A 106,076-nucleotide genomic window follows, 5' to 3' on the forward strand; every position below is an offset into this window, starting at 1 on the left:
CAAGTCTGAAAGGTGTGCAAAGAATATCTTGTAACAAATAAAGGAGAGAAGAATCTGAATCAAGAGTAGTTCATATATGGAATTTATTACTTCATATCCCAAGTTGTGTTAGAGGCCGAGGAGGAACAGACTTGAGAACACATAATGGCCAGCTACGCTGTGGATGCTTCCCTGGCCCCACTCACAGGACTGGGTGACATTCAGAGGTACACAACGGATAAGCTCTGTGTGACGGTCAGAGATAGACAGGTTGGATAAGTCCTGCAGAGATGCCATAATTGTATGCTATAATAGTGTGTTTAGGAGGTGGGTGCTTTTGTGTGTTTAATGTTCCCAACTATAGATGAGGCTGAGCAGCAGCTATACCTATAGTCCCAGCCATTTGGGAGGCACAGCTTGGGAGCATTTAGGTTTGAGTCCACTGTGGGTAAAAAGGAAAACCCATTTTCAACTTAAACGTTAGGTGTGGTTTTGTGTACATGTCATCCAAGCTGCTTGGGAGGCATGAATTGAACGACCAAGGTCTAGGTTAGCCTGAGAGCTTATCCAAAAATAAGTAGGCCAAAAAACAGATGATATGTGGGTCATATTACCTAGAGCATCTGCCTAGTAAATGTGAGTTTAAACTCCAGTCTGTCTCTCTCGCTCTCTCTCCACACACACACACACACACACACACACACACACACACACACACACACACACAATAGGTGAAACAGAAAACATGTTTGTATCCAATGAAGTTCTGTTAGGGAAAAAGAGCTTCAGATATATATATATACAATATATATATATATAATGTAATATATATATCATTTTATTTTATTTTTTTTGCCAGTCATGAGGCTTGAATTCAGAGCCTGAATGCTGTCCTTGGGCTTTCTCAAAGCTGAAGCTTTGCCATTTGAGCCACAGCACCACTTCCAGCTTTTTTAATGTACGTGGTATCGAGGAGTAGAACCCAGGTCTTTGTACATGCTAGGTAAGCACTCTACCACTAGGCCAAAATCCAAGCTCACCTCCCCACCACCCAGATATATTTTTAAAGATGAGTTTCTCAAAAGGACATAAGGGTCTGAAGAATATAATCTATTATTAAAGAGAAAAGCCTCAGAATAGTTCTGTCAGTGAGATCCTTGGAAGAGCCTCTGGGTAAAATCTGTGTGATTCAATAAGAGCCTGGAAACTGAAGAGAATGTGTGTTTGGAGAAAAAGCCTTACACTTATGGGCTTAGACTGGTTACCTGCTAGTTCGGGGAATGTGAGGCCATGGAAGGAAGAATCCAGCCAAGGATTTGGGAAGGCCACTATAAAGAGTGCATAACCAATCTCCATTAAAAAAACCCATGGCTGATGTGATTATAGTGGCCAGTTTGGAGAACAGTCCAGTAGCTCCTCAAAATCAAATGGAGAGTTACTGTGTGACCATCAGAGCCCAGAGAATTGACAACCAACATCCATCCAAAAATTGATCATGTCAGCACTGTTTGCAACAGCCCAAAGTGAAAAACAACCCTAATATTCATCAACTGATGAATAAGAAAAATGTGGACTATTCACACAGTGAAATCCTATTTGCCATTTGAATGAAGAACTGAGATGTACTATTACAAGATGGACGCATTTGAGAATATGCTAAATAAAAGAAGCCAGGTACAAAAAGCCAGTCTTTATGATTCATTGCACACACATGAGGAGGAGATGAATTTGAAGTAGATTAGTGATTGGGAGAGGAGGGAAGAGTGGATAGATAATAGCAGACTGAAATTTACTTTCTGTCACTACTGACTAGATGTTCTAGTGAGAATGCCTTCTCGCCACTGTATGTCAATTCTACCCCACTCTCCAAGTGTGTGGGGGAATGACAATCTAAAATATGTCTAGACATTGCCAAATACCCGCAGCAGAGGACTGACCTGCCTTGTCTATTCCTTCAGTGTTAGCAGTTTGGGGACAAAAGTGTTTACAATTCCATCTCTAGTTCCAATGTATGACTGATGATTTGTAAGAAATGTTCATTTGATTCTACATGAACCCACTTGAATAAAGCTCATTAAACATCTATGGAAATAAATCTTAGAGGAATTATTTATGAGCTAAAAACCTAATTACAATGTCTAAGAAAACTTCCAATATTAAGATCCTTGAATTTTTCCACCCATCTCAGAATTCCATGATGTTGTAAAATTATCTGAAGATAAATTACCTAAAGATAAATTAAAACTTCTCAAATGAAATCAAACTAAAATTCTAATTACAGGACGAAACTACTCATGTAAATCAAAATGGAACCTCTTAAAATTTATATCCTTTCCTTTGGAATCTTAATACTGTTCCATTCTTCGGAAACATAAAGCAGATGTTTACAACATTCTGAACTCATCAAGATGTGATTATTGCTTTTTATGCACTTGCCATAATCAGACCACTTCTGGAATTGTTATTAGTCAGTTTGATGTGATACAAATCAACACTTGAAATTCTGGTTTGCTTTTTTCCAACAGTCATTTGCTCATTCATTCATATCAAAGGCACTGACACCCCTAAGAGGTGATCGATCCAGTTACCTGCTGTATGGAAAGTTGTGACTGGGTCTTTAAGCAGCTTGGAGGGGGTTATTTCACTTCCCAGACAACCTGGGTCTACCTTCAGGGCAGTGACTTCTGTGGGACAACGTAAGAGAAGCTGGGCTGAATTCTGACCGTGCCTGGCTGGCTTGGCCACTGTGGGACAGATGAAGAAATACGCAGCTCTGGACAAGAAAGGCCTCAGGTGGAGTTTGAATTACTGACCTCAGGAATAAAAAGTGCTTCCAAGTGGTCTTGTACAGATGTTTTCATTATCATTGAAGATGATAAATTCAGGGGCAAATTCTTGGGGGACCAGCTAGAAGAACAAGCGAAACTTCCCCGATTTGCAGTATTGACTCCCTGAGAGCACCTGAAGTTGAGCTGCATCCAGACAAAGAGCTCTTCAGGCTTAAGATTCTCAGTTCTGCACTGATCTAGTGCACTAGTCACATATGGCTATCTAAATGTGAATTAATTAAAACGAACATTTCAAAATCAGTTTCTAAGTCACAGCAACCACATTTTGAGTGCCCTGATTGGGTATGATATGGGACAGTGTAGATAAAGAATATTTTCATCATCACTGGACACTGCCCTTAGAGATGGGAAGGCTCTTGTGTCTAACAGGAAGGCTTATAACTTCCCCAAGGCCACACAGCTGGGACACCTCATGACATACTCTGGATGTGAGGTGCTACACAGGGCATATGTACTATTTTATTTCTTCCTCACAGCTACCTCGTGATATAGGCATTGTCATTCCTGTTTTATTGACAAGGAAGCTAAGGAACTCCATGCCATCAAGGTGGTTTCAAATCAGGGTGTTTGTTCTTGGAGTACCATTATTCAGTGTTGAGTGAAGTATCCTTTAATCTCTACAACTTTTCCAGCTAGCCATTATCGTGCACTCTTTCAGATAAGGATGTTAAAGTTCTGCATGATGAAGAAATTTCATTCAGACACTATTTATGTATTTCAAGGAAAAGGTGTTCAGGGATTGCTAGTAAAGCTAATGGTAGAAAATGAGGGGGCAGAGAAGCAACAGCGACCACTGTGAATAAGACACTGCATCAGACCAAGGATTTTGGATTTGTTCTAACAATGAGCTTTTTTTTTTTTTCCCCCATCAGTTGTGGGGCTTGAATTCTGGGCCTGGGCATTGTCCCTGAGCTCTTCAGCTCAAGGCTACCACCCTCCCCTTGAGCCACAGTGCCACTTCCGGTTTTCTGTGGTTAATTGGAGATAAAAGAGTCTCATGGTCTTTTAGTGCCCAGGCTGGCTTTGAACTGCGATCCTTAGATCTCAGCCTTCTGAGTAGCTAGGATTATTGGCATGAGCCAACATGCCTGGTTCTATGAGCTGCCCCCCCGCCTTTTTTTTTTTTGAAAAGGCATAAAACAAATATATTCTACTTAAAAAGATATCTTTGGTTGCAAAGCTGAGAAAGGTGAGCCCCTTCCCTCTAACATCTGGGGGTTTGGAAATGCCAGGATTGGCCTCAATTGTGTGTCTTGCTTTTAGTTAAGCCTCTGCTTTTGAGGGAGGCTGGATACCTATTCCTGTCAATCTCAGAGGCCTGCCAGTCATATCAAGGAGGACAAACAGAAGATGAAGAAACCAAATAGCCTATAGCACGGTCAGACTGTTTTACCATCTTTCCCACATTAGGTCCTTTGGCTCCAATGGCTTGATTCATCATAGACAAGCTGCAAAAATATATGGAAGATTAACCCACCCCCAAGTTGGTCCACATGAAATCATTCCTGAAAGAGGCAATGAAACAATACTTCAAACCAACACCTAGCAAGGAGTTCTGGTCTTGACACCTGGCACGTCCTCCATCAATGGTACTTGAGAGAATAAACAAATCAGACATCCATGCCTTGCTGAGTGGTCACAGATGCCCACTTTCTCCTCTTTTTCCTAATCTGCTTGGGTAAAAGAGCCCAAGCACCCACTGTTGGCCAGGTGAGTAAGTACTAGACAGAGGTGTACAGTAGAAAGTGTCACATGGACCACTGAAGAATGCTCCCATTTATGGGCACTGACTGAACTGGGATTCCTTTTTCTCCACCACCCCTCAATTCCCCCTTCTTGTAAAAAGAATATTATGGCTAGAGTCCAGAGGCTGTCTAGTGACCATGTGACAATCCCAACATCATGCCCGATGGATGGCTGTGAAGGAAGAGTTGTTGCTATTATTTAGGAGACTTTTACTAGCAGCCAAATGCAGTTCCTAGCTTACGCAGTAATCTTCTCACTGACAGTGCAGATGACCCCAGAGAAACCAGTGGAAAACGGCTCATTAGCAGAGATTACTGAGACCTCCTCTCCTGACTATAAGTTCTAAGGCTCTGCCAGATTCTCAGTAGTAAGGATTACAAAGTCCCCAAGTTGAAATCAAAAGACCTAGTCTGCCAAACCACAGCCACTTTCTACAAGTCACCAGGCTTTAGACCAGAAAGCTTTTAGGGTTTTCAAAGTTGTATTTTTAAACATATAGACAATCACTCTTAGTATGTTTTGAGTCCTGGAAAACTTCAGCCTGTTATTAAAAAACAACAACGACGACAACAACAGCAACAACAAAACCTGCCCATCAGCGCCTATAATTCAAGCCATCTTTAGAAGCAATTGGGCCACCCTACACTGCAGGCAGAAAGCTTAGATTCTCTACCTGCCGTGAAGCTGTCATTCCCTCTGTGGCTGAAGCTAGTTTTTCTGGCTCAGGAAACAAAATCATTCAAAGGTGGGAACTCTTTGAAACTGCTCTGTCTCTTACAAACATTCTATACTTCCACTTCTCTTATTAGAAGCAGATTGTTTTCTTCCTACCTTCCCCCTCACTAACTTCCTTCACTTCTTAAGTTCTCTACTATTATTTTCCCCCATGTGCAAATCCACAGAGGTACAACTAGGGTTTTGAAAACAGTATCACCGTTTTCCAGATGGACCGGGAGGATAACTAGGAAGGAGTGAGAAGGAAACTCATGAGGTTCTTTTCTGTGAGGCAGCTTATCTGCGGCTGACAGCACTGGACCGAAGCCCACCTGGAGAAACACACACAGACCAGATGTTCCACTCATCAATGTACCATGCCACCACTTCCATTAATAGTTTAACAAAATGATAACTGTTTATTTAGAAAGTGTTTTGCTTGTTTTAAAAGCTACTATCATGTATTGGGAGTCGTCGGGGGTCTGGCACAGATAGAAAAATGAGCAACCTTTAGTGTTTGCACTAAAGGGGGTCCCATGGCCTCTGTGGGAAGAAAGGTCAGGCAATGAGGTTAGTTAAGAAGAGCAGAGGGACAGAAGCGTAGCCTACTGGCAGAATGCTTGCCTAGCATGCACAAAGCCCCAGGTTTGATTCCTCAGTATCATATACAACAGAAAAAGCCAGAATGGGGCTGTGGCTCAAGTGGTAGAGCATTAGCCTCGTGAAAGCCCAAGGACAGTGCCTAGGCACTGAGTTCAAGCCCCAGGACTGACAAAACAACAACAAAGAAAAGCAAAGCAGAGAATATGATTTGTCAAAAAGTACAGTCACTCACCACGTTAAAATGTAAGAATTCAAAATGCACTAAAAAAACAAACACAAACTCATTAGCTACCTTAGTGAATAGAGGAAACTAAGATATCACTTTGAATGCTGGGTAAGCAAAGGGTAAGAATCAGATGAGCACCTTTTTCTGTACAATTTGTATCTGGATAATCAATCCTAGATGAGGCACAAATATATTCACTGAAATTGAATTAAAAAATTAAAAAAAATTGCCTATCACCATTCCACAACACCTAAGAATATCACCATTCCACAACGCAGTCATTTACCACTGGATAGAAGAATCCATATCACCACACAGCTGGTATTTCTTGCCCAAAAAGCGCAAACCTCTTGATTGATCCCAACTTAAGAGCTAGAGGAATATTGAGATGATAACACAAGGAAACCATCATCAAAATCCAGATGGAGGAACATGCTATACAATGGCTGATAGATCACAAGGAAAATTCTATAAAATTATAGATTAAAAACAACAATGGATCCTTTCTTGGGTCTTGAGTAAGAGCTAATTATGAATGGCAACCAAGGCAGGGGTTGAGCTGGCCAGATGGCCAATCAGAGATCTCTCTGCTGGGTTTACGGAAGTATTAGGGTTCTGCAGAACAGGAAGACACTATTTATTTGGTCATGATTTAAAGAGAGAGTTGGTAAGCATTAGAAAGCAGGCAGTCAGAATTTGCAATGTAAAAATGGCAGGAAGGGAGGTTTGACAGAATCTATATGTCAAAGAGATGAAAGGAGAGGACAAAGTCAACTTCGGGAGTGGAAAAGGGATGGCAGAGATAAGAGGCGAGAATCTCCAGGTGACAGATGTTAGGCTAAGTCTACCTGCGAGCAAAAGTATATGTGTGACATACCTGTAGTGTTGTTGCTGCTTAGTTCAAAGAGGGTGGAGGGGAAAAGACTTGTTCTTTTGATGTCTATAAATCAAAGTACAAATCCTATGCCAAAACAATTGCACATCTGTGCCATTTTTTTTTCCTGAAAATGATTGGTTCTGAAAGCTAAAGATTTAAAAAATAGTATAAAAATATGGTCTGGGGCATAACTCAAGTGATGAGTGTCTGCCTAGCAGGAGCCATGAATTGAAGCCTCAGTACCGCACAAAGGGAGAAAAAAGCATACAACAAGCACACAAAAATTCCCTTATAAATGGAACCTAGCCTTTCTTTATATTGTTTTAAAGTATAAAGAAATATAAAGTATAAATAATAGAGAAATATAAAAGTATAAAGAAATATGGCATTTACCCCCTTTATAACCTAAACTTGGGAGACTTCAGAAGTAGTCCTTAGGAACATTTTATAAGAAAAGCCAGAAAGATAGTAAGTGTACTTAAAGGGAGCTTCTGAAGGTGCAGTCAGCTGCAAGAAGAAAAGCAAAACAAGATCCTGGCTACTTCAGGAGCCTAGATAAGGCTGCCTAGTACATGGGTGGCACACCTCGGAGGCAGATGCCGATGTAAAGTAGAGGTGGAAAGTATGAACTTTTTAAAGTAAAATCTGTAAATAAATGTTTGTTTGGGGGACTTAATGAGAACAAGATTTTCAAAACTAAGTTTGAAAAAAAAGACAAGCTCCAACTTAATTATGCCATGCTTGATCTTCCTCTGGTATATCATAAAATGTTAGAATTGGCATAAAAAGGTTACCTTCACAATGGAAAGAAACAACCAGAGGGCAGTGGAGGAAGGGTGAGGCTTCTGGAAGTTGGTGTGGAGCTGGAAAGTAATTCTCAGGTTCTGGAGTAACAGGGCAGGATCACAAAAATATTCTTTGAAAGGGACAAGTGAATGTAACTAGGTGGGAAAAAGCCTGCTCCACAGTCGACTAGAGGCAGTCATTTTCCAATCCAGAGAACCAGAGCTGTCCTGTTCATATCCATCCTCTTCCAATAAAATATGCACAGAGAGAAATGGTCCCACCTCGGAATCTTGGGTTTTCCAGAATTAGGAAAGAAAGACTAAAAAGCTATGAAGAATGGTAAGACAAGTAAAAAATATGGCTTTTAGGTGGAAATCACTTTCAAAGGGGAAAATCCCCTTTTTATTGCTCCTTCTGGGCAGGACTCCGTTATCTTTAATCTCTCAGATAAGTAATCAAATTACATATACAGTTGCACACACATACAAAGACACACACTTGCCACAGAATATTCAGAATAAAGTAATTACAAAAAACATTCAGACTTTCTAAATCTTATGTTAGATACCACAAAGATGGGTGATCCAGTAGTGAGATTTTACCTAGCTAGAATATTTCTAGTTTGGTTTGAAACGTTTTTTTGTTTGTTTGCTTTTTACAAAAGTAATTCACTCTAAATGACATCTGTAGAAGAGAAAATTCACCCTGGGGTGACATACATTGCTCCTGTAAGTAATTTACCTTGTGAAACCTTCAGGGCACTTCTTTTAATGGCCACAATCAAAAGCTCAGAGATATTTCTGTGCCGGACCCTCCCCACCCCCTACCAGTTTAATTTCTGACAAACTGAACATTTACAATGTTCCTTTACTTATATTTGTATCTCTTGACATTCGTAAATAATGTGTGTGCTTATAAGAGACAACGGTTAGCTGTGTGGGAGAAACCTATATAGCTTTTCTCACCCATGGGGTCAGATCCTCTTTCCCAGGTGAGGATCCTGAGATACAGACGGTGGGCCTGCACCAATATGCAGGCCTAACGGCTGTACGAGGGAGGTATCACAAAATAAACTGAAATCATTCAGTCTGTAAACCTTATGTTTCTAAGGTGATTTCTCTATGTTGGTTAATATTTTAAAATTTGAATTATAACCAAAGCAAACAGATCTGTTTCAAATTTGGATAGATACAACTTCATTCTAATAACTATTTTCTCTCTGATGGAGGAGCATGGATTAAACCCCTGGGTACTCTGAACGTACTGCATGGGTAGAGATGATATTACAAAATAAATTACACAGATGTCTGAACATAATTATGAGCTCCTAAAGTCTGAGCGGTGCTTATGTTAAGTAGAGATTTCACTGCCTCTTCTCAGCATTTAACTGTTCAACCAATAGCTGAATTGAAACGGTAATAGTTTCTGGGCAAAATTAAAGTTTGCAAACTTACTAGACAAGAAATCAAATGATGACTCATAACTGACTGAAAGTTGGCCAAAAAAGAATAAAGTTATTTACCAAAATTACTTACAGTAAGAGGGGCAACTATGTTTTTGTATCTACTTAAAGCAAAATCCAAACCCAACACGACTTATTACATTTCTTTTATATGACTTGCAACACTTTGATATATAATGTGAATGAAGTTTTAATAATGTAGGCGAACAAGCCTGGGAATTTCAAGAAGGCACTAAGCAAGCAAACGTTTTAACGTGGAATCACAGACTTGCCAACTCAAGACCTACCAAACAGCCCCCCAAGTTCCCAAGAAATCTAACAGCGCATGAAGACAACCAGCGGGAGTGAAAGGGGGCGGGGGAGGGGGGACACGAGCAAAGGCTCTTCCCCAGTTCACGTGGCGCAGAGCCACGCCAGACTCGCGTCGCTTTCATGAGAGGAAGGAATGTTCAATTAAAGAAGCGGCTGCCGCATCTGCTCCGGGGCCCGAGCGCGCAGGCCCCTGGCCGGGCTTCCCAGGACACCAAGTGGGGCCTCTTTGGGGCCCCTTAAGTGTTCACAGCAGGGCCGGCTGCCACCAGGCGTCTGGCCCGGGTTAAATGCCCTCAGCGGCCCCGGGGCGCGACCTCCGACACCGGGGGCTGCGGCCCCTCCGAGTCCCCGCGCCCCGCACCCACGAGGGCAGCGCCCGAGCGCCGGGCCGGCCGGAGCCGAGCGGGGACCCGCGGTGCCCACCACGGCCGCGGGACCGACGGGGCGCTCCCGAGACCGGCGGACCCGCGTGGCGCGAGCCGCCCCGGCGTCCCGGTCCCGTCCGTCCGGTCCAGGCGCCCGGGCCCCGCCGCCCCAGCCCCGCAGTCCGTCCCTCACGACTCGCCAGCCGCCCGCGCCCAGGGCGGGTCTCCGGTAACCGGACCTCGGTCCCCGTGCCCCGCGACGCCCCTCGCGGCCAGCGCGGCGGCCTCAGACGCGCGGCTCCGCGGGACGCGGCCGCCTGCGAGGAGCGGCCGTGAGCTCTGAGGTGAAGCCACGCGGAGAGGCCCGGGCCACTCGCGGGGACGCGGGGACGCGGGCGCGACGGCCGGGCTGGAGGTCGGGGACGGCGCGGCCTCGCCGCCGCCCTGGCCCCCGGCGTCCCCCGCGCCCCCCGCGCGCAGGTGGCCCGGAGGCCCCGCACCCCGCGCCCGCTCACCTCAGCCATCCTGCGGTCGCCGCAGCGCCCGGGCTCCCGGCGCGTCTTCCCGGCCCGGGCCGCCCCGCGTCCGCCCCGGCTCGGCGGGCGCCGCCGCATCCACGCTCCAGCCGTCGGGGACCGCCGCGGTGAAGTGGGCGGCTCCGCGCGCCGCCCCCCGCGCGCCGCCCCGCCTCGCCTGGCCCCGCCCTCGCCGCGCTCCGCGCGCGCCCGCTGGCCGGCCCGGCGCCCCGGGACCAGCCCCGCCCCCGCGCCAGGCCCCGCCCCCTAGCGCCCCGCCCCGCCCCGTGTCTCTCAACAGACCCCCACCTCCACTCTTGTCCCCTGCAGCGCCCCGCCCCGCCCCACCAGACCCCGCCCCCACCGCCCCGCCCCCAGCCGCGGCCCCGCCCCCTCTCCCCTCGCCCCTCCCCTTCGGCCCGCCCCCTTTCGCGGGCCGCGGACACGCAGGGCGCGCGCCCGCCGACGCCTCCGCTCGGGCTCCCGCTCCCGCGCTACCCCGGCCCGCGTCAGCGGCCCTCAGACAGCGGCCGCCCCCGCCGGGCTTGACGGCGCGAGTCGGGACGTGTCCGGGGCCGCCCGAGGCGAGGACACAGAGCTCAGTAGTCAGAGTCCCCGCACAGGTAACCCGCGTCCCGCACCGGGGAGGCGGGGGCCGCATGGGCGGCCCGGTCCCCCTGGACGGCGGGGTGAAGCACCCGGGGCCCCTGCGAGCGTGGGGTTCGGCGGCCCAGGGACAGGGCCTGGTGGGACGGGGCCGCCCCGGGGGCTGGGCTGGTGTCCCAGGCTCCCTTGGTGGCCGGTTCCCTGGGAACCCGGTCCCCTGCGTGTCCTCCTGCCCGTCCTCCTGCCCGCCGCGCCAGCCTCCACTCCAGCTTGAGTCCCTGGCTGCCCGGCCCGCCGCCTCCCGCAGGCCCTCTTCTTTCTCCTCACCAGCCCCGGGGCTCTAGTATTAGTACACGTCCCACAAGCTCGCCGGGACCACGGCTCTGCTCTGGGGGGCTGCGGGCCCTGGGGAGCGGGTCTCCGTGCCTGCCTGCGCGGGCGCCTTTGCGCAGATCTGGGGCTGAGGCTTCATTGGTGGCTGGATGACATCTGCCGACATCTCAGCTCTTGGTTAAGAAGGTTCTTTCCATCTCCTGAACTTTTCTGTATAGACTGGCCTCGAACTAGAATCTTCTGTCTTTTCTGGTGGGATTTCCTGCCATTCTTTGGGAACGTGTGAGCAGAAACTGGGGCAGAGAAAGCACGAGTGCTTGCAGAACCAAGTGTGGTTGGTACTGGCTGGGTGAGGACTGTGCGGACCGTCCCTCTTCTGTCTGTGATCGGCAGGGCACCTGGCTCCGCTTCAGTTTTTCTTCTGTGATTCAGCCTGGGCATTTCCCTTTTGTGTCAACTTTCTTAGCAAGTGATGAAAACAGAATGCGTTCCCTAACGACATTACCAAGGATTAAAAAACAACACCCTCTATTAGGAAGGGGAAAAGTAAAAACGAGGCAGAATAAAAAATGGCTGTGTTGGGCGCTGGTGCTTCACATCTGTATCTCCTTAGGAAGCTGAGATCTGAGGATCCTGGTTCAGAGCCAAATCAGATGGAAAAGTCTGAGACTCTTATCTCCAGTTAACCACCAGGAAACCAGAAGTGGCGCTGTGGCTCGAAGTAGTAGTACAGGACTACCACTTTGAGGGAAGATCTCAGGCCTGGGCCCTGAGTTCAAGCCCCACAAACAACAACAACAACAAAACAACAAACAAAAGGCTGTGACTGGATTTTAAGATGTTGAGAATCTGCTCTTGGTGGCTAAGACTTGGTTGGATCTCTCTGTTCTGAGTGAACTCTTTCTCAGTGGATGAGCTGAGGACTCTCAAATCCCAAACCCAAGCATCAGCCACCTGTGCTGAGGGGCTGGGTCAGTCGAGACCAGGGAGGCAGGTGAGGGGGATGAGGGCCGAATCTCTCCAAAGTAGGCCATTGTTTCTCTGCTTCTCACCAGCTGAGAAGGAGGCCCCAGTTCTGCCAGATTTCCTGAGTTTTCAAGCTGCAAATGTTGCTATTTAGAAGTTGGTGACTAATTTGCATCTTTGATAAATATGATGTAAGCCAAACAAGATGTTTGTGAGTTGAGTGTGGCCAGGGGCTGCTCATTTTCACTTTGCTATCCTGTGAGTGGTGTGTTCTTGAGACCTAGGCTTGTTGCGGGTAGTTGGTATGTAAGCAAAATGGAAGATGGAGCATCATTCCTGACAGGCCACACTGAGTTCTCTACCTCGGACTGGATTCAGAGTCAGCAGAACCTTTTCAGTAGCTACACCCTAGCATAGTTCTGGAGTAGCCCTTCCTTAGGGAACAAATTCTCACAAGTGTCTCCCAGGGAAAACGGAGGGACAACTGGCCTTGTAAACTTTAATTGGGAAACATTTTTGATCAGAGGATCATTCTATAAAAAAAAAAAAAGCATGCGTTCTAGCCAGAAGATTTGGGCATTAATAATAGGTGCATGGCATTTCAGTGGGGCAGGCTGGCAAACAGGTAACCTGCCCAGAAGGGCAGCTGCCTCTCACCTGAGCCTATCACACGCTGAGAACAGGAGCACCAGAACTGTAGGCGTGGGACTGAGTGGGGGCCAAAGGGTAGATGAGGCTTTTGACGTAGAGCTTGGGCAGTGCTGCAGCCCAGTTAGAGGCCTGCTAGTGGCCTCTCAGGAGTCCCCTGCATTCCTGAGGACAGTGTCGGAAACACCAGCAGGCAAGAGTCACCTCCCAGCCCAGACAGAGACAACCTGGGAGTGGCAGGTCTGGGCATATCTGAAACTTTGCTCAGTGTTGGAGCCTGACTAAGCAGCCCTTGAGCCAAGCGGCCCCCCCACCCATGGCTGCCCTCTGGGGGAAGGCCAGCCTGCCACAGGCCTGGTGCAGGTGTTGCAACTTACCCCTTCAGCCCTTGAGCTGCTTCCTGCTGATGGAGGGGAGAGGGAACCTCAGTGGTGAGAACTGCTTCTGGTTTCCCACCTCTCACACAAGGGATGGAGTTGCAAGGACCAGAGCATGCTGCAGGTGGGCAACACAGAGGTGGGTGCCGTGTATCCGATGCAGCAGGCCACCTCCAGGGGAGGTGGAGGCAGAGGGCCAGCAGTGAGGATCAGGGTAAACACAGTTATGAATCAACCCCTGATCTAACACTGCTTCCCAGAAAGCACCTGCAGCTGTCAGCCCAGGGTGGGGGTGTTTCATGGCCCCCTCTGCATCACGAACAAACATTTCTAATATGGACCAAAGGCTTGTGGTTGTTCTTTCAAGGGTAATGTGTAGGGGGAAATACTGGAAATTCATCAGTCCTTGTTTTGAAAAGTCTGGTGTGTGTGTGAAGTTGGCATCTTACTCAGTCTGTCCTCTATGGCCCCCGAATAGTGTGGACAGCCATAAGGAAGGCCCTGGCCTGCCTTCCCAGTAGTAGTTCATTTCCTCCTGTTGCCAGGGGAGCAGGGAAAACCTCCTCCCTGGACACTGTTCAGTCCTACAATTACATCTCTGAACACAAGGAGCTCTATTTCTAATTAACATGTGGAAGAAAGACTTAGTTCTTGAAAATCCCTCACATAGGCACTTTACAGATAGGTTGATGAGTTTGAGGTGAGTTTTGTGAGGAAAGAATCAGTATTGCTTTGATAGGTTCTATGAGGTTGGTAAAACACTTCAGAAAACGTTTAAGGTTGTGCTGGGAGCGTGGCCTAGTGGTAGTCTCACCTAGCATGCATGAAGCCCTGGGTTCGATTCCTAGGTACCACATACACAGAAAAAGCCACAAGTGGTACTGTGGCTCAAGTGGCAGAGTGCTAGCCTTGAGCAAAAAGTGTCCAAGGACAGTGCCCAGGTCCTGAGTTCAAGCCCAGGGCTGGCAAAAAAAAAAGTTTAAGACACAATTGTTTTCTTTTTTTTTTTATTGTAGTGTATAGAGGAGTCACAGTTACATTTTCCAGATAGGATACATCACTTCTCACACATTGACACTCCCCTCATGTTTTTGTCCCCATTTCCCTTCCCCCACCCTCTTAAGACACATTATTGGGCTACCATAACTGAGAATTCCAAATAAGATCATACAAAGTTCAGAAATTGGGAAGAAAGGGGAGATGAGATGACAGTTAAATCTTCCTCACACTGTTATCAAAACTTTTCAAATACTTCTTTGGGGGGTGGTCATAGTATATTCTTAAGGGAAGAGGTACCTACAAAATACAAAAGCCCAAACCAAAGCCTTACAGGCCTACAATCACAGCATTTGAGGGTAGGGGGAAGGGTTCAGGGCCAGCCTGGGCCTCAGTCAGATTATCACAAAACACAAATGGAGAATCACCCATTTTTGTTGTGCTTTTCAAAAGCAGGATTGAGAGAATTTACTGAACTTACCTCTAAAACTGAATAAAAACAGTCCAGAGTCTGTGTATGAAAAGGGATTGTACCAGGCACTCTGTGTGGCTGCCTGTCACTTCTGCCCCATTGTGCCAGGACCATGTCCTCTAGGGCTGTCAACCCCAGTCCCACAGCTATCCATGCTTCAGCCAATGAGAAAGCAGCATATTCTCCTGGCCCCAGGAACTGGCTGTAGGTGGTCCAGTGAGCTTAAAGCTCAGGACTTTAGTTTGCTGGATTTGAGAGGCCAAATTCTTCTTTTTGGTAGGTGGAAAAAGTGGCCAGTTGTCCCATCTGGGAATGGAGCTGAGTTTAGTTGAGAGAATCATAGGAAAGTATAGCTGAAGCCGCAGTTAGTCAATCCTGAAGCTTTTTGCCTTTGCAGATTTGTGAAAAACAGATTCACTTTTATTCTTTTTTTTTTCTTGTCAGTCCTGGGCTTGAGCTCAGGGCCTGAGCACTGTCCTTGGACTTTCTCAAGGCTAGAGCTCTACCACCTGAGCCTCAGCACCACTTCCGTCTTTTTTTCTATGTATATGGTACCGAGGAATCGATCCCGGGTCTTCGTGCATGCTAGGCAAGCACTTTAACCACTAGGCCAAACCCCCGGCCCCATCGCTTTTATTCGTGAAGTCAATTGAGATGAGGTTTTTTTTTTTCCTACTTTCAGTAAAAAGCCTGACGTACATTTATCTGGTTAAGATGACCCCAGGTGAAGGATAAGTGGAACACCAGTGTCTGCTGCCGTGCAGACTTGGGCTCATTCTTTGTGGCCTTGGATGACGTTGGAGACTGAGGATTAGGAATCTCTTCTAACTTGGGAGGCCCTCAATCCACAAGTCCCAGGCTGGGTGAGGGGATTCTTTCCATCAAAGCATATTAACTTTGTTATCATGATTTTCTCCTTGATCTAAAGTAGAATATTTTCCAGAAACACACTGACCACATACTTGAATTTTTGGAAGTGCTGTTTTTCTTCATTGGAGTTTTGAGATTTTTGCAGGCTAGGGATTGACTGTTGATTTCTACTGTACCGCTTTTTTGTACACATTAGGTGTTTCATAAATATGGGCTTTACCTATACATGTACAAATGAAGAGACTTAAATACACATTTCTGACTTGTAGTCTCTTAAAATTACCTTCTTATAAATGGCATAATGGAAGACTTCTAAAAACATAATTGCTAACTGCCCTTGGAAATCCACTTTGTCAAGCTGTGGTTCTAACACCTCGTCTCCAATACCAAATCAGTTTTGATACCGAGGTTTCCCTGGAGGTGTGGCTCTGAATCCTCAGATTACAGCACAAGTTTTCACATGCCAGTTTTGTCTGTCACCACGAGTTTAGTAATTAACAAACTGCTCCAGCACTAATGGTTTATCAAAAGGACCACAAGCAAGAAAACGACATTATACAGGAAACACAGCTGGTATGCTCAATGAGGGAATTCATGTAAGGAGCACCTCCCTCGCCAGTTGTGGAAGCTCAGTCAAAGGCTTCCAAAGGGAAGCTAGAAGCCAGACTTGGCCATCGGTCCCGCTTCTAAGCAAAATGTGTTTCCAAGCAGCCACGGAAGCAGTCACACACTTCAGAGTCATTTTCTCTGCCGTGGGTATTTTGCAACCACTCCTGCTACACATGCTTTAATAAAAGTCAGTGGTTTTCTTCAGAGTTCAAAACAGGGCACACGAACGCCCAGCCCAGTGAGCCTGGGGTGACAGTTTTGCCTTGTTCCGTGGCAGTGTAAGAAGCTGTGTCAGGACACGGTTGCCCCTCTGTGTGCAGAGGAAGTAAGGTCTGCACACTCAAAGCGGGGAGCTGTTCTCTGTACGGGAAAGGGCTGCCAAGTCTTAAATGCTAAAACACGTCGGTGTACTTGAGAAAGGAGAAGGCGCTGACATCTCAAAGATGGTTTGATAGAGAGCAAGAAAAAAAGAGGAACCAGGCTATTTGATGTAAACTTTTTAGCCCTGCCCAGCTAACCTTCCCTGGACCCTGGCTGTCCCGAGGTTCTGACAGAAGGGTCCCCTGTGTCCTCACAGGGGAGTCTCCAAGGAGCAGGCTTCTGCCTGCACCTCTCCTCTCACTCTCTCTCATCAGGACACACCTAATAGATTGCAGATGTCCCATTTGGTTAGAAGCACGTTTCAGATACATCTGCCCTTCTTGCTTCTATGCAAAAAACACCTGCAAATCTTTATCTTTGGTTAGATTTACCACACATTTGAAGCTTTGAAATTTTGGTCTGGTGGGAAAGAGGAATGTGTCACCAGCCTCCTTCTTAAGCTGGAGTCCATGGCCAGCAATAGCCTTTCAGGGAGACATTTCCCTCCCTCTCTTCCTCCTTTCTCCCCTCCTGCCCCCCATATTAGTTGGTAACATTTTAACAGCCTCAGATCTGTTCCACAGAAGGCTAATTAATTTCTTTAATCTTACAGAGTTTTTGGTAAAATCCTTCATGACCAGGATACACAGGTATTATATGTTGCTCAAACGTACATGCATGTGAAGATATGTGTTGGATTCTTCCTTGTGTTCTAAATGTTAACAAAGAAAACAAGACCACAGCACCATGCAAGGACAGAACAATGGGATGCTGGCAGTCTGGCTAGGATATGGTTACAGAACAGGCTTCCTTGAGGGTGTCTCAAAAAGACAGGCGCTGTATTTCTCATAAGTGAATAAATCCCTTGAGGCCTCAAGGAGGGGTTTAACCACTCCCTTTACTCATTCAACTTTGGGATATTTTAACCTAGCACGGTAGGAATAACAAGTGCCATTAAAATAGTTGTGAGATAATAAAATAATAAAGTAATGGGCAGCCTCTGGGAAAGTTGAGAAGAAAATCCCATTCATTGTGGAAGTTTTGGCCAGCTGTGCACCAGCTTTGTGACTTTCAGCAATATGTTGACCCTTTCAGGGTCGTGGTGTTCTCATCTGGGAAAGAGGGAGGCAGGCTAAAGTCATGTGTTTATTATGCAAATATTATGGACATTGAGCATATTTTCTGTGCACAAGATAGGCATTCGTAAGCTACCCCGGGCTAACCTAGAACCTGAGATCTTCCTGTCTCTGCTTCCATATGCTGGAATTACAGGTGGGCACCACCACACCCAGCTTCAAGATCCTGTTTCTGTCATTCAGATCACTGTCTAGTAACCAATACATCCTGGCACAGCGTCATCCTGCAGCACCCCAACCAAATGTAAGCCTGGGTCAGGCCCATCTCCAGCCCACTGCCTCCTTTCTTTTCTTTTTTTTTTTCTTTTTTATTGGTCATGGAACTTGAAATTGGGGCCTGTGCACTCTCCCTGAGCTTTTTTGTCCAAGGCTAGCGTTCTACCAACTTGAGCCACAATTCTACTTCTGCTTTTTTTTTTTTTTTGTGGTGGTTAATTGGAGATAAGAGTCTCATTGACTTTTATGCCCTGACTGACTTTGAACTGCCATCCTCTGATCTCAGCCTCCTGAGTGGCTAGGATTTCAGGCATGAGCCACCAGTGCCTAGCTACCCTGCATTGTTTCAACGGGGAACTTTCATTTCCAATCTCTCTTTTGCTAGTCTCTCACACAAGCATATCCCATACCAAGCAAATCCTTTGGGCCCTGAACTAGAAATAATTTCTTTTTATTGTACCATCAACCTTTTCCTTTCAATTGCTTCCTTTGGGCTCACTGAATAAACATTTCTTACCTCTATTTTAGGGGAAATTGCCACAACAGTGACATAGTGTATTGATGGCCTCCCCACCCCCAGCCTTCCGCTGTCCACACCCACAAGTGGTTCCCTCCTGCACAGACTCTAGACTTGGTTATATAATTTACTCTGACTAGAAGATCATTAGCAGGTGGGAAGCAAGTAGAATCCTGGTCTGCAAATGCATACTGAGCTTTGCTCACCCTAGTGATTTGCTACGGAACGTAGCCCCCACACTGTGAGAAAGCCCTCGCTGTGCTGTCTTCGTGGTGAGGTGAGCCACAGGGTAGGAGACAGCCCTCCCTGGAAGACAGAAGTCTAGGGTCTCTGGTAGACCAACTCAGGAATGTCTTGTCAACTAAAAGTAGCTCCAAGGGTGGCCAAGGGAGTGACCAGCTGAAGAATTAATTAGTAAATTCACACAATCTTGAGGTAAAAGACATCTAAGTCATATGTTCAGACTGGCATGTTACATATAACTTTCCTCTCTGACCCTGAAAGTTCTGAAAGTGAAATATGAAGCAAGCCTGACCTGTTGTTGTTATTGTAGTGACACAGTGTCTCCCTATTGAGACCAGGCTGGTTTAGAACTTGCTATGTACCCCAGACTGACCTTGAGCTCACAGTCCTTCTGTTTCAGCTTCCCAATTTCAGACATGTGCCACCAAACACAATTTTAACCTACCTGAATATGACTGTCTTCATTCTTCCCAACCCCATTTTCAACTTAACAATTGAGAATAAGCCAAGATTTATATTAATAGTGCTTCCTATCGTTAATCTCATGTAAGATCAATCCAGTCCTGCTGGAGAGAGCAGTCCTGGTTCATCTCTACCACTCAAGCCACACCCCAGCCCTTTATGCTTTAGTTATTTTTCAAGTAGTGTACCATATTTGTTGATCAGGCTGGCTTAGACTGCGATGCTCCCATTTCTATATTCTGTGTGCCTGTGCTAAGTGGCTTACACCAACTTATTGGGGTCTTGCTGATTTATTGAATCGCAGTCTTACCAGATGCTGCCTCCTGAGTAGCTGGGATTATAGGCATGAGCCACCACCCCTGGCACAGTCCTCTTACTTTCTAATATCAGCTCTCTGCCCCCTCTCAAAAACTTCTGGCATCTTTAATAATAAGATCTTAACTATTTATTCCTTCTTTATCAGAAGTAGTTTCTTCACAGGCTGCCTGTCAGGTCAGTTGCTCTGTTCTACCTATGTCTTTTGCTTCCAGAATTTGCTTTCAAATATTTTGACTTATTTTACACTGGGCATGTTGCTCCTGACACACATTTATTTGGATGAATAGATTTTTCGGTCCTCTGTGTTTGGCTTTTAATGAAGACCCAATTTCAGCTCGTATGGAGACAGTTTTGTTGCATTCTCCTTTTTATGCTGACCTTCTCATTGATTGATGTGATGAATTCTGTAGCTCACGGGAAGTATAAAATAGATTTGTCTTCCAGTCAACCCACTTCAAGCGAAAGATTTTCCTTTGGGGAAATCTTACATACTCCTCAGTGCTGCAACATGTCTTTGTAGGTCCCACGTTCCCTCTTCCTTTGAGGCTGATTTTTTTTTCTTCTTCTAAAAGTCTTCACTGTGTTTGTCTGGAAGACCGGAGGGACTAGATTGCTTTAAAAAAGCCACATCCCATGATTCACTTGAGCATGGAGAGCTATCCCTGGGAACGTGCCAGGGGTTCAATCAGAGGCTGCCAACAACTCCCTTAGGAAGTTTCTGGACCAGCACATGAAGGCTAGACCCGGAATAGCTGCAGGTTAGCTCATCTGAATCTTTCTTGGAATAAGACTGGAGAATAAATCCATCAATCGGGGCAGGTCGCCCATCAATCCCCTGACAAATGGCTGAGCAAAACAAATCTGGAGAAGACCAAGTTCTTTATTATTATCACTGTGAATTATTTCTTTGTTTTGGCTCGTGTTTCGACATTTCTTCTTTATCTTATACCTCTTCAGGTAATTCTGGCCCAAATTTATAGTCAACATTTAATCTACCGGTATATTTTCCTCTTGTTTGGGACTTTCTGTCTTTCTTCACATTCTATTCTATCCCTCTGGGTTCATTTTTCTTCTTGTTGAAGTAAATCCTTTGGTAGTCTTTTCAGTGAGGTCTGTGAATTACAGATGCCTTTAGACGGGATAAATCTGAAAAGGCCTTTCTTTTGCTCCCATGCCTACCTAGGAGCTTGTGTTTGGCTGTGTGAAGCCTTCTGAACTGATGGGTCCCCCAGGAACATTGGAGATACTCCACTGGCAGTGGCCTGGTGACACTGTTGATGAGTGGGACACTGTTGATCTTACTATCAGTCTATTGCCAGTAATACATTTTACCTCTTACATAGTTATAATTTACTTCCTTTTACCTCTTACATTGTTACAGCATATTTCCATATTCTTGGTTTTCTCAAGTTTTGTAACAGTGTATCTAGGAAAGATTGTGTGTCTTCTTAAGATGAAGAAAATTTCAAGCAATCTTTCTGTTACTATTGCTGTTTCTCATGATTATTTTTTTGGTATCATTTTGCTCAAGATAGCTTTTAGGCATAGGCTGAATGTGGGTATCAGATTTATTCTTTATTATTTTAAAATAATTTTTGTTCTCTGCTTGATTCTGGGTAAGTTTCTGGTACTTTTCCCAAGTTCACTTTTTGAACAAGAATGAATGTCTTTTTCATTCTAAGATTTATTACAGGCTGGTGGCTCCTGTCTGTAATCCTTGCTACTCAGGAGGCTAAGATCTGAGGATAGCGGTTCAAAGCTACCTCAGGCACTAAAGTCCACGAGACTCTCATCTCCAGTTAATCACTAGAAAAATGGGAAGTGGCACTGTGGCTCAAGCGGTAGAGCACTAGCCTTGAGATGAAGAGCTCAGAGACAGTGCCCAGTCCAAATTTCAAGCCCCACAATCGACCAAAAAAACAAGATTTATTACAAAATTATTTTCATATCCCTCTTATTTCTGCCTATTTTTGTTTCATAATTTTTAATTCTCTATCCCTCTTATTTCTGTTTATTTTTGCTTTATAACTTTTTTTTGCCAGTCCCAGGGCTTGAACTCAGGGTTTGAGCACTGTTCTTGGTCTTTCTCAAGGCTAGAGCTCTACCACTTGAGCCACAGCACCACTTCCAGCTTTTTTTTTTCCTATGTATGTGGTGCCGAGGAATCAACCCCAGGTCTTCATGCTAGGCAAGCACTCTACCACTAGGCTAAACTCCTAGCCCTGCTTCATAACTTTTCTTTGAGGGGTATTTCTTCACTTATTTCTCTGAAGACCCTAAAATAGCTATTTTAATATCATTTTTAGAGATCTCCATTATTATTTCCTTTGGAATAAAATTATCTACTGATTATTGCCTTAGAGCTATATGCAAGAGTAGGGACTTCATAGAATCTAGACTAAGGTGGGATACCCTTTCCTACTAATAAAGCTTTAAGAAAACCCCCCACCATAGGGACCTGTCATTCTTAAAAGGCCTTATTCCTAAGTGATGGGACATACCAGGCGACACTGGGACCTGAGGCTATGTCTGGTTGGGCCATGGGATCTCTGCTGGTCTGTGTTGGTCTTTGCTTTAATTCCAGCAGCTCAACCTGTAACCTGTGGGCCCTGTATTTCCATGCCAGCACTTCTATTTTCTTTTTGAGCATGACCGTGTATTGTTGGTGTTCCCATTTTCATATTTTGTATTTTACCATTTACCGCTATCATGTATTTAGAGTTGAAGAAGAGCTCAGAATATAAATTTATCTCATTTTCCATGATAAGACCTATTTCTAAATATATAACTTATATTAGAAGTTCCATGTCAATTTTGTGTCTTCAGTGTCCCTGCCTTTCAACGGTGACTTCCAGTAACAATTTAAAAACTCACAGCAGGCATTAGATGTGGTTCTTTTGCAATTTATTAGAAAAAAATCAGTGTTTTACACACATTCCTCCCATCCACTGATTCTGAGTAAACTCAAATGCCTTATGAATCTCTCCACCGTGGCGCTCTCTCCTGGGAATGGCCACTGTGTTCCACAGAGCCCCATTTATCACCAGCCCACAGTTCTTCTTTTCTGCAGAATCAGTTGCACATCTCAGGCACAGATCTTTATTGATGACTTTGCTCCTGGCCTAGTGCAGCAGTGGGGTCTGGGGCCAGTCAGCCATGGCAGACACGGGTCAGCGGAGGCCCCATCCACACACTCCAGAGAGGGTCTGGACATCACTGAGCGTTTGTGTTATCTGACAGTGTCCAATAGAGACGAGTGTGATCGCTAGAACAGAACGAGAAGCGGGGGAAGTGGATGGTGAGTCATGTGACCTGGAGGCTGTCCTTTCTTCTCCATACGACCTCTCTGTGTGCTGCTTGGCCCAGTTGTACGTGCCTGTGTGTGTGTTTTTACACATGCATATATCTGTGTGTGCATGAGTGTGCATACATATGAATATGTATTCTCCCTCAGACTTAGGAACTCCTAGCTTTAAGGTACAAACTTTTCAAGAGCTACCTTAGCCATCTATTGCACATGTTAGAGGAAGGGGCTCCTCTCTCCTTGGCTTCCTCTGGGGTGCTGGGAACACATGAAAGGTGGGATAGAGTCCTGGCCTTGTGTGAGGATCCCAGTGGGCCCGGGAGCTGAATAACAGAACCACTTTCTGTTTGGCTCATTTGTTGTTTTGAGACAAGGTCTCACGACATTGCCCAGGCCAGCAAGGGAGTTGCTGCAATTATTTGAATGGCTGAAACTGGAGGATCCCAACTTTCAGACCAGCCTGGGCTGCACAGACAGACAGATTTCTGTCTGAAAAGGCGTTTGTAAATATCCATCAACAGATGAATGGGTTTGGTGGAATATTATTCAGTCTTTAAAAGAAAGGGAATGCTGTTACATGCTAAATATGGACAAACCTCAAGAACATTATACTAGGTGAAATAAAACAAATGCAGTGTGATTCCCAGAGTACAAAAATTCCTAGGGAGAGAGACTGGTGGTTGTCAGGGACTGTGGGGATGGGGTAGGAGGAGTTGTTTGATGGGCATAGAAAAAAGCACACTGGGGTTGGTTAACTGTATGGTTACACTAGATGTATAATATCCTAATCACTTTTTTTTTACCATAATTAAAACAATCCCTAAAACAGGTTCACCTCTGGTGTTTCACGCCTGTGATCCTAGCTGTGTGAGTAGGGGCCGGGAATCAGGAAGATAGCAGTTCTAGGCCTGGACACATAGTCTGAGAGACTATTTCCACAGAAGCTGGTGCAGTGGGGGTGTGCCTACATTCTAATCATGGAAGGAATGGCAAATTGGGGTTATGGTTCAGTCTGGCCTGGGGAAAAAAGAATACCGTCTCAAAAATAACCAGAACAAATCAGGAGCCAGTGGCTCACATCAGTAATCCTAGCTACTCAGGAGGCCGAGATCTAAGGGTCACATTTTGAAGCCAGCCTGGGCAGAAAAGTCCCTGCAAGACTCCTATCTTCAATTAACCACTCAAAAACTGGAAGTGAAGCTGTGGCTCAAAGTGGTAGAATACTTGCCTTGACAAAAAAGAGCTCATAGACAGCGCATGGGCCCTGAATTCAAGCCACACAACTGACAATAATAGTAATAATAAAATAACCAGAGCAAAAGGGATGGAAGTGTGGATCAAGTGGTAGAAGGCTTGCCCAGCAAGCATGAAGCCCTGAGTTCAAACCTTGGTAGTGAAGAAAAATAAAAGGAAAAAAGTAACAACAACAAAAACCAATGATAGGGCCAGCTCTAAGGGACGATGAAGTCGAGTCCCTCTGGGCTCCAGACAGCCCAGAGACTATGTGTAGTTTCAGTAGCTGCTAGGATCCCTTATCAACTCCTATGTGGTTACCATGCTTAGACAGTTTCCTGCTTTCTGTCTCTTTCTGCCTACACACTGAAGCCAGATTAATTATTTCAGAACACCACCTGCATCATGTCACCCTCCCACCTTCCTGGCTACTCCTAGCAGCTCTTTTTTTTTTGCCTGCTGAATAACCCCTGTGCCTGGCATCTAAGCCTTTCTCACCTGGCCCCACCCTGGTTCTCACCTGCCCTTCCGTTACTCCCCTGTGTGAACTGTGTGAACTCTTGCACCGGCCCTGTCCCACTAGCACAGCTCCTTCATGTCTGCCTCCCTCTTTCTCAGCGCCAGGCCCTCTTATTCTTCCAGTTGTCAGGGACCCTCCCTCTCTGTGGCCTGCAGCAGTCACTTCCTGTTCTCTGTCCTCGCCAGCCCCCAGGTTACCTGAGAGCATGTCCTGCTCAAGCCTGAGCCCCTAGTGCTTGGTGGCCTGTCCTGGGGAGGAACCACACTCTCAACGTTCACCCGCCAATAACTGTTCACTGGATCTGCAGCTCATGGGAGGCCCGGCCGATGTCCACCAGGCAGGCAACCTGCCTGTTGACCCTCGACACCATTCCCCGACCCCCTCCAGCACTGTTCCGTCTACTCCTGACATTCTTGAGCGGGACCTTTCCTGACCAGGCTCCCTAGACGCTCACCAGGACAATCTGCCTGCCCAAGGCCAGCCCAGCCACTCCGACAGCCAGGGCGGTAAGAGGCTAGGACAGACACCAAGGCCAGCTGAGGCTTGGAGCACACACTGAGGACTCTGCAGGGGGTAGAGAGCCAGGGGGAGGCCTGCACTGACCAGGAGCAGAGGGGGTGCTTTAACTCAGGAGGAAAGCCGTGTCCACAGACTCTCTGCATCTCACAGCAGAAGTATTCCATTGGCGTGTGCAGCCGTCGTGGGCTGCACAGTGCTGGGGGTGGAGACCAGGAAGGCCAGGGGTTGTGAAATCCACCTGGATGCCATCAGTCTTGCCAGAGTAAACAGAGCTGACAGGAGTGCTTGCTGGCAGCCTGGTACAGGTTAGGGGGGGTCACTGCTGCGGCCCGATGACCTGCCTGCCTTAAGGTAGAGCCGCTCTGGAATCTGTCACAAAGGACAGAGCTGAAGGCTCATTCCGCTTGGAATGAACTCGTTTCCTGGCATTCTGCACGACTGGGAATGCACACACTTTTAAAATCTTCTAAATGTAAATCTGGGCTGAGATCAAATACACACATTTAAAGCAAAACAAATAAAAAGGCCCCCTCCCCCACTTCAGAGTGAGACCCATGTTATAGATGTCACTGGCAATAAAAAAACCATTTTTTTTTAAGAAAGCTCCTTTTCTGTGTTTTTAGTGTGAGAGAGTTTAGAAGGAATAGTTGAATGTATAAGGAGAAACCTACCACATGATCATCTAGAATTTCCCAACATAACTCAGGTGAGGCCCCTTCCTGAAGCCCTGTGATAGTGTACAAAAGCAATCCTGTGGTGATAGAGGAAGGGACTCTCTTTTCCTGAAAACGAGCATCCTCAAACAAGAGTGAGTGAGGCGTGAGTGACAGGAGGGATGCTGAACAGACTTGCACCAGGTGGGGCTGACACCACCCCAGGAGACCCCTCCAGGTACTGCAGGCCTGGTAGGTGCCTCGAACCTGTGCCGAGTCCGTGTAGGTCACCTGCACATGGAAGTCACGGCCATGGCTCTCTAGCCTAGAACACACGCACGGTATCTTGTTAGGCTGAGAGAAGATGGCCACTTCCTAAACTTGCCTGTGCCCTCCAGATGTCCCACCAGCATGTTAGGTGACATCGGGCAAGTCACTCCACCAGCCCCAGCCTTGTTTCTTCACCTATAAAACACAGATAGTAAAACCCTGGTGCCTCCTGGGTATTTCTGACACTAATGAAGGCTCGTAAAGTGCTTTGAGATCCTCAGGATGAAAGTCTCTCCAGAATAGTAAAGCTCAGTTATTACGCCAGGCGCATGACATTCCCATGAAGTCCTTGGTCAGGCTCTTCTCTCCTCCACCCCCCACCCACCCATCTCCCCGGGAAGATCTCACAGAGGGGAGCTGTGGTGTGTGTAAAGGATGGAGACCTCCATTTATGGACACGGCGGAAGACGCCGCAGCGCACTAGCATATTGAAGGCTATTATCATGAATAATTAAAACCGGGTTCCACTCACAGATTAATGAACCATGTGTGTGCTGTGATGCAGTGGGTTTTCATTGTGGCTCTCCCCAGCCAGCTAATGTCACAAAATTTACTTGTTCTTAGCGGACCCTCCAGTTGGCATAGATTAGCAGGTTTACCTCACATACTAGGTGGGTGGAGTAAACTTCTGAAGGCTACTTAGATACCTCCTCTAAGAAATAAAGCCAATTAGAGGTCTCTTCCCCTCCTAGTACAGAAGACAGGGCTCATTAATGATAATGAGGGTCTGAGGCCCTAGGTTTGTAATTAATCTTGTACGGGCCTTCCCGCTTGAAAATATTGAATATCAAAGTCACAAATGCTGCTCTAGGCTAAAGCTCAGGCACGTGAGAAGCAAGGGCAGGCTCTTGCACAGACACCGTGGCTGATCTTGGACAAGGCTGCTGCTTCTGATGATGCATCTGTTTTGGAAGGCACAGCCATAATTAGATCAAATGAAAGCCTTTAGATAACTCACCAGCTTTGAATATTTTTTTGAAAGCTCAACAGCATTAAAAATGATATCCAGAGTAATAGAGTGTAGGGGTTTTGTTGCCAGTCCTGGGGCTTGAACTCAGGGCCTGAGCACTGTCCTTGGGCTTTCTCAAGGCTAGAGCTCTACCACTTGAGCCTCCGCACCACTTCTGGCTTTTCTATAAATATGTGGTACCAAGGAATTGAACTCAGGTCTTCGTATAGGCTAGGCAAGCACTCTACTACTAGGCCAAACCCCATGCCCCTAAGGTGTAGGTTCTTAAGGACATAGCTAGGAGGAATTAGATATGCTGATATGTCTGTAATAGTGACATAAGCGTCGAAGACAATTTTAAGCAAATATCTGAAGGATTGGTGTTCCATTGTGGACTCCTTCTGTGTGATTTCTATCTCTTCCTGTTGTTTCCAATAGTGCTGCCATCAGGGATCAGCCAATGTAGGGAAATTATCACACAATTGTACCCATGTTTGTGCATAGGGAGAGAGAAGAGATTGTTCTCTGCTAGGGACAAGGCTCCCGTTCAGATTTCTTAAGATGCTATCTGAAAAGGGAAAGGTAACAGAAGAGCTCTGTTTTTGCAGGGAGGAACTCATCTGCAACTTACCTGATGGTCCAAATACTGGAAAGAACAGTAAGTCCATTTACAGCCCTTGGGTTTACTGAGCAGCAGGGTAAACGAGGCTTGAAGGGAAAGTACAGCCTACAGTAAGCTCACTTTGCTGGGTCTTCCTGCATGTGAAGAGGTAGCTGCAGGTGCATTCCCGATGCTCTACAGCACTCACTTGCCATGTCTTGCTATTCTGCATCCTACCTTAGTTTTGAATTCAGGGCTTTATGCTCCTCTCCTTGGGCTACAACCAAGACTTTCTTGTTTGATATCTTTCTGATAAGAGCTCATGTTTTCACCAGATACTCTTGGACCACAATCCTCCTCCTCGTGTCTCTTACATAGCTGGGATTGCACAGGCATGCACCACCACGCTCACCTTAGTGATCGGGATAGGTCTTGCTAACTTTTTTTTCTCAGATGGCCTTGAACCATGGTCTGGGATTATAGACATGTATCAACCAATCAGGCAAAGGCACAGACCAATCAGAGCAGATCCTGGCCACCCTCCACCATTGGAATAGCAAGTTCTGAATACTTACAGAAATAAATTCAACGAGTTGCGAAATGTACAATGGATTTTCATGGATCCTGGGTTGTGTGTCACCATTTTGCCATCTGGAAAATGGCAGAGTAACATCTCCTTCAGGCTGTTGTTAAACATCCAAGAAACCCAAGGAAGAAGTGCCTTGTATTAATACAACCCAATTGTTTGGCTGTTCCTGTGATCCAATCACTGGTCACTATAAAACCCCAGAAAAATGGTCCTAGCTCATCATGTTAGAAGAGGTCATTTATCCCTCCCAGGTCCTCTGCAGTGGCCTGGGGAGTTGGGTCTATCAGAGGAGGCTGAGGTGGGGCTTGGGGAGGAAAAGCGACCTTCCATTGGCCCGTGGCTCCGTGGCATGGAGCAAGGAGGAAGCTACTTTGGAGACAAGCAATATCTGGCAGAACACACCCTGGATCATCAACCTTAAACTAGTTTGCTTTCTAAAGGGTGGTGTTTTCCCACCCACCCCTCCTCCTTTTCCTCCCCCTCCTTTTCCTCTTCCTCCGTCTTCTCTTCCTCCTCCTCTTCCTCCTCTTTCACACCAGTCCTTGTGCTTCACTTCAGGGCCTGGGTGCTATTCCTGAGATTTTTTTTTTTCTCAAGGTTAGCACGCTACCACTTGAGCTACAGTACCACCTCTGGCCTTTCTGAGTAGTTAATTGGAGATGAGCGTCTCACTGATTTTCCTGCCCAGGCTGGTTTCTAATCCCTATCCTCATAGCTCAGCCTCCTGAGGAGGATTCCAGCATGAGCTACCAGACCCTGCCCATATTTTGTATTCTGAAGCTGCTTCGGATAAATCTGGCTGGTAGCCAACTTTGAGAATAGAGCCTAAGGAGTAAAGGGGTCGCAGAGACTGGGCAGCCGGAGTGAGCCAGAGAAAGACCCCTGGCAGCAGTTGGGACTGTGGTAAACTGGAAGGCTCACAGCCTACTTAAAGAGTTCCAGTGTTTAAAAGTGGATTCACTGTTCAAGCCAAATGAAGCACAGTCGTGGGCTGTCCCTGGCCTTCAGATTGCTGTTCCATAAACCCTGCTGTACCAGCACTGCCCAGAGGCCCTAGAAGGCTCTCGGCACAGGTCAAAGCCAGGGCCCGGGAGGTGCTGTGGAAGCTTCCTGAGAATTTCCCTTACCTTCCACTCTCTTCTCCCCAGATGCTATTGCTAATTGGCTTTTTACCTATTTCACTTATTTTATGTGCATGCTTTTATGTTCCTCTTCAGGTGCTTAAAATGCATTTTACAAGGCTGCTGTTGCACATGGTGATGAAGGCTGAGCTTCTCATGGCGAGTCTCCTGCTGCTTGCTGCTTCTGTGAACATAGCTTTTGTTGATTTTCTGCCTTGCTGTTTAAAGGGAAAGAAGTAGATTAGGTCAGGTGCTTTTGTGGGAGTGTGTTTGTGCTGGTCCCAGGGCTTGAACTTAGGGCCTGTCAGTCGTGCTCAGCCTGTTGCTCATGGCTGGTGCTCTACTACTTGCAACATGCCCTGAGGTCTAACATTTTTTTTTGCTGATTAATTAGATATGGAGTCTTGTGGGCTTCTCTTAATTTTGAACCACACGGATTCCCTAGTGTCAGCTTCCTGGGTATCTGGGGAGGACAGGCCTGAGCCACGGTGTCCAGTCGGCTGCGTGTCCATGCAGGCTCCGGCTGTCCTTTGCACAGCTCTCCTTTCCAAGCCCATCCTTGGCTCAGGCATGGGGCAGCTCTTTCCTGGAGAGGAGAGCACTCCACAACATCTCTCCCTGCAGGAGCAGGTTGATCTTGGTATTTTTAAGTCTCCTTCCTTCCTGACTCCCTGTCATTCTCCCAAACACAGCCTCAGCTGTGTTCCTATAACATTTTTAGGGTTTAGAAGTCATGGACTAAACTGGGTGTGGCCTGGACAAGGCTGTACGAGTCCTGTCACATTTTCCTCCCCAGCTCATCCCCACCCGTTATTAGTAAGTAATTCCCTTCCTCTGCCAAGACAGAGGCCTCAGCAAAGCCCTTATCACCAGGCAGTGACACTTTGCATGGTCATCCTTGGGAGAAGATGATCCAGACTTTGTTTCCTCTTCCAGGCCTTCTGCAGGGTCTCCACAGAGGGGATTTAGACCATCCATTTCTCTCTGTAATATCTGAATTTCTTCCCAGAAACTTCCCCATTTTTGCTGACTTGCTGTTCTCTTAGTTTTGTATTTTTTCTTTAACGAATAAAATCACTCATATCAATAACAGTAAAAAAAACCAAACACGTTATAATGACAGTTACATGAGAACAAACAAGTGTATGTAGAATGGATGAGTGAGTGAATGGATGAATGAATGATGAGCGGATGCCAGGCAGGGTTTCTTGGGCAAAGATGAGCCCACATGCCACTCTGCACTGTGGTCCTGGTGTCAGAACTAGGGAGTGAAGATGAACAAGTAAGTTCCTGCCCTGGGGGGCTCCCTGGATAGTGGGGTGATCCGGGCTTGCTCAGTCTGCCGGTGTTCTAACAAAGGGGTGTATGTACAGCGCCTGTGGAAGTGCAGAAGGATGTGACTAACGCTGCCTTGGGGCCTTGGGAAAGTCTCCGAGAAGCTGCGACAGCAGGGCTGGGCCTCGAGACACTCCCTTTCCCAGCACAAGCCTGACTCCCAGGTTGGGGACAGCATTGCTCAGGCCCGACATGTCCTTTTCCCCAGACACCTGTACGTCGAGAAAAGAGGGCACTACTGATTACTTCTTTTCCTCCCTCTGAAAGAAAGGCTCCTCACCCCTTCCCCAGTCGTGGAGACAACACTCAGTGCAGGCCTGACACCGATGATGGGTCATTGAGCCAGGGCACCCGGAGGACTGGGTGGTCAATAGGAATTGGTCCAGCCCCACCCCGGCAGTGAACCCCACGGGAAGTGGGTCTCCCAGGCCCTGTTTGGCCTCCACTTGATGATTGCAGATGCTGTTAACACCTGGGTGGACAGCGCATGAGACATCTGAGTTAGAACTACTTAGCTTAGTTATTCCAAATGTCTGCCCATTTACTATATAATAAATAAATGGTTTGCTGTTTTAGGGGTCATATTTGAGGATACTTTGTTACACAGCAGTAGATAATTGATACATGAATACATTGTTATTCTGGCAGAGCTTGATTTCTTTTTTTTCTTTTCTTTTTTTTTTTGCCAGTCCTGGGACATGAACTCAGGGCTTGAGCACTGTCCTTAGGCTTTTTCCTCAAGGCTAGCACTCTACCACTTGAGCCACAGCACCATTTCTGGCTTTTTGCTGTGTATGTAGTACTGAGGAATCGAACCTGGATCTTCGTGCATGCTAGGTAAGCATGCAGAGCTTGATTTCTGACAGCTATCCAGAAAAAAAACCAGGCCAAGAGACTTCATGGCTAGAGAGTATGTGTGTAGGGCAGAGCTCTTCTCAGAGCTTGGAGAACAACCCAGAATGTCTTCTTAAATTGAGAACTAGTGGGATGAGTGCCCATATTAAGAACTAGTTCACTGGCTCCCTGAACCTCTCTTCCAGCTCCATGGAGGTTAGTGCTTTGCAGACAGGACCGTTTTGACCTAGAACACTGAAGAGACAACAAAATGGTTGTGCCTGGTTTTGTTCTTTCCAGAAATAGAATCATGTTCTTGTGTCTGGCTCCTAATACTCAACATTGTATTTATGAGATAGATTTAAATTGTTGCATGTAGCTGTGGATTGCTCATTATAATTACCCCCGAGTATTCTATTGTGTGGAATCCCACAATTCTTTTATTATCCCTCAACTAGCGATGGGGACTTGGATGATTTCCAGTTTGGGATATTACAAATAGTCTGACTAAGAACATGTCAAGGTAAGTTTTATGATGCCTGTGTCTAAAGATTGACAAACAAATATGAATTGACTTTCCCGGCTTGCCTTTTGGATACAGCAGAGAAGCCGAAGGTTGAATTGAAATAAATTAAGATAAATTAATTGAAATAAATATCCCCATTAGCAAATCCAAACCACTGCATCTAAAGAACAGCACGGGAGGTTCCCATAGGAGCCACATCTTCCTGTTTGTCCCCAGAACTGTGTGGGGTGTGCAGGGCTCTGGCAGGGAACCGGCCCTGCTCCCCAGGAGCTTTCTTGAAGATTACAGTGCTGGATGCGGGATCTGTCAAGCTCATCTGGGCCACCACTGAACTTTCGTCCCAAGTGAAAGTGCCTGTCCCATAGCACTGTGGATGAACGTGAACGAAGGACAGCCTGACTCGAAGCAGAAGCAGTCCAGGTGCTCTCGAGGACGGTCCTGAAATGGTTAAGCAGCAGATTCCCAGGAATGCTCGCCACAGGAAGCTTGGTGAAGTTGATGATATCTGCACCGTGGGGGAGACATTTTCAAGTTGTTCTCAGCCTGGAAATAGTTCCCCTCACCCCCCAAAAAAGTACAGTAAAAGCTTCCCATGGGTTCAGCGAGTCAGATGCTGACAGTGGCATGAGGCACTGGACCTTTAAGTCTAACCCCAGCAGAGCTGCAAGAGAAGGCACAGCGGGGCTGCCCAGTGAGTGTGCCTCCTCTCCGTCCCCCTCCGTGATGACTATGATGAGGGAGGGCGGCGGCGGGCAAGGCAGGGGACTGTGTCCACTCAATCTGATGACAGCTGTGGCCAGTTTTAGAGATGGGGTACTGGGGTACTTAGCGGGGTTGAATCTTGTCTCCTGCGGCCTTTCCTCTTGCAATTTCCTGAGGACAGAGTGGGGCCTGCAGCAACTAGCTTTGGGTCTGACTAAGCGATTCTTCTGGAGAGAAGCAAGCTACAACGAAGGCCTCATTCCTGAACAGGCGTTAAGACCCAGGACAGGCGGAGCAAGGAGCTGAGCTGGGCCTCTTGGGCCTGAGTGTCGTTTAAAGACATGGGGTCTCTGGATGAGGGCAGGTGGCTGGACATGTGAAAACCTATGATCTTGGTTTCGGAAACAAGGTCAGATTCAGAGACCAGAGTTTTCCTGTGGGGATGCATTCTTTCTCAACAGGGAAATATTAGCACTAGAAAAGAGAATCCCCCTACATGCTTTTGGTGTTATGCAGTCATTTAATCCCTGCCTGACCTGGGGGTCCCCAAGCAAGCATGTGGCAATTTGTAAAATCTCTTGTCCATTGCTTATGGTGAGATATTTGTTACACCAGTAAGACCCTCAAAGTGCGGTTTTTGCTTCTCTGTGGTGACAGATGTCAGAAGAGTGGGTGTCTTCAAGGGTGGGCTATCCCTGGGAGAGGAGTCAGGGAGCCCCTGGGTTGCTGGGGGTGGTCTGAAGATCAGCTGGCAGCTGTGGGTGTAGCCCAAGTGGCAGAGGACCTGAAGTCAATGTCTAGCACTTCAAAATAAAAAATACACCCCCTGTTCCCCCCCATCCTTGGCCCAGGTGGTAGCTCCATGATAAGGCCGCGGAGCTCGAGACCCACCTGGCAATGTACACTCCATCTGAAAAAGAAAAAGGTTCGTGCTTTTCATTCCACCCAAGGTGGAACCCCACCAAAAGGAAAAGATAACCATTTTAAATGTGGTTTCTGTTGCTTCAGTAAACTAGTAATTCAGGAAGCGTGCTTTGATTTCCAAAGGCTAGAACACAAGTAACATCTGGTATTTGGGGCCATCTCTGGGCTCTTATCTAATAAAACAGTGACTTTTTAAGGGTCACAGATGATTTTTTTCTCTCTCTGCTAGTCTTTTTTTTTTTGCCAGTCCTGGGCTTGAGCTCAGGGCCTGAGCCCTGTCCTTGGACTTTCTCAAGGCTAGAGCTCTACCACTTGAGCCTCAGCACCATTTCCAGCTTTTGTCTATGTGGTACCAAGGAATCGAACCTGGGTCTTCATGCATGCTAGGCAAGCACTTTAACCACTAGGACAAACTCCCGGCCCCTTTCTGCTATGTTCATGGCAGATGTGGACATGTCACTTGCGATGTAGAGCTGAGGCCCTGATGAAATTGGAAAAGCATGTGGCGATCAAAATCACTCGAGTGAATGCAGACACTTCCTGCCACTCGCCAGATGTCACTGATCTGTGCGTGACGCCCCTTTGGGCCCACGTGCTAACACTGTCCAATTGTGCACAGATGTGTGGCCTGTCAAGGGGGGAAGATGCAGGCAGTGGCCCATGCCAGGTGTCTTTCAAGCATGGCCCAGCCTATGGTGCGATGCACGGAAGCGTCGTGTCAGCAGGAGTGTGTCACCAAGACACAGGCCAGGACTGGTTCCGTGGTGACAGAGCTCAGTGATCTAATGTGTGTACTCATGCCACAGTTGTCAGGTTGTGGATTCTCGTCAGTTTGATTCCGAGGCTGCCTGGATACCCTAGGTCACCGCTCCCCTGATCCAGGGCAGACAACGCCCTTTCCTCTACCCTGCTTGGGCCAGTGCCGAGCTGTGGAGTGTCAGCTCCGTGGGATTTTGGAGGATCTGGAATGTGGCTGGCTTCATGGCAAGCTGATCTGGGGAAATGACCTAATGGCCAGGTTCACTGTCCTGGCGTGGCTCAGGCTGCTGCCTGCCTAACCTTCCCTTCCCACCCTGAGCCTAAGGCTTCCACCTATGCTCCCTTCCTGTACTAAGCCCAAGTGTAGAATGGCCCCGATGTACTGAACTCACCGGGGGCGGGGGGCTCACACACTTTGCAGGAACCCCACCTATTGTGATCAAAGAGGAGTAAATATGTGGGTACACAGACAACCCTCTGTGTGATTGAGAGGAACCCGGCAACCATATACCGTGTCATTCAGGAGACAGATGTAAAGACCCTGACAGACACCCTGGGGCAGTCTCTGGGTACTTGATCAGTGAGAGCCAATTCTGTGGTGAGACAGAAGTTGACACGTATGGTTGTGCACGGTGGAATGGGCTGGGCGTGGTTCTCATGGAGAAAGCAGCTCTGGGTGCTCCTTCCCATAAGTTGCTCAGAAATGACCATGGAGAGTTCTGCTGACCCCCGACTGCTGTGGAGTTTGTTGATGCTGTATGAAGATACTGCCCAGGTAAGCCCATCAGTTTTGGCAAAGGCACACACCTGTTCTCTTTCCATCCAGACACCAGGAAGGCCAGACCAACTTCAGTCATCACCCCAGCCCATCCCAAACCCCTGCCTTCCTGTCTTTCATTTAACCATGGCTCTGGTTGCTTAAAATCTGACCCCTGGGTGGCTGACATTGTGTAGGAGGTGTCTGTTTCTTTTAAATATAGCATTCCGTATGCTGGGGCTGCGTGTGCCACCCAGTCACCTTTTGGGAACTAACACCAAAAGCAGTCACCAACAGATGGCTGAGCTTTATGTTTGTGGAGCAAGATTCTGCTCCTGGCAGAGACACCCCAGGGACGGCCACGGTAATACACAGCCGGGGCTCCCCACCAGGCATTTGCTTGGCTTCAGAATTTGTTTTTGTGCTTACCTCCAGAATACAGATCTGCCTAAGGCAGTGGGAATTTGTGAAACTCTGGATAAATGATCTGCTCCTTAGAGGCCTGACTCAGGCCGAACCAAAGGCGTCTTAATCTTCTCTGCCACTTGCTCAGACCCAGGCTGGACTCTAGCATGAGCTGGAGGCAGTGCCAGCTTTCATGGCTTCCCTGATCACTGAATGAAAACTTGAAGGATGCCAACACGGGTCTTCTCCAATGCCCCACATCAAACCCCCGCCCCCCGTAAGCGGGAAATTCATATCCCAGCCAAGTTCCTGTTTCTTATTTTTGTCATCCCCAGCCTCTTTGAAAACCCTACAGACTTCCATGTAATTTCACACCTGTGATGGCTAGATTTTATGTGTTAGTGTGTCTAGCCTACAGAGCCCATTTGTCTGGTTAAACAAGGGTTTGAAGATTGTTAGGGGGTATTTTGCAGGCATGCTTAGTGTCTACACTGAGTTGATTTGAGACTCCCTTTAGTAGGGGTGCCTTTATTCAATCACCCAAAAGCCTTAGGAACAAAGAGTCAGATTTCCCAAGAAAAGAAGTATTTTACCACAGGATTATGAAGTTCTTGCAAGAGTTGCCTGTCTCACAGGCCTGCTGTGTAGATGAAGACTTGATGATCCCTCCCTCAAATGTGTGAGCCAGTCTCCTTGAAAAAAGACTCCCTCTCTCTCCCTCTCTCTCTCTCTCCTCTCTCTCTCTCTCTCTCTCTCTCTCTCTCTCTCTCTCTCTCTCTCTCTCTCTCTCTCTCTCTGCCTTCCAATTGCTGGAATCCGCTGGAGAAACATCTCTTCATAGGTGGATAGGGTACATGAATACGTATGCCCACACAGACATACATCTCAGCACATCCACAGTTCTTTAGAGAACCCGGAGGTACAATACAGTTTCCATTTACGTTTCCTCAGCTTGTCTGTTTCCTTCATCTCCTGACACTGCCTGTCAGCTTTCTTCTTCTGCCTGAACCATGCACACAGCCTTCTTCCCTCATTCTGCATGTTTTCAAGGAGATCTGGCCTCTGCATTCAGGAACATGCTCCTTCCTTAGCTTGGCCTCACATGCAGGCAGGACCAGAGGGGGCTCAGGGAGATGAACCTCCATCTTGACATTGTGGTGCCCTGTCTTTAAACCAGGTCCTGGGTCCTGCACAGGACAGCCTGGGCATCAGGAAGAGCCTGCCTGATGTCTTCCACAGTGGCCCAAATGAGCTAATGAGGTTATCAGAGTTGACCCTAACTCCCTGATTGCTTCTCGTATCTGACACCTCTTTGCTAGCGCATCTTCTAACAGTGTGGATTTGGGTGGTGGACATGGAAAGGGCCTGTCATTTTACATAGGTATTTATTTCCGAGTTGTACTCATCTATAAACCTAAGTCAGTTAACGGAGTAGAGTTGATTCATTAGGGGGAAAAAGGCCTTTAATTTCCAGAAGTCCTGGGATATGATTTCTTTAAAGGCAGCAAGCAATTGGTGCTGGAAGTTTGGTCTAGTGGTAGAGTGCTTGCCTAGCATGCACAAAGACCCACATCCAATTCCTCGGTACCACATACATAGAAAAAGCCAGAAATGGTGCCGTGGCTCAAGTAGTAGAACTCTAGCCTTGAGAAAGCCCAAGAACAGCGCTCAGGCCCTGAGCTCAAGGCCTGGGACTGGAAAAAAAAATTAAAAAAGAAAGCAGCAAACAAATAAGCCAAAAATGCCCCCCCCCCAACCCTTATGAATTCAAGGCAGTAATTGCTGTGTGCTTGGATTTATTTGTCCTTCCAGTGGTTTCTTACCAGTCCCAGGCTAAGCGCTGAGCCCAGAACTCTTGGGACCCAAGCTGGTAGAAGAAGGCAGCCCCACCCTCAGGAGCTCCCATCCAATGGCAGACCGGCCAGTGCTGGATAATTACTGCACAATGTGGTGAGTGTTCTCCTCCTGGAGGGGGCCGGTAGCCGGGGGAGGGAGTGACTAATTTCTGACTGCCTGGGGGCCTTCGGGACTTGAAGCCTTAACAGGAGTTCACATGCCTGGCGAGGGGCAGGCAGAGGGAAGGGGTCCAAGTTCTATCTTGGACCATGGTTCCATCAGATTGCACACTTACCAGAGCTGCTGACTGGAGCCAGGTGGACAAGCAAAAGTTGGCTCTTCTGCCTTTTACTCTTCTCTCTTTCCGAGAGGGACGCTAATGAACAACAGTGGCCAAGAGGCAGGTGAGAGGGAGGAGGGCGCTGTAGTGGCCCGGCTGGATGGCCCCTCTGAATCCTGTGGCCTGGGCCATCGAAGTCACCAAGGGGAAAGAACCCTGACTGACTGCATGGCTTCTCCATCCGGCCGGGCCCTGGGGTGGGGGTTACCTCCTCTAAGGGAGCCACTGGGGCCTGCTGCATCAAGAGGACTTGATACTATGTAGACACGGATTCTTAAGACAAGAAGTAACTGCTCTGCAGAGAGTGGGTGCTGCTAAAAACCTGTTGCCCGTTAATTGCTGTGGGGTGGACGATGCCAAGGTATCTTAATTCAAATCTTACCTCACCATCCTGGGGAACGGTGTAAGGATGGTCCACCGTTCCAAGAAGAAAATTAAAGGCTGCTCCTGAGATGAGCAGTCGTTGGGATGAAAGAAAACACATGGTTGCATTTAGAGATCAGATCTCGACAAGACAGGGCACCACCTCCCGCCCAGAGAGGATACAAAACTGGAATTTATGTCAGGGTGCTTGGCCTGGCCGTGGCACCCAGCAGGGCATCTCGACACACATTCCTGGCGCTAATTAGCTCTCCCCCTAATTGCCATGGGCGCCCATTTTACTGATGGGAGAGCTGACACCAAGGGGGAAGGGAACAAAGGTGTTGTCAAAGAAGAACGATGACCCATCTGCCTAGGTGTTTGCCCAGTGTGGGATGTGTGTGGGGGTGGGGGGGCAGTGTCTGGTTACTCTGGCTGGAGGGCACTGCCCTGTTTGCCATTGGGCTCAGAGTGTCTGCCCTCTGGGGGTTTGAATTTGGAGTGACCATGAGGGGGTCTGTGGATGCTCATCAGATCACTGTGCCTTAGCACCAGTGCAGTGGCTTGGGGTATGGCCTCCCAGCCAGCTCCTGTGCCCATCCAAGTGTGTGTGTGTGTGTGTGTGTGTGTGCATGTAGTAAGGGCATTTTAAAAACCAGGAATGGAGCCCGGTGCAATGATTCACACCTGTAATCCTAGCTATTCAGGAGGCTGGGATCTGAGGATCGAGGTTCAAAGCCAGCTCAGGCAATACAAAGCCCAGAGACTCTTATCTCCAATTAATCTCTAGAGGATGGGAAGTGGGGCTGTGGCTCAAGGGTAGGGTGGTAGCCTTGAGCTGAAGAGCTCAGGGACAGCACTCAGGCCAGAGTTCAAGCCCCATGACAAAAGCAAAACAAAACCAAAAACCAGGAGTGGGATTCTTCCCCACACATGATTCTGACTCTTACTTCATTTCCTCTCTGGGTACTGCTGTCTGAGTACAGCTTTTCCTGACACCCCTACTCTGGGTCATTCTGCATATGCAGAGGTATCAGCGTTATGGACTTCCTGCAAAATGCTGGACATTACTCTCTTTAAATAGTGCTGCAAATACCAGATCTATGTGCAGGTGTGCATTCACACACTGTCCATACACTCAGGCTGTGACAGTGACATCACTGTTTGTCACACCTTGCTTGGCCAGCAGAGGAAATCTGTATACTCCAACAGTGTCAGTCCATTGGCTTTGCATAAGCATAGTGCTACCCACAATGGCCAGAAGCTTTCCACCTCCATTCTGGGGTACCTGAGACCCCATTCTAGTGCATGTGTGTGTAAGGACACACACACACACACACACACACACATACCCCTCATTGGATTTATTTTTCTTTCATATCGTCCTGCAATTTCAATTAGTACACGTAGCACAGAATAATTAAAACCAAACCTGGGCTGTGCCTGGAATTCGGCCCCTTGGCTCTGAGTCTGAGTCATCTTTCCCCAGCCAGAGACTTTCCTCTGGTCAGGATCTGCCCCAGGGGGGCTGGGGCGGGAAGACAGGAGGGGGCAGGGGTTGGCTCTCCCAGGAGCCTGTCCCTCTTCCTCCTGCCCCACGCTCTCCTCTGGTTGGGACTCTCTCCCATGAAAGGCGAGGCCTGCTGGGACACGAAGCATCCAGGGAAGAGCCTCCAGGCGAGATTTCCCATAGACAGTTTGGCCAAATCCATAAATTAAGTTGAAAATTTGATCCAGCTTGCTGCCAAGTGGGGCTAATTAATTTCTGTAGAGACTGATGAACAGGAAGCCCGCAGTTCACATTATTTCATCAACAATTAATTCACTAAGCTTCGATTCATTACTTTCCTGGCATCCGCCATCCTCAACAGTGCTGTGCAGGGAGCCGGGCTATTTTAAGCCTGGGAGGGAGCTCGGGGCCCAGTGCCTCCCTGCAGGTGAGGTGCTGCCCATTGTGGGGTGTTTTGGAGACCCCGGCAGGCAGGCCTCGGTGACCAGCTGCCTTCCAATGTCACTGCCTTGCTAACGAACTTCAGCCCCAGGCCCCCATCCAGAAGGCACTTCCAAAGATGGGAATTTGGAGCTATAGCTCAGTGGGCTTCAGCCTGGTGCCCCAGTACCTTCTCCCTTCCAGTTCTGCTCCGGGCATGGTCCCCAGTGCAGACCTCCCAGCCAAGCTGTGAGCAGGTGCTTTCTGCAGTCCCGGGGTACCATCAGCGAAGGCTTCCTAGAGGAAGAACCATGTAAGGACCCACAGGACCTTGTTTTGTCACAACTGCACAGTCAGTTCTTAGCAGAAGCCCTGAGTGGATGGTCAGCACCCAGGAGAGGAGAGAGGAGAGAAGAAGGAGGGATGGGAGAGTGGAAAGAAAAAGTCACTCGACAGAAACCTGAGATGGGCACGAGAAAGGGGTTGGAGCGGGTGCCAGGCTGGGCTGGACACCACGTGCGCAGTGTGCTCCTCTGTCCACCGTTTGGTGGGGTGGACATAACCTAGAGCCCGCTCCAGGATGGCAGCATTCTATCTCAGGCCAAGGAACCCCGTGGGAATGTGTCCCACGCTAGCCAGGTGCAGGCTGGCGCACAGTGAGGCGGTCAGGTTGGTTCACCTGGCCAGGCTCCACCCTCACCATGGAGAAGAGGCCAGGAGGAAGAAGCAGGGCCAGGAGAATCTGGCTCCGACTCCTGGCAGCAGCTCGACACTTGCCATTTTCCCTGTTCACAAAGTTTCCTTTTTGTCTGGGCAGAGCAGCTCTTGCGGCTCGTCGGTTAAGATGGGAAGAAATGGTACCAGATGAAAGGCAACGCCCTTGCTCAGCCTGGGCCTCCGCCCGCTGGGAAAGAAGCAAAGCCTCCCGAGGGGAAGCGAGCCCATCCTGCAAACCCTGAACACCTTCTAGATTAGGAAGAACAGCCTAAAGGAAGTCGGAGGTTTGTACACAGCAAGGAGCTTTTGGCCTAGTGTGTGTGTCTGGGGCATGGTGGGCAGGTGACATGTTGACTGTGTGTTTAGGGGGTGCTGGGCCAGAGGGCCTGGCACAAAGGCAGCTCAGCACAGCCTCAGACCCCCGGAGGCCCAGGGTTGGCCAGGCAGGGGGCGAGGCAGGGGCTCCAGTGGAGAGCAAGACTGTTACTGAACCAGGGACAGGGCCCAGATGGAGAGTCTGGCATTAAAGAGGGAATGCTCAGAAAGACTAAAAGTCGGAGGCCCCCTGTGGCCCAGCCTTGCTAGTCTTGGCTGTAGCCCTGAGGGGTGTCAGTCAGCACACACTTAGCAGCGCCCCACCTACCTGTGTTTGTATCAGCCTTGTCCTGCACGGCCAAGCTTTGGGCTCAGCCCCGGTGCCCATTGCCCCGTGAGTGGACAGAGGAAATATGACATCATTCAGCTGTAGAGAAGAGTGAAGTTGTGATAGCAGAGTTGTTCAGGTGGTAGAGAACCTGCTTAGCAAGAGCAAGGTCCTGAGTTCAAACCTCAGCACCACACACACACACACGCACACACACGCACACAGAAAAGAAATGACAGGTCATCTGCAGGGAGACGGGTGGAGCTGGAGACTATTGTGTCAGGTGATATAATAAGCCAGAGTCACAAAGCCAAGAACCACATTTTCTCTCCTATACAGAATCTAGATCTAAATAAAACAGACAGGTAAAATAAAAGGATATGAACATAAAAAGGGAATATTTGGCTCTGTGGGGGATCCAGCAGAAGGGAGGGGAGGAGGGGAGGACCGAGGGTGTTGGGAGGGGATATAATCAAAGTATATTGTGTGTAGGCATGAAAATTAAAAAAAGTTTTTCCAGAAAGTTTAAAAAGGGGCTAAGAAGGAGTTCTAGAAGGGATAAGCAAGAAAAATGTGCAAGAGTACCAGGACAAATCCCTCAGTGTGCACAAGTAATACATCTCAGTATGGAACGGTTACTAAAAATATGGCCCACTGGTGAGTGCCTTGAGACAGGGAATTGTCCTGTGTCTTAAGATCAAATCAAAGACCATCGCCAAATGGCCACACATAGGCCAGGTGCAGCCATGAGGGGTGGGGGAGTCAAGCACATCTTTTATGATAGCACAAAATGAACAGATTCAAAATGAAAGATCCAGTGACAGTGAATGCATCATCCCAACAGAGCTTCTCTGTCTGGTCCTGAACACTGCTATTCCTGCAAAGTAAGACTCCTACCCATTCAACAGAGCCCCTCCCCTGGCTGCCCCTTTACCAGCTCCCAGAGAGCGAGCCTTTGCATCCTGTCTGTAAGGCTTGGTCTCTTCTGATTACCCCTTCCACCTCCTCTGCCTCCTCTGCCTCCTCTGTCTCCTCTGCCTCCTCTGCCTCCTCTGCCTCCTCCTCCTCCTCCTCCTCCTCCTCCTTCCTCCTTCCTCCTCCTCCTTCCTCCTTCCTCCTTCCTCCTCCTTCCTTTTCTCTTTGGCTGGTACCAGGTTTTGAATTGAGCCTCATACTCTTATTTAGCTTCCTTGCTTGGTTGGCACTCTACCCGTTGAACCATGCCTTCAGCCTGGCTTTATGCTGGTTACTTTGGAGATGGAGTTTTTCCGATTTTTTTTTTGCCCAGACTGGCCTTGAACTCTTATCTCCAGAATTCGTCCCCGGAAGCTAGGATTATGGTGTGAGCCCCTGGCCCCGGCTTTGTGCTTCCTTCCTCTCTGCGGCAGAATACTCACTCATGCATGCTGTGTTTGCTATATCCAGGTGCTGTGTCAGAAAGTGCTGCTTTGAACACATAGTGGCCTGAAGACTGATTTTCCCTCCTTGGGGGAGTATATCTCACGTAGAATTGAGGAACAATACGGGGTAGGTTTAGGTTTTCAATTTTCCGGAGTGGCGGCCCCATTCACAATCACATCTACAGCAGAACTTGGTTTCTGATCACAGCACCACCCGGAGGGAGGGCAAGAGAGGCTTTTGTGAGGTCAGTTGTGATGTTTGTTCTGGGGATGGAGAAATTTCCCATTGAACAAACATGAGAGAATGCCTAAAGAAGGGAAGAGAGTCTAAGCTGAGCATCGGATGGTGAAGCTGGCTGTGGTGACCCCTGAAGCAGCTTTCCATCATTCACAAATGGAGAATCAGAAGAACGTATACAGGCTAGGAAGGTAAAGGAAACACACTTCTGAGAAGTATCTACTGTGAAAACCTGCAGAGCATCTGCTGGTTCTCTCTATAAAAACTCAGGAACGCTTTCCAGAGAGGAAACCTGAGTGAAGATGAAAGAGAAACCATGGAGGATTCTGGGTGATGCCATGACAGGATGCAGTGATCCACTGTGGCCGTGGGGTCTGAGAGCACAGTGGGAGCAGAGGGAACACCAGATCCATTTCCTCCTGTGGGATGGACGGGCGGCGGGGACCGGAGGGGAGGGAGCACCCGGCACAACGCTTGATTCTTTTACTGGAAACATTTACACATTTTCACCTGCCTGGAAAGTTTGGGACTGGCACCTGCTCAAGGACGTGCTGGCTCACTCTCCAGCCCTTCCATTCGGTAAGTTTCTCTTTGGTCGACTCGCTATGTGGGTTGTAGGGAAAGTTATGTTCCAGGTCTGGGGTGTTTACTGGTGATGGAGAAGGAGCAAACAGTGGGACCTTTCTATTGATTATCTTTCTCCAATTAAAAACAAAATAAAGTACCTTGTATTTTTTGGTGGGGTGGCCACCTGTGTGGCTAGGATAGCAGGGGCAAGCCACCATATCTTGCTTTACTGGTTGAGGTGGGGTCTTGTGAACTCTTCTCTCCTAGATTGGCCTGGAGCCTTGGTTTTTCGGAAACGTGCCTTCATTATCTTAGCCTCTGAAGTAGCTGAAGTTTACAGACATGAACCACTGCTCAGGAGAGTCTCACGGACTTTCCTGCTTTGAACGGTGATCTTCCGATCTCAGCCTTCTGAGGAGCTAGGATGACAGGGGTGAGCCACCAGCACCTGGCCACACTGCATTTTTCCAGCCACTTGTACCCTTAGTATTTGAATACTCATGAGCAGGGTATTGGCTTCAGAGCCTCACAGACCAGAGAATGCCGGGCGGGATGGACCGAAGGTGGCGGCTATGCCACACAACCCAGCCCTAATCTGAACATGGCCGGTTGGCCTTCAACTAGGCAGAAATCCCGCCGGTGGTCCAAAGGCTGTGGTCAGAGAGGAGAAAAAGGGGAGAAAACATTTGTTTACTTGTCAGTAGTATGTGCGCAGACACACAGCCACCGTGCTTCTTCCTCACCTCTGCTCACCTCCACAGCCCTGGCCCCAGCTCCTAAAATAGCTTCAGATGGCTCATTCGTGCATGTCAGTCTTCCTGGGCTGTGAGGCCCGCCTCCTGGCTTGATTTCTGCCTCTACTCCACTGCATAGACTAGCAACAAACAAGTTCTTGTTGAGTGAATGAATGAATGAATGAATGAAAGAGTGGACATTTGTTGTGGTTATGAGGAATAAAAGACAGAATTTACACACTATTTTTGTCTGAGAGATTTCTTTGAAAGCTTTCTTCAATGAAAGGTTGGCATTTTGTCACCTGACTTTGATCTTATATATTTTTCAGGGAGAGGAGGAGGAGGAGGAAGACTAGGGACTTGATGTGACCTAGAAACTGGTTCTGTGAGTTTGTCTTTGGGTTGGTTCTTTGTGTGGGGAGGGTTCAATAATCGCCATTTTGAGGAGTCCTGCAGGAGTGGGTTCTGGTTGATGATTAAGTTTTGATTAGGAATACAAGAATATTTATTACCACGTCGATCTTACCTAGAGTTACTTGATCTGATAGTACCTGGAGACCTTGAAGAGTGGTGAGAGGAGCAAAAAGTAAAGCAAAGGTAAGCACACCTATTCTTCTTTGTGTAAGAATTCTAGATAGCAGAGGGGACTTGTTGCATGAACAGTGCCTGGCCCACTGGACAACCTGTCTTTGCACCCATTAAAATACCTTATAGCAGTGTAAACATGATTATGCCATAGTGTTCAGTCAGAATCAGAAACAAAAAGAGAGGCAGGACCAAAGTTGTAGCTACAGGATAACAACTGGGTTGATGGATGCCTCGTCTGGTGGTCTGGTGGGCCTGGCTTCCCTCTTCTGCTGCATGTCTTATCACAACTCCTCTGCCCTAGCCTCTGCCATCTGCCCTCTGCCCTCTGCTCTCGGTCCTCCAGTTATCCTAACCCACAGTTCACTCACAGTTCCCCCCACAACTGCTTTCTCTTTCCTAGGTAACTCTTCTTGATTCTGACCACCTCTTCCCTTGGCAAATCTTTCCCTAAGCCCAAGACAGAGGAAATGCTGTAGGGATGTGCTTCCAGGTCACGGACTTGCTCTTCTGGGGGTTGTGAGCTGTGTGGAAGGGAAAATTCCCTGCCTTGGAAATAGTCTGCACATGGGCAATGGCACTCCACTTACATGAGGTAAGATTTAAAGTGACCCCAATCTTCCACGCTATGATGAAAGCAAACAGAAGCAGAGAGGGTGGGGAAAAGGAAGGAAGAGGATAAAAGGAAAGGAGAAGAATGGGAGAGAAAAGGGAGGAAGGACGGAATGGAGGGAGACAGGGAGGTAGGAAGGGAGAAAGGAAGGAAGGAAGGAGGGCAGGAAGGAAGGAAGGAAGGAGGGCAGGAAGGAAGGAGGGAAGGAAGGAAGGAAGGAAGGAGGGCAGGAGGGCAAGAAGGAAGGAAGGAAGGAAGGAAGCAAGCAAGCAAGCAAGCAAGCAAGCAAGCAAGCAAGCAAGCTAGCTGCCTTGTAGCCGTCTTATGTTCCTGTTCTGGGACCCACGGAGCTTGGTGGTCTCAGAATTGTCCAAGGGCCTCCCCTACAGTTCTCACACAGGCTTAAGCCTTGGGAAGATGGTCGGTCAGTCATTGCTGATGGTTGAGCACTGACTTCCAAGTTATAAATAAAAGCAACCAAACATCAAACGTAGGAGGCTGGCCAGCCTCCTGTCACACACCTTTAATCCTCGTCACTCTGAGCGTTGAAGCAGTCCGGGCAAAGCGTGGCTCAAGCGGTAGGACTCTGGCTGTCAGCAAGCAGGTAGGTCCTAAGGCACCAGAGGGAGGCTGTGGTCGGGGAAAGCACTGAGGAGCATTTGGTGACACCCATCCCATCCCCTGAGCAGACGCAGAGGCCCAGTCACAGAGCCTCGGTAGCCGCTTCACAGTAAACCTCAAACTCCCAGGGCCCTGACCACGGATACAGGCAAGTAGAGACAAGGAGCGGGAGGGGAAGGTGGGGAATGAGGCCTGTGAGCCCCACCCAAGCTCTTCTTTCCCATGTTTCAGTTGGTTAAAACATTATCCTCAAATAGCTGGAGGAGTGGATGTCTCAGCCTGAAGCTGCTGGGAAGAAAAGGTGCAGGTGAAGGTTCCCCACCACCCCATTCCACTGAGCAGACGTGACTGGAAGCTTGGTGAAGGCGGGGCATGACTTGTTCCTTTCTGTACAGAGCCCCATGCAGCAGCTTTTCTGGGCAAGGGAGTAAATGAACAAATCTCAACGTTTAGGAGAGAACTGCACTCCTTCAGTCTCATCACTGTGCACCCGTCTTGAGGTCGACTCTTAAAAAGCCGTACCACAGATGCCTCCGATACGATAGGAAGCCGATGTTGTGTGGGGAGCACCCCATGTTGCCAGTGCCCCCTTTACAGGTCAGATTCCTATTTCTTCTAATGAGCAAAGTTTGGGGCTCTTTCCCGTCTCATTTGCATCTTCTCTGAGACTGCAAATTAGTAGGGTGTACCTCCTGTCTAGACATCTGCAGGTGTCATTTGAATCCTGATTTAAGCTGTTTACACCCCAGGTTGTTTTATTTACCCTTCAACATCAGGCCTCTGCTTAATTAAAGTAGACTTTGGTTCTCCTGGCATGTGTCTGCACTATCCCTGTCTCCCCTCCCCATCCTGCACACACAAGATTTTGCTCTAATTTCCCTAATTCGCCTCTATGCCTCTGCCTGCCACCTGGGCCTGCTTTCCTGGGTGCTGGCCACCGGCCGCCCGGGAGATTCGCATTTACAAGCCTCCCCCCAGGCCAGCACTGAGCTTCCCCAGACGCTAAATCATAATCTTCGTGTTTTTCGTATTTCACATTCTAGCCACAATTTCAACATCTCATCCCCGTGACATTGGGGAATGATAAATCAGCAAACAGGACATCTCCCCTGCACGGACTGGTACCGGGGGCCAGCTGACCTGCCAGCTCCTCTCAGCCCCGCCTGTGGGTTTAACCCTTCCCTTTCCCCAGCTGGCCTGGCCCTGGGCCATGAGTGGCTTTTCTTTCTTTCTCTATGTCCTGAGCTTTGCCAGGCCTGTGTGAGCACTGGAAGGCAAATGAGATTATACAACAATGGGTGCTGGGAAAGTATACTTTCCTTAAATTAACCTTCCTTGAGCCCTCCTTTGCTTCTCCTCACCTGACGTCTGAAGAGGAGGGTGAGGGTGATCAGGGTCATTTTAATGCTTAAAGATAGCATTGTAGGTATATAATTTACATTATACACCTGCATCATGCTGCACAACCCAGTGGCTCTGGTGTCTTTATGGAACTATGACACCATAGGTGTAATCTAATTTCAGAGCGTTTTTTATCTTCCCTTTCCTCATACAAAGCCCTTCCGTGTCCACTCATAGTTAGCTGCACCCCCCCCCCCAATTCTGGCAACCTCAGGGTGGACCTTCCCCCTCCACAGAGCTGCCTTTTCCTGCAACCCTGAAGTCAGGGTCTTCTGCTACCACTTCTTTCACTAAGCCTGATGTCTCTGCAGCTTAGTGCTGATAGCTTTTATTGTATGGGAAAGCATTTGGAGCAGCCAGTATGTCCCCAAAGCCCACGCCATCCACAAGGCACCTGTGTACACCTCCAAACAAGGTGAGGGCCCTGGCTGTACCCCAGAATGAGGGGAGGCCTCTGTCTGGGTCCCATCTGAGTGTCTGGGGGAGAGGGGATCTTTCTAGGCCCTTTGCACATACAGAGCATTTAAAATAAGAGTTGGCTTTGCTTACAAGGAGAAAGCCAAACGGTGCGATTTAGGTTTTACTGAAATGACAGATGGAGGCTGGTATATGGCCTTGGTCATTTCAATATCCAGCACATTTCTTGTTTTCTTTGGCAAGTGGGAGGGCTTTTGACCTTGCTCCTCTTCGTGTCGTCTAATGACAGGATGCCATATGTTAAAAACCAACTGTACATTCCATACTCTTCATTTTGAAATGACCTGCTAATGTGGGAAGTATTTTTTAATTAATATTATAATTACAATGAATAGAATTGTATAATTAGCTGTATATAGTTACATAATCAGAACTCATTTCTATACCAACAAGCACTTTTATATGAACTAATGTTATGCATCATTACATGAGAAAGAGAAACGAAGAGCCAGAAAGGGAAGCCCAGGGCAGGATGTGAGGATGGGGTTGATGGATTTGGGGCGGACCGGAGAGAAACCAGCCTGGGGGCCCTGCCCCGGTTCTGTTCTTGATCTGTGGCCCTGGCACAGATGCCAGACAGTGCCCAGAACTCTGTCCTGCCCGGGGCTGCAGCTCTCTGTGATTCTCCCCTAACAGAGTCACCTGGGAGCTCTGAAACCGCACCACACCCCGGCCCAGGCCGAGATGAGTCACACCAAAGCCAGCGGAGGTAGAACCTAAGTTCATTTCAAGTCTCTGCAGACGATTTTGATGTGGGTCTGGGTCTCCCCAGACCCCACACAGCCACACAGACCGTCCTTGGAAGGTGGAGCACTAAAGGAGCCCTGTGTTTCTTTGGCCTAGTGCTTGGGCTGTTCCAGCCCCCACTTCTGTGGTTCCTGAAGTACGGGCCCAAACCAGCAGCCAGCCTCACTGGAGAACTTGTTAGCACGGCCACTCCTGAGGTTCCACTCCGAAGTGAAGAGCAGCAGCTCTGGGGTCAGGTGCCAGCACTTGAAGTGTTACCAAACTCTCCAGGTGATCACATCAAATCTGAAAGCTATCCGTCCGCCCGTCTTTCCTAAACGCACCGTGCCTCCGTGTGTGTGTGTGTGTGTGTGTGTGTGTGTGTGTGTGTGTGTGTGTGTGTGTGTGTGTGTGTGTGTGTGTGTGTGTAAAAGCCATTGGTCTGCCTGTCTTTTTCCAGGCATGGGTGCATGTGTGTCCTGCTGTCTAGCCTCTGCTCATGGCTGACCCTCTATCCACAGTGCTCCATCCAACTCCTGTTTACCTGCCAAACTCACCCATTCTCTGATGTCATCTCTTCAGGGCTGTGCTAGTGAGTAGTTTTTCTTTTATTGATGTGGTGCTTTTTAAAAATATATATTATTTTTTAATGTTAATAGGCAGATATTAAATTGTAGGAAGAGGTTTCATTAGATCATTTCTATGCATGCATATAATGTACTTAGATCATATTGCCTGCCCTCCCTCCCTCCCTCCCTCCCTCCCTTCTTGATTTTAGATAAAGTCTTTTGCTATAGCCCGGCTGGCCTGGAACTCTTGATTCTCCTGCCTCTGTTGAGAATATAGGCAAGCACCCTTATGCTCAGCTTTGGCTTCCCTGTGTTTAGCAAGTTGCTAACTTGTGGAGAGTCAACAGTGTCACCATAGCCAATTTCAAGCCGTGTGTGCGTGTAAAGGGGAGAGGGGAATTGATATGGGAATGGGAGTGTGGCCAGGGTACACAGGCTGGTTCAGCCTGTGGGGACTTCTCTTCCACACATAGCCCATCATATTGATTCAGCAGTGAGTCTGCTTCTGGATAGATGCTCGGCCCTTGAAAGTCGATTCCTCGTCATTGCTCTCTGCCCTCCTCTACCATCTCTAGGAGAGGGTCTACCATCCAAGGTCTTTGTATGTTTTTATCGAGTCAGACTCATCCTTTGTTGTAACAATATCACACATACAGAGTGGATTTCTCCAAATGAAAATCGTTCAGTAGCCATATAGCTATTCTAACTTAAAAAAATTCAGAATATACCATCTCTACCTTATCTCCAGGGCCCGAGTACAAATGCATGTTGAATTTGGATGGCTTATGAATTAGAAGCACTGCTTCTGTTTGGTTAGAACTATTCATGGAAGTGAAGGCCCTGGAAGGTGGCCCGGGGGAAGGCGTGGGGAGAGGTGCTGCTAGTCTACAGTAGGTGCTTTGCATTAGAGGCCAACCCCAGAGGGCTGGGCTATCTCAGGCTGCTAAGTTGTACACTAGCCCTTCAAATGCTCTTCAAATGAGAAGGCACACACTCAGAACAGTTGTTTCTTCCACCTTTAACACAAGTGTTTCCGTCTCCTGGTGAAGGGCTAAATCTTTCCTTGGCCCTCAAGAGCATCAGGCTTGACCTGACATTTAATTCTTCTTCCTCCCCGATGGGTTGATGGTTTGCCTGACTCTTCCCTGATCCTGCAGCTCCTTTCTTCAGAAAATAGCACTTGGTTCTGGTCATGGCAGGCTTTGCTGACTTAAGGCCAGAAGGAATTTGACAGAAAACTTAAATATTTCATATCTATGAAAACTTGAGTCTCATGATTCATATGTGAATGTCAGACAGTGTTGGCTCTGTGCACAACAGAGTTTTCTTTAATCATCTGTGGTTCAGTTCCTACTTAATCTTTAATTCTTTTTTGGAACTTTAAACCTTGGGTTCAGTTGTAATTTTCTGTATTGCTAGATCATAGTAAGGCTGAACTGTATGTAATTCCAGGGTTCTGATTTCAATGGATTAACTTTACAGTATAAACAACTAGGAAACAGATACTTTCCCTCCCTCTTCTTTCACATTTAAATAATCATAGCCTAGATTCTGTACAGGTAGAATTTACCAATATACTATATATACATATATATATTCAAGGAGGTATAAATATTTTTGGCAAGTGGGAGGTGAGAGTTGAGGGGTAACTATTTCTGTTTGCAATTCAAAAACATAAATTAGGATAATTATTCTAGAAAATACTTAGAGAAGGAGATTGGCTGATAAGTTGGAACTCTAATTAAGCAGTTTCTTTTTAAGCTCTTAGTAATTTCCCTCCAGACACTTACTGGGTTTGCTAGTCTACTGCCCTATCTCTTCCCATCATTGGTGTTATCTTTTCATTTGGGTTTACAATGTGGGCCTTAACCTTAGGTAAGGGGGAAGAATAAAAGATAGCTCTGAACTTAAACAAATGATTTCAGAAAGGACCTCCATGTCTTTATTCAAGTCTCTTTAGCCTGTCAGAATGACGGTGTAATAACTGAATTAATTATCTCACCTACAAAAATCAGTCCGGGCCCCTCTAGTTCACCCACTGGTGTGCCCTTTTCCTCCTCTTGCTGCTTTCACCCTCTCTTTCACACTCCATACACAGACAACTATGAAATGCATACAACTGTTGCTTGGCATGTATCTAGAATATTCCCTTCCTCCCTCCCTCCCTTCCCTCCCTCCCTCCCTCCCTCCCTCCCTCCCTCCCTCCCTTCCTTCCTTCCTTCCTTCCTTCCTTCCTTCCTTCCTTCCTTCCTTCCTTCCTTCCTTCTGGCTTGTTCTCAACTTGTGAGTGCATTGCTGTCTCCTGAGGAGTGTCAGACAAATGATAAGTTCACATTTCTGATTCTGGATGGCCCAGATGGGACGGAAGGATAGTTTCATTCTTGCAAGGCAGCTGGATGGTTTGAGGGCCTTTTCTAAGGAGGCCCGGGTGGCGAGCAGTTTAGGAAGGAAGATGTAAGTTCCAGGCTAGCTGGTGAGAACCCTGGCAGCAAAGGAGTGGGTCAGGGGATGTTGAGGACAAGAGGAAGAAAGACACAGAAGTGTGTGTGTGTGTGTGTGTGTGTGTGTGTGTGTGTCTGTCTGTCTGTCTGTCTGTCTGTCTTCCTCAGGCCTTGGGAAACAGCTCTGCTTCCAGCGGGTGGAAGAACATGAGGTGTCTGAGACTCTCAGGTGGAAGTGCTAGGAGACTTGGGGAGATCTGAGCTGAATTTGATGATTCTCTCTCTTGGTGGGAGAGTATGGAGGTGCAGGGAGTCAGGAAAGAACCCCAGGTCAACAGGGACTGAGGAAGAAGAGTCAGCATGTGGTCACAGGAGGAAGGGACGGTGCTGGGAAAGCTGAGGCCAAAGGCAACTCCAGAGAAGAGGAGCTGGCTGGCTGGTGTCCAGGAAACCTTTCTTCCCCCAGCTGAGTGGGAACCATGCTGTGGGGACTGCAGTCCCCTCTAACCTCGGGAGGGAGAGGGGGCCAAAAGCAGCCAGTAGAGGAGCAGGCTGTGCAGACACTGGTAAACATCACTGACCAGGCAAGGGGAGTCTGAAGATGGGGGGGAACAAAGAGATGTAGGCCCATCTCTTTTTCCTTCTCTCCGTGGTACACATGCTATCAACCCCTGAAGCCCTTCTCTCTCTGTGGGCCTTCAAACTGTCTAGCCAAACTGGGGACTAAACCCAAGGCTTTGCCTAAGCAACTGTTTGACTGCTGCAGCAACACTGGCTACACCATATTTTCTCCCCCCCTCCAAGAAACATTTCCTTTCTGTGGCTCAGCCTATGTGTATCTGGCGTCACTTTTCTGACTGTTACTGCTGGGCACAGAGACCTCACTCACACAGTCCCGGGTGGATGAACTCTATCCCCGCTGTTCCCCCATCCAGGAAACCACCCTTCAGCCAACACGGGGTCAAGCAGGGACCCATGCCAGCCCTGGTGGCTGGACCCCCCTCACTCCACCCAACTGTATGAATTCCAAAATGACACCACCACCTTTCCTCAAAGTTCTTGACCCTTCTACATTCCAGTCAGTTCTTTCTAATTGAGGTGTAGCTTCCTCAGTCACTTGTAATTGGGCCTGAGCACACCCCTGCCCCCAGCTGCCGCCTCCCTCCCTTCACAAACCATACAGAGCCCAGGAGAGGAGCCGGGAGCTCTGGGGAGCTCTGCCCTGCCCTGCACAGAGCCATCTGCCGCCCAGTGCAGTGCAGGCAGGGCCGCCACGTGGGTGGCCCACCCTCCCCACACAGAGAATCACATCTCATCTTAGCACTTGTCCAAGTGCAAGGCACTGTGGGGGCTGCCTGGCATGCTGTCTCATTTAAGCCACCCAGCGCTGAAAGCTAGAGGCTATCATCTCCATTGCACAGGTGAGGGAACTGTGCCTCCCTGAGCAGGGGTGATTCTCAGGCCACCTATGGGGTGGAGGCAGGAGTGATGGGGGCTGGGGTGGGGAGGGGCCTTGGATGAAGCAATCTAAGACCCCCTCACTATACCACCTCCCAGTGCCGGGGTGCCAGCACCTCAGCCCACTTGCCCTCTGAGCTGGGCTCTTCCAAGAAGGGTACAGACAGGAAGGACCAGGAGGAGTGACTGGAGAGCCTGTCACGACTTGGCATGTCTCAACGAGAATTTCATGGTTTAAATGGTAAGTGTTAGGTCACACATTCCCAACGGTAAAGGGTTCCCCTTGGCAGCGTGGCTCTCTGGGGCTCTCCGTGAGAACCAATGAGAGATTTCACACATAGGTAAATTATAATTTATAATGTATACTATTATATATAGCTGGAAAGATGACAGACAGGTTCTTTCATACCCAAACACATTTGAAAGCACCAGACCCAAGGCCAGAGAGCGGGCGCTTGAATTAGGGATGGAAGCAACAGAACGAAACGAAGCCAGTGGAGTGAGAAGCTTCTGGTTGGCACCATGGATTCCCAGGCTCCCTGAGCCATTCATGTCAGGGTGAGTAAGGAGTCACTGCTCACAGCCCCTGTAAAACGCCGTGAAGGCTCGAGGTCAAGAAGGCTGGAAGTGTGCATGTGACCTCTCTCTGGCCGTGGGGTGCCATCGCCTTGGTTCTAGAGCCCCTGCCCCCCACTACCTGGCGCTTTGCAGCCCCCACCCTGCCACTTCCTTTCAGCCTGGGAGCGGGCGGTGTTAGAGCCTGTATCGCATCCTAGCTGCTGGGTCACGAGGATGCCTCGGCTGTCCCTACACACATTGCCACGGAGATGGGAGGGGGAGCGAGGGCTGTGCACACACATGCCCACGTGAGAACTAACTCCCAAAGACATCCCTCCCTGCATCCCCGAGACTAGGTGGACCATTGAGGTCATGTGTGCTAAGAAACGGACAACCCACGACATGGTTGGCCGTAGTTCTAGAGTCTGTGGTTGGGGCTGTAGGTCGTGGGTTTGTGAGACCTCGACGGGGCTCCGGGGTCTCTATGACCCTCTGTATTCACGTGCCATATCCGAGTCTGTGTCGTATGTGTAGTTTCTTCTGTAGCTCTCATTAGGTGCTTAGAGGATGCTCAGGACCAACGGCGGCCCCTTCCCTCTCCACTCCACATCCCTGAGGCCTGGAGCAGGAAGGACATTGACAGAAATGAAACATCAAACGTTCAAATGACTTCTGAGTTTTGAACCACTCAGGATGCGTTCTTGTGTTGTCCTACTTGGAAGAAAGCACTGGGGTGAGAATCTGGCTTGCTGTGCTTCAGTGGGTCAGGATCCAGGATGTATGATTGTGTGGGATCAGGATCCAGGGTGTATGGTTGTGTGTAGGATCAGGATCCAGGGTGTATGGTTGTGTGTGGGATCAGGATCCAGGGTGTATGGTTGTGTGTAGGATCAGGATCCAGGGTGTAGATTGTGTAGGATCAGGATCCAGGGTGTAGATTGTGTAGGATCAGGATCCAGGGTATATGGTTGTGTGTGGGATCAGGATCCAGGGTGTATGGTTGTGTGTGGGATCAGGATCCAGGGTGTAGATTGTGTGGGATCAGGATCCAGGGTGTATGGTTGTGTGTGGGATCAGGATCCAGGGTGTACATTGTGTGGGATCAGGATCCAGGGTGTATGGTTGTGTGTGGGATCAGGATCCAGCGTGTAGATTGTGTGGGATCAGGATCCAGGGTGTATGATTGTGTGTAGGATCAAGATCCAGGGTGTAGATTGTGTGGGATCAGGTTCCAGCGTGTAGATTGTGTGGGATCAGGATCCAGGGTGTATGGTTGTGTGTAGGATCAGGATCCAGGGTGTATGGTTGTGTGTGGGATCAGGATCCAGGTTGTAGATTGTGTGGGATCAGGATCCAGGGTGTATGGTTGTGTGTGGGATCAGGATCCAGGGTGTATGGTTGTGTGTGGGATCAGGATCCAGCGTGTAGATTGTGTGGGATCAGGATCCAGCATGTAGATTGTGTGGGATCAGGATCCAGGGTGTAGATTGTGTGGGATCAGGATCCAGGGTGTAGACTGTGTGTAGGATCAGGATCCAGGGTGTATGGTTGTGTGTGGGATCAGGATCCAAGGTGTGGATTGTGTGGGATCAGGATCCAGGGTGTAGATTGTGTGGGATCAGGATCCAGGGTGTAGATTGTGTGGGATCAGGATCCAGGATGTAGACTGTGTGTAGGATCAGGATCCAGGGTGTATGGTTGTGTGTGGGATCAGGATCCAAGGTGTGGATTGTGTGGGATCAGGATCCAGGGTATATGGTTGTGTGTGGGATCAGGATCCAGGGTGTATTGTTGTGTGTGGGATCAGGATCCAGGGTGTAGATTGTGTGGGATCAGGATCCAGGGTGTATGGTTGTGTGTGGGATCAGGATCCAGGGTGTATGGTTGTGTGTGGGATCAGGATCCAGGGTGTATGGTTGTGTGTGGGATCAGGATCCAGGGTGTATGGTTGTGTGTGGGATCAGGATCCAGGGTGTATGGTTGTGTGTGGGATCAGGATCCAGGGTGTATGGTTGTGTGTGGGATCAGGATCCAGGGTGTATGGTTGTGTGTGGGATCAGGATCCAGGGTGTATGGTTGTGTGGGATCAGGATCCAGGGTGTATGGTTGTGTGTAGGATCAGGATCCAGGGTGTAGATTGTGTAGGATCAGGATCCAGGGTGTAGATTGTGTAGGGTCAGGATCCAGGGTGTATGGTTGTGTGTGGGATCAGGATCCAGGGTGTATGGTTGTGTGTGGGATCAGGATCCAGGGTGTATGGTTGTGTGTGGGATCAGGATCCAGGGTGTACATTGTGTGGGATCAGGATCCAGGGTGTATGGTTGTGTGTGGGATCAGGATCCAGCGTGTAGATTGTGTGGGATCAGGATCCAGGGTGTATGGTTGTGTGTAGGATCAGGATCCAGGGTGTAGATTGTGTAGGATCAGGATCCAGGGTATATGGTTGTGTGTAGGATCAGGATCCAGGGTGTATGGTTGTGTGTGGGATCAGGATCCAGGGTGTATGGTTGTGTGTGGGATCAGGATCCAGGGTGTACATTGTGTGGGATCAGGATCCAGGGTGTATGGTTGTGTGTGGGATCAGGATCCAGGGTGTAGATTGTGTGGGATCAGGATCCAGGGTGTAGATTGTGTGGGATCAGGATCCAGGGTGTATGGTTGTGTGTGGGATCAGGATCCAGGCTGTAGATTGTGTGGGATCAGGATCCAGGGTGTATGGTTGTGTGTGGGATCAGGATCCAGGGTGTATGGTTGTGTGTAGGATCAGGATCCAGGGTGTAGATTGTGTAGGATCAGGTTCCAGCGTGTAGATTGTGTGGGATCAGGATCCAGGGTGTAAATTGTGTGTGGATCAGGATCCAGGGTGTATGATTGTGTGTGGGATCAGGATCCAGGGTGTAGATTGTGTGGGATCAGGATCCAGGGTGTATGGTTGTGTGTGGGATCAGGATCCAGGGTGTATGGTTGTGTGTGGGATCAGGATCCAGGGTGTATGGTTGTGTGTAGGATCAGGATCCAGGGTGTAGATTGTGTAGGATCAGGTTCCAGCGTGTAGATTGTGTGGGATCAGGATCCAGGGTGTAAATTGTGTGTGGATCAGGATCCAGGGTGTATGATTGTGTGTGGGATCAGGATCCAGGGTGTAGATTGTGTGGGATCAGGATCCAGGGTGTAGATTGTGTAGGATCAGGATCCAGGGTGTATGGTTGTGTGTGGGATCAGGATCCAGGGTGTATGGTTGTGTGTGGGATCAGGATCCAGGGTGTAGATTGTGTGGGATCAGGATCCAGGGTGTAGATTGTGTGGGATCAGGATCCAGGGTGTAGATTGTATGGGATCAGGATCCAGCGTGTAGATTGTGTGGGATCAGGATCCAGCGTGTAGATTGTGTGGGATCAGGATCCAGGGTGTAGATTGTGTGTGGGATCAGGATCCAGGGTGTAGATTGTGTGGGATCAGGATCCAGGGTGTATGGTTGTGTGTAGGATCAGGATCCAGGGTGTATGGTTGTGTGTAGGATCAGGATCCAGGGTGTATGGTTGTGTGTGGGATCAGGATCCAGGGTATATGGTTGTGTGTGGGATCAGGATCCAGGGTGTAGATTGTGTGTGGGATCAGGATCCAGGGTGTAGATTGTGTGGGATCAGGATCCAGGGTGTAGATTGTGTGGGATCAGGATCCAGCATGTAGATTGTGTGGGATCAGGATCCAGGGTGTAGATTGTGTGTGGGATCAGGATCCAGGGTGTAGATTGTGTGGGATCAGGATCCAGGGTGTATGGTTGTGTGTAGGATCAGGATCCAGGGTGTATGGTTGTGTGTGGGATCAGGATCCAGGGTATATGGTTGTGTGTGGGATCAGGATCCAGGGTGTAGATTGTGTGTGGGATCAGGATCCAGGGTGTAGATTGTGTGGGATCAGGATCCAGGGTGTATGGTTGTGTGTGAGATCAGGATCCAGGGTGTAGATTGTGTGGGATCAGGATCCAGGGTGTATGGTTGTGTGTGGGATCAGGATCCAGGGTATATGGTTGTGTGTGGGATCAGGATCCAGGGTGTAGATTGTGTGGGATCAGGATCCAGGGTGTATGGTTGTGTGTGGGATCAGGATCCAGGGTGTATGGTTGTGTGTGGGATCAGGATCCAGGGTGTAGATTGTGTGGGATCAGGATCCAGGGTGTAGATTGTGTGGGATCAGGATCCAGGGTGTATGGTTGTGTGTGGGATCAGGATCCAGGGTGTAGATTGTGTGAGATCAGGATCCATGGTGTATGTAAGTTTCAGGATACCATAGGACAGCAGTAGTAAACCACCAGTGCTCTGAGGAGTCCATATCCCTCTCTCCCTTCGTCAAAGCTTGTCTTCCCTGGTTTCAGTCATCTGGCCTCTGCTCTCCTGTCCTGAGGAGGCTCCCCTCCCCCAGGCCAGCAACAGCCTCCATCTTACATTGTCTATTGCCTTTCAGCTTCTACCAGCTTGACTGGACCGTGGTTCTTTATATGCTCTTAAATAATTAATCTCCATTCATCTTAGTCAAACCATGCCCTGTCTACAGCAGTAGTAGCTGTCATTAATACCTACAGGAGGAAAAGCTGGGAGCCTCGGCCAGTCTGCTCTGCTGAATAAGCTCTCCTTCAGGTCCTCCTTCCCGAAGCACTTTTGAGGATCTCGTGGGTCACTGCACTGGGTGCTGAGGATGTAGTCAAGAGAGGCCTGGCTGGAAAGAGGGAGGAATCTTTCCGTGTGCTGCCAGAGGGGGACTAGCGAGGGCTCGAGCTCTCAAGAGAATGACTCTGTGGTTAGGAATTCAGTAGCTCCGACTAAAACTATTATTCATCAGGGCTGGTCTCACGTCCCGGGGGACATTAGTCGTCACAAAGTCGAGACAGTTAAGGAATACTTTCCTGTTACACACACACACACACGCACACACACACGTGTACGTCAAGCTACACAGGTGGGGTCTGAGTTTCCCCAGCATGCAGGTGGATTGGCTGGCTGCTTGGACGAGCAGGACGTCTGTGAAGCTTGGAGCTGATCCTGCTCCCTTCCCTCTGAGGAGCCGAGGGAGCAGCCCCTGTCCTGAGACAGAGCCCAGGTTCAGCCCCTGGTGAGCGGGTGGACACGCCCAGTACTGTCAGTCTGAGGTCATCCTGACATGGGAATTTCCTGTCCCTTCAACACCAACTGGAGACATCCCCACCCTCTCCTCAGCCCCCGCTTCCCAGACTCACCAAACACCTGTAGCTGTCATTGCCAGGCAGTGCCAGATCCTGCCTTCCAGGCCTGTGCGCAGCACAGACGTGGGTGGCGTGCCACCACCCCCTGCAGGAAGGGAGGCCCCATCCACCAGCAGGAATGTCCTCTGTGCCAGGCAAGCCGCTCTCCCAAGCAATGCCCTACTTCCTTGGGGCATCTTTAATCCACTTCCCCAGTGCTCGCTCCAGAAACCAGGCTCTCCAGCAGGAAAGGGAGACTGTTGGCCAGTAAGGACAGTTGAGCTGCAGTGAGGAGCGTTTGCAGCAAGGCACACGAAGAGAGGAGCAGGTGGATTCTAGACAGGAATGTGTGTGTTCACCACAAAATCCGCCTCTGGCCCTCAGGTGACAGACGTGACACAGACACCTCCCTCCTGTGAAATGAGCCAGGCAGAAGTCCCCAGCCACACACCCAGCCTTCTAGAGGCTCCTGTATGTAGGCCAGAATGGGGATGGCCGAGGGGACAGGAGGGAAGCAGAGATCGTTCCAGAGCAGCAGGCTCTGATGGAATCTGACTTGAGGCCTGTCAAAACAAAGGCCAAAGGCAGCTGTGGAGAGTGAGCTTGGTGGCATTTTGAGGGCTTGGTGGCCCGCATGTGAAGGCAGAGGAACCTTTCCTTGCTTCTGGTAGGGGCCTGGTCTGTGAAGGCACAAGACGGGCTCACTGACTGGAGCTCCAGGGGCCACGTCTGGGCCACACATGCCACCTGGGTCCCAGTGTCGCAGGCCCAGCAGGCAGGTGCCCTCGAGTGCCATCATGCCGCAAACCTGAAGGACAGGCTGAGGGGAGGGCACCTGCCACTACCTGGTCACCCCCCTTCTCCCAGAAACCATGGGGTGGGACCTGGAGAAAGCCAGAAAGAGAGCTCTGAGACTGTGTCAAGGGCCACAGAGTCAGGAGAGCTTGGGGAGGGCATGCCTGTTTCAGAGTGCGATACGCTGTCCTTCAAGTTTTTATTTTTTGTTATTGTAGTAGTGGTGTACAGAGGGTTTATGGTTACGTAAGTCAGATAATGAGCATATTTCTTTTGAAAAAATGTCACCCCTTTTCTTGCTCTCTCCTGGTTTTTCCCTCTTATCCCTACACCCGGCACATAGTTCGTTCTTCAAGTTTTTGATGTGCTTCCAAACAAGAGAAATCTAAAAATGGCATTTACAGCGAGCTTTCTGATGTAGCTCAGTACTTGTTCATGGAGGAAACTGGAAGAACATAGAGAAACCCCAGATAGAAGGACTCAGTCCAAGGACTTGCTTCTCAGAGGTAAGCACTCCTTGCTGTGTGCATTGTTTTGTAATCTGTGCTGTCCATTAAAAGACAACATGCATCTTTTCACATGTCTGTAAATGTTCTTTTACATTACTTTTTAATGGTCATTGGGTATTCTTTCCTGTATGTCTGCCAAGAGTCATTTAACCAATCCTGCTATTATGCATTCAGGTTGCTTAGAACAGTTAGAGGTCCAGCAAGTCCATAAGCAGTTTGTAAACAAATCTCTATGCCCACAGATAATCAGCTTCTGAGCATACATTTCCAGGAAGGTGATTACTGGTCAGATGGGATGTGTGTGTGTACATGTGTGTGCCCGCCAGTGTGTGCGTGTGTGCCCATACTGGGGGTGAACTTAGGGTCTTGCATTATAACTCGTCTTTTTCTGCTCAAGGCCGGTGTTCTTCCACTTCAGCCATGCCTCCACTCCTGGCTTTCTGCTGATTGAGTGAAGAGAAGAATCTCTATGGATTTTACTGCCTCAGCTGGCTTCAAATCATGATTCTCAGATCTCAGCCCCCTGAGCAGCTGGGATGACAGTTACAGACCATGCCAGCACCTGGCTAAATGCTTTTCCCCCACCCCCTTTAAAAGTTTTAGATTTTTCTAGGGTCAAAATTGTCAGCCTGGGCTTGGCATCCAGAAAGGGTTCTCTTCATGAAGAATATAAAGACAGGATTCTCTGTTTTGCCCCCCTTCCCCACCATAATGGTTCTTGCATGTGCTGATATTTGTGTGCTGAAGTGGTGGTGGTGTTGCTTTCTCCACGCAAAATGCACACAAGCTGTCACGCAAGGCTATTTCCCTTTCTTCTTTCTTTTACCTTCAACCCCAGGGCACCTGTAATTTATGTGGATGTGTTATATTAGGCAACAATCTAATTTTATCTTTTCCCCCAAAGGGTTACCCAACAGTACCACTGTTTATTGAATCATCTTTTTTTTTTTTTAATTTGAGACATCACATTTATCATATGCTTAGTTGTTAACATGTACCAGGCCCAGTTTTCTTGCCAATATCCTGTCTCAGCCCTGTTTTAGATTCTGAGGTTACCTCCCTGAAAACACCAGCTCTGGGCACACCCGCCCGGCCCTCCCCCGGGCCCTGCCCCCTGTCTGGCCCCGGAGTGTTGGGGGAAATGCCATCCACTCTGGGGGCTGCTTCTATCCCGTGGTCTTTGGGCCTTCAGTGTGGGCCCTGCACGCCCCAGGTTCACAGGAGCTTTTCCATCCTCCATCCAGTCCCCTGCCGTCAATTGCACCATCTCCCTGAAGGAAAAATAGATGCTGTTGGAACTTCCTCAGCCTCCACCACCTGCCTACCTTCCCCATTTCCTCTGTGCTTACTCTGTGCCAGGCACTGTTTTAACCTTTTTATGTGTGTTTCATCTCAAACACCCCTGTGAAGTGGATGCTAAATCTGCCCTCCGATAAGAAAAACAGAAACAGGCCAATTTATGTAACCTGCCTGCACGCCGAGCTGTGACTCCCAGCAGAGCCTCCAGACCCCTCGTTCCCGGCCACTCTAGGGCATTCTTTTCTGCCTTGTTTACTCTAATGGAGTGCTCTTCCCCCCCTGGCGTTCAGATTTGCTAGGTAGACACTTGCTCATACCCCCTGGCCATGTTTGTTAGCTTGTTTTAGTCAGTTTTCAGGGTCTCGTGTTTTAGCCTGGGGCTGGCCTCAGACTTCAGTATTAACATTTTGCCTGGGATGGTCTTGAACTGCGATCCTCTAGATTTCTGCCTCCTGGCATAGTTGGGATTACATGTGTGAGCCACTGCACCAGCCCATAATAGTCTAGTTTAAATCTTTGTTCTCTGATACGGCAAAACAAAATGAAACAAACAAAAAACAATTTGTCTTTGCAGGTAGCCAACTGTTCCAACCTCTTCTATGGGCCAGGGACTTCTCTGGGGACACAGCAGGGCACAGAACCGTACTCTAGGTCTCTGTACTAAGGACACAGTCCATGGGTGCGGATGGATGGGGAGGCTCCCCTCCAGTTGGCGCTTAGCTGGGAAGGTGCCTAGGCAGATGTCCACAGGCACAGGGCTCCCTGGTGTCTGTCAGTGAGTAGTGTCCTTGGACCTGACTGGCGTGAGAAGGGGGGAAGTGTGCAGGTGTGAGTGTGGAGGGGTGTACAGCGTGTGCTGGAGCTCTCTGGATCCCTCCCTGCAAGCCTACGGGATTTCCACAGGACCCTGGAATGTGGAGGAACTGTCTGGAACTGCAGCAAGCATCCTGGGGTTCAAATTCAGGTTCAGGGTTTAGCCCCAGCCTCTCAGCCAGAAAAGATAAAAGGACGTGGGCAGCTGTGCCTGGCTTATCTTTATTTATTTTAGAAATAGCTATCTTCGATCCCGGAGCTCAGAGTGTTGTTGGGTCTGTGGTGGGGAGGGATTGGAGGGATGTTAGACCCTGTGCCTCCCAACCCCTGGCCCTGGTTTATGGCGGGGATGCTGACGTGTCTGAGAAACAGCAGGGCCTCTGCTGCCTCAAAGGGCTGGATTTATAAGCAGATGGGGGTATGGCTGTGACAGTGCCAGACGCTGGGCAAATTGGGCTTGCTGTTAACCGTCCAGTCCCTTCTTCTTCCGTCTGTTCCCCAGGCTCCTCTCAGCCTTTATGGGATGTGGATTTATTTGAGGAGGAAGCTTTTCCAATGCCTTCAGGCTCTGAGAATCCACTTTAGCATCTTGAATTTAGAGTGAGGTACACAATGCTTAAGAGAGTGATCTTGTGGGGGTTTGTTTGCTTGCTTAAGCCTATGAAATGTCTGGAGGTGTGACCTGCCCTCAGGGGCCACCCTGCCCTGTCCCTCTTCCAGAAAAGGAGTCTCCTGTTCAAGTCTCAGAGATAGAAAGCCCAGCTCACATGGCTTAGAACTGGATGAGAAGGAAGAGGTGCCGGGCTGGATTGATCGGACAGCTTAGTGAGGAGGGGATGAGCCACGCTCCCTGCTTTCTCTGCTGTCTGCACAAATCTTGTGCCCTACAAGGCTAATCCTTCTAACTCATCACATCCTCTCGTGGGTCTAAGTCAGTGGGTTGGGGTGGGCATAGATTCTGCCTTTCTCATGAGTTTCCAGGGGAGACTTAGAAGCTTAACACTTGGTGAGTAGTGAGGACCTCGCCACCCTGGAAATGGCTCCATGCAGGAGGTGTTATTTCTGTTCCTGTCTCTCAGTGCTGACCCAACAACCCACAAGGCACATAAAGGACAGGAAAGGACAGTTACTGTGGTTGTTTAAAAGTCGTGTGGGGGGGGAGTGTGGCCTAGTGGTTAAAGTGCTTGCCTAGCATGCATAAAGACCCGGGTTCGATTCCTCGGTACCACATACATAGAGAAAAGCCAGAAGTGGTGCTGAGGCTCAAGTGGTAGAGCTCTAGCCTTGAGAAAGTCCAAGGACAGTGCTCAGGCCCTGAGCTCAAGCCCAGGACTGGCAAAAAAAAAAAAAAAGTCGTGTGTGTGTGTGTGTGTATGTGTGTGTGTCTGTCTGTCTGTCTGTGCAGAAAACTATGTATGTTTTGATTCTAACACAAAGCAAATCATGTCCTTAAGCAGCCTTGCTATCCAGAAACAAAAGCTTTTCATCATGATTTGATTAAAGGTAAGCCACTTTCTTAATCCAGATCCACCCACAGAACAGCTGGACAGAGCCCGGCTTGGAAAATTATTGCCAAATGTTGTGGAATCTCCTAGCCGTGGTGCTTCTATAACGCAGTCAGAATTCCACGCTCGGGACTCCTGTGTGCTTATCACCAAAACCACCACTAATGAACACTCTCCCAAATTATGACCTCAGCCCCTGAGCTGACTCCTCACAAGTCTGCTTTGCGGTGCGTCCCGAGCACTCTTCTTGTCATCTGACTTGCCTGATCTCCTTTGATATACTGTACATGACACCTTTGCAAGCCCTGCTCTTTAATCAAAGGAATCAGACATGTGCCACCGTCAGAAGTCAGGGCGGGGAGAGCGCAGGGCAGATGTGTTCCTGCAGGTCAGACGGAATGAGTGGATCAGGAACATGTGCTCGGCAGAGTCTTTAACATCAACCCTGGGATCTAAGTTTATAATAAGCCCCCATGCTTGGACAGGACAGAGAGGTTGTAGCCACAGCTTCCAGCAGCAGCAGCAGCAGCAGCAGCAACAGCCACAAGAAAGCGCAAATCTGGAGACAATTTTTCCCAAATCCGCTTAGGAGGACGGCATTTTAATGTGCAGACGTCCTTGAACTACGGAGTCTTGATGATGTAGGCGGCTAAAGAGATAACACATTACATTTAAATACCAGAACTCTCCCCATCTCTCTCCGAACGCATACGTTTGGAGTTAAAGCCGTCTGGTGAATAAGAGTGTATACAAATTGCCGGTGTCTATTGACTTTTTTAAAAGCCACACTTTGCCAGCTGCCCGGCTGCAGTAGACAAGTAACAAGCCAGAGTTCGCTGCAAGAGGAGAGGGTCTTCAGAAGGATTGGCAGTGGTGGGCATTTTCTACAGAGCTGCGAAGAGAAAGAAGTGGGGCCCCCTCTCCGGGAAAGGCCTCCGTATCTGAGATGCTGTGTTGGACACAGGATGCTGCATGCAGCTTTGGAGAGGCCGTGACGGCCATCTGTCACCCCTTGGCCTGGCCCGCCAGGACCCCACTAGACCTGGCCCTCCCAAAGCCTCCCTTCCTGAGCAGATGACACCGGCCTCCTCCCAGCCAAATGCCCCTTGTGGGACTTTCCCTCCTTACCTGCAGATGACTCCTTCATTCTTCGTGTGCACGTGTAGGGCATAGACAAGCGCATTCTTCATTTTAGAGTAGACTTCAACCTTAGCTCCACCCCATTCTCTCCAGGGGCTTTGAGAAGGTTGATTACTTCTTTGAACCTGCTTGGCAACCTCCCTGTTAAGCTTTTGTGTTGTCCACTGTGCCAACTTGAGGTTCATCACAGTGAGTAAGATGCCATCTCTGCCCCCCCCACCCCGTGCAGTGTCCCCTCTCCCACCAGCAAGAAAAAGTCCCCATGTGCGCTGGAGCAACTGTGGTGGAGATGGAATTGTTTTGTGACTGGTGTGCTTTGTTCCTGGTCTGGATTGAGGGACTGTAAATGACAGATGAGTTGAAGAGGTTCGCAGAGGCAGAGGACAGAATGCTCAGAGCCAAGACTAAGGCAGACGGGATGTGCCAGGGCTGGGAAGACGTGATGGGGCATTTTGGTAAAACAGATGAGAAACCAACCTCTCAGTGTTGTGGGCAAGCGGGTTGCTTGGCATGCAACTCCTCTCTAAGCAGAACGGACTGGACCAATGTTTCCCACATGAAGTCATTTTTTGGATTATAAAATCATAGACTGAAGTGCAACGCTGATGTCCAAACATTGCTAAAACCATAACACCTGCCTGAAATGAAGCACCATCATCATCATCATCATCGCTGTTGTTGTAATCATATTTATTTATTTACTTACTTACCTTTTGCCAGTCCTGGGTACTGTCTGGGCCTGGGTACTGTCCCTGAGCTTTTCTCTCAAAGCTAGTGCTCTACCATTCAAGCTGCAGCTCCAGTTCTGGCTTTTTGTGGTTAATTGTAGCTAAGAGTCTTATGAATTGGACTTTCCTGCTTAGGCTGGCTTCAAACTGTGATCCTCAGATCTGTCTTCCGAGTAGCAGGGATTGCACGTAGGGACCACTGGTGCCTGGAAGTGGCGGTATTGTTCTTTTTAAAAATTTAATTCAGAATGGAGAGAGGAAGCAGAGAAGGATAGTATACTTTTTCTGCTACTTTTAACCCAGGATGTCTTGGAACCTCTGTCTCTGCCCCGTAGCTGCAGGAGAAGGAAGAATTTCCTGGTCAGAATCATTGGCCTCAACTGGACAGAGCTGGACACAGGACTCAATGCTCACTTGTTAACTTGGCCATATGTGAGGGCCACTGCTTTCATGCGGTGGCACTGCCGCTCGGGAATGGGGTGAGGTGGCCCCCACACCAAGCAGACGTCGCAGTCTTTCCCAGGAGACCTCGGTCGGTAGTGGGAAGTGCCTGCAGGAAGCTCTTCCATCACCCAGACCATTAGCGGTAGCGGACTTGATTCACACAAAGGTCTCTTAGAGGGAAAGTATGAATGGTAATGGGATCTCCGAAGGGAAGGATCAATGGGGCAGCGTCATTTGCAGATGCAGAAGAAATGGGTAGAATCCCTGGGAAGTGCCCTGCTCTGGGGACCCCGGATTCCCCATCCGGGGCTCTGGGGAAGCCTGAGTGGAGATCAGATATGCACTGTGGCCATTATACAAGGCATTCAATCTCCTCTCAGATCCCATCTTATGGCCAAGTTTCTCCCCCAAGTACATGTGCACACACTATAGGTGTTTATGCTGGACTGCTGTAGCCAGCCCCGGGTTCCTTAACTGAATTCCACTGGGCTGGAAGCTACCACTCTAACTCCTGGAGGTAATGTGAGCAGGGACTGGAACAGGGTTGACACCGGGAAGAGCTGACAATAAGAGTGGTTATCTCAACTGAAGACCATGCTTGGACAAAAACATGAGGCAGAAAACCTGAAGAATAACGGAAGTAGGAAAGACCTATAGGTATAGTTCAAGCAGTAAAGCACCTGCCTACCAAGCAGGAGGCCCTGAGTTCAAATCCCAGCACCACTGAACAAGAAACAAACCAACAAAGAGATCAATAACATAGTCGAGAAGTAGCTACAACTTATTAGGCCAGGACCCATTTACTACATCTCCCCCCCACCGCCCACCTCCTTTCTCCACAACAAGCTTTTAGGACAGGTGATACCATTTATCGCTTATAGATGAAGCAGTCAAATGATGAAGGGGGCCGAGAGAACACGGCTAACACATACCCAAGTCTTTCTGTGCGACGCCGATCCCCATTCACTGCCGTTTCACAGTCCTAAGGCCCCAGGGCCCCGTTATGCTGGGGAAAGCCCCACTGATGTCTCACTTACCTTCTTGGCAACTTCTCTTCCCCACAAATGGAGACGGAGGTCAGGGTGCTGCTCTGTCAGGCTCTGTCTCCATGGTGCCTTCATTGGCCCGTTGGAGATGGAACGCCATGGCTATCCAGGCTGGAGACAAGCTTGGGAACTCCTGGCTGCTGTCCAGGCCATTAGCGCCCAGCCTGGGCCTGCTCAGGGCTTTTAAGTGCATTAGTGCAACTTGGCATTGACTCGCCTGGCGGCTGTGCCGACCAATGGGTCAGGTCCACCTTCGTGTGTTCAGCCAGCGCCTGTGAGGCCCTGTCCTGGCCCTGGGGTGGCATGGAGGGGCTTGGAGGACTGGATTCACGGGTGGGGAAACTGAGCTCTGCCTCTACCAAGTGTCTTCAAGCACTGAAGGTTTCTAACTTGAAGCCATCTTCTTCTTTTTTACATGGCTGGACTGAAAGTTCTAATCCGCTGGTGTAGCGAGGCACCGTGTATGGCCAGGTTTAGAACAGGAAAGCGAAGCAGAGAGAGGACTGCACCACTGAGTGTGGGCCCCAAAGACCGTGGGGACTGGACGTCGTCACCTCAGAGCCCTAGGCCGGGGGTCTGCGGACACCCAGCTGTTGGTGTTGTCTGTAGGAGTGGTTGGCAGAGGTTGCCTTAAGATGGTGGCATGCCACCCCAGGGTCCCTGATTTAATTCAATCACGTTCCATGGAGGCCCCGTGTCACGTGCATTCACATTCTGAGGTCCTGGTCCCCAGGACTTCCAGATACAAAGTTGGAGGCAGGAGAAGCAGCTGAGTTCCCTACCAGGGCCTACTGGTAGAGTATAGTAAGTGGATTCTCTCCTGAGTTCAGACTGTGTCTCACCGTTTTTTTCTGGCACTCCAGAGGACCTGTGGCTGCTATAGGAATATTGTTTTTTCCTCTTGCATTTTTACTTGGTTATGGTTGATGTTGAGATTTTTAAGGGTAGAAGCCTGTTGCTTGTGATCTGTATTTCCCCGGTTTGCTTGCTTTATTCTTAAAAACCAGTTGCAAAACAATAATTATTTGGTAAGAGTTATGTGGTGCGGAGTTTGAATTCTCCTTTGTGCTTAGAGACAAAGAGCAACGAAGTGCTGGAGAAAGCTGGCGATGCCCCGGCATCTGAGAGTCAAGGGAGGGAAAGAAACGACCCAACAGCATCTCAGCGGGCTTCCCGCTTCTCTCTTTGAGAAGAAAAAAAAATTACATAGGCCTCAATTTCCCAGTGCCTGCTCGTGTCTGTCTTCTGCCCAGTGGCATGCAGGGAGTGTGGGGAGAGAGGGAGGGGAAAGGAGAAAGTGTGGTTACGAAGAAGTCCATCAGGGCTGCCAGGAATCCAGGCCTCTAATGCGGTGCTGTGGTGACGAGGCCGTGGTGCTGCTGCTGGAGACACGTGAGTTGCCCTCCCGAGTCCTGCTGGATTGTTAGATGTGCTGTTCTCTGAAGTAGGCACTGCTCGGGGAGACATATTGATCCTGACTTCAGCCATCCCCATTTCAGATGTGATCTCACATTTGAAAGATGAAAGGAGATGAGAATATCACTGTGTGAGACTACTTGGTCAGGAGACCGCATCCTTGGGAGAGTAACCCACTGCGCCCCGGCGGAGGCCCCCGGAGAGGCGCAGACCAGGCACACAAGTCAAGAAGCTTGCCTTCCTGAAGAGTGAAGTCCCCGAAGTTCTGTGGGGCCGCAGGGTGCCCGGCTGCCCGGGGTCCAGTCTGCAGCAGGACAAAACTAACAACTGGGTGCACATCTGTGATCTTAGCTTGAGGGAGGCTGAGACGGGAGGATGTGCGCCTGAGGCTAGCCCGCCCTGCCACTCGCCTTCATGTCTCTGGCAACACCACCACGTACGCCCCAGCTGCTGGCTGTGCTGAGCCACCAGGGCGGCTACCCGTGGGCTCGGTTGTATGGAATTCAGGGGGACAGGGTTAGGGGCTCAGGTCCTTTCACTTGCATGGGAGAAGGGAGGAGCCAATAAACCAATCCATTTTTCTGCACGGCCGCCGAGCTGGTCCCAGACTGTGGTCTTGTGGAATCCATCTCCTGAACCTCTCGAAGAACACACATATGCTGTCCATTAGCAGCAGACAGCTATCTAATCCCCTCTCCACCCGAGCACACACACGTGCACACCTGCGCTTCGCTCCCAAGGAGGCCAGCAAATTCCTTTGCAAAGTGTCATTTATTCTCAATGAAGCACTGTATGAACAGACTTTAAAAGCCACATGCTGGTCCATGGCTTACAGTCAGATGTGCAGTTTCTTCCTTGGCTTCTCTAAACCTCAACTTCTGCTTCCCATTTCCACGGCTCAGAGGACAGGCTTTTAACTCACAGCTCCCTCGTTTTCTTGGTAAAACATTGATGTTTCTACACTGCTTGCTTGCTCTATGGTTTTCAACTGTAAAGTTTGCTTCCTGGAATCAAATTCCTGTCCCACTCTGTTGACTGCAGTTCTCCTTAGCAAACTCAGGTCACACGTTTTTTTTCTCTGTGAGATTAATATTCTGTACTTCCATTGTGACGCTCATGAATGTGTGTTATGATTTTACTTACCTCCTTTATTATTTCCATTTTAATTTCCTTATTTGTACTTAGGGTTGTGGTCATTGGTTATCATGGATGCACGCCAGAACATTCTACAAGAATCAGACGCTCCTCTTTCACAAAGTTACCAGTATCCTGGACTTCCACGGCTGTGGGTGGCGTAGGGACGGCCCTCTGCACGCTGAGGCCAAGAGTGGAGTGCCCTGAGTGGTGAGCCCTGGTGGCCTCTCTTGAGAAGCAGCCTTCTGTCTCCGCAAAGAGAGTGCTGAGCCAGGAGCCCAGAGACCCCCTGCTCCTTGCGCAGGTCTTAAAGTATGAGTCCTGCTTTCAGCCATGTACTACATAACCCCCCAGACTCTCTCCTTCCTTTGCAGGTCCCTACACCTCCCCTCCTGAGACTTCTCAGCCCTGGACAGGGCCTCAGTTTCTTTTCTGCGGCTTTCTGTCCCCTGCAGGCAGGCAGATTCTTCTTTGCCAGCCTGTGTAAGTCAACATTATTCAGTCAATTAGTTTTCATTTTTTTCTGAATTCAGTTGGCATCTCTATCCTGTCCTCTCTCCCCTCTCCCTCCCTGGTGGCTTGGGGAAGATGCAGAGGTAGGTCTGTGTTGGCCTTGTTTGGTGAAAGCCTCCTCGATGGAGAGCTGTTAGGAGAAGCGTGGTAGGAGCTCTGCTCACCTTGTCCCCATGTCTGTGGGAGGTGACCTCTACTCTTGCTGCAGGAGTTTGGGCGCCCTGGTCTGTGGATAGATGTGTCTTGTCTTCTCAGTAGCTTCCCTGAGAAGCAGTGGGACCAGAAAGTTCCCCCTGGGTCTTTTTCTCCCTCCTGCTCCCATTCCTCATGCCCTTGTCTTCTCCCTGATGTAGCAGCTCTGGGCCCTGGTGTTGGTGGAAGGGAAAGCATCCACTGTCTTACCCAGGCTCCTGGGGAGACAGGACAGGGAGCCTCCTACTGGCAGGACAGGGAAAGCCCGTTCTTGTCATGTGGTCTCCAGGGGAGTTATCTGAAACCTATCACATTCCTTGCGCTTTCTGTTACCCTGAGGAGTGTCTGCTTTCTCCTAAGGCGTGGGTTATATATACCACAAGCCCTTTTCAATTAGTGATGTCTCGGAGTTCTAGGAGGAGAGGGAAAACAATCACAAGGAATTTCTGTTTTGTTCTAGTCCAGGCGGTTAATGCTGGTAACCTGTTTTCCACACACTGGACCTGGATGGTGACCCTTGATGATTTTCCTTCTTTAAAACCAAGGGCAAACGAGCCCAATAACATCTGTTCTTTCTAACCTTTGGGCCAGGCCTCATTGACTTGGCTGAAACTTGCTTCATACTGAGTTTTATAAAAGGAATCTAGAAATAAGACACTTCAAAGAGGCCAATCTGATGCCCTGGGAATGTGTTAAATGTGCACTGGATGTCTGAAGGTAAAGTTGAGCGAGCAACTGCATAATGGGAACAGAAGGACATCTGAAGTTATTTCTGAGCCAGTGGACGGGGTGCGGAGGACGCCAGGGCCCCCCCAGGGCAGCAGACTGAACGTTTACCCTCTCACCACCATCACCATCTTGGCCTGAGGGAACTAGGCACCTCCAGATTCTTCCAGAAGACTGGGGCCCAGACTGGCAGCGCCTGGCACCTCTCTGGCAGCTCTGCCCAGATGGCCCGGACTGGATACTGCGGATGCACAGCTGGAGGTCTCTGTGTAACGCTAGGAAGGCCCTAAGTAGTCAGAAACATCAAGTGCGCCGTCCAGTCAGTTCTCCGTACGTCTAAATGCCTAGCTTACTGCTGAAACTCGAAGGTCCCGTGTGTGGGAAACAGGACTGTCTATAAGACGAATGCAGTCCTGGAAGAGAATCCTAGTGACATCCCCGGGGGAGGGGAGAGGGTTGAGATCTTCAGGTCCTGGGAAATGTGTTGGTGAGGGCCTGGCCCACTGTGATGGGGCTTGTGCCAAATGGAGGCCTTTAGCTGCAGAGAGAAGGCAGCGGGATGTGGCTCCTTATCTCCCAATGGGGGGGCACAGTCGGAAGAAACGTGGGTTTCTGGGTTGGGTTCAAGATTAGATGAGGGGTGGAGGAAGCCAAGGCCACATGGACTTAATCTTCTCTGCAGAACTCAGGTGACGTCAGCTGATAGGTGTCACTAGGGGAGGGCAGCGTGGAATGGAAAGCAGGAGAGGAAAGCTGGCTTTTGAAGTTTTTAGTCCCTTGGATATAATGCACACGGGTGGCCAGGATTAGGTAATTGGTGATTTGTTTTGCATTTGTACAGAAGTGAGGATCCACGGAGCAGGGAGTCTGGCGCATTTGTGCATTGTCTTTGAGAGATCATCTGACTTAATTCCCCCTCTAAAAACTGCTGCTATGTAACGTCCAACTATTTCAAAGTTAGGGACCATAAGTCATCTCTTTTTGCATACTGAAAAACATACCTCTATTAAGAGCACAGCCCCTGGCACATGCCTGTGATAGCAGTTATTTGTGAAGAAGAAATCAGGAGAACTGTAGTTCAAGTCCCCGCCCAGTTAAAAATTCTTGAGATCTCATTCCAACCAGTAAGTCAGCCATAGTAGTATGCGCTAAATGGAAGGAAGAGGCAGGCAGATCTCAGTCTGAGGCTAGCTCTAGGCAGAAAATACAAGATCCCATCTGAAAAAAAAGAAAGAAAGAAAGAAAGAAAAAGGGCTGGGAGCATGGTTTAAGTGCATCAGAGCCTTGAGTTCCTGCATCCAGTCTGAGAAATGGCATGAAGTTCCAGGACCTCACAGTGGCCCCTTTCAGTCTACCCCTGCCCTCTGATAACTCAAGTCCTGGTTGCTAACAGCTTACATCAGTTTTGTCTAAAACGAAATGAACTTTAAAGTCGGCCTGTGCCTGCTGGAACGTACCCACGGCGAAGACCTGTGGTGATTCATTAGAGTTTGCAGGGTGGCTGAGCCCCTGACTGGTGCAGGTAGGGCTCTGTGTTCCTGCAGAGGTGGGCAGGGGTCTACTTTCCAGAGCCTGAACCAAGTGGGGGGGGTTGGAAAGTGGATGGCACACCCCCTTTCCCCCCACAGCTGCCTCGGTCTCATTCCTCAGCCTGGCTGGGCCAAGGGAGGGCCAGAGTCAGGAAAGCGATGGGATGGTCAGATGGACCTGTACATGCTTACTAAGCCACCCGCCCTCCCAGCCCAGAGTCTTTGTGAGACATGCTAAGAGTGTGCCACGCTTGGTGGAATAAGAGTCACATCAGAGTACAAGGCCTTCAAGCTCCCGAATGTGTACTGGGCGATACCAAATGGCCTCTCCAACATCTCTCGAATGACCCCAGTCCTGACTCTCTCCTGCAGAGCTGCAGGGCCCGCCTGGCCACCTCACTGGGGATGTCTCTCCCCTCTGAGCCGTCACCCTGTCCCCAACTTGGGCACACACGGCACAGAGCACAGGCTGCAGCAGGTCCCACAGACACTGCCAAGACTTTTCCATCGGGTTTGCGGGACCTGCTGTGCTCTGGGTCCACAGGCTATCGGCTCCCTGTGACACAGGCAGAGGTACATTCTGCTTTGGGGCAAAATCTGGCCTACAGCCTGCAGTAACCGTGATACCTGGAAGCTTGTGAGAAATACAGAATCTCAGTCCCCGGGACCCACTGCAGAACTGAGAACAGACACACGTTCTAGACAGGGAGTCCCCCATGGTGGCGCTGCTTTAGGGGACAGAAATCACTCATCCATCTGACATGGTGGGTCCCTTGCTGCCCTCTACAGGCCAAATCATAGCAGCAGCAGACCGAGGGACATTCAAATCATTTGAGGGATATTCATTTCTTTTTCTTATGCAATTAAAGGGGGGAGATTCCAGAAACGCCAGAGGCTAAGTGCATAGCTGCTGCATTAGCAGAATGCAGCAAATGCATCAACACAGGCTGCCACAAATTCTTCTTCCACGGGGCCTGAGAAGAGAAAGAGAAAGTCGATCTGGGGGCTTATTTTTTTGGCTCATAGGAAAATGGACAGTGAAAACACATTTAGTCACTTAACAAGTGTTCTTGTTTTAGAGTAGAGCTTTAGTACATTTTGTTTCTAGGTCCGGAGAAATGGGGGTCTTCCCTGCATTCTATGGCATCTGACACCTGTTCCCAGAGAGCTCAGCAGGTGGTGTGTGGGTGAGGATGATAGGCTGCTTTGGCAGAGGGCTCCGGGGCCAGCGCCTCCCTAGCTAAGGGGCGTCCGCAGACCAGATGAGTCCCAGACCGTGTTTGAGGGTGATGGTGGACATGAGTCCTGCGACAGTGACAGCGTCTCCCTGGACAGCCACAGTCCAGGTGAGGAGCCGGGACTTCCACTCCGGCCAGACTCCTGTCCCCCAGGACAGCTGCTTGCATGCCCAGCCAGACGTGCCCCCCAGATCCCCTGCTTCCTGTTCACCTCCTGTGGCACAGGAGGGCTAGTTCCCACACAGCCAGTGCCCTCCCAGGGGACCCGTGGAAGTCAGGGCTGGCACTACCACTGTGGGTCACTCGAGGGACGGCTCTGTTCCTTTGGGCTTCACCACCATGGTGGGGTTGAATCTGAGGTACGTATACTGAAGCCCCAGGTAAAGGGCTGTGGCAGGAAGTGGGCAGGGGGGATGCCACTGGGAAGCTGTAACCTTACCATTGTGTCAGGGTCAGGTTGATGTGGACCTTACCAGTGTGTCAGGGTCAGGTTGATGTAACCTCACCACTGTGTCAGGTCAGGTTGATGTAACCTTACCACTGTGTCAGGGTCAGGTTGATGTAACCTTACCACTGTGTCAGGTCAAGTTGATGTAACCTCACCACTGTGTCAGGGTGAGGCTGATGTAACCTTACCAGTGTGTCAGGTCAGGTGGATGTAACCTCACCACTGTGTCAGGTCAGGTTGATATAACCTTACCACTGTGTCAGGTCAGATTGATGTAACCTTACCATTGTGTCAGGGTTAGGTTGATGTAACCTCACCACTGTGTCAGGTCAGGTTGATATAACCTTACTTCTGTGTCAGGGTCAGGTTGATGTGGTCCTTACCACTGTGTCAGGGTCAGGGTGAGGTTGATGTAACCTTACCACTGTGTCAGGGTGAGGTTGATGTAACCTTACCACTGTGTCAGGGTGAGGTTGATGTAACCTTACCACTGTGTCAGGGTGAGGTTGATGTAACCTTATCTCTCTGTCAGGTCAGGTTGATGTAACCTCACCACTGTGTCAGGGTGAGGTTGATGTAACCTTAGCACTGTGTCAGGGTCAGGTTGATGTAACCTCACCACTGTGTCAGGTCAGGTTGATGTAACCTTACCACTGTGTCAGGGTCAGGTTGATGTAACCTTACCTCTGTGTCAGGTCAGGTTGATGTAACCTTACCACTGTGTCAGGGTCAGGTTGATGTAACCTTACCACTGTGTCAGGTCAGGTTGATGTAACCTCACCACTGTGTCAGGTCAGGTTGATGTGGACCTTACCACTGTGTCAGGGTCAGGTGGATGTAACCTCACCACTGTGTCAGGTCAGGTTGATGTAACCTCACCACAGTGTCAGGGTCAGGTGGATGTAACCTCACCACTGTGTCAGGTCAGGTTGATGTAACCTTACCACTGTGTCAGGTCAGGTTGATGTAACCTTACCACTGTGTCAGGTCAGATTTATGTAACCTCACCACTGTGTCAGGTCAGGTTGATGTAACCTCACCACTGTGTCAGGTCAGGTTGATGTAACCTCACCACTGTGTCAGGTCAGGTTGATGTAACCTCACCACTGTGTCAGGGTCAGGTTGATGTAACCTCACCACTGTGTCAGGGTCAGGTTGATGTAACCTCACCACTGTGTCAGGGTCAGGTTGATGTAACCTCACCACTGTGTCAGGGTCAGGTTGATGTAACCTCACCACTGTGTCAGGGTCAGGTTGATGTAACCTCACCACTGTGTAAGGGTCAGGTTGATGTAACCTCACCACTGTGTCAGGGTCAGGTGGATGTAACCTCACCACAGTGTCAGGGTCAGGTGGATGTAACCTCACCACTGTGTCAGGTCAGGTTGATGTAACCTCACCACTGTGTCAGGGTCAGGTTGATGTAACCTCACCACTGTGTCAGGGTCAGGTTGATGTAACCTCACCACTGTGTCAGGGTCAGGTTGATGTAACCTCACCACTGTGTCAGGGTCAGGTTGATGTAACCTCACCACTGTGTCAGGGTCAGGTTGATGTAACCTCACCACTGTGTCAGGTCAGGTTGATGTGGACCTTACCACTGTGTCAGGGTCAGGTGGATGTAACCTCACCACTGTGTCAGGTCAGGTGGATGTAACCTCACCACAGTGTCAGGGTCAGGTGGATGTAACCTCACCACTGTGTCAGGTCAGGTTGATGTAACCTTACCACTGTGTCAGGTCAGATTGATGTAACCTTACCACTGTGTCAGGTCAGGTTGATGTAACCTCACCACTGTGTCAGGTCAGATTGATGTAACCTTACCACTGTGTCAGGTCAGGTTGATGTTACCTTACCACTGTATCAGGGTCAGGTTGATGTTACCTTACCACTGTATCAGGGTCAAGTTGATGTAACCTTACCACTGTGTCAGGGTGAGGCTGATGTAACCTTACCACTGTGTCAGGTCAGATTGATGTAACCTTACCACTGTGTCAGGTCAGGTTGATGTTACCTTACCACTGTATCAGGGTCAGGTTGATGTAACCTTACCTCTGTGTCAGGGTAAGGTTGATGTGGTTCTTACCACTGTGTCAGGGTGAGGTTGATGTAACCTTACCACTGTGTCAGGGTCAGGTTGATGTGGACCTTACCATTGTGTCAGGTCAGGTTGATGTAACCTTACCATTGTGTCAGGTCAGGTTGATGTAACCTCACCACTGTGTCAGGTCAGGTTGATGTAACCTCACCACTGTGTCAGGGTGAGGTTGATGTAACCTTACCACTGTGTCAGGTCAGGCTGATGTAACCTTACCACTGTGTCAGGTCAGGTTGATGTAACCTCACCACTGTGTCAGGTCAGGTTGATATAACCTTACTTCTGTGTCAGGGTCAGGTTGATGTGGTCCTTACCACTGTGTCATGGTCAGGGTGAGGTTGATGTAACCTTACCTCTGTGTCAGGTCAGGTTAATGTAACCTTACCACTGTGTCAGGGTGAGGTTGATGTAACCTTACCACTGTGTCAGGTGAGGTTGATGTAACCTTATCTCTGTGTCAGGATGAGGTTGATGTAACCTTACTACTTTGTCAGGTCAGGTTGATGTAACCTTACCCACTGTGTCAGGGTCAGGTTGATGTAACCTTACCACTGTGTCAGGTCAGGTTGATGTAACCTTACCACTGTGTCAGGGTCAGATTGATGTAACCTTACCACTGTGTCAGGTCAGGTTGATGTAACCTTACCACTGTGTCAGGGTCAGGGTGAGGTTGATGTAACCTTACCACAGTGTCAGGTCAGGTTGATTGTTTCTTCCCACTGTGTCAGGGTGAGGTTGATGTGTAACCTTCAGATCAGGTTGATTGTTTCTTACCACTGTGTCAGGGTCAGGGTGAGGTTGATGTAACCTCACCACTGTGTCAGGGTCAGGTTGATGTAACCTTACCACTGTGTCAGGGTGAGGTTGATGTAACCTTACCACTGTGTCAGGGTGAGGTTGATGTAACCTTATCACGGTGTCAGGTCAGGTTGATGTAACCTTACAACTGTGTCAGGGTGAGGTTGATGTAACCTTACCACTGTGTCAGGGTGAGGTTGATGTAACCTTACCACTGTGTCAGGGTGAGGTTGATGTAACCTTATCACGGTGTCAGGTCAGGTTGATGTAACCTTACAACTGTGTCAGGGTGAGGTTGATGTAATCTTATCATGGTGTCAGGTCAGGTTGATTGTTTCTTCCCACCATGTCAGGGTGAGATTGATGTGTAACCTTCAGGGTCAGGTTGATTGTTTCTTACCATGGTGTCAGGTCAGGTTGATATAACCTTCAGGGTCAGGTTGATTGTTTCTTACCATGGTGTCAGGTCAGGTTGATATAACCTTCCGGTCAGGTTGATTGTTTCTTACCACCGCGTCAGGGTGAGGTTGATGTGTAACCTTCAGGTCAGGTTGATGTAACCTTACCACTGTGTCAGGTCAGGTTGATTGTTTCTTCCCAGGGTGTCAGGTCAGGTTGATTGTTTCTTCCCAGGGTGTCAGGTCAGGTTGATGTGTAACCTTCAGGTCAGGTTGATGGTTTCTTCCTGGTAATCATGTCCCCGCAGTGTGGGCCATGCCGGGTCCTCTGGATCCTTGCAGCAGAGCCGCGCGTGTCCGCAGCTCTTCTTCCCATCTGCACGCCGCGGGATCCAGGGGGGCCGACGTGGGGGGAAAGCTGGTGTGCGCCCTTCAGAATCCTCCTCCAGCCCGGGACAGGCTGCTCCACGCGGGTGCCGCGTCCGCTGCCTCCCGCGCCCGCCTCCCGCGCCTGGGCATGGGGTCCGCGGTTCCCCGGCCTCCCCGCGGGGCTGGCTTGGAACCGCCATCCTCCTGGCTGGCTCCCCTGCGGCGTAGATCACCTGGGGAGGGGAGGGGGAGGAGGAAAGGGAGGACGGGGGGAGGGGGAGAGGGAACAGCGCCCTCGGACCCGCCCGCCCCCCCCTCCCCGGCCCGCGCGCGCCCGCCCCCCCCTCCCCGGCCCGCGCGCGCCCGCCCGCGCTCGGGTCTCCACGCAACAATGGAGCGCGAGCGGGCCCGCCCTCTCATTTGCATACCGCCGAGGCTCGGCCAATGGGCGCGCGGCGGCCTCGGCGCCCGCTCCGTCTGCGCGCGCAGGTGCGCGGTGACAGCGGCCGCGGCCGGGCCGGGCCGGGAGGCCGCCGAGCCCTCGCGCGGGACCGGCCGGGCGCCCGCTGCCCAGCGCCGCGCGCCCGCGGGGCCCGGCCGAGCCCGGGACCAGCCCGCCCGGGCCCGAGCAGCCCGCGGGGACGGGCGCCGTCGAGATGTCGGTGGCGGGGCTGAAGAAGCAGTTCCACAAAGCCAGCCAGGTAGGGCGCGGGCGGCCGCTCCGCTCGGGCCTCACCTGCGGGAGGCGCGGCCGCCTCTGCCCGTCCCCGCCCGGCCGGTGGCGGGCGCCCGCGGGGGCGCGCGCGGAGGCCTCGGCCCGGGTCCCCCGCCCGCCCGCCCGGCCGCCGCGGCCGCCGCGGCCCCGGGGATGCGGAGCTTGGCGCCGGGCCCGGCCGGCCGCGCTCCGCTCCCGCGCGCCGCGGAGCGGGTCCGGGCGGCTCCCCGCCTCCCCGCGGAGCGGCGGCGGGTCGGTTGAGGGCGGGGGCGCCTGCGCGCGAGCCTGCGCCCCGCGCGGGCCGGCCAGGGCGGTGCGGGCTCGGGCCGCGGGCGGCGGCAGCCGGGGCGGAGCGCACGCGCTGACCCGGCCTGCCCAGCCCCGCCGCCCCCTCCGCGGAGCCCACGCGGAGCGCCCGCGGCCGGGGGTCTGCAGGCCGCCGCCCCGCGCCGCCCGGGGAGGTTTCCAGCCTGCCTGGGGATTGGTGAGGGCCGAAGCGGGCCGCGCAAAGGCCTGCGCCGCACCCGGGGCCGGGACAGCGCGGCCGTGGAGCTCGGGGCGATAGGGCGGGCGGCCCGGGGCCCGCGCTGGCCGGCCCGAGGGCGGCTGGCCGGCCCTCCCGGGGGTGGCACGGGGAATTCCACGCGTGGTGCATGGCTGGGCTGCACCCCGTCGGACCAGCCAGGTAAAGGTGAAGCCGGCAGAAGCCCCGAGTGTCTATTGTGTCTATTTTTCTTTTTTTTCCTTTTGCACAAGCTGAGATCCAGGTGGGACTTCATTTGAAAGGAAGACCTCATGTGTTCTCCTGGCAAGATGCAGTGGTGTACGTGCCCAGTCGATACGTGTTTCATTTGTGCTACAAGTCTTTCTAAGAAGTCTCACCATGCAACAGATTGGTGGGGGATTTTTTGTAGAGAGCTACTACAGCAATAAGAATAATAAAGGAACACCAGATGTTCTCAAACACCTGAGCAGTGGGCTTTAGTTCAGAGGTGGCTTTCCTGGGGCTAGAGGGGGAGGATTTAGAACCAGTGTTCCTGCTCTACACGTGATTATGGCGATGTCTGCACAGCTCGGACTACTCCAAAAACTAAGTTGGGCACTTTTGCGGGAGAATTCTACAGTATATGAATTATACTTAAGTAAACCACACACCTGTGTGCACATGTGTCACTGTGTGTACGTGTGTCGTGTGCACGTGTGCATGAGTGTATCTGCATGTATATATGTGCATATGTATGTGTGTGCATGTGGCGTGTGTGTGTGTGTGTGTGTGTGTGTGTGTGTGTCTGTGTCTGTGCACTTGTCTGTCCTGAGTAACTTAGCATTTCAGAGAAGGGCAAGGTGATTCATGGATCTTTGATGTATATGGGAATCAGGATTATGGCAAAACTGAGGTCATTTTCCAGAATGACTTTCTCATTAGAGAGGAAGGTAAAAAAATGCTTTGTGGAATCCATAACTTTTTTCTTAGATGCATTGGAAAATATGTTAGGTAAAGCACTCTTGCGCCTTTCACACAGATAAATTAATCCAGAAATCTATGTAGTCCTGAACACTTAATTTTTTGAAAGTCAAAATGTTAGGACAAACGATCAAACCAAATGGGTCTGAATTTGAAAAATATATATTAGAAGGTACAATATAATTCAGACAGTTCTTAATATTGGTAACTTTTTATTCCAAAAGGTAAATGTAACAGGCTAGACTTGGAATTTGGTTTTAAAAATGCATTAGAACCAGGTGCTTGTGGCTTATGCCTGTGATCCTAGCTGCTCAGAAGGTGGAGATCTGGGGACTATGGTTCAAAGCCAGCCTGGGCAGGAAAGTCTGTGGGCCAGAAATAAGGTGGCTAGGCTAGGCTGCAATAGAGAAGTTTCATAGTATGAAAATAAAGCTCCATACCTGGTCTGGAAGAGTGAGGATTTGAGTTCTTAAAAGTCAAACCCTCCCTTGTTTTGTTTCCTTTGCTTTTCTGTGGTGGATGGATGCTCAGGTTTGTCTGGAAGAAGCGGGAGTGGAAATGGGCACACATAGGAGAATAAATGAGTTTCTCTTCGCTTGTCTTTTCTTTTTGGCCCCTGCCTAGACCTTGGTAAGCCAAGTTCATGAAGAGTGCCTTTTGTTCCGTTCCAAGTGGAGTGCTCTGAGGTAGAACTTCCAGACCAAACCTTGGTGCTAGGGGGCAGAGCTTGGGGCTGTGGAGACCCCACAGCTCTGGTGTCTGGAGAAGGGGTTGCCTGGCTGCTGCCCCTGGCTGTGGGGACAGATGGTGTTTCAGGGCTCTGAAGGTTGTGCGAGGCTGTGGAGCAGGGAGTTTTACTACGGGTGGGATGTGGAGTGTAGAGTGAGAGGTCTCGAGACCCGTTTGCCAGACCGTGTGGCCCTGGAGAGTAACTGAGCTTCCCGCAGGGTTTGGTTTCCTCATCCGCGAATCACACTGCTGTTCATCACATAAAGAAAAATCTGAACGTTTGTATCTTGTCTGTCTTTGTACAGCCCTGTACCCTTGTGCCACTGCCTCCATTAAGCATGTCTGATGTTCCCTTGGCATGCACGTCTTGCTGTTTCCTACTCTGTCAGTGCCTTGTTCAAGAAGCCCATGCCATATGTTTCCTGAAACTTGGCATAGTTGAGCCTCTGACCAGCCGCCTTCTGTCGTGAAGAGCCATGTGGTCTATGAGTTTTATGTATGGAGTTGTAGCTATCGCATTGTGTTCTGATGTCTCCTGCTGGGAGAGACTATTGTGTTAAAATTGGTTTTGTAGATTTTGTGCAGTCCTGGGGCTTGACCTCAGGACCTCACATTCCCACTAGGTTTTTTGCTCAACTCTAGTACTCTAGATGAGTATAGGGAGCTATAGCTCCCTGTGTGGCTTTTTGGTGGTTAGTTGGAGTTAAGGATCTCACGGTGTATTCTGGCTGGGGAGACGTCAAGCCTCCATCCTCAGATCTTCCTTCTGAGTAGCTGGGATTACAGGCATGGGCTGTCAGTACCCAGATTTGAAGTGTTGCCCTGAACATCTTTTCCTTCCTTTCTGGCTCCCTTCTTCCTTTCCTTCCTCTTCCTCTTCCGCTCCCTCCTTTTTTTAAATTCCTATTGGCTCCTTATTTTTGTCATTGAAAATTTCACCAGAAAAATGTTTGAGTAAATCTCTTTATTAATTTTTCTAACATGTAAGCTATACCACACTGAAGTTTTTCTATTGATTATTGTTGTTTCAGTGGAGTTACATATGGGTTAGAAGTTTGTTCTTTATTCATCTGCTGACATAATTGCCTTAAAACCTTTGGGACCAACATGCAATCATCAGAAAAATCTTACCCTCGGTGCACTGATGTTTCTGTTTTAGGCCATTTGAAGTATTCCTTCTTTTCTTCTGATTAATGACAGTTTTAGCATAAGAAAGTCTTAAATTTTACTTTCTTATGGCCCGATGGCAGATTTAGCTTTCACCTGTTATGAAAACAACAAACATGCAGAAAGCAGTGAAAACTCTGTGTACATCTTTAATCTGACCTGGATTAGTGCACTGCTGTTCTCTTTGATTCACCTTTGGTTTTCTTGGTGGTTTTTTTTTTCTCCAAAGGTTTCATATCATTTCATCACCAAATACTTCAATATTCCCAGCTAAAACCCAGGAGCTGTTTCATGCACGGCTGAATTACACTTGTCACACCCAGCAAGGACTTTACGTCCTCCAGGCTCTCAGCAGGACAGCAGAGTGACTGCTCTGGTGAAATGGTGTAGACGGGATCGAGAGGGCCTGAGTGTGTCTGCTCTGGGATTCATTGAACCTGGATAGATTCACATTTCCCAAGTTCAGTCAGAAATAGGCGTGGTGACACTCCAGCCTCCAGTGGGACAGTGGGGCACCCCTTTCCCAGGTAGTCCGTTCTTTTGGCGTTTCACACTCATCTTCGCACACATCTCCCAGGATGGAGCTGCTGTCTTACCCCAGCACCTCCAGAAAGACAGGCCTACCACCCCGGAGGGCAGCGAGAAGAGGTCCTTAGAGAGTCTGCCACTTTTGTTCCACCTCCGTGATGATCTGGAAATGTTTTCAGTTGAAGGATTGAGCTCTTGGGTGAATATCATTCACTCTGCTATTGCCGGATGTCGTTTCAGGTTTTCTTTCTTTCTCCCTCCTCCTCCCTAACTGATACCCTTGGCAAACCTCACCTGGAAGACCTGGCCCATGTATTTGGTTCCTCCGCGTTGGGCCACACCCTCGGGCACAGGCCCAGCGCTCAGCTGGCATGAAGATGTTAATGTATGTGCTCGGCACCAGTGCTGTGCTGAGGGGAAACAGAGGCCGCCACAGAAGGCTTATGGGTTCTTTCTTTCTTGATTGGAGACACAGAGTGCCATTTGTTACTTGGTACACGTCATCCGAGGGCCTCGTCAGAACGCACAGTGTAGTGTGCGAGGCCCTGCCCGGCGCTGACTGTCTCATGCACAGAGAGCAGAAGGAATCTTTGCTCCATTCACGTAGGAATAGAAGGCTTTGTTCACGAGAGAGAAAAGGGCCTCTGATTGTTCACAATCTATGAATTTTAAATTAAGTGGATAGCCTTCTATATTGTATCTTTTAGGGAAAGCAAAATTAGGTTTTCTTGTATGAGTTCAGAATCTCCTGCCTTGACCGGTTGGCATTAAGTGACTTTAGCTTTCAAGTTTGGCTCTTATTTTGCTAAAGTCATCATGTTTGCAGCAGCACACATAATGAAAAATTTTATAATTTGATCAAAAACATCTTAAATGAGTGTTTTCTTGTTCCACGTGGGATTTGAAGCAACTGGTAAGGAGTAGAAATGAAAGGGCCGTGTGTCATGACCAAGGAGGAGGACGTGTCTGGGAAAGGTCAAGACTCGTGGGTAGGAGTGTCTGCCACGTGAGCGCAGGTGTGAAGAGATCCATGGAGTTAGGTTGCTGGCCACCACGTTGGGTGTTGAACTTCCTGGCAGCTAAAGTGAAAAGAGGGACACAATCGGTCTGTTCTTTGTCTCTACAGAGGACTACTTAAAATGTGAGCCCCACAAGCAGTGCTATCCCGAAACGAAAGCCAGATACCCCAAAAGAAAAGTGTCCAGTCACAGAATCAGATGAGGTAACGAGGTGAAGGGCCCCAGTGTCTGTGCCAGGGCCTGCCCGAGCTGGCCTGCCCGAGCGAAGGCTCCCGTGAACCCTTAGGTAGAAGCCCTTAGGTGCAGAGGAGTTCGCCTTTAGCGTCACCCTTGCTTCTGAAGCAATCTGGATCCTGCATGGAGACGAGCAGGAGCAGGGGATCGCAGGGGAATGGCGGGCACCAAGTAGGAAGTGCCCTGTGGCTCTTGTCCTGCAGTGAGCTACAGTTTGCTTTAGGATGCCAGGACTGGGCCCCAGATCTGCTCTCCACAGCCGCCCTGTCCGGGCAGGCATGGTGCTGGACCTGTGTCTCCTTGGAGAGTACTGGGGTAGTACTGTGTGAAAAATGACATGTTGCTGTCTCTTTTGAATTTTACTGTCTGCCTTAGAAAAGTTGCCCTATGGACAACCCATTCTTCCGTTTTCCAAACTTCTTTAAAAGTAAAAGGAAACAGATTGTTTATAGATAAATGGAAATCTATGCCTGTAGTTTGTTCTTAACATTGTCTGTCTTGTAGAGACAGAGGAAGGGGATGGGGAGTAGAAAGAAGAGAGGAGAGGTAGAGATAAAGATGGGAGATAGGTAGATGGATAGATAGAAAATAAAAATAAATGAGGTAAAGCTTAGGGGATCTGGTAAAAATGTATTAGATAGGTAGATGGATAGATAGAAAATAAAAATAAATGAAGTAAAGCTTAGGGGATCTGGTAAGAAGGTATTAGAAGATTCCAGAAGGAATAGCCTGGCTAACGATAGAAAACTGTCTTCTGACTTACGATCTTCAGGACTGTGAGGAAACGGAACCATGTGGATTGAAGCCACTGGGTTTTCTAGAAACCATGTCAGCAGCCCTCCTGGAAACACCCGGGGATGTCTACCTGTGCTCACAAGCCGGGAGACCTGGCGGGGGAGACCTGGCGGGATCGGCCGCTTCCCTCGCCCTGAGGCCTTCTGCATTCCATTGTTACTTAAATACGTATACACTGACAAGGACGTGGTAACTTATGCATGTAGTGCTAAGACAACCACAGAGTCCAACTTTATTTCAAATTAAAGGTAAATAAACCACAAACCCAATAAAATTCAAATGAATACCATCAAGTTAATGTCTCACAAAATCTGAATTGGTGTTCTAGATGTCATTCCACACACTTGGAAAGTTCTAAAACATTAGCTTTGTTTCCACTGAACTGTGTTTTCTACACAATTGATGTTCTATTGAAAGAAAAAGATAACGGAATTAATTATACCTCAGTTTATAGTTCTTGTTAAGAGTGAATTCATGTTAGGTGATTTTGTGGTTTCTTTTTAAATTGTGTGCCTTAGGGTTTAGATCTAAGGTGAAGTTTATCTTGCTTATTTACTGTGGTGCTGGGGTTTGAGCTCAGGGCCTTGTGCTCACGGGACAGCGGCTCCATCACGTGAGCCACACCCACCGCCCTTCAGCTTGGGTTATTTTTCATATTTATCTCCACCAGTCAGGTTCCTGCTCACCTGCAGGCTTTCTGAGGGCAGAGCCCACAGCTCTTCCCTTCCTGCAGGCCTGGGAGGTGGTGTGGATGCAGGAGAATGCTGTAGGTCCTGATGGTCTCCTGGTCCCCGTGGTTTTTCAGTCCTGATGCCCTGGCCCTCCAAATAATTTTTCTGCACTCACCTGAGTGCTGGCCCCTTAGTACATTTACAGTAACTTATGTCGACTGTTGTTCAAAACCTTTTCTCCAATGAATTTGTGCATTGTGAACGCTGCATTGACTCTTTGGGCCCTCCCTCATCCCTGTGCTAGACCCGTGTGTCTTTTAGCACCATTGTACATAGAGTCTGAGCCAGAGGGAGATGAATGTCTCCTGTGCCATTGTATATGGTTCCTCCCCCTAACAATTTTCTTCAAGGATGTAGTTTAAAAAAAAAAAGTCCAGTAAGTTAAATCTGAGGTTTTGTTTTAATAATTCAGGACAAGAACTATGATAAGAGGGGCTGAGAGTTTGGCCTAGTGGTGGGGTGCTTGCCTGGCACGCATGAGGATCCGGGTTCAATTCCTCGGTACCACATATATATAGAAAAAGCCGGAAGTGGTGCTGTGACTCAAGTGGCGGAACGCAAGCCTTGAGAAAGCCCAGGGACAGTGCTCAGGCCCTGAGTACAAGCCCCAGAACTGGCAAAAAAAAAGAAAAAAAAGAACTATGATAAGTTGCCATATATGTAATCGTGTGTGTGTGTGTGTGTGTGTGTGTGTGTGTGTGTGTGTGTGTTTACTTTGCAGCTGTTCAGTGAGAAAATCAGTGGAGTGGAAGGAACGAAGCTGGATGATGAATTTCTGGACATGGAGAGGGTAGGGATTTTTTTTCATTAGTTATTCTGGTAGAAGTTCTGTTTCTCGTGATAGGAGGTGTCTGCTAGGGATGGTACTTAGAGAGGAGAGATGGGATGCTTAAAAACGGGTGTGGATGATGCATACAAAAGGGATCCATGATGGAGCCCCAATCAGACTCCCCCTCCTGCCTCCCCCCCCCCCCCCCAGTCCAGGGGCTGAGGAAGGAAGTGAAGCCGCTGGCGCCCTCTGGTGGTGGTCGGAAGTCGGTGTACACCGGAGACGAGCATCCACGCTGCATGGCGTTGGTGTCTCAAACTCTCCTGCACTGGCTGCCCGAACTGTGCTCCTTTTCATCCCAGCCCCTTGTATAGTTAGGGTGACAGGGCGGACTCGCTAATGGTGGGGAAGGGGTCTCGCTAACTTTTCTGCCTGGCCTGGCCTCCAGCTTCACTTCTTCCGATCTCAGCCTCCCAAGTAGCTAAGATGACAGATGCGCCACCAGGGCCTGGCTGGAACCTTTAATACTAGCGTTCTCCAGTGTCACAGGCGGCGGATGTCCTGTTACCCCAAGCAGACGTGATTCTGCCTCCTCCCAAGATATTGCGAAGATTCCTTTGTCCTCTAGATTTGTTTATTGGAGTTAGAGGTATCAAATCAATGAAAAATGCTTTCCTATTTGTTGTTCTGCAAACCCACTGAGCTGGCCGTTTACTGACATTTCTGTGTTTTTGTCTTGTTTTAAGAAAATTGATGTCACCAATAAAGCTGTTGCAGAAATTCTTTCCAAAGCCACTGAGTACCTGCAGCCGAACCCAGGTATGGCCGGAGAGCCCTGCATTCTGTTGCCTGCTCGCTGTCACTGGCCCTGACCTCCCTGGCTGCTTGGCAATGGGCCGACATGCTCTAGAAACACCCCCTCGCCCCAATCAGAGTTCACGTCATAAAACCTGAACCGCCAGTGACATCAAGAAGTACAGTGACTCCTGGGTGACGGGAACTAGAGTGGGCAAAGGTCACGTTCCGTGGGGCAGCTTTGTGACCAGGGCTCATGTCCCGTGGTGCAGAGTTACTCTTAGCAGCAGCAGGGCTGGCATCTTCCCTGAGGCGCTTGAGGAGCTCCATTCCCTCTAAGACTCTGAAACGCCACCCCCTACCCCACCATTCTTCCACCCCGTGCATTAATCTGAGGATGTTTTCCTGTTGTGGCCACAATGCCCAAGAACCAGTTCACAGTGAACCAGTTCAGAGTCTTAGGCTCATTTCAGACTCTTTACAAGATCACTGGGTTGAGAAGCACCGGTCTAGAAGGCTTTTTTTTTTTTTTGCCAGTCCTGGGCTTGAGCTCAGGGCCTGAGCACCGTCCTTGAGCGTTCTCAAGGCTAGAGCTCTACCACTTGAGCCTCAGCACCACTTCCAGCTGTTTTTCTATGTATGTGGTACCGAGGAATCGAACCCGGGTCTTGGTGCATGCTAGGCGAGCACTCTACCACTAGGCCACACTCCCAGCCCCTCTGGAAGGAATTTTGCAAATAACCATCTTGGGTTCCTCAGTGTAGTGCGTGTCCCCTCTAGCTGGCGGAGTGGAATGGGACCCTTGGCTAGGGGTGCAGTTCTTTGGTGTCCCTCTCGGTCCTGTGTTCATTTCTTTGTAGGCTACACCTGCTCCCCATCCTCAGCTGACCCCAGGCACCCTTCCCTGGCACCCTGTGCCTCGCCAGGGCTTCGTCCAGCCCATGTCCTCTCCTCTCCCGGCCCCCTCACGTCAAGGGTTCTGGCAGCCCGGTCGTGAGCTCCTCAGGGACAGACACGGGCTCAAGTCACAAGGCTCAGTAAACAGAGGACAGAGAGGACCAGGGGCAGTGACTGCCGGGCCTTCCCCGGACGGGTGGGCCTGGCTGGGTCTCCCTGGCTCTGCCTTAGGAACATGGCCTTGTGCTCCACCTCTGACTCACTCGTGGGGGTGTGGGTGGCATGAGGGGTCACGTCTGTGTCTATATCCGACCTGGCTATGTAGCAGAGGTCTAGCGGCCTCCTCTCGTGTGCCATGTTCCTGTCACCCCCCCCCCCCCCCACGGCCCTGTCCTCCCTAACATTAAGAAATGACAAATGGCGATGTCTTTAAGCATACAGAGCGAAGCTAGGCATGCTGAACACAGTGTCTAAGATCAGGGGGCAGGTGAAGACCACGGGGTACCCACAGACGGAGGGCCTGCTGGGAGACTGCATGCTCAAGTACGGGAAGGAGCTCGGGGAGGACTCGGCCTTCGGTGAGTGCGCCTGGTGGGGTCCCCAGGAGCCCCTGGGCCGGGCGGGGAGCGCGGTGGGGTCACCGGCATTCTTTCCTGTCGGGAGCACTGGGCGGGAGGACCTCTTGTCTCCACTGAGGCAGGTGGCAGGACGCATTCCGGATTTGAGCTCGGGAAACTTCGTCTCCTGGGATCAGCGTGTCTCTCGGTAGGTCGTCACGGAGGGCCCGGCAGATCTGATGTGGGACAGTGGCTGGTGTCCACATCTGCGTCACAAGATCCTACTTACATTTCCTTCTTGACAAGTGAGGTGAAGGGGGCCGGGAGCCTGGCCAGGTGGCAGTGCTGGCCTCACACGCACCCACCCAGGATTCCACTTCCCGGAACCACAGACACAGGAAAAGCTGGAGATGGTGCCGTGGTTCAAGTGGTAGGGCGCTAGCCTTGAGCTGAAGAGCTCAGGGACAGTGCTCAGGCCTGGAGTTCAAGCCCCACGACTGACAAAAAGTGAGGTGAGGCGGAGCTGGTCCGAGACTGGGAGACAATGGTCCCAGGCTGGCCCTGGGCCCATCTCAACCACGTCCGCCCTCCCACCTGTGGGAGGGGCACCGGGCCGGGCATGCAGTGCCCGTCGTCTGCAGGATGACAGTCCAGGCCAGCCCAGCCTCGAAAACAGCGCAAGAAGAGAGGGAGGTGCCACTCAAGTGGAGAGCACCACTAGCAAGCAGAAGTCCCCGAGTCCACTCCCCAGTCACACGCACACCCATGCACACATGCCTGCATGCCTGCACGCACACACGGGAAGCTGCTGTGGGAAAGCCGTGCTGTCCCGTGCTGCCTTCTCCTGTGGCAAGCCTTCTGGAGCACAGCCAGATCATTTCCCAGCACCCTCCAGAGCAGGCCCTCTGCCTGCAGACAGAGAAGGCCCCTGTGGCCTCTGAGAGAGCCCCAGCCCTAGGATTGTGGAGCGTGGGGCGTGGCTCGGGGGCCCCACAGCTGGGGAGACAGCTGGCTTTGCTTCTGCTGTAGTGGTCACAGGTTCCTACTGGCTCCCCTGTGGCGGAACAAAGAGAGACTTTGTATCTCTGGGTACCCCGGCTCCCTGGGCTGTGAATGGAGGGGCTTTACCTCCCCCTCGTGGTGGAGACGGGAAGTGCTTGGCTCTGTTGGTGTGCTGTGTCTCTGGAGGCCAGGCAGGGCAGGGGGACCCCGTGGAGCTCAGGACTTCAGTTCCCTTCTCTTTCAGAGTCAGTGCAAGGTCCCAGAGTGAGGGTATTACTCCAGCTCGCAGCCTGTTATTCTGAAGAGCCATTTTCATTTGTTTCCTCCTCAAGGCAAAGCACTGGTAGAAGTTGGGGAATCCATGAAGCTGATGGCAGAGGTGAAAGACTCCCTTGATATCAGCGTCAAGCAAACGTTTATCGATCCGCTTCAGCTGCTACAGGACAAAGACTTAAGAGAGATTGGGGTACGTGTTCTAGATTAGGCGTGTATCTGTCACTACTTACAATGGTATTTGAACTCAAGTTATTGGCAGGTTTTTGCAGGGATCCAAGGAAAGGATCCCCTCATTGCAGCAGCGCAGGGATAATCAGGCTTTTTGTGGGGCTCGGGGCAGGGGGACAGCACCAGGCTCAGCCCTGTCTGTCCTGGGGTGGGAGGGCGCGATGGGCACCGTGATGGCCCTGTCCCTGGGCTTGTGGTGCTGGCAGCCATGGCGTGAGGATACACTGGGAAGGGCGCTTCCAGGGTTGGGCCCCAGGACACGGGATAATACGCGTCCACGTGGCTGGGTCTGTGAAGGCCCTGGGAGAGAAGTGGCCAAGGGGGCGGAACCCTGAGAAGCTGTCAAAGGAGCAGGGTGGCATGTGCAGTACATGGTGGGTCCGGGGCTCTGCAGGGAGGAGCCTGCCTGCCTGTGTCGGGCGGGGCTGGGGGGACACCGTGGGGTGTGGCCCTGGATCCTCAGTGGGAAGTGTGAGGAATATGCAAGGCGGCTGCTTCTTGGAAGTCACGGTTTCCTAGGCAGCAGAGCCATTTTGCACGTGGGTCTTGTGAGGCTGCTGCTGGTCGTCTTGGGAAGGGTCTGAGCCTAGGTTGTCCGTTGAGGGGACATGAGCCTTGGACTGAGGGGGGCTCTCGTGGGCTCCGTGCCCTGCGTGTCTCAGGAGCCCCTGTGGACAGCTGCTCAGGGATGGTCCTTCTGTGTCCAGGGGAAGGGGCCATGTGTTCTTATGGACTCCTAAATAAGGAGGACAAACAGTGACTGTTGCCTTCAACGTTGAGGCCTCAGAATTGCTTTCCAACACCAGAGCTGAGGCAGTGCATGACTGAGGCTGGAGCCCCAGCAAACGGTGCCGCTGGACTCGAGCGGTCACCCGACAGTCCCTGTCTAGCAGCCTTGCTTGCCCAGAATTGCGAACAGCGTGTGTGGCGCGAATCACGTTGGGCATTTTTTGGTGTGATATCTCTGTGGTGGAGCCGGTTCCATCTGTTTAGGTGTGAATGTGCGTGGGGATGGTTCGTGGATGGCGATTCAGAACCAGAAGTTGAGGCAGTCAGTCAGGGAGGATGAAGCTGGCGGCCAGTGGTGGCTGACGGAGGCGCATGGCCGCCAGGGTGACGCCGGTCTCCTGCCTTCCAGCACCATCTGAAGAAGCTGGAGGGCCGCCGCCTGGATTATGATTATAAGAAGAAGAGAGTAGGTAAGATACCAGAGGAAGAGATCAGACAAGCGGTAGAAAAGTTTGAAGAGTCCAAGGAGTTGGCTGAAAGAAGCATGTTTAATTTTTTAGAAAACGATGTAAGTATTTAAACCAAACCGGAGATGCTACGGTAAATGATTAAGACACTGTCTATGTGATTGTGACCAGCATGCTGAGGCGCTCAGAAGGCCTGCTTTCCCAGAACGTGGTGTAGCAATACACCAGTTCTGAGATGAGCAGGCCATCCTGAGTCCCTAGGCAGGACTGCCTCCTTTCATGGTGGTCTGGGCACAGCTGGACTTTCCCAGAAGCGATCTGACACTAATTGAAGAGCTGGGGTCCCATCTGTTTCCCAGAGAATGGCCATGTGAGCCTGCCCTTCCCTCCTTGCCCCTAGGTAGCTGAAGGATAATCTATTATTCATTTAATTGTGTGTGCATGCGTGCATGCGTGCATGTGTGCATGTGCGTGTGCCCTGGGCTTTGAAATCCAAAATCGCCCCGACCATGTTATCAGGCAGCCAGCTGAGTGTCATCACGGGGGTCTCTAAGTGTTACCGCCGCCACATGTGGTAGCCACTTGAAAGAATGACCGGCCGCTCACAGCCCTGTTGCTCCCGACCCAACTTGCATTCCAGGAAATAGCCATGTAGTCATCTCTCACTGCTTCTGGACTGTTATAAAACGCCTGGCGTATTTCAGAGTGGAGTGAAAGGCAGCACAAGTGGCTGTTCGTGAAGACAGGCACAGAATGCCGGTCCCCGCGTAAGGAAGAGTTCTTCTGCCGTGATCGCATGAGGCCACAGTGCTGGACTGACTCCAAAGAATGTGGAAAAGCCGAAAACTTAGGAAACCCTTAGAGTGGTGTGGGTGCCAGGCTGCCTTTGCCTTCTTCAGGTCACCCAGAGAGGTAGAATGAGCTTGGCCACGAGCCATCCCTGTTCTCACCCTCGTCACATTTTAGCACAAGGGGAGCTCCATGAATAGCTAGGCGTGTGCGTGGGCCCGTTTAAAATCATACACGGACAGGAAAGTTAAAGAACAGGCCTCTGAAGACCAGCGTGCCAGAAACACATGAAAGCAGTGGGTCTTTGAGGGGAGGCAGCCGATGGATGGAAAAGCAGATGCGTTTTACCGCGAAGAGGATGAGAAAAATCACTGCACAGACTTCCAGAGAGGAAGTCTGGAAGCCCTCTCACCTCAAACCTCCCTGGAACCTTCCAGAAACAATCTTTAGTTAATCTTTCCTTCCTGTAGCAAACTCTCGGTCACGTCGGGGAAGCAGGGAGGCTAGTGGGCTCTGCCCAGGTGTGCTCTTCCTCAAATTATGCATTCCACGTCTTCTAGACTTTTCCTACAGTGTAGACATTTTTATATTAATAGCCACTGCTTTCGAGAATGTATTGATTTTGTGGGAGAGCAGTCTGAGCCTTTGTAGTTCGCTGCTTTCTTTTCTAGATCTCTGGAAAAGAGTGTGTGTGTGTTCAATGCTCGGCGCTCCGTGGCTCTGTCTCCCTGCTCGGAGCTGCGTGGCTCCTGGTGCCCCTCACCAATCAGAGCACAGCCTGATTGACTTAGTTTCTTGATTCGGCTTGGCTAGGAAGCACCCATAGAGATATTCCTCAAAACAACTTCACTAAATGTTGGCTGTACTCATCCCTGGAAAGGGTCTCCCATTGTTCAGATCTGCGAGCTTCATGGCACACAGAAATCTGAGACTATCACGGTCTGATTGAAAAAGAAGATGTCGTACTGGCTTAATCTGAGTGTGTTTTCCTGGCGTCTGCAGCTCTGTGCCTTGATGTATGTGATTACCACTCAGGCTTGGGGCTGGAACAAGAGGAAGTGGACCAGAGCAGGGGAGGCCGTGAAGAGGTTGAGCCTGCAGCTGCCTCCCTGCAGAGCTGGGCTTCGTGGCTGGGCTCCCTGCTCTGGCCACCATGGAGTAACTTTACACTTCCGCTGCAGGTCGAGCAGGTTAGCCAGCTGGCTGTGTTCATCGAGGCAGCATTAGACTATCACAGACGGTCCGCGGAGATCCTGCAGGAGCTGCAGAGCGTGCTGCAGCTGCGGTAAGGGCCTTCGCCTCACCTGAAGCCGGGCTCCACAGTCCCAGCCGTCCATACCACTCCTTCCATCTGTCTCTGTCCATGCCATTGCTCCCCTGTGTTCGGTGTGAGTTTCCTGGCCAGGTATGAATGGACTCAGGGAATAAAGGCACAGCTTTGGCCAGCAGTAAGGATGGGAAAGTTGTTTTCATGAAAGCTTCTTTATTTTGGGGATCTATATTTTTGGGCAACCAAATAAAGCAGCTTTGCCCCACTGAGAGGTCAGCCCTATGAGGCTTCATGGCTGGCTCACCGAGGCCTTAACTCCCTTTACAAGCTGGGGTGTGGAGGAGAGTGAGAAAATACATGATTATCTGGCTGTTGAGTCTGTAACCATCTGTTAAAATGAGCCTGAGGCTGAAGATTCTGAGAGACCACAGCCGGGCTGCTTGGTGCTCTAGGGTACTTCTCCCGTAGAACCACGGTGATAGGTAGATCTGCCTCAGTGCTGCAGTCACAGAGGGAGGCTCCGAGGGGCTCTGGAGCAGGAGGGAGGAGAGGCGGTCAGCATTGCTGGACCCCACATGTCCCCAGCACCTGCCCAGCTTCTCGGGGACTCGTAAGGACAGATAGTATCCAGGTGAATTCCGGGGGAGCTGAAATGCACAATTGGAGAGTGGCTTTGGGGAGCTCCCTGCCCCACTCCCCTCCCTGAGCAGCTCAGGAATTGGCATCAAACCCTTGCCTTTGAAGCAGCCCTCGTGTCCCAGGCTGCTGTGCCCACGGGGCAGTGTGGAGCGGGGTTCTGAGCCTTTGTTGCCTTGGTCTGGAGTTGGACGTGGCCTCTGATGTGTGTTACAGAATCTCGATGGCTTCCAGCGTCACCCGGCGGGAATATAAGCCCAGGCCCGTGAAGAGGAGCTCGAGTGAGCTCAACGGGGTTTTCAGCATCAGTGCGTCCAAGACTGCAGGTAAGGCGCGGCGGGCACTCACAGGGCCTCTCAATGCTCGCTGCCAGGGATTGCTAAGTCCTCCTGCCTGGTTCCCGCCTCCAGCTGTCTTAAAAAGCAGGGAGAGTTCCATGCCTTGTAACATGGCCGTCCAAGAGTCCCTTAACCGCAAGATCACACCGTTTATTCTCTGTCATTAGGAGCGTAACACACTCAGAATATGTCACTAGTCTTCCAGAAGGTTGAATTAGCAGGTGGGCACCTGCAGTATGCCAGGCACGTCTTCAGTGATCACCATTCAGTTTTAGTGGCAGATGGCACATACGTATATTCTTGAGTAAAATCATCGACTCGGGGGGAAAATCCTCCATGTGGAAAGTCACCGTCCTAGGCGTAGGCCTTTGCCCTTTGCTCTCTTCATGTCACCCAGACAGGTCTGCCTGCTTTAAACAACTTCGTACTTTTCATGACATTAACTACGTCTGGTATGGTATTTGTTTCAGCGAATGTGCTCCAATTTACTTGTAATCACCAATAAAATAAATAGCAGGAAAAGCCCCCAGATATTATTGTGTACAAATGACTTCATCATGAAGCTCTCTCTGTCTGTCTCTCTGCCTTGGCCTCTGAATCTCCCTCGCTCTCTCCCTCTCCCCTCTCTCTGGTATCAATCTCGGGGCCTCAGGCGTGCTAGGAAAGCCCTCTACCCTGTGAGACACACCTCATCCACTCAAAATGCTGATTGGCATTGATTCAAAGTCCTTACACAATAAAAACACTTGCAAACTGAGCTCAGCAACACATTAAAAAAAAAAAAAGTGCACCAAGATCAAATTAGGTTTACTCCAGGATGGAACTTTTGCTCAAAATATTTAAATTAAAAACCATAATAAAGCACCTAGAGATGAGCAGAAAAAAAAACCAAATGAGGCATTTCTTCTTGCATCATGAGGAAGGCGGGGCGGAGGCATTACCGGAGGCTCGGGACACCAGCGGATTCTGTCTGCAGGGGTGGCCCCTCTGCACAACCCCCAGGCGCAAGGGATGGGAGTAGGACAGTGAGTTCTTGGCTGTGTCCCTTCCTTCTTGGCCAGTGGCTGGGTCTCTGGGTGGAGGAAGTTGTCAGAGGGGAACCACAGATGTGCAGAAGATGGTGTCCAAGGAGGCTGGGGCGTCCAACAGCTGGCTCTCCTGGCGACCAGTGTGGCTGCCCCCTTTCCTGGACTGTCTCCTCTGGTTCCCTGGCTCAGAGGCCCCCTGTCACAAGTCCTGCCCCAGGCCTCCTTGATTTGTGGGTGGAATTTTCGAGTGTTAAAGGGTCCTCTACTGTTTGACTCTCAGGCAGAGTTTCAAAAGAAAATAGCATTTTATGGCCTGCATTAATGGGAAATTACTTTCCATTAGGGTTCTGAATGATTTGCACATAATGTTATAAAGCAAAGGAAAAATGTCAAGCATTTCGCTAACAATTTAGAGCAAAGCTCAGAAGACACTGCCAGAACTGAATTCCAAGAACATTTTCTTCATCATTTTTTCTCTCTGGAGAAAAAGGAGGTGGACAGAGGGATGAAGGCATCGGGCTGAGATGGACAGGCCGTGGATGGCCTGGTGAGGTGGCCGGGATGGCAAGGACGTGAGCCAAACGGGGAGAAGGGGATCACAGCGAGACTGCAGGCCAGCTCCAAGTCGGAGCCCTGGATAGGAGACAGGAACGCCTATCCAAGCCGTGGGGCAAACAGCTTCATCTGTCCAGGCTATTCCTCTGTCCCCAAAGAGGGATCAAGCCAAGGAAAGCCTTGAACTGAGGAGCGTGTGCTGGGCAGTTCCCAGAACTGCTCCAGTTTCTGAAGAAGAAAACAATGTAGGCACCCGTGGGCTCTGCTCAAGGACCTCGTACCTCGTTCTGCATTTTTTTTTTTTTTGCCAGTCCTGGGCTTGAGCTCAGGGCCTGAGCACTGTCCTTGGACTTTCTCAAGGCTAGAGCTCTACCACTTGAGCCTCGGCACCACTTCTAGCTTTTTCTATGTATGTGGTACTAAGGAATCGAACCCCGGTCTTTGTGCCTGCTAGGCAAGCACTCTACCACTAGGCCACACTCGTGGCCTCATTTTTCATTTTTATCAACTCCTCTAGGAAGGATTTCCAAAGACCCTACCTTATGTAGTGTTAGATGGGGTTAGCAAGACTTCCGTTCAAAATGTAGAGCAGGCAGATGCACCTCCATAGGTGTGCTACAGGCCTGAACGAGACAAATGACCTGTGTGAAGACATTCGGACGCTCTCTAGGTATAAAGGAGACTTGTACGGCATTCCTGATACCACTAAGGCTGCTCAGAAATAATTTCCAGAGCCTAACATATACCTCATCTTGGCAACAGAATTTGCAGGGTTACATTAGAAAATAAACGTGTGTCCGAGAGTGAAATGTGGAATTTAAACATGGCTGGGATGGGCTTTGTATCTTTACCCAAATTTCCAAAGAGAAAACTATAAACTTTTAGAGCAGTGAGAATGGAGATTCCCTGTCACAGGTTATGTCATACTTTCTTGTCCCAGGCAGCTCCTGTCCACTTCTGTGGCCTCTCAGAAATGGCTCGAGGTCACTGGCATTGCCACAGAGAAATAAACAAGGAGACAGCCCCGTGTTTTGTCAGAGGTCTCACACCACTGCCGTGTGGCTGGGTTCTGGAGGTCTGTCTGGTTTCAGGGCCACGTGAGGCCAGGTCCCCCAGGAGTCCCCGCCACTGAGGTGCTGGTCTTCCCCTCTGCAGGGGTGTGGTGCCTCTTGGAGTGAAAAGGATGCTCCGTGCATCGCCTTTTCCTCCCAGGCTCGGTTTTGTTTGCCTGGCCCTGTGCACAGTGCTGTTGTAGGGCGGGTTGGCCGTGGAGCTGAGAGGCACTGGTACTTGCCACAGACTAAGTGACCGCTGGCCAGTGGCTGTCTACGCTACAGAACCAGTTGTCTGATTTCCCAGCCTACAGCAGACTGGAGCCAGCAGATTAAGAGGGCCCAGGGCTGCTCCCAGAGGCCCCCTGGCAGTGGCAGGAGGCAAACAAGACTATAAATCTCAAAGGGCACAGCTGGCTGGGCAGTTACTAAAGGACGAAAACTCCTCAGGCTCCTCCTGGAGCCGCCACAGCTCGTTCCTGACAGAGGCGTGTGATTCCCTCTCTCTCCAGTCCCTTCTTCCTGTAACCTGCCTTTCCCTGGGGATGCTCTGACCAAGTGCTGCCAGGTCACACGGTCCCCAAAGTCAAGGCCATCAGAGGGGGAGGTGTGTGTTGGAGGGAGAGCAGGGAGCTTTGGTGACGTGAAAGTAATTCTAGTTCAACCAGATAGCTGAGACTTGTAGAGAAAGACAGTGGCCCTGTCCCATGCTACCTTTGTCTCAGGAATGGAGCCCTGGAGCATGGCTTCTAGGTCTTGGCTGGGGAGAAGGAAGGCAGAAGGCCTTCTGAAGAAACGCCAGCCTGCCTGATTCAGTGTCGGTCCTGCTGACCCGCTGTCATTGGAGCACACCCAGTTCCACTCCCCGGAAAGCAGGAGCCTGGCATGAGGTCCTGGGGCGGGGTTCCCCTGTGCTGGGGGGGGCCCTGCTCTCCACAGTGTAGGTGAGGGGCCTTGCCCACTCCCCCACCCCCCGCTCTTCACCCTGTAGGGAAGAGTAAAAAGTTAGACTACGGAGCCCTGTTAGAAATGGGGCCGTATGATTGCCAGGAGGAGAACCAAAATTACTTTAGGGAGGTGTGGTTTCTGTAATTGTTGTCTGTAGACTATATAGTCTAGATATCCTAAAACCCTGTGATGGGGTCTTCCTGTCCTCCCTTCTCCCTCCCTCCCTCCCAATTCCTCCCCCTCTTTTCCCTCCCTCCCTTCCCTCTCTCTTCTTTCTCCCTTCTCCCTAATAGTATGGAATGGAGCATGAATACTAAATATTTAATAGGGACACTCCTTTTCTGTTAAAATAATCTTTGTTTCAGCACTTGCACAGTGTTTTTTCCACCTCAGCTCTCATGTTACATTAAAGCCAGGTCTCAGGAGCGAGAGAAAATAATCACAAGCTCCATGGTGGTGGTGGTGGAGGTGGGGCAGCTCTCTGCTGGACAGCCCACCCTGGCCTCAGGCCTGCATGCCTGCTTCCTGTGTCTTCAACTTCAGCACGCAGCTTTGGTCAGCCAGGCCACCAGGGGCCAGTAGGGAGGCACAGGGCAGCTCCGGGACCCATGGTTGGAGTGGGGAGAATGCGCTGGGAGGTGCAGCGGGAGGCCTGCTGGGGCCAGTAGCTCCTGAGGAGCACGTCCAGGAGCAGAGCTGGCCTGGGGCCTGGCCGCTTGTGGCTGCCGAGCCCCGCAGGGCCTGCGGGGACCTGCAGAGGCGGCAGTGGCGCTGTGCTTCCTGGAGGCGCCGTGCTTCCTGGACCTGGGTTCTGTCTGTGGTGACCCGCGTTCTCTCCCATCCCAGGGAGATTCAGCTGCTGCCCTCAGGTGCACAGACCTCATTTCTCTGTAGCTGGCTCCTAGCCTCAATGTAGACCAACAGCGGGAACAACTTAATCGTTTTTTCCATTTCCACTGTTGGCCAAAAAAGAAAAAAAATGATCTTTTTTCCATTTCTTCTAATGGAAAACAATGTCATCTTGTTATTTCAAGGTAAGTTGGCCTCTTCCAATAGAAGGCACAGACCATTTATTAGTCAGTCCAGGGCTTCAAGGCAGTGGTTCAGAGCTGGATGTCCAGGGGAGGGGGTGGCTTCTTGGGCCAGCTCTGATGGGGTGTCGCTTGCCCGCCAGCTGCTTCCTGGGCGCCTGGGAGGGGGAGGTAGTGTGGGGCGGGGAGGGATGCTGCCTCCTCTGGAGACTTGGCACTGTGTTCTCTCCCTGGGCTGGGGTCTGCCCAACGCCTGGCCCCAGCCTGCCTGTCCACAGGTGGCCCTTGCTGGCTCTTTGAGGTTTGTCATGGGGAGCCCAAGGTGGCTCCCTCTGGCCTCCAGCTTCCTTATGGCACCCTACATTTCTTCTAGCCCTGGGCAGCCTGAGAGCCCACCTTCCTCAGCCCCAGCAGGGAGTGGTCAAGGCCACCGGGCCCAGTGAGCCCCCTCCCTCTCAGAGAGAGGCCTCTTCTAGGAGGGGCAGGAATCACTCTCCTCTCCATCTTGAAATAAAGCCACTGTGCGCAGAGGTCTTCAGGCGAACCTGGTGTCTGGGTCTCCCGCTCCCCATCTCTCTCAAATCTTGCAAAATCCTACCTGGCTCTGGCATGGAAGCTAGAACAAATATGATTTTGGAAGTCTAGCTAAACTTGGTCGCCTTTGTTCCTCTCCTGCCTGGGCCTCCAGGCCAGTGAGGGAGGCCCCTCAGGGTGGAGCCTGCAGACGAAAGAAACCACCCTCAGTGGAAACCACCACAGGGCTGTCAGAACATTGTCCCGGGGATGCCGCACTGCGGAAGAGCTCCCCAGGCGCCCACACTCGTGCTCTGTGGGCACCAGCCTGTGTGCCCATGGAAGGGCAGGGATTTGCCTCGCGCCTCTAGGGAGACGGAGAAGCCTTGGGTTGATTTGCAGATGGTATGTGGGTCGCTTTTCAGCTGTTAGAGGATCAGAGTAGGCAGTAGTCACCCGGGATGAGTGAGGTGAGGATTGTGTTCCTGTTGGTTTATTCAGTGTGTGTGTGTGTGTGTGTGTGTGTGTGTGTGTGTACACACAGTGCACACACGAGCAACATGTTGGTGGCTGTCTTGTCCGCCATTTGGGATGTGTTTGGTTTTGTCATGTGGCTTGTCACTCTGGGAGGCACAATACTGCCAGTGGGACAAGGCATCCTGGCACCCTAGCTGGGTCCTAGGTCACATGGCGGGGGGCAGTGACCTGGCCTGGTCCCAGCATTTATGCCAGTCAGGATACATGCTGTTATGCAAATGAAGGATTGGTCTGCACCAATCACAGGCTGACTGTTGGGCTGGAGCCTGGGCAAGTTTCTTGCTGCATCAGAATCAGGTTGTTGTCAAGAAAATGGGAAGAACTGGAGGTCAGCGTGTCCAGTGAGGTAAGCCATGCTAGGAAAAGCCAACTATCACATTCTCATTCATGTTCCAAATCTAGGCCTAAAATCATCATCATAAAAAGGAACATGAGCATAAAAAGGAAACTATGAAAATGTCCACGAGAGTAAAAGTTGCAATGTGAAGAAAATTAAGTAAAATTACTGGAATAAAGTGTAGTTTGATGTGAATATGTGAGTACAGAGAACAGATTTCCTCCACTGCTGGTTTTGGGCCCAGTCTGTGCCAGAACGGTGTGCAAACATCACTCCTTTTGTTGCCAGCACAGACAGCAGAAATTGGCGACAAGCTGAAATTATTATTTCTATCCCAAATGTGTTGGGGAAATTATGTTTGTAGTGTGAAAGGGCTCTGAAAATATTTAAGTAGTGATAGGGTAATAAAATTGACAGTAAATGTCAAGTATCTTTAAGAAATAAACCATGTTCTATGGTCATTAAATCCTATTGGAACATCCTCAGGAAAAGGTTTGCATGCTTGCATGTAGGAATGTATAGATGTGTAAGTGCTATGTTTCTAAAAATTGTTTATGAAACAAGGAAGGTAAGGAAAAGAAAAGGAAGGCAGGAGGGAAGAGATGACAAGACATGGCGAGAGGGGTGTAGGAAGGAAAGAAGGAAAAGAAGGGCCTGCAGCCATTCTATTGGTGTGGTTGACAGTTGTCAGAGAAGTCATCTGGGGTTGCGTGCACAGTGGGGAGGGCCTGTAACAGACCCACGGCCTGACACACACACAGACTCATCGCAGGCATTCAGCATCCGAGAACTTCACGTTGGTTCTGTGATCTTGGTTGCAGCCCACGTCTCAGGTTTACCTGTCGAGTTTTCTCTCTTACTCTTACCATGTCTCCCCCTTTGGTCTGTGGCTCTTCTGATCACCTGGGCCTGGCTCCTCTCCCAGGCCCAGCTCTCAGAAGCCTAGGACCTGCTGGCTTCTCTGCTCCTTCTCTGTTGATGGCCAGTGTGGCACCCCTCTCCCATGTGCTTGGCTGTCCTCCAGGCCCCGTAGTCTCCCTGCGGGCAGGGCTTGGACCTCCACATTGCCATTCTTCCATTCCTGGCTTCGAGCTCCAGTGCAGGTCAAGGGGCTGTTCCACGGACCGTGTCCTCTGCGTTTCAGGACTGAGGAGCCGGCCCCAGGGGAGGAAGCAAGGGCCTGCTAGTCTCTGGAAATGTTTCCAAGGACCCGCTTTCCAGTGGGCAGTGTGTTCTGTTAACCTGCATTTTTTGTCTCCATGCCCTGCGGACAGGTTCTAGCATACCCATGGACCAGCCCTGCTGCCGTGGTCTCTATGACTTTGAGCCAGAAAACCAAGGAGAATTAGGATTTAAAGAAGGGGACGTCATCACGTTAACCAATCAGATAGATGAAAACTGGTACGAAGGGATGCTCTGCGGCAAGTCAGGCTTCTTCCCCATCAACTACGTGGAGGTGATCGTGCCTTTACCTCAGTAAACCTGTGCTTTGGTTACTCTCCCTAACTGAAATGACTTCCCACCCGTGTTCTTAGCGTGGTGTTGCCTGCCAGCCGTGCTCTGCTCACCTGACCACTTTTGTATGCGTGTTCTCTTTATAATGTATTTTGTACCAACCTCATTTGTATAAATGGTTTCCTTTGTCCTAGCTACATGAAAATGGTTTCCTTCTTTGCTTATCTGGTTCTAAAAAGTGTCTGGTTAAATGTACATGCTTCCTGTGGCTAACACGTCAGCCCACTGCAGACAGGTCTGCAAACTCCTGTCATTGCTCAGACTCCAAGGAATGCAACGCCTGCAAGCAAGAAGTGCTAACTATGGTTTCTTAACTTTGCCACTGGCATCTGGTCTTTTCTCTTCCGTGTTTGAACTCACCTGTACATAGTCCAATAAATGACATGCTGTGTTGGCAAAAGTTCTTGGCTATTTTTCATATTAGGTTGATTCTGTTGTTGTTTTGCTGGTCCTGGGGCTTGAACTCAGGGACAGGGTGCTGTCCCTGAGATTCTTTTGCTCAAGGCTAGTGCTCTGCCACTTGAGCCACACAGCCATGTCTGGCTTTTTTTTGGAGTAGTTAATTGGAGATAAAAGTTTCATGACTTTTCTGCCTAGGCTGCCTTTGAACCTGACCTCATCTCAGTCTCCTGAGTAGCTGGAGTGGCAGGTCTCTAGTCCGGGTTGGTTTTAAGCATGGACTTGCCTCCATAAACAACCCCTGTGCCCTCAATGGACAGAGGTATTAGCCGGCCTGAGGGCCTCGGCTTTCCCCATCCGGACTGCTCCTCCCTGCTGAGGGCTCTATGGGTGGACATGTGTGTGTGAAAAGCCCTCCAATCTGCTTGCAAGTTTCTTGGATAAAATGGACCAGTGCAAGCTTTGTGGTAGATGTCTGTCCCAGGTCCTGCGGGCTCACAGAGTGGTCACCTGGAGATCCCATCCCGCGGGGTGGTCACCCGGGAGGCCTGTCCACAGAGTGGTCACCCGGGAGGTCTGTCCACAGAGTGGTCACCCGGAGATCCCATCCCGCGGGGTGGTCACCCGGAGGCCCATCCTGTGGAGTGGTCACCCGGAGATCCCGTCCCGCGGGTGGTCACCAGGAGATCCCGTCCTGTGAAGTGGTCACCCGGGAGGTCTGTCTACAGAGTGGTCACCCGGAGATCCCGTCCCGCGAAGTGGTCACCTGGGAGGTCTGTCCACAGAGTGGTCACCCGGAGATCCCGTCCCGCGAAGTGGTCACCTGGGAGGTCTGTCCACAGAGTGGTCACCCGGAGATCCCGTCCTACGGGGTGGTCACCCAGGAGGTCTGTCCACAGAGTGGTCACCCGGAGGCCCGTCCTGTGGAGTGGTCACCCGGGAGGTCTGTCCACAGAGTGGTCACCCGGAGATCCCGTCCTGCGGGGTGGTCACCTGGGAGGTCTGTCCACAGAGTGGTCACCCGGGAGGTCTGTCCACAGAGTGGTCACCGGAGGCCCGTCCTGTGGAGTGGTCACCCGGGAGGTCTGTCCACAGAGTGGTCACCCGGAGATCTGTCCTGCGGGGTGGTCACCTGGAGGTCTGTCTACAGAGTGGTCACCCAGAGATCCTGTCCCACGGAGTGGTCACCCGGGAGGTCTATCTACAGAGTGGTCACCCGGAGATCCTGTCTTGTGGGGTGGTCACCCGGGAGGTCTGTCTATAGAGTGGTCACCCGGAGATCCCGTCCTGCGGGGTGGTCACCTGGGAGGTCTGTCCACAGAGTGGTCACCCGGAGATCCCATCCTGCGGGTGGTCACCTGGGAGGTCTGTCCACAGAGTGGTCACCCGGAGGCCCGTCCTGTGGAGTGGTCACCCGGGAGGTCTGTCCACAGAGTGGTCACCGGAGATCCCGTCCTGCGGGGTGGTCACCCGGGAGGTCTGTCCACAGAGTGGTCACCCGGAGGCCCGTCCTGTGGAGTGGTCACCCGGGAGGTCTGTCCACAGAGTGGTCACCCGGAGATCCCATCCTGCGGGGTGGTCACCTGGAGGTCTGTCTACAGAGTGGTCACCCAGAGATCCTGTCCCGCGGAGTGGTCACCCGGGAGGTCTGTCTACAGAGTGGTCACCCGGAGATCCCGTCTTGTGGAGTGGTCACCCGGGAGGTCTGTCCACAGAGTGGTCACCCGGAGATCCCGTCCCGTGGGGTGGTCACCTGGAGGCCCGTCCTGTGGAGTGGTCACCGGGAGGTCTGTCCACAGAGTGGTCACCCGGAGATCCTGTCCCGCGGAGTGGTTACCGGAGATCCTGTCTGGCAGAGCGGTCACCCGGAGGCCCGTCCCGTGGAACGGTCACCCGGAGGCCGGTCACCCAGTCACCCGCTCGCTGGCAGCGGTCACCCTCCTCTTCCAGGTTGGACTCTGTCCCCAGCCGCCCGGCCTCCGGGACTGTCACTGTCGGGCGCGTCCTTGGGCTTTCTCAGGTGATGACCTAGGAGCAGCCCCTGCCTGGGGGACCAGGCTTCCATCAGGCACGCGCCGTGGCGGCGAGGACCGTGTCAGGGACACCACGGAAGGTGTGCGCGCACGGACTGGCTGTGGCCGCCCTCGGGGGACCTCACAGACCACAACCAGGTGAGTGAAGGGGACAGCTGAGGGGGGAGGGCGGGTGGCGGCGCGGCGGGGTGGCGGGGTGGCGGGGTGGCAGGGTGGTGGTGCGGCGGGGCCGCCGCGGCGGGGTGGCGGGGTGGCGGGTGGTGGGGTGGCGGGGTGGTGGGGTGGCGGGGTGGCGGCGCGGCGGGGTGGCGGGGTGGCGGGGTGGCAGGGTGGTGGTGCGGCGGGGCCGCCGCGGCGGGGTGGCGGGTGGGTGGCGGGGTGGTGGGGTGGCGGGTGGTGGGGTGGCGGGGTGGTGGGGTGGCGGGGCGGCGGGGTGGCGGGGTGGCGGGGTGGCGGGCGGGGGGCCGCGCGGCGGAGGTGGCGGGGTGGCGGGGTGGCGGGGTGGCGGGGGCGGTGGCGGGTGGCGGGGTGGCGGGGTGGCGGGGTGGCGGGGTGGCGGGGCGGCGGGGTGGCGGTGGCGGCGGGGGGTGGCGGGGCGGGGGGGCCGGCGCGGCGGGTGGCGGCGGTGGCGGGCGTGGGGGCCGGCTCGGCGGGGTGGCGGGGCGTGGGGCCGTCGCGGCGGGGTGCGGGGTGGTGGGGTGGCGGGGTGGTGGGGTGGCGGGGTGGTGGGTGGCGGGGTGGCGGGGTGGCGGGGCGTGGGGGCCGGCGCGGCGGGGTGGCGGGGTGGCGGGGTGGCGGGGCGGCGGGTGGGCGGGGTGGCGGGGCGTCGGGGCCGGCGCGGCGGGGTGGCGGGGTGGCGGGGTGGCGGGGTGGCGGGGTGGCGGGGCGTGGGGGCCGGCGCGGCGGGGTGGCGGGGTGGCGGGGTGGCGGGTGGCGGGGTGGCGGGGCGTGGGGGCCGGCGCGGCGGGGTGGCGGGGTGGCGGGGTGGCGGGGTGGCGGGGTGGCGGGCGGCGGGGGTGGCGGGGTGGCGGGGCGTGGGGGCCGGCTCGGCGGGGTGGCGGGGTGGCGCGCACCGGGCGTCCGGCGGGCGCGCAGGTGGCGGCGCCTGGGGCCCTGGGCGGCGGCCGGCGGGGGCTGCCGGCGAGGGCGGGAGGCGGGGCCGGCCGGGCCCCGGGCGGCCCCATTCCACCCCGCCGCGGCGCCGAGGCGGGCGTCGGGCGTCGGGCGTCCGGGCCGGGCTGACGCGGGCGTCCGAGCGTGAGGTGGGACGGGGGCCCCGAGCCGGGGCGGTGCGTGGTGGGCGCAGGGTGGGGCCCGGGCCCCTGGGGCGCGGGCTGCGGGTCGGGCTCCGGGCGGCGGCGAGAGGGGCGCGCGTCCCGCCCCGCGCCCCGGGCCCAGCCGCCGCCCATGTGCGGATCGCATCAGGCCGCCTGATGGCTTCTCCAGACGAGGGAGGCGAAGGGCGGCCGCGGCCCAGCCTCGCCCCTTCCGGCGCCCTCCTCCGGGTCGGTCCCGCCGTCCTCAGCCCTCAGCGGGGCCTCCAGGGCCGAGCTGGCAGGTGCCGCGCCCTGGGTCCGCGCCGCTGCCCCAGCCCCGCACCGGCCGCGGCGGTGCGCACGGGGCGGCGGGGCGGCGGGGCGGCGGGGCGGCGGGGCGGGCGGGCGGGAGGGCGGCGGGCTGCGGGACGCCTCTGGAGGAAGCTCCCGGCCGCCGGCCGCCCGGCCCTGCGGGCCCTGCCCACCCTGCCGGCCCTGCCGCCCTGCCTTCCCTGCCCTGCCCTCCCTGCCTTCCCTGCCCA

The 106,076-nt window shown here is 50.7% G+C and overlaps 1 protein-coding gene and 2 long non-coding RNA genes across 11 annotated transcripts; all 3 read left to right on the plus strand.

Annotated features, from left to right (window-relative positions):
• Window positions 1-44,925: 44,925 nt before the first annotated feature.
• Window positions 44,926-46,485, plus strand: LOC150044493 (uncharacterized). Of its 2 annotated transcripts, none has more exons than XR_016533185.1 (4): window positions 44,926-44,986; window positions 45,378-45,569; window positions 45,977-46,191; window positions 46,277-46,485. It is a non-coding gene; the product is annotated as an uncharacterized LOC150044493 (long non-coding RNA). The 2 variants fall into 2 exon arrangements; XR_016533186.1 differs by having other exon boundaries at window positions 44,932-44,986; window positions 45,468-45,569.
• A 2,025-nt stretch (window positions 46,486-48,510) lies between these two features.
• LOC150044494 (uncharacterized) lies at window positions 48,511-59,470 on the plus strand. 2 transcript variants are annotated; one of them, XR_016533200.1, is made up of 4 exons: window positions 48,511-48,795; window positions 48,930-49,103; window positions 49,334-49,404; window positions 59,441-59,470. It is a non-coding gene; the product is annotated as an uncharacterized LOC150044494 (long non-coding RNA). The 2 variants fall into 2 exon arrangements; XR_016533201.1 differs by lacking the exon at window positions 59,441-59,470 and adding an exon at window positions 53,124-53,228.
• Window positions 59,471-60,274: 804 nt separating this feature from the next.
• On the plus strand, window positions 60,275-102,210 carry Sh3gl3 (SH3 domain containing GRB2 like 3, endophilin A3). 7 transcript variants are annotated; one of them, XM_090321674.1, is made up of 9 exons: window positions 60,275-60,357; window positions 86,299-86,367; window positions 87,093-87,165; window positions 88,473-88,616; window positions 89,930-90,063; window positions 91,240-91,398; window positions 93,268-93,371; window positions 94,209-94,318; window positions 101,606-102,210. In XM_090321674.1, the coding sequence occupies exons 2-9, from the start codon at window positions 86,359-86,361 to the stop codon at window positions 101,809-101,811; spliced, it is 939 nt and encodes a 312-aa protein (XP_090177800.1). In that variant the 5' UTR covers window positions 60,275-60,357; window positions 86,299-86,358; the 3' UTR covers window positions 101,812-102,210. The 7 variants fall into 7 exon arrangements, with proteins under 7 accessions (XP_090177800.1, XP_090177796.1, XP_090177795.1 ...); XM_090321667.1 differs by lacking the exon at window positions 60,275-60,357 and adding an exon at window positions 78,741-78,895; XM_090321668.1 differs by lacking the exon at window positions 60,275-60,357 and adding an exon at window positions 85,073-85,094.
• Window positions 102,211-106,076: the final 3,866 nt, after the last annotated feature.

The sequence above is a fragment of the Megascapheus bottae genome, chromosome 30, assembly GCF_031878675.1.
Source record: "Megascapheus bottae isolate mThoBot1 chromosome 30, mThoBot2.hap1, whole genome shotgun sequence".
Lineage (NCBI taxonomy): Eukaryota > Metazoa > Chordata > Mammalia > Rodentia > Geomyidae > Megascapheus > Megascapheus bottae.

Excerpts from the sequence above, each read along its gene's own strand:
- Sh3gl3 (XM_090321667.1), top strand. The coding sequence starts at position 78,851 with ATGTCGGTGGCGGGGCTGAAGAAGCAGTTCCACAAAGCCAGCCAG. Across the intron at positions 88,617-89,929 it reads CGGGGAGGACTCGGCCTTCG|GCAAAGCACTGGTAGAAGTT; the intron begins GTGAGTGCGCCT and ends TTCCTCCTCAAG. Across the intron at positions 94,319-101,605 it reads CAGTGCGTCCAAGACTGCAG|GTTCTAGCATACCCATGGAC; the intron begins GTAAGGCGCGGC and ends CCCTGCGGACAG.